Source organism: Patagioenas fasciata, chromosome 6 (assembly GCF_037038585.1).
Source record: "Patagioenas fasciata isolate bPatFas1 chromosome 6, bPatFas1.hap1, whole genome shotgun sequence".
Taxonomy (NCBI): domain Eukaryota; kingdom Metazoa; phylum Chordata; class Aves; order Columbiformes; family Columbidae; genus Patagioenas; species Patagioenas fasciata.
The window spans coordinates 8,997,652-9,140,645 of NC_092525.1; the positions used below are offsets into that span (position 1 = coordinate 8,997,652).

General features: G+C 45.3%; 3 protein-coding genes and 1 long non-coding RNA gene across 7 annotated transcripts in view; 3 read left to right on the plus strand and 1 right to left on the minus strand.

The window, feature by feature from the left end:
- The window catches only part of BEND5 (BEN domain containing 5), an 876,445-nt gene extending 875,169 nt beyond the window's left edge, over nt 1-1,276 (plus strand). Inside the window, exon 13 of the mRNA XM_065842086.2 lies at nt 1-1,276. This exon is cut by the window's left edge and continues 1,060 nt beyond it. The gene's annotated coding sequence lies outside the window, so the exon portion shown is untranslated.
- Nucleotides 1,277-7,193: 5,917 nt separating this feature from the next.
- Nucleotides 7,194-20,762, plus strand: LOC139828257 (uncharacterized). Its single transcript, XR_011739660.1, has 5 exons — nt 7,194-11,575; nt 11,739-11,934; nt 13,082-14,471; nt 15,151-16,780; nt 19,274-20,762. It is a non-coding gene; the product is annotated as an uncharacterized lncRNA (long non-coding RNA).
- A 1,522-nt stretch (nt 20,763-22,284) lies between these two features.
- On the plus strand, nt 22,285-63,617 carry SPATA6 (spermatogenesis associated 6). Of its 3 annotated transcripts, none has more exons than XM_065842381.2 (13): nt 22,285-22,440; nt 28,070-28,207; nt 29,625-29,673; nt 30,178-30,219; nt 31,550-31,674; nt 36,822-36,902; nt 38,409-38,687; nt 40,285-40,372; nt 42,082-42,122; nt 43,824-43,999; nt 51,689-51,788; nt 54,816-54,904; nt 57,785-63,617. In XM_065842381.2, the coding sequence occupies exons 1-13, from the start codon at nt 22,393-22,395 to the stop codon at nt 57,963-57,965; spliced, it is 1,437 nt and encodes a 478-aa protein (XP_065698453.2). In that variant the 5' UTR covers nt 22,285-22,392; the 3' UTR covers nt 57,966-63,617. The 3 variants fall into 3 exon arrangements, with proteins under 3 accessions (XP_065698453.2, XP_065698452.2, XP_071665991.1); XM_065842380.2 differs by having other exon boundaries at nt 22,298-22,440; nt 31,553-31,674; XM_071809890.1 differs by lacking the exon at nt 36,822-36,902 and having other exon boundaries at nt 22,298-22,440.
- A 6,761-nt stretch (nt 63,618-70,378) lies between these two features.
- SLC5A9 (solute carrier family 5 member 9) lies at nt 70,379-95,825 on the minus strand. 2 transcript variants are annotated; one of them, XM_071809891.1, is made up of 15 exons: nt 95,562-95,825; nt 93,473-93,661; nt 92,235-92,306; nt 89,362-89,466; nt 87,392-87,556; nt 84,721-84,826; nt 84,312-84,392; nt 83,333-83,538; nt 82,526-82,661; nt 81,491-81,598; nt 81,189-81,339; nt 79,865-80,033; nt 79,113-79,328; nt 73,244-73,391; nt 70,379-71,324 (listed from the first exon to the last, which is right to left on the minus strand). In XM_071809891.1, the coding sequence occupies exons 2-15, from the start codon at nt 93,590-93,592 to the stop codon at nt 71,119-71,121; spliced, it is 1,989 nt and encodes a 662-aa protein (XP_071665992.1). In that variant the 5' UTR covers nt 93,593-93,661; nt 95,562-95,825; the 3' UTR covers nt 70,379-71,118. The 2 variants fall into 2 exon arrangements, with proteins under 2 accessions (XP_071665992.1, XP_065698041.2); XM_065841969.2 differs by having other exon boundaries at nt 70,379-71,327; nt 95,562-95,824.
- Nucleotides 95,826-142,994: the final 47,169 nt, after the last annotated feature.

Here is a 142,994-nt window from a genome sequence, read left to right on the forward strand (position 1 = left end):
GTAAAACCCCACCGTTCCCACTACATGGAGAGCACGTGAAATCTCTGCTCAAAGCCACCATCACTAGGCAGTCTTGTCTCCTATTTCCCAGCAGCCTTGGGAAGCAGCTTCTCTTCATTGTCTTCTGCTAAGAATTGGTGGCTTGGAGGAGAGAAGGTGCCAAGACCCAGTGGACAGAGAGAGAAAGGACAAACGAGACTGTGGGTGAAGACAGACACGTGAAACAAGACTGAAGGAAGTCTCGGTGTGGGGTGGCCCTGAAGCAGTAGTAGCCCCAGATGCTCCACTCTCTAGTAAAAGAGCTGGGTTGGTTGCTCCTCTCCTCTTTCCCAGGATTCGAGCACCGTGGTCTAGGAACAGAGTCAGGCTTAGCTGAGTCCTCGAGCTGGCCTGAGTGTGAGGAGAACACATCCTGGGGATCAACGAACAGGTATGAGAAAAACTGAGAATTACAGGGTAAAACAGATCTCCTGGGTAACTTAAATTTACTATCCCTTGTGAAAGTACTCCCTGATCCTTCAGCAGCGGAGACCTTGCTGCAAGGCCTGAGCGTGACCAACACCAATCAAGGTGTGGTCCTAGGGTACAAGTCAGGACAAAAATGTGGCTTTGCATGCCTCTGAAAAACCACAAGCTACTCAGGACCTGACAAAACTGGAGCTGATTGTGTCCGTGTGTTAGACACCTACTAGCTAGGTTTTCATTGGTTAGATACCTTCTGTCTCACCTGGGGAATTTGGCTGAAAACAAGCAAGAGAGATCCCACTGGAAGGAAAATGGTGTAAAACACCAAGCAAACCTGATATTGTCAGTATCTCAAGGTGAGAGGGTTAAACTGGGTATGTTTTTAGGGGGAACAGAATGGCTTCATGTGATGAATTCCAAGGCATCCAAAAGGCACAGTGCTGGCTCTCTGTCTGCAAAAGCAGAGTAATGAACAGCAGTGACAGTGTGATAATTAAAATGATCTCTTTGAGATATGGATTAGAAGGTATGCAGAGGGGGGATAAGTTCTCCTTTGAATTAATCTAGTGTTAATTTATTACTATCGTTGGGTTTTATAGGGTTTTTAGTGAAAGACTTTCGAAGTTGGTTTACTGAAGTGATAATATTCCTTCTGCATATTCATTGGAAAAACACTTGCAGAATTCCTCATTATTTCTTTTTGAATGGTTCTATATATACATATATATAATGAAAGAGTTTCAGGTATTTGCTTAGCTGCTAAAGAGTCTGCTCTAGAAATATGAATAAAGCCATAAAAGCAGCTGTGGAATGATTGTGTTGTTTCATTTTCATTCCTTCCTCCCCACAGGCCCCCAGAGTCCCTTCAAAACCAAGACACGGCCCAGTGGGTTCTGGCAAGCCTTGTGCTGCCCTGCGATGGGCTGGCAGAGGCTCCGACTTGCAAAAGTTGGTCTTTTAAGTTGAGATTTGATAACTGGATCTTCCTGGAAATCACTGTCTCTGCTTCTTCCTTGTCTCCCACCACCCGCATCTGCCCCACAGCCTGCAATTCCCAGGTCTTAGCACAGACCTAATGTAGAACGCTCATCTCTGCCAGAGATGCTTCCCTTCTGCTGAGATATCCCAAGCTCGGACAGATTGGAGATTGTTGCCCATATGGGAAATGATGACATCCCATTTGTCAACTCCATGCTGGTAACTTTCTTCCCATCCTCTCCACCTGCCTAGCAATACCACAACATCCAAACACAAGGTTATCTGCCAAGAGCATCTGCCTTGCTCCTCGGCCGGGCACCATGCCCGTTTTGGAGCCCACCCTCCCCAGCCTTGTTCCAGCACGTCATGTTCAAACTCTTTGCTTGCTCTCCAGCTTCAGTTTGGCACTTTCTGGTCCACTCACAGCCACCCCCACCCATTTTTTTTCCTACCCTGAGATCCCACTCACGTCTCCTCTGAACCCTATAGGGAGAGTTGACTCTATAGCGCATTCTTCAGACACTCACCTCTGCTTTTGGGGTTCACCAATAAACCATCCTTCTTGAAAACCCTCCCTGACCGCGTAGGGATGGGAGCTGAGCCTCTCACTGTGGGCTCTTGGCTCACTTGCATGAGGAGGGCTTACACTTTGGCATGGCGGAGTGTGCACGATGTTCACACACAGTTTCACAAACGCTTGGGAGCTGGAAATATCAGACCTTTTTCTCCCTGTCTCTAGTTCCCTTTCCTCCCATGTGAGCACTGAAGTTTCTTCCTCCCCATGAGCAGACAGGTCCTGCTTCAGAGCCCACTTCTGGTGTGCCGTGAGCTCTGCTTCCCAGAGGAGACAACACGGGTGTCAGACGTAAGTAATGCACGTTGTGCACTCAACGAACAATTCTTTACTAATCACTCGTGTTGGGTCCAAGGTAAGGCAACACCAGCAGTTTTGAAAGGTTCAGAAGCCAATGCGGGTCCACTGCTGGGTGTCTCATCTGACACAAGTGTATTCACTCTGAAGAACAACGGCACATGTTTATTTGAGCACAAACGGATGGTTCTTCTGGGGAGCCCAGGGCCTGTTGCATCGCCCTGCCTGCTCCGCTCTGCGTGGGCAGCTGGGGGGCCCTGCCGTGGAGCAGCAGCAATGTATTTACCACCCTTTGTACCAGACTGGGTGATGAATATTAAAATGAAGAAATTAACTTGTTTTCTATGCATTCTGCTCTCCTGACAAGAAAATCCCGCTACAACCCCCTGCACGGGCAGTCTAACTGTGCTGAATTGGACCCTCGCTGTGAGGGGATTATATATTCTGATTGGGGCTGCATTTGCAATTATTTTCTCTGCCACACCAAAGACCTTTACTGCAGAGCTGCAAACCAGTTATGGGAACATGAAATGCTTTGACTTCTTCACTAGGGAAACATTAATCCAATCACAGGTTATGTCCATTACAGACTATGGCAATATTGTATACAGGAATTCCCGGGAGAAGGTTCTACAAAAATTGGAATCTCTCTATAAGCATGTTATGAGATTTACTGGTGTGGATAAAATGGGCAGAGTTAGAATTACCAGGCTGGCTATCTCTAAAAGACAGGTGAAGTCTGCTGGCTATCATTGCTTCATAATATTACAAATGGAAAAGCCCTGAAGTAATTGAATAACACATCTGCTGAAAAAACCTTGTGAACTGCTCTAACCTGAAGATAGACTGCGAGGAAACAATGTATGTACAGCACCCGCTTAGAGGGAAAAAGATGCTTCCCTTACCTGGTGCAGGAAGATATTGCAAATTCTGATACAGATTTTGTCTTTGCCTCCCAGATTATATTTGTGTGTGTGCTTTTTATATATATGTGTGTGTGCTTGTGTCTGTCTATCTCTTTTCATATAAAATAAGTTAAACCAGTTCCTCAGCCGCCTGAGGCACAGTGCTGGATGGTAACGATTCATAAGCAGAGCTCACTGCATTTCCTTCTGTACTAAAGGTTCCTAAAAACATTCGACACGGCTTGCAAAGGAGCTGATTTTTCTCCCCTTAAAGTCTTTCTGTCCTTGTGCAGAAAAAGATTTCAGAGCACTTCGCAAGAGTTGCTTAAGGTTTCCCCTGTGCGTTAGTATCAGTATTCAGCGGGCAATAGACCCGGTTTAGCAGAGAGCAAGTTCCCTGGGTCTCTGCAAGCCTAGGGCTCCAGGGGAGGTGTTGCTGATGCAGGTGCAGTCTGTCCATGGCACTTTGTGCTCCCTCCACGCACCATTTGGAGCGGGAGGGTGGCCCAGAACCTGCTGACCACCTCGGTATCTCCCTGTAACACAACCGGGTCACCTATAGGCATGGAAGAGCCCAACTTCCCGGAGCCGCGCGCTGCAGACCCAGCAGAGTTGACCAGCCATCGTCTCACCCGTTCTCTGGAGGTAAGTGCGCTGAGGACTGGAGTTTTGTGGTGCTTGAGAGGGATTTTCGGGTCAGATCAGACACGCTGCGGCTGTCTGTGGTTCTGCTGGGCATAGAGGAGCACCCCTCATTACTCATGTTCTTCCCCATCTGGTGGCTTTGAGCAGAGATTCAAGGGCACCTGATGCGAACTGCATTGCAGTCAGGGGTTGCTGTTGCTGGTTAATACAGGGAGGTGTGATTTATTCCCATTTCATGTACCTCTCCATTGCAGACCAGCACACACAGAAGGAAGATATGATTTAGAGAGAACAGATCTGGAGAGGTTTGAATCCTAGAGAGGCTGAGCTCAGGAGGGCTGAAGGGCAACGTATGTGAAAGAACTTGAAAAATCAGTCCTTTTTTTTTTTTCTTTCTTCCATGAAATTTTTCATTAAAGAAATTATCATCGAAAATGTTTGAAAAAAATCTAAATTTACCAAATACAAAAATGCTGCTTTTCCAGTAAGGCTTGAAATTTACCATCTGGAAGCAGTGGGAACAGAAACCATCCAACTTTAACTTAAGTTGCAATATCAATAACCTAGATGTACAAAGGAAAATTTTATTACCCGCGAGTGTCTGGAAGAAAAACAAAGTACTGGAGCAAGTTTTGCCATTGGGGGCGAAGGCTTTCTCACAGCCATAAGGGAATCAATATCCTACTGTGGTCCCCCGTTACACACACAAAATCATACTGAGGATAAAGAGTTCCCTGTTCGTTTTGCACATTCAGGGCTGCTACCTCTGCTTCTTCCAGCAAAAGCAGCACAGGCAAATGCTGAGGAATTGCACGCATTCCCCTCGGTGCTAGGTGAAGGTGAGGGATTTTATTGGTTTTGCTTCCTGTGTGGAGCACTAAGATTGTCCTGTAGCACTAAGAACCCATTTTAAAGCTGCATGAAGGTGTAAATTTGTTTAGGCCCTAGATGTTACCCGTGTTGCGTGCTGCAGCTGCCAGGTGCCGAAAGCAGAGCGGGGAGACGGCGCTCTTGGGGGGGACGTTCTTTTTCGGCAAATCCATGTTGTACTTTGCACTTTGATTTCTTCCTCTCCTAAGACAGATTCCTTGTCCCTCTTGGTCTGTCACAACCCTGTCACGCTCCCAAAAATATCTGAGCAGCTGATACTGAGTCACCAAGTGGAAAATACATAGCAGGTCCAGGGAGGCTTGACTAAGAAGTAGGAGGAACAGGAGAGATTAAAAAATGAAGGAGCACGACTTAACTTTAGCTCAGAAGGCTGGTTAGAGCACAGAGATGTTCTTTAGCATAGGGGGGGTCTTGTAGAGCTTGTGGTTCAGCACTGAGGGTTGGGTGAAACCTCTGGTCCTTTTAGGTGAAGAAGAGTTTTGCTGTTCTTCTAAACAAAGCCAGGACTTCACCTTGGAAATCTTGAATGCAACTCTCAGCTCTTCCATGGATCCGATGTTGCAGGATTTAGGATAAGGTGAGGAATATTTCTTTCTGTGATTCACCTCTACCATCCAAAACCCTGTGATAATTCTACCTCATACTAACACAGGCCTTTTTTCCATGGGAGGAAACACCCACTTCTTACATGGTGGCCCAAGACTCTTTGAGGTAGGACAGAACTGGGTCACTGAGCCAGCGAGGGACGTGAATGAGACCCCATGGCCGAACCATGGTAGGGGGTGCTTGGCTAAATCATCACAGCTGCTCCCAAGGTAGTGTTGGCAGAGAGCAGACGGTAATTAAGATAGTGGCTGGTAAATGCAGATGTTTCATACCTCTCAACCTTGAAAAAATAGGGAGAAGGATTTTTGCAGAGTATTCCTTTCCCGTTACTCTAACGCTGTATGTTCGGTGCACCTTCTTCTGAACCGAAGCGTCACTCAGCCAAACCGGAACTTCCCCAACCATTCATCTGAAGATTTCTGACTGAAAAGACTGCAAACGTCGCAGTTCCCAGGTTATTCGTTAGTCAAATGCCCACAATGCGACTGGGGGATCTGTGAGATGACAGAGGTTGTGTGGAAAGCCACACAGAGAATTCCAGAAACCCCCCTGCCAGTCGCTATAACCAGTGTAGGTGCCACCTTTGGGGGTTAACCTTATTTGCAGAGGAACACCTCCAGATAGCTTTGATAACAAATCAAGTTTTCCTTGCTCAACTTCATCATCATTTCACGCTTACTACGTTCATGTAGGCCATAAACAAAAAGCTAAAAGGAGTGTACTTCATTTAGGTGTTGCACATAGGTACAAAAATGGTTAACTGGAGTAGTTTTGCCACAAATGCCAACTGTCCTGCCTCCTGATACGGTGGAGGTGCAAGACATAATAGGGACAGTATGATGCTGCACAAAAAAAATGGTCACAGCCCAACTTTCAACTGCATGCAGTATTTGAATGGAAATATTCTCTGGCGCCAGTGCCATTTATAAACAATTTACATTTCAAATCCGTAACTGGATTTATATCAGCCTGTGTATGGGCTGAAAAACAATCTCTAATTTTCATTGATTTAGAAAAATGGTGCCTGTCTCCACAGTATGGGCCAGGAGTGGAAACTCAAGCCCTGTTTTGAGCTGGGGTGCCACGTAGCACGGGACGCGCCAGGTTACAAGGAGGGGAATCTGTATCTGGAAATCATCAATGGCCATCAGAGCAACTAGTGATGGCCAAGGTAAATTTGCCTGAATTTTGTTCCAACCTCCTCACTCTTTCAGTATCCAGATGCCTGCATTTTGTATAAAGATGTGTTCATCCTCCTGTGCGTTCAAAACACCGGATTTGACCACAGGCACAATGAGGGGGACACAGAGAGGCGTATTGCTGCCTCTTTGACATGAGTCCAGCAGCACGGTGTGGTCAGTGCCCTGCCTGCGTGTTTCCAGGACGTGGAGCGTCTCCTGTGACCCACGGCCCCAGGCACGCAGGCAGGGACGGGGCTGCTCACCGCGAACGGTCCCAACCCTGCTACATCAGGTTTGTCCCAACCCTGCTACATCAGGTTCGTCCCAACCCTGCTACATCAGGTTCATCCCAACCCTGCTGCATCAGGTTCGTCCCAAGCCTGCCTGGGCCAGTTCTGGCCTCAGAAAAGCAGTTCCAGTCCCAAACCAAGCCAGAAGGCTGATCATTCATCAGCACGACTGCATTGATGCCAGTGCAGACTAGCAGGAAAGACTCTATCTCCGTGTACTTTTAAATCATCAAGCTAATAAGTACCCTGGATGATAAGATGTAATCTTTTAAATGCAGTATGGATTTCTTCCCCTGAATTATGCATGATAACATCTTTAGGCGTGAGCTTTTTTTCCTTTGACTGGAGGAGCTGTGTGGTGGTGGTGGTGGTAATCACTGTGGTTTACAAGCCGGGGAAAGCTCCCTGTTTCTAGACAATCTCTGCCAACTTCCTAGGCATCCTGGGCCCTGCCAGAGCATCTCCAGGAGGCGTGAGGCTGTTAACCCACTGGTTCAACACGCTGACACTGGTCTCCAAGCAAAAGCAGCCAAATTTCACATTGTGAGAAATTAACAGGGGAAAAGGGAATGAAGACTAGGATTTCAAAAGCGACTGGACAAATTCAGATCAAATCTGGCCACATGCGTTTCCCAGCTGGTGCTCACTGGTTGCTCGGCGGTGTGTGGGGATCACACGTTACAAGAGGCAGCAGGCACCAATTAAAACAAACGCTGTGTAACTGTGAGGGTGGTCAGACACTGGAGCAAGGTGCCCAGAGAGGCTGTGGAGTCTCCATCCCTGCAGATACCCAAAACCCAGCTGGACATAGTGCTGGGCACCCTGCTCAACTGGCCCAGCCTGAGCAGAGGGGATGGACGAGATGATCTGAAGATCCCTCCCAACCTCACCCATTCTGGTATTCTGCTTCCTGCTTCTTATACAAGTTTCTGACAATTTTACTGGTCGTTTTGCAGCAAGGAGTGTAATAATATCAATATTTAGCTCTTTTGCAGCATTTTTCCCTCCTTGATCTGCAGTGCCTTTGATGAGGTTTGTGTTTTAACAGCTAAGGGAACTGGGACAGCAAGCAAACAAATGATTTGCTTAATGATTCAGGAAGATAGGGGCAGAGAGACCAAATTTTCTGAGTGTCACCTCCCATTGCTGGAGCGGCACTGCCACTGAAACGCCTGCGAAGTGGCATTTCCAGAGAGATGCCCGGTGTATCCAGCACCCGGTGCCGGCAGAGGCCGAAGGCGCTGGATGCAGCGCACGATCCACGGCTGCAGCCCTTGGACTGTAAATCACTGCAAAGGAGAGAGGCTTCTGTGCTTTGCCAAGGAGACAATGGCGCAGGCAGCTCTGCTCCGCTGAGCTCAGCTCATCCACAAACAAGCAAGCTGGTGCTTTAATGAAGGCGTATTCACAAGTGCTAAAAACAGACTTTACCCACCGTTGCTTCAACCTAAAGGTCTAGTTTCTGCATATCACATTATATTTTTATTTTTCTCAGTGCTTCTACTGCAGGTCTCAGATTTGGTCAAGTTGCAACGTATAAACGCAGAAACATTCTTTATTATTATTATCAATCCTTAGACTGATGTTTCCAATTGAAAAAAAAGAAATCCTTAACTAAAGCTTCCACTGCTGCGATTCGGCAGCTCAATGTATTTTGATATATTGACAAGTACACCTTTATAAAAAAAAAGTACCGGATTTCCTAATGAATATTGCAAATCAGGCAGAAGAGCAGATGTGCGTGCATGTCCACAGACACACAAGCACAGAGCTCCCACTTAATGTACTTGCTTAAATCCCAAATCCTGGCAAACAGGAATGATCTGTTTGTTATTCTTTTGGTGAGCCGAATACATGGACTGTGTTTATATGGCATAGAGGAAGCAAGCAATGGCCATTTATGGACGATTAATCACAACCATGGATTCTTTATTTCCTATTTATGGGTGACACAGTGGGCTGAATTTTAATCAGCTCTCACTAGGTTGGGTTTTGGTGTTTCTGCTTTCAGCAGTTAACACGTTAGAGATAACCCAAAATGAACGGCTGTGGACTGGGACTGCTCTCTGGTTTTAGCAAAGACTTTGCTCATTTTGTTTCAGAGAAAAGAACAAAATAATGTCTTGTGAGTGTGGGCTTCTGGGAAGGTACCTTGGAAATGGGTGAAGTTAGTGGTAACATCACATAACAGTATAACAGTGAGCCGAGTTCAACTAAAACCAGCTCTGAGCCCAGATTTCCACTGTCTCTGCAAATGAACATGCGGGTTTAATGTTTTCTGGACTTGTTAGTTGGTTGACGAAGCTGGCTTTCCTTAATGGCCAGAACTGGGAGCACAGCTGTAGCTGGAAAGGCTGGCACAGTGAGTGCTGTGAGACTTCAGGCAGAGCTCAGCAAGGCGCACTTCAGTATTATTGCAGGGATGGCTCCTTTGTTCTTCCTCGGTTTTTAAGTTAAACACACAGTACGGCAGAACGCTCTTAAGCAGAGGCACAATCTTCAACCTTCCGTTCAAAGAGTGAAGAATAATTAACAGAGCCCTTATGTCTTCTCCTTGGATGATGCTCAGTTTGACCTTTACAGTACTAAAGTGGTATTAAGATAAGAATCATGTACTGTATCCTGACCTCAGTTTCACCATGGCGCATCCGAATTTGGAGGCAGACCACTAAAGTAACTAGAATTGACTGGGACTAAGACTGGTGCACGTGGCATTCGGTATTTCTGGCGTTTATATCCAAGCAGGATCCATTACATCACCCCACACCTGCCCTGTGCACCCTGCACAAAATGTGTTTATTACGTGTGGCGCTAATCACACAGCAGGCGATTAAAATGCAGAGCATTTTGAAAGTCAAATTGGCCTTTTACATCACATAATTTGGGATGGGGGCCAGATTGTTCTGGATGATTTAGATACCTAACTCAATCAATGAGTACGAGACATCGAAATGCCTTTGGAAAAAAAACAACCTGCAGTCCCTAATCTTTAAATTTCATCTTTAATTTTGGAGTGAAATTGGTGCTTAGAAAATATATAGCTCAGGGAGGGCAGGGAGAGAAGAGTCCAGTGAGCAAAGCTGAAATCTCGCTGAGCCAAAGAGGAGATGGGGAATTAGGAGGCAGTTCTGGCTGCTCGCTCGCAGGATACATTCACAGAGTCGATATAGGGGGATGATGCCATCCAGCCCCTACAAATCTACAGTCCTTTCAAACGAGGACCCCTGGCTGACAGATACTTCTCCAGGCATTAAGACTCTGGCAGCCCAACCAAAGTACAAGATCAAGAAAGTAAATTTGAAGGAGTTACTTTATTACAGATAACGTTGCCTTTTCCAGATAGTTAAACCCACGCTTCAGTTAAACCCACCGAAGCAAACGCCACGTTGCAATTTAGTCGGGAAAAGCAGCTTGCCCTAAGATATGATACAGGACAAGCAAAATTAATAATTTTGAGATGTATCATCATAGGAAGAACGTGGGGATTTTTTTTTCCTTCTTTTTATTTGGACTCTTGAGATTCTTCTCTGGGCTACTATCTAAAGCCCAATTTTGTTCAGTTTTCATACCTTAGCACAAAAACAGGCCTCCGAAAAGCACGCAGCGTTATACTCTGCCATACACAGTGGGCCAGCTGGAGAAGAGCCACTTCACCGATGGGTGTTACTCAATGATGGCAAGAATTTAAGGGATTTTCACAAAATGAGTGTTTAGCCCACAAAGGCACTTGGGGACGTGGAGACTATTTAGAGATTCGGAGGCCTGAGACTACAGAAAACCACTCTGAAATTACCCGCTGGCCTCAGGTTGTGCTTTGCGTTGGGAGGGGATGCTCCAGCTGCCTTGTCTGGAGCAACCGACAGATCTCAGTCTTCAGAGCCACCAACGCTGCAGCACTGGAGTCCAAGCTGTGACTCGAGGTGGGATTTACAGAGCAGGAGGTGCTGTGCAAATGCAGTGATGAAATGCAGTGATGGAGATGATAGTTTCTTTCTTGACGCACAAATGATTTTCAGGTTTCTCAGGGTCCCACTCACTTGCCTGGTTTGAGAAGAGAAGAACACCGCTTGTTTAGGCACATGTGGCTGAGCTTTCAAGACCACACACGTGTGCATGGGCAGCCCAATGTTAACAGGAGATTTCCATCAATTCCTGAGCACAGTCAGTTTGTCCTGTGCTACATCTCGAAAGTATGAACAGAATGGAAACGAAGGTCTGCTCCTCGTGAGTAACAACTTATCATCTCTTTTATGTAACATGCTACAATGAAGATTATCAGAGCTGCATTCACAATTTCCAAGTCCAATTCTTTTTTATTCTATTAGGTATTAAGCTTTTAGATCCCACACGTGGCTTTGAAAAGCTCAGTTTGTAGGTCAGGAACGCCACAGAGATGTGTAACAATTTACTCCTTGCCACAGGCTTTGTCGGCAAACAGACACAGACGGGTGGAGTGGGACTCCAGCGATGGATGCTGGCCAACAACCAACACGTTGTACCTTCCAAGCCCTGGTACCACAACCCAATGTATGTGGGAACCACAGCCTAGGAGCCGGCTGGGAGAACGTGCCCAGGCCACCCTTACTGCACAAAAGCTCCATCCCGTTGCTCTTGCTACCCTCTGGCTTCTAGGGAACACCGTATTAGAGCAGCGATTTGATCCTCAAGGGTTGGAGCGTGCAAGATGCAAAGCAAACCAGCACGGTTCCTCTTCAACAGTCAAGCAAATGAATCTAAATTCAGGTGTGTATTTGACTGCCCAGCATGGGGGGTAGTGGGCTCAACCACAGGGGATGCTGCACTTGGCCATTACAGCATCAGCCTGGGTTGCGAGCATCCTTACACTAATTTCCTTTTCTGACGTCTAAAGTCAATATTTCTTTTTCTTCTCCCGGTTTCTATCTAGATCACTGTTCAAAGACGTGAAAAACGCTGAAGACAAGACTAAAATTTGCACTAGAGCACAAGCCAACAGGTCAATGAAGACACAGCTCATCATGCAATGGCCTGTGCCCACGTGTCAGCCAAAAAGGAGTCAGAGGAGGATTGTGCCTTCAGTCTGCTGGTTTTCGGCCTCCAGCAGGCCCTCGCACGTCACAGCAGTAAGTGTGGTCCCCAAACTCCAGCAGTAAAGAGAAAGCTGTTCCCAAGGTGTCTTCTTGGAAGCAGCGAAGTTGCTTTAGATTGATGTTTATTTTTATTTTGTGATCATAGCTAATTAAAAGAAATTAATAGAAACAGAGCCAGATCCAAAAGTTTATTAGAAAAGAGGCATTGTAGTTTAATTATGCCACTATGTTGTGTACGACACAAAGCCCACTGAAATCTGAATTCTTGATGATCTCTGGAATTTGACTGAGAGCTCTTTGGCCTTAGGGAGAAACTTGACAATTACTAATCTACATATGCTGACAATCTCTACATATCAGGGGCCCCACGAGGGTCTTTAATTGCTCTGTAAACTTCAAACTGGAGTGTTCTTCAGTAGGAAAAAACAAGACGTTGCATTCGAGCTAAAGCAGAGTGGTAGTTGACATGTTTATTAAATACCCCCAGGCTCCAGAGGACTGCAGGGTGGAAGGTTCTCTGGGTAGAAGAAGCTATAAATGCAGCACCAGATTTATTCAAGACAGAACAATTATGCGTGAATGCTCAGGTGCGACTCCGGCACGATGGAGCCAGGAGAGCTTCCTGCAAAAGCGTTTCCACAATTACACACCACGTTTCTATTCCCTTGCTCTCACGGCCCTTTTTGCCACGTTTGCTGGAGTTTTACATACAAAATGTCTGCACGACTCGCACGGAGGTGGGCAGCGCGTTTTATAAGGTGCAGACCTGAGCTTTTTCAAAATCCAAATCTGTGATGTTTGCCTCACTGTTGCATTATTGTAGGCAGTGAGTTTTGTCCACGTACGTGGCAGGGAAGGGGCTTCCATCTTCCAAGATACCTTCAGTACAGGACCTAAATTCAAGCCAGAAATTTTAGTAGGTCTGGCCCAAAATGCAGCTGCAGGAAAACGGATCATTTCACAGGAGAACTCTGAGCTTCGTATCCCTTCCCTTTAATTCACAGTTTGACACAAGCTCACACTGATGATTAAGGTTACTTGTCTGGTGTGGATGGCACAGAAGGTTGTTCTAGCTCATTCTCCTGTTGTTGGATTGATGATGTTGGCTTGGATGTTTACCTTGTAATATAATCGTCAAGCAAATTCCGATTGCTTCATTTCTCGTTTTATTTCTTTGTAGTTCAGGAACATCTAGAGTTATCTTTCCACTGCTATGAGGGTTCACCACCTCAACTGAGCTGACCACAGCGCATGGAGAAAAAGATAGCACCGACCCTCCAGAAGCCATCGGATACAGCAGCATCGGTCTGGTGAGAGGTCTTACCAGGCAACGAAGTTCATCAGGAAATAACTGGAAGGAATAAATCTGGAAACACCCAGCGCCGGCTCCATTCTGGGCTCTAACGACACAATCCAAACCTTTGAATTTGGGGAAGGAGTGTTATTGATGCAACACGTTAAACAACCTTAACACCAGTGAGCAATGGCACCACTGTAACACTTGTTTATTAGGAAAATGCATCTGATCTCAAAGGCCTGCATGACAAGTTCATTACATATCAATTTAATTAGCTGATTTACATTTAATTTACATTTCAATTAATGTCTTTAGCAACAAAACGTTGCCTTAATAGGGTAATTGCCTGTTAGGCAATATGTAAAAGAATAAATAGTCACATTCTGAGGAAGAATTCCTATTTTCAATTTTTTATTACCATAAATAACCTAAATAATTATTGCTCTTAAGGGGCCATGTCCCAGTTCCCTTCTGGGCCTAATTATAAAGACTTAGTACCTCATTAAGCAAAATGGTTTCGGAGTCACAGAAAAGCATTACTCTAATCGTGACTCATTAGTTTCAACAAAAGAGGGGAAAACTGCAAAAGTCGGCACATTTCACCATATTATTCTTGTGGTTCATAAGCAGCAGAGAAGCGGCCGTTACAGCTGTGGAGGCGTTTCTGTCATGAAGCCCTATTTTCAGATTTATTGATTTCTTTGGTGTAACTTTGGTCATTAAAACAGAGTCTTGTCCGACTGGAAAAGCTGGCACATGTGCCCCTGGCATGGAGCAAGAAGCTTGAGTTTTCTGCTCCCTGAGAGCTCACCTCTTCCCCTTGTGGCCACACGGCTGGTGACTTGGTTTGGGGCTGCAGTGTCGGGTACATCTTCTACCATGCCAGAAGGGTTGTGCTTTCATCACCAAAATCCACCCTCTGGCAATCCGATGTAAAACACTGATCTCGTACACGCTCGCTCTGCTGGTTCAAATGTGTTTGTAAAAGCGGGGCAGGTTTGGCATGGCGCTGGTGGCTTTTATGCGACACTGGGTGCTGAGCCTCTGTGGCACTCCAGCGCTTGGCTGGATCCAGCACCGTCTGTCCCTCAGCAGCCAACAGTGAAGCTGCTGCAGACTGTGCCAGGAGCTCTGGCTGCTTTGATTCAATGATTCCATGATTCTACGTGGCTGCACCTCACCTGGATGAAGTTTTTCTGCTGGCGATCGGTGGTGCGGAGATCCAGAACTGACGACTGCAACTAAGGCATTGATTGCATTTGCTTAAAACAATGTAAGCAAATGAAAAAGGGACTGATTGAGATATTGTTTAGCAAAGAATAAATTTGTAATATTCTAGGAATATATAGAGCTTTTAGAACGGAAGTGTTTAACTAATGAGAAAACAAACTTTTCATTTAGTGTTAGTTTCCTCATTAGCCTTTAATATATAAAAGACCCCTAAACTCAAACAACATCGTGCTATTCTTTCTTCAGTTGTAGAGAAATCTAAGGCTAGGAATAGTATTTCTTAATGCTGGAAGAACATATAATCAGTGGGTGGGGGGATTGCTTCATTTTCATTTCCCTTTTGCCTTTTCTTTTCCCTTTCCTTTTTCTTTCCCTCTCATTTCTTCTTTTTTTTTTATTTTTCTTCTTTCTCTTTTCCTTTTCCTTCTTTTCTCTTTTCTCTTTGCTTTTTGCTTTTTTCTTTTATTTTCTCTCTTTTTTCTCTCTTTTCTTTTCTTTTCTTTTTCTTTTTTCTTTTTTCTTTTCCTTTTTTCTCTTTCTTTTTATCTTTTCTTTTTCTTTTTTCTTTTCTTTTTCCTTCTTTTCTCCCTTTCCCTTTCCCTTCCCCTTTTCTTCTTCCCTCTCCTCTCCTCTCCTCTCCTCTCCTCTTTCCTTTTCCCCTTTCCTTTCCTTTCTCACTTTTTTTTTTTTTAGTAACAAAGTGTACTGTCCTCACTTCACAGGTAGTTAAAGTGGCCACATAGAAACGTTCAGTGACATTCCATACCTCAGAGCCGCAAGCAGCACCCCCGCAGTCCAGCCAGCCCACTCCAAGGGCTCCTGACACCACTGGGGGTTGTGCTGGAGTTTGGAACTCATCTTCAACCCCAAGGTCTCCAGCCAACTCCAGGCTGCTGCGCAAACACCGCACGATGCTGGGCCAGGTCAGCTCTGTAGCTCCCCCAGCTCCAAAGGCCGCTCATCCGGACTGCGTGCCTGCGCAAATTTAATGCCAGACATCGGGCACGCTCTGGTTCCTCAGGGCTTCATTTTCCTAGAACAGGGTGCTCTGTGTAGGGCAGTGAAAAAGAAATCAGGTGGGAGTCACTTTGTTCTAGTACTAAATGCACCCTTTCAGCAGGCTAAGGAAATCAGTGCTGTTCTTGGGAGAGAAAAAGAGACAGAAGCTTCTGCTTCCAAAGAAAAGGTCTTATTACCCTAAGAAGTTAATTGCTGAGGACTCAGATCTATCTCCTGGTATTCTGCATTTTATTTTTGCTCCTACACTTGATGGATCCAGAATTCTCTTCTGAGCTGCTAACTCAATTTTTGCTTTTTAAAGCTCATTTAAAACCTTTCCTACTTCCCCATGCCTGTGATTAACACTAATCCACTCTACCCTTTATTTTCCTACAGCTGCTTATATTCGCCCCTTGCTGCAGCCTGCAAGGATTCTAATTGGCACCTGCTCTTCTTTTCGGGCGCTCATTTTTCTTTCCTCCTGCTCCGTTCTCTCTGTGTTGCTATCTGGGCTGCTCTATGCCATCCTGCTATACTTTCTAGCCCAGATCTGCCTGGTGCTGTAAAGGATTTGATGATTTTCTTTAGGAAGGACTCTAATAATAGCCCAATCCTGCCCCTTTACGAATCTTCCCTACAATGGAAAAAGAAAATGTTCTGCCCTCCAGTGAATTCCATTGAAAATCAAAAGTTCTTGTTAAAATAAAAATAATAATCCCTCTCTGTTCCTGAAGGATTGGAGAAATTTTAAGAGAGCAATGTTCTAATTTATGGGGAATTTGAGCATAGATCTCAGAGCTCCCTATTAAACAGAGTAACTTCAGCTATTATTTAAAAGGAGGGTTTCAGTTTTCTTCTCTAACAACAAGCAACAATTTTATAACACAGAAACAAGCCAGCCAGAAAGTCCTTGAAGTTCTCTAGTGACTTTGCTGTTGTCAATCAAATTAACATGGAAGATGCTTGAACGCTTCTACTGTAATGGGCAGAGGGACAAAACGCCTGACACACTGCAGAGAGGCTTTTGAAAAACAAGTGCCCAGATGCCATCTGAGCTGGATGTGGCCAAGAGAAGCCAGAGCCCAGGACCGTAATGGGATGTGATGGATTCGGAGCTTTTGCTGCCATTTCAGGTGGCCAATGCCAACACTGATTTCTCAGCTGGTGCCCCAGCCTGGCTGCCCTGTTGAGACGCTCTCCCCCAGCCTGGTGGCTGACACTCACCTCCCGCCCCTGCTCTCGAGTTAAGCCAGCCCCGAGGAGCCTGCAGCCACGTTGTGCCCTTGTGCTCAGAGCCCCCAAGCACCAGCTCCCAGCCTGTAGTTCAGAGCCCTCTCCTCTCCGCTCTGCTCAGTAAGCAGCACTTTACCATTTACTTTTGCACATGCTCTACAGAATCACAACGTTTACAGACAGGACATATTGTGTTAGACTGTTAGAGTAGCCTCCTGTACCTCACGGACCATTAAATATTGTTGTCACTTTTTTGTTTGACTAAAATATGTTTTGTTTTGAAAAACGCACTTCTTGAGTCAAATCCTCATTTTTTTTCGGTATTGTCAGAAGACAGAGAATTCACTTTCCCCTTGATAGCTTGTTCCAGTGGTTACTCGCTTTCTCTGTTACCATATAATGCTCAATATCTAATTCCATTTTTTTCTAGCTTCAGCTTCCAGCAACTGCCTCTTGCTACGGCTTTTCTAGTTATTTAAAAATCCATTTTATATCTTGCATTTTTCAATTCAAAGGTACATATTCACTGCCATCAAGCCACAGCTTTTGGCTTTCCGCCCAGGCCCCTGTGCTCCCGCAGCTGGAGCCACCGCAGCTCCCGCTCCACGGGCAGCGGTTCTGCGCAGAACACGGGCGCCCTTCTGTGCTCCTCCAAGCTGGATGCTCTGAGTTACTGCAGGACCAGAGTCATCGTCTCTTCGTCCATGACCATTGTCTTGAGCTGCTTTCCCAACCCGACAACGTTCATTTCTTCACTTTTTAAATACAAAGCCGTGCATGCATGAGGAGTAAAACACTCTTAATTTATTCTGCAAAAGTGTTCATCAAGTGAGAGACAGGACTTTGGGAAAAGATTAAGAGCTTACATTTTTCATTTGACTTATTTCACATAAAATTTCATAGAGGATAAAATGATGGGAGGCAAAGAAGCAATGATATTTCTGTTTTATCTCTGTCTAAGGACCATAAATCTTTCTGAAGTATCATTAATTATAGCTGCGCCATTCACAACGCTATTGTTAAGGGTCTATCAGCAGTCCCACTATAACCCCCTATTTTCAGGGTTTTATAACTTGGTTAGAAGAATTGTGTTTCAGGCAAAAACTTGGCTGGGGCAACGTCTCCATCTAAGAGCTTTTTTTTAAAATGTAAAACAAAAAGGGAAGTGTTACCTGTTCTGAATTGAGTAAGGGAGAGCCCAGGAATTTTCTAGGGGCACAAAGCTAATGCCATCTTGGCTGATTTTATCTGTACCATTTGTGAATTCATAAGACTGTATCCACAGAAGTTATCTTTTAGATTAATTCAGATCATTCCTTTAGAATGCAAGTATCCAATTACTGCAACTGAATTCAAGATCTGCAATATTCCTCTAGTGGCTGTAATCAAATCGGATTTGATTTCTTCTTTAGCTGCAGCCAGTCAAGAAAGAATTGAGCAGACCTGGAAAATGGCTTACGTGTTAAAAAAATCTTCAGTGTTGTTAGATAGACTTTTTTGGCATTTTCTGTTGTTGTTGCAGGCGTGACATACATTAAGAATCAGTGAGGTTAATGGTCACATCCCCCAAGTGAGTACTGGCTTAGCAGTAATACAGAGGAATTGCTCTGACACAGCTGGGCCACAGTGAAATGCTAGAGAGGTGTTGGGTTTCTCCAGATGTGAAAATGCTCTTCAATAGGCACTAGCGAGACCAGGAGGGCACAGGGAAGAACCGGCTCTGCTTCCCCTACACAATGACACGACCAGCCGGCCTTTTGGCTGCAGTAACTTGTGAGTTCATCAAGGAAGCCTGAGAGCTCTGCCCAGCCGTGTCCTTGCAAGTTAGGAAAGAACAAGATGCTCAATAAGACCAGACTCAGAAAATCATTGAGGCCTTTTTCTAAAGCAATGGATATTAATGAACAGCAACTTCTGGGCAACTTTTTTTCCTGCTTTAAAGTAGAAAGATTAGATGAAAATGTATTTTGCAAAGAGTGTGCTGACACCCTCAGGTAATCTCCATCCTCTGTCCTCATCAATAATCTAACACTCTGCCTTCCCTCACACATTACTGTCTGCAATAATGCAATTCACTTCGGTCCCCTTCGATCCTATTACAATCTCACATTACAAAATTCTTCCAGCTCAGCTCTACAGCGTTCTGGGATTGTTTAGTCTTTACTTTCCTGGCTGTTTTCCTCAAGTACAATTCCTCACACAGGAACTGACTTTTGTGAATTGCTCATTTAACCTAGTGGTGAGTGAGAAGATCAAATAAGTAATGCACGTGGGGATTGTCCTATGGGGTCCCTAACGTGCTCTGAGTCCGCTTTGAACACCGTTGAATGTATCTTGTGATAATGAGTTTCACTATCTGAAGCACTGTCTTCTATCAGTTTTGATTGTGTTGTCTTTTAATTTCATTGCTTGTGTCCTTTGAAAGGATAAATAGGCAAGGGTAAATAGAAGAATCCATTTCTACATATCATTCAATCCCTTATGTACTGCTTTTTTATTACATCTTTTTTTTTTCCCTCTCCAAAGTGAAATGGTCTTAATGTTGTGTTTGTTTGCTTTTTCTAATACAGAAATCTTTCCACATCTCATTATTTTTTGCTGTTATTTGAGCAGATGTCTTCCTGGAATTCTCCACAGTTATTAATGACGAGACAATCGTACTCAGTGATGATATCTAAATAAAGGGCTGAATGTGCAGAAAGACCGAGGTCTCTCCTGGCTGCTTTGTCAACATCAGGGGCTTAGACAGGAATGGCTGACAACATTCAGAACTGCAGGAGAAGGTGGAAAAAACACGGAAAGCTCCTTTATTTCCATCATTCTTATTGCCAGACCAACTGTGCAACGCCGCTTCGCACCCAGCGTCGTGCTCCTGAAGTTTAAGGAGAAAACTGTTCTTGGCTTCATGAATCTCTGAGAGATGCAGTGATGTTAGACTTGCTCTCTGAGCTTCAGTCTTATCTAATTCTGACTAATCCACAGCGTTTTCCAGGTTCTGAACTTTAGCATATCCAGTGTTAGCAAACCTGACTCTTCCCATTTTTCCCACTTCACGTATTTTATAGCATATTTCAAAACATTGAAACTCCTGAGGTCTGAGCCTCAGGAGCGCTGCAACAATATGGTATAATTCTTGTGATAATTATCTTCCACCAGTGCAAGTTACTCCTGGTTTGCAGTGATAGAAGTAAGAGCAGAATTTTGATGACGGCAGGGTTCTTCCACAGCGGGCATGGCGGAGGGGCCGGAGGATGGAAAAGACGAAGCTTTTAAATGGTGGAGATTGCAACAACCTTAACATAATGCAGAGCTGTCATCCAGGCTTTTTATTGCATGGAACTAAGTCTAAGTAGCATTACAAGAAGATTTACTTTTGTAAAGGCAAAGGAATTCATGCACTTTCACAGCAGGAAGACTTCACAGCAGTTAAAACCTCAGGTCTATTATAGAATGCACTTTTTGTGGTTTTGCTTCTCGGTTTTGTTCATTACCAAATAGATTTGCGCAGAAAGTCGGGGTTTCTCCTCGCTGTCCCCCATATCCCTGCGTCATTGTTCCTGCAGTGCAATGTGAGACTGAATTATGCACTTCATCATAACGAGAAGGTCCAGATGGCTCTCAGGCTGCTGCAGGAAGGGCTGGGCAGGAAAATCACTGCAGCAGCACCAGCCACCGCTTTTCCTTCCAAGGCCCAGCAGGGTGAAGTGGCAGAAACTCTGCAGACCGGAGGGATGGAGAAGAACCTCTGCTGAGTCCACAGCCCACCAGTCTAACCCAGATAGTCCTCAGTTTAACAGGGAAAAGCACTGAAATTCATGGGTGCCTTATCAGTTCAGAGCAGCCTTCTGTCCTGCCTCGTGCTCCTTTTTCAAAGGTTATAAAGTACTTCTGTTCCAGGGCACCGCACATGGATGTTAAATATTCATCACAAACATGATGCCATTTTTGATTTCAGCATTTATCTACCTCCTGTTCTTACATGGCCACGCTTACCACAATATCTCATACTTCGCAATCTTTAACACATTATTTATCCCTCCAAAAAGCATGTGTATGAAAAGTACCTGAAAATAAGCAATAAAGCATTTTAGTATTGTTACCATCTGAGGCTATGGATGTTGGAGAGTTTTCTTCTCATTAACTCTGGAAGGCTATTCATAGCCTTGAGACTGATAATGCATAGGAAATTATTTTATCCAAGCGTTTTATCCACTGATCTATGTATCAGAGGCCTGCAATTCAAAAATTAGTGTTTCTCAGGTTCTAAATACAGAATCTCATCCCTTGCTCAGAAGTCACAGTAATGTAAATAAGGCCAGCATTTGTAGTCATTTCTTAATTTTAAAATTGTAATCTATGAATGGATTAAACATCACTACTAAGAGTTGATAGCACTTCTGTCTCCACAGGCACATTATGTTCTTTGCATCGGAAGTTGGTGGCTTTTTCATTTGTTTCGAGGTTTTGGTTTTTTGTTTTGTTCATTTGATTGGTTGGGGGTTTTTTTAATGGTGGTTGTTGTTGTTGTTTTGGTTTTGTGGAGTTTTTTTGTGGTGGTGTTGGTTTTTGGTTTTTTAATTAAAACCCAAAACATTTTGAGACTGCCGATTCTTTCCAGATCACTTAGCTCTATCTTTCTAGATCACTCCGCACCAGTTTTCCTTGAATTGGAAAATTACAATAAAGCCAGTCATGGGATGCCTTTGAGCTTAACCCCTCTCACAGCCTGAGCTGCCAAAACAGAAAGTCGGACTATTTTGGTGTTATAGGTGACTGTGAGTACTCTGAGAACAATTTAGCAGAAAACAAGTCGGGGAATAACACTGATACGGTCACAATGGTGCTCCAGATCAGTGCCGTACATCTGTTTAGTAACCGAAATGGAAAGGCAGGCCTGAAAAGACAGCTTCAGATGTGTGGAGATGAGTCTCTGAAGATGGGGCCAGTCAGAACCCATCGTGCCCACTCTGTGCCTCACCAGAGGACGCTAAAACAGGACCCTCTAAAGGGCCCAGATGCCGAGCACTGCTTTTTAGCTACTCAGCCCTGGAGCTGTGTAAAACTTGTTTGGTATCCCTGTTTCTAAACGGAAGGCTCTCCTGGCACCTGTCCGCAGGTCCAAGAAATTGTGGGGATGCAGACGGGTTAGCGTTTGGGCTTGATTGTCTTCTTCTTCAACCCTAATGATTCTGATCCTACACCCTCATGCTCCCTTTCGGATGTCCCACAGCATCGCTCTGCCCGTGCCGCCTGCCTCCTCCCCAGCTCTGTGCCAGGCGCTTTACACCATGCACCGGCGACCCAGCCCTCAGCACAGCACCCATGGCCATGGCCGTGACCCTCTGTCCTTCAGAAGGCCAAGGGCTCGAGAACTGCCCCACTTCTAACACATCCCCCGCAGCTCAGGCCCACAGGCCCGCCTGTGAGGGGCAGGAGGACGGGAAGCGGCGCCTGAGCTGCAGCAGGGCGGAGGACAAAGGCCCCTGCGGGGAGGCGGGGTGGGAGTGCATGAGGCACACGGAGCTGACTGCGCCATCAACTGACGGGCAATGGCCGCTGGCGCGGGGCATTGTGGGAAGGAAGCGGAGCCGCGGCGGCGGGTGGAGCGCTGCGCATGCGTAATGCGGGCCGGAAGCGCCCCGGTTGCCGTGACAACGGCGTCAGCCCCGCGGCGCGGCCGAGGCGGAGCGGGCCGGGAGCCGGCGGGTCCCCTCCCGGTGCCCTCCCCGCCCATGCCGCGGAAAGCGCTGCTCTGCGTCCTGCAGCTGGACGTCCGCTCGGTGAGTGCGCGGGCCGCGGGGGCCCGCAGGCTGGAGGAGAAGCGGCTGGTTGCTCTTCCGGCGCCGCTTCCCGTCCCGCTTCCCCCTCTCGGCCGCCGCCCCGCTCTCCCGGCCGGGGGGTTCCTCTGGGAGGATTGTCCCGGCCCTGTGGCCGGCTCTCCGTCCGGAGCCCCAGCTCGGGTCTGGCTTCTGGGCAACTCCTGCCCCTTCCACGTGTGCACCCCCGGCAACCGCTCCCTGTGCCCCGCTGGGGTCAGCAGCAGCTCCCACAGCTCTCACTCTCCGGTGGAAAAGGTCTTTGTTTTCAGAGACAATGATTCTTGTGAAGCTGTATGGTGTGGGAAAAGCACTCCTGGAAAAAAACAAAAGCAGAGCAAAAGAAATGCCGAGGAACAGCAGCTTGTCCAGGGTTGTGCTCCCGGGGGCTGCGGGCAGGACCTGCCCTGGGCTGCTCAGGTTCCTGGGGCTGCAGGTCAGCAACTGTGAAATTAACAAGTTTTTACTTCGGTTATGTTAGACCTGTTCTTTGTGCACTTGCAAAGTTTTCTGCTTATATACAAGGTGGTAACAAAGCAAGAGTCTGTATCACTCTCCTGATAACTTTTAAGTAGTTGTGGTTGATAGTGCTCTGTTACTCTGGAGTTGTTTGCTTTATAAGAATCACGGAATGTCCTCGGTTGGAAGGACCCACAAGGATCATGGAATCCAACTCCTGTCCCTGCAGTGACAACCCCACAGGTCACACCGTGTGTCTGGGGGTGTTGTTCAGTCTCTTCTTGAACACTGTCAGGTTGGGACTGTGACATCTCCCTAGGGACCCTGTTCCAGTGTCCAGCACCTCTTGGGTGAAGAACCCTTTCCTCATGTCCAACTGACCCTCCTCTGGTACATCTTCTGCCATTCCCTTGGGTCGGTGTAATCCAGAGGTTAGGACTCCTCATGGGGCGAGTGCTGCTGAAGAGGAAACCCAAGGTGCCATCCAAAAAATTCACGTGCAGATCCAGAAAGTACATCCTGGGAAACAGACCTGGTATTTCTGATTGCGTTAACCACCTTGGTTTCCAAACTTGTGTGGCTGCTCTAAAATAGAGCTGTGAATATCTACATGTAGATGGTGAGGGTATCACCCTAATGGTGTTGCTCTGCTGTCTCAACAGCTAGTGTTTGTCTTAATAATATCTATAATGCAATGTAGTGCAAAGGCCCACTTGGTTCCTGGGAAGGAGCAGATGTGCTTTCCTCTTCTGTTCCTCCTGCTGTGAGCTATTCATGTGCCAAGAGAGCCCAGCGAACACGTTGCCCCAGGGTCAGGCTTCTTCAGTTCTGGGGTATTTGTTATTCACCCTGCTCCCGAGGCTGCAAATCATAGTGGGAAGGGAGAGAAGAGGAAATCCCCAACTCAGATCTGAGTGCTCCTTTCAGCACATGTGAGTCCTTTAGTTATATCCCTGCTATGCTACATAATGTCTCTCTGATAGCCCTTTTAATAAGTCTGTTTAGACTGGTTTCAAACTACTTGTTTTGCCTTTTTTTTCCCCACCGGAGCCAACTTTCACATTTCCTTCCTGTGAAGTTTGAAAATGTTCCAGCCTAAACGTTCTTCTGGATGGTTGATGCCCTCCTCTTACACAAATGTCAACACTGGCCTTTCACTTAAATATTTTGTTTCCTTTCCTTGGTGTTTGCCCTCTTGATAAATCTTTTGGGTAGCAGTTCTGTCGTTGCACAATTAATCTTTGTCAGCTGAAGCGACCTGGTTCTTTTGGAAGTATTTTGTGCGATGTTCTCACCGGTCCCTGATCCTGTTAGGGCTGGATGCTACTCTTCCACTTTGAATTTGCATTGATCCAGATTGGAATTGAATTCAGCATTCCAGATGGGGTCTCACTGTTGCCTTAGGTGATGTCAGGGAAACAAGTCCAACATATTCATCCTGTATGTCTTAATATTAGTCTCTTCACAGCTGCACTGCAGTTCTGCTGTCATTTGTTAACATGCTCATCATCTTCCCCTCCGCCAGCTTTGAAGGTTAGCCCCCCCAGCGGAAGCAGAAGCTGTTGTTAATACACAGTACGTGCATCTCATTTCTGGTCCTGTGATCCTGCAAACAAGGCTTTCTATATCTTTTTGTTGACCTCTGATGATTTCCGAATTTTAATTGGGAAAATTTCACGAGAACGCTCTGACTCCTTGTTGCAAGGCCATTAAAAATACTAAAAGGCATGGGTCCCAGGATATGTAGAAGAACGTTTTTAAAAGTAAACCTCAGCTTGATGCCTTCCAGTTCTGCACATTATTGATGCTGTCCTTTGGGACCACCTTAGGACTTTCTTACCAACTCTCGTCTTCTGCCTCATAAGTAATAATTTCTCATGTGGCACCATATGATGTCACTGATGTCGAGATAAATTAGATATAGGCTTTCAATAAGATGTCAGGTTTAGCTTGACTGATGTGTTTTTGTGAAACACACACTGCTGGGTTTTTTTCTGGTTGTGTCTTCCTCCATATCTTTTTTCCTTTACTTCTGTGTATTTGAGTGTTCTGATTGGTGGGGTTATAATTTTTCAGATCTCTTTTTCTGCTTGCATTTGTTCTTTTTCAGCAGAGGACACCACCCTTGTTCTCATAACAGAAATTTTAGTGATGTATACATCCAGCAAGAAAAGTGACATTGCTACAGAACCTGGGCTGAAGATGATCCAGCCTCCCCGTGGCTCCTTGGTCCAGGCTTACTGCACATTGGATAACTTCTGTTTCTATCGTTTCATTCCTTAAGTTGCTTTTTTGCTCCTGTATTCAGTGTCATGAAAACCAAGACAAAATACTCAGTTTTATTTGGCACACAGGCTTAGTTTTCATGTCCCAGTTGATTTGTAATGCATCCACTTGTTTCCTCCTTGTTCAGATTTCGGATTCCTTTGGTTTACAATGCTCTGCATAGTTCCCAACTGCCTTTCAAACGTGTCCACTTGTGTCAGAAGTTCTGTCCTCTGGTTTTTCCCTTGCTTTAGGACACAGGTGGGTTTTGCTCCTTTTGACTTAATGAAATTCCAAGGTCTTTTCCACAAAAGAGACTCTTTGGTTTATTTCACGGCTAGTTTTCTTCAGTTCTGAAAGGCTGCTCTTCTGAAATGGAAAGCCTTGGTTAAAGACCTGATTTGGTTTATCCTGCCATTAATTTAAATTGAATAATTCATGATTGCTTAGCCCAAGATTTCATTGTTATTTGTTTTTTTGGAGACTAATTTTAGTGCCTGTCTCTGCTGCTGGCATTTAGATTGCTCATGTAGCGGCAGAATGAGATTCACATTATTCTTCATGTCATTGCTACACGGAACCACAAAAGCGGCAGTGACGGTGGGTAAAGCTTCAAGCACTGAGATGAATTAGCAGCAGTGTGGATTACCGCCAGGTAAGGAGACTAAAATGGCATCTCTTCACATGGAGAAGATTATTTTTGCAACGCTAAGTCCAACGTGCGGTTCTATCTGGAAGCACTCAACACAAGTTCATGCTGTCCTGTGCTCTTCATAGGGAACTCATTGTTTGGATGGTAATGGGTAATTAAAAGGGTTTTTCAAGCCCTGCCTTTTCCAGTGCTTACATATGCAGCTACAGTTTTAGGACTGTGTGTGACAAGCAAATGCCGTAAGAGGTTGTGGATCAGCAGACTTCATTTCCATGAGGTGGATTCAGTGATTTCTTTATGGCTATTTGTGATGGCCCAACAACAGGGACATTTTTCCATCCCTCTGGGAGCTGCAGCAGATGAGCCCAGGGTAACACTGTCCCAGACACTTGTCATTGTTCTCCCGCTCAGTTGTAAGGTCAGTTAATTGCAGCATTGATATCCCTTTCTTTAGCTGATCAACAGGTGATATGCTTGCCATTTTTAAAGTGGTCCCTCATCCTGCCTGAACGGTTTGCAGTCAGATAAGAGATCAGTTTGTTTCCTAAGTGTCATGCAGCTCCACGCATCACATATTACAAGACAGGTTTCGTGAACTGCAGATAGACGTGTGTCATTCATTTTTGGAGCTGCCACGAGGTTCCATGAAGGTGTGATTTTGCTGTTCCAGCCAAGGCAATGAGTTGAGCAGTTTATCTCAAGGAGGGTAGAAGCACAAGTTTCCACGTGCTATCTTGCCCCACATGCTGATTTGTAAGAATTAACTTTCGTTTACAGGATAACCAGAATAATTGGCACGTGTTGTTTGCAGTTTTACCCTCTCCAATGCCTTCAATCCTCTCGCTTTTCATCTCAATAAATAAGCAAATATTGGTCGCATTCTCTAAGGTGAAAGGCAGGAAACTCCAGCTAAAAATGATTATAAATTCTGTAAAAATGTCAAGAAGAAGAGCAAGAACTAAACTAATATGAATTGTAGCATGTAGTTTGGGGATCTTGCCTCGTATGAATGAAATGTGTCCCTTTCATTCGCTCCTATTCACACTTACGGCTGCACAGGTGTCATAGGAGCTGTTTAGTGCTTGACAGTCGGTTTCAGTTGGGATATCTAATATCCTGGCACATTCAAAGCCCTCATTTACATGGAGAGGAAACCCTTTTTTTTTGCCTTCCTCAGATATTTATGAATAGAAGCTCTATATTCTAGTTCATACTGTATCTCTAATAATCTATCACACATTGGTTTCTGTTGTATCTTCCACCTGAGGCTGTTTTCTCTACTGTTTATATAGTTTTCTTTTAGATCCAGTTAGCATTCTCAAGTAAAACCTACATTTGGGAGTAGGAGACTGGAACCAAAGCACTTATTTTAATTCCTGTCACTCTCCTCCTTTGTCTTTCTACCTGGCAGTTGAAAATCTGAACACTTTTTTCCAGCAACCTTATGTTGGAAGAGACAACTTCGTATTTATTATACTGTGAGGACAGCTGAAGCGCAAGGTGACAGTTCTGACTGATGGAATAAAACCATGTGGCTGAAAGAAAATAGTTTTGCAATGACTTGTTTACATCCTTGCAGTGAGAACACAACTCAAAGAAAATCTGATGTTCATCAGAGCTTTAAAAGCACACCAACTGCTTCTTACTATTTAAAGAACAAGAATTGTACAGAGAAAGTTGGGAGATTATTGGCAGGATCTGGCAGCCTAATGAGGAGCCTTCCCTGCCTCAGATACCAAACTTGTCAGATAAAACTTTGTGTGCCATGTGTCTGATAGCAACAAAACAACAGTTGCTTTTTGTCATTTACGTACTAGACGGCCAAGTTAATACAATATTTGCAAATAAACTTATCCTTTTGGTGGTTGGACAGAGCACGGGTGTCTGAGTGTGCACATTTGTCTCTGTAGCTGGGCTACAGCTGGGGTGGGGTTTTGTGTCTTGGCATCATGTAGACTTCATCCTACATGACTCTTCATATAGAACCTGATGTGGCCCGTGTTGATGTACTCTCCATAGGCAGTGCATGCCTTTCACTGTATTAACCTGGGACTGGGACGCCAGCTTTCAGTTTTGGTTGAAGACAATGGAGTGTGTTATTTACAGTAAGAAGGGTTTGCTCCTGATTATTTTCAGCCTCAACCATTTCATTTTTATCTTGAAAACAGCTGTTTCTTCTCTAACTAAAGTTCAGCTTGTTTAATGAATGTGTTACAGATAACTTGCCCTGGCGTGCTGCTGAAAGACAAAGAGCAACTTTATCTCAGTGTCTCCGTACTCGGGCAGTGCAAAAAAACCCAGTGCGTCCCGGCGGCGTTTCCGCTCCTCTTTCACGAAAAGCTGGTCTTTGAAAAGGTGAGATCACGTGAAGAGCCGATACGAGCCAAATAAAACCCGTCCCAGACTCCACAAAGACTCACTGCAAAGCACAAGTAATCCCACAGTGTTATATCTTCAGTACAGAGGAGGTGTGTGCCTGTATTACCCACATAGTGACTCAAGAATTCTGTGTACCGAAGATTATAATGTATGATGAGACTTTTTAGGTGTTTGTTCATTCTTTTGTGAACTGTCCTTTTCTAGTGTCTGTTTTCCTGGCTTGGAAGAAACTGAATGTTGTTCTAAAAATTACGACAAGTTGAAGAACAAAGACTATACAATATAGGAGAGTCAGCTTAATTTAGTAGAAAGACAGAATAGCAGCTCAAGCCTTTTTGGTGACATCTTTCTCCCTTTGAGATACTTTTTTTCATGGTTTGTCACCGAAATTCCCAGGTTGGTGCTCTGGCCTTGTAATTGATGGTTGTTGATCACATATTCTGAGTCCCTGCTAGCTTCAGTATTAGCACCACAGGGATAATGAAACGCAGTGTCTTACAGATATGATCTGGCTTCTTGACTACCTATGAATAATAATACTTTGCCCTTTCTAGTTCTTTTCTTTTAAGCATCCCCCAGCACTTTGAAAACCAGACTGAGTAAACATCAATGGTACTCTGGTGATGCGGGTAAGATGCAAACAGTGATAATCTCACCAGCTACTGAAGATCAAAAAAGGCTTTTTTAAAGGCAAACGTACCACAAACTACTTAAGTGTAATTTAGGAGAATGGCAAGACGCTGGGATCTATCTGCTTACTTAAGAAGTGAACAAGAAAGCTGAGAATATCTGTGTTCTTACAAATAGCTGCCAATAGTGAATAGTTCTAGATACACGTGGAGCACCAGTAGTTGGTGCTTTGAGTGGTTGGTACCTTGAACAGCAATGTGATCTGCACCACTCTGCTGGGACTTCCATAGAGTGAGGGGAAGCCTGTTCCCTGCTGACCATCCAGCGCAACAGCCTCCCTGTTCCTTGAAGTCTGTTCACACAGGATTCCCAAACAGTACCCTACACAAGTAGTCACTTCCATGAAAATGAAGCTTAAAGCATTAGTAATATATAAAAGAACATATTCTTCATCTATCAGAATTCTAGTACATTCAGCAATTTATCTTTCTCTCTCGAAATTTTCCCAGACAATACTTATCTCTACGTGTTCAACTCTTCACAATGCCTCCTAATTTAACTATGGAGAGCTAACCCTGGCTGGCTAGAGAGCGTATGACAAGAGCTGCTGGCCTTCAATGAATGTCATCATGTGCCAAATGATAACTTCAGTTCCCTTCCTCCACTGGGGACTGGACTCTTGGCAACCATCTGAAGTGAGGAAGAATATTGGTCCATCCGATGACTTTGTGCCATTATTATTATGTATTAATTTCTTTTCCAGGCGTTTCCTGACATAGTTGATCCTGGAGACCTTGTGGAGTTACTGGAACGTAGGTCCTGCTTTTCATGTATACTGTGTTGTATGCATTCATGTCTTGCATGTATGGGCTCTAAAGACTTTTTGGAGCTTTAAAGTATGTAATAACATTTCTCTCAGGAGCCTGCTGTCTGAAAAGCTGGTGGGTGACCCATGTAGTATATCATGTACTAAATAAGTAGCACCTTAGCACTAGAGGGTTTTCAGAATAGAAGGTCTGTTGTCAGCACAGACAGAGGATTTTTGCTGTCTTTGGTTACTAGGAACTTACCCAAAACACTGTTACCTAACAAAATGCCTCTGGAAATGTGTGCTACGTGTTTAAGAACAGGAAAAGGGTAAAAAACCATCATTAATGGAAAATCCAGCTGGTTATCCAGATAGGCAACTGATTTCTTCATCTGATCATTTATTTGATTAATTTCCAAATAATATAAGCATAAACATTCTATCTTTATAAAATTATTGTTTTCATTTTTTGAGAAGATTCTCATGAAAAAACTTCTTTCCTTTCTAGTTGACACCGTGGTACTTGAACTAATCCAGCTCGTTCCTCCAGGTATTGTATCAGTCTCTTCATCAGTTCTGCAGTTTAACAGGTGAATTTCCATAAGGACATTGCCCTTTAGAGCACAATCACTTTCGTCCAACACACAAACAACACAGAAAGCTCTTCAGCAAATAGTCCTCTGAATAGGAAATGTTAATAGATCAAGAGGTTCTTGAAAAGGAGTAATAACTGAATATTGAAATGTATCATAAACAGGCTTAGGAAAGTGATCAGGTTTTAAAAATGCAAAATAAACTGAAATAATGCAGTGCACACTGATTAACCGCATCCAGTTCCCTTGCAAAGTGGTGGTCGGTGGAATTTCAGAGTGCATCAGCTTGTTCTCTGAATGGCACTTTTTCCCTTCCATTTTCCTGGTGACTATTGGGAAAACTCTTTTATCTCACCATAAGTATCGCAGGTCTCTTGGGATATGTGAAGATCATAAATAGCGATTTGTCATACTTGTGTTATTGGTTTGCGTGATTATAAAAATCTATTTTAATGAAATTCAAGTGTTCCCACGAATAAAGTAAATCTGCATTTTATTGGAAATAAAGTCAAGTTTTAAAGAAGACTCGTTTGGAAACTGCGGTATTAGGAGCACTCTCTGTCACTTGTCCTTAGCGCTTCCAAGGAAACAATTGCTTTTCTCAGGTCACTCGCCGGACTGTTCACTTAAATGTACTCAACGGGGATTTTGGTGTGGAAGGTACAAGCTCTTGGATAAGGAATTTAATGTGGGGGTCAGAGGCAGTTGTGATACGGCCAACATAAGCTGCCAAGATGATGCAATAGCACAATTTAAATGTTTATAATACACTCGCAAGGTTTTCCCCTAAAGAAAATCTATCTTTTTTTAAGTAGCAAACCAGCATAGTGTGAAAATCTTGAGATAATGATTTTGATGTTGCTTGCATTTCTTTCTTACTGCTATGCCTCTATTCCTATTCTGTAATATGGAATATTGCAGTTTCATAAGGAATTGGCTGCCATTGAAAAGCCCACTAGTTCGTTCTGTGGCACGGAAGGGAAAGAAAGGGGAAAACTACTGAAGAATTGCTTAGAGAAAGGTTCTCATGTACCTCTCAAAGGCTGTGTTAACTGCTCTGTATTTTTGTTACCAGAACAGTGAAACATACCTTCAGAGTAAGTCCTGCACATTCCTGCTGCCCATTTAACTTAATGGGGTTATTTCCTAGTGTGATACGAGGTTTAGAGCCATGCTGTTAATTTGTAAAGAACAGAATTTCTCTTAGTTTCAATGTGGCTCTGTGTGTTGGGTCTGTGCGATACGGCTTTGTCTATTTTCCAATTAAAGTATGTATTTTCTTTTTAGTAGGAGAAATTCTAGCTACGTATGAAGAAAATACAAGAGATTTCCTGTTCCCTGACCCTAAGCTTACCTGTGGGCACCACGGTTTAGATCGGGAGATTTTAATGAAGAGATCCTCTTCCTTTCCAGTGAGTGAATATCTGTGGATTGTATTTATGATACAGTGTGTGTTTCACTAAGAAACCCCTTGAACTCCTTCAAATGAGAAGTGATCGCTCCTGACAGGTTTCGCCATGTCATGCGTTGAATGTACAAATCCGTAGTTGAACTTTGGTAAACGTACCATCTTTTTTTTCCGAAATGCTTCAAGAAACTATTTAATGTGAAAAAGTTAGTTTCCACTTGGTTTGCAGTGTTCAGTTTAATCTGTGCTGCGGTTGAACGAGGCGAGACAAGAGGGACGTGTCACATCAACCTCACCGTTCTCCATACATAAACACAGCCTTTTGTTTCAGATCATTGTTGGTACAGTGAGTACCAACGTACAGTGCTGTGCTGTCTGACCTGTGGGGCTCTCTGGGGTGCAAGATCACTGCTAAAATACAAAGAAACTGAAATTTAGCTTAGTGCCCCGTGATTGTTTTTCAGTTCCGAAGTCTTAAAGTCTGTTCAGGCCATTCCCACTCATTTAGTAACTTGCCTCTTCTACAGTTTCAAAAAAGCTTTGATAAATGGCAATAATTGGCAGAATGAGCGCAATTAATTAGTGTTAATTTTCTGTAGATAAGGGCTGAAGTATGTAGTGAATGAAAATGAATTTATCTCACACATAGAGTTTGGCTGGTGAATCTTAGATGTCAGTGGAATGACTCAGGAAGGCACTTTGAAGGCAATGATGATGATGATGTGGGAGATGTGGTTTGGGGGTTGTTTTCTCTGTTGTATTTTTGTTAAGCTTCACTAGTGGAGGGGCAGGACCTTCGGGTTGGAAAGACAGAGACTCAGTTGCCCTGTCTGTTGGGATTGGATTAAAAAGACATGGCAGGAGGGAAATGCTGGTTAGAGGTCATTGGTATCTTTTAACTGCTAACATTTGGCTGGTATAATCTTTACCCTGCAAGGGCAACCTGGAAATTGCTCAGTCACTTGCAATTAGAAGTGTTAATTTGTTGTCTCATGCTCTGTTACATTTGAATGAATGAAAGGTGTGATTTTGTGATACAAGGTATATGGTTATGCAGCAGCTTAAGCTGTCCCTGCAAAAATAGCCACTGTATTTTGACCATAGCATCTCTTTGATATGGCTTATCCTATGCACATTAGGGGTGACTCAAGAGAGGCGGTGGGACAGTATGGCTTTCAGATTTCTTATAGAAAGTGAGGTACTTTTCTGGCGTTGAGCAAGGATAGGGAGGTACCCACAGGTGAGGTGGTATTAGCCAGATGGTTTCAGATTTGTTGTAAATGCAATATAGTAAGTTTTTGTAGAAGAGAGCCACTGCAGAAGTTTGGGGGTTTTTGTTGGACTGAGTTCTTTATTCGAAAATACATGATTTCTGTATTAAAGAGAAGATGCCATAATATGTGAGCTGTGAGAAGATGTGATCAGTCATTTGGTTGTGTAGCTGAATGATGGCACTGTGGTAGCTTTAAAAATTTGACTGATATACGACAGAAATGTCCTTCCATGTCCGTGGGAGCAGAACAGATGAAATCCGTCTTTGCCCTGGAATGAGGCCTGTGGAAGCATCCGTTGCTCCATTTCATGCAGAAAGAAGAGTTTAGGAAAGAATTTTGGCACACTGACCCCATTTTCAGGAAGAAAAGAAGGTGTGTTGGATGTAATTGGAGGGAGGTTCTCAAGAAGAACTTGTGGTTCCTCTCCGTGCTCGCCAATGGGATACCCACGAGAGGATTCTTACCTGCAGCAGAAATGCAGTCTCCAATGTCTCCATCTTCTAATGTTCCCCAAGCTTTACTGGCAAGTATCTCCTGCTGACTCTACCCACACCAAGTGTTGTATGTGTATGCGGAGCAAAAGGGAAAGCATTAAATAAGTCCGTGAGAACCCTCACATTATTTCTGTGCTAGTCAAGCCATGTTCTTCCCACACGAGAAGTTATTTATAGCTAGCTGAGATGGTATTTGTGACTGACAGCTGTGCTTCAGTGCCACTTTGATTCCAAATAAATTTGTCTTTTATTAAAAAAAGAAGGTAGCAGCAGCTAGGTGACGGTTGTGCAGTTCAGCCAGGCAGCGCCAAGCGGTGTCTGAGTAACGCTGCTAATCTGCCACTTGGAAGGAATCCCAGGGTGCGGGGATCAGAACTCCTGCAGAAATCTGCCACGTGGCTGATAACGTCTCTGCCGAAATGTCTTGTGAGGTTTTCAAACACAATGCACGTACGAGATCGCAGTATCACAGTATACGAGATGTGCCTTGAGTTCTCTCTCCTGGCCCAGTGTTGCCCAGCTGAGGCTTTTGCTGGCTCTCCTGTGTTTCTCTGCCTTTCACAATGTGCTTAAGCCTTGACTGGTGGTGACTTCTTACAGACGTTCTTATCTCCATTCCCACCCTCCCGCAGTATTTGCCACGTTACATAAACCAGTTTCCTTTGAGTTATACTGTCTGTCTATAGCATATCAAAACAAGACCTTCTGTTACATTCCTATGTACTTTTTTAAACCACAGCTGTGTCCTCTTGCCCATCACAGTCAAAAACAAATATTAGACTTCTTTTTTGCCTTGCGTTCTTCTAAACATGAACCACCTTTACAGTTTTTCTATGATTAAATTAATATTATGTCCATATCACATCTGTTTAATGACTGGTACAGAAAGACCGAGAGGTCTGTTGAGGGCTGCAGACAGCACTCAGACAGAGGTAGAGGAACAGAGCCCCAAAACCTTCTGGCTGGATTTTTATTTACAGATGTGTTTGGGGCTATACAGCAATATTTATGTAAAACTTTACTGCATATCCCTCCGCAATCCCTAGTTTGGGAACTGCAGAGAACAGAAAAACTCTGATTGCTTTTGGCCTTGATACGACCCCAGGTTCCAGTGTAAGTTGGGGAATGACCTGTTGGAGAGCAGTGCAGGGGAAAGGGACCTGGGGGTCCTGGGGACAGCAGGGTGACCATGAGCCAGCACTGGGCCCTTGTGGCCAGGAAGGCCAATGGTACCTGGGGTGGGTTAGAAGGGGGTGGTCAGTAGGTCAGAGAGGTTCTCCTGCCCCTCTGCTCTGCCCTGGGGAGACCACACCTGGAATATTGTGTCCAGTTGTGGCCCCTCAGCTCCAGAAGGACAGGGAACTGCTGCAGAGAGTCCAGCGCAGCCACCAAGATGCTGAAGGGAGTGGAGCATCTCCCGTGTGAGGAAAGGCTGAGGGAGCTGGGGCTCTGCAGCTGGACAAGAGGAGACTGAGGGGGGACTCATTCATGGGGATCAATATGGAAAGGGTGAGTGTCAGGAGGATGGAGCCAGGCTCTTCTCGGTGACAACCAATGGTAGGACAAGGGGCAATGGGTTCAAACTGGAACACAGGAGGTTCCACTTATATTTGAGAAGAAACTTCTTCCTGGTGAGGGTGTCAGAGCCTGGCCCAGGCTGCCCAGGGAGGTTGTGGAGTCTCCTTCTCTGCAGACATTCAAACCCGCCTGGACACCTTCCTGTGGAACCTCAGCTGGGTGTTCCTGCTCCATGGGGGGATTGCACTGGATGAGCTTTCCAGATCCCTTCCAACCCCTCACATTCTGGGATTCTGTGATGTCCTTGCCTATGTATGTGAGTGCCATCCACATTCCCACTCCACGAACCATTTTTCTGAGGAAACCATGGTTTTGTGTGATTTTTTTTTATCTATGAGCATTTAACAATTGTGTAATCATTCTCAGTCTCTCTAAGAGCAGTAGGTGTTCTGTTGTTGCTTTTTATAGAAGATTTACTAATTCCGATGTGTCCTTTTTTGAATTGTTGATAGCACTTGACAATTCATTAGGAGGAAAAATAAGTTGATTAAAGATGGTCAGCTTTCAAATCTCTTTAAATGCCATAACTTGACTTGATTGAATCCTGGAGTCTGTTAATTGCTATGGCTGAGCTTTCTTGGCATTTTTGTCATTTGATTTCCATAATGTTACCTGCGGCCGGATCATACTCCCTTATGGGAAATCAGTGTGTGTTTGGGCAGGTGGTAGAGAATAGTTTGGTTCAGCGGGAGGCTTGACTCATGAAATTCTTGCTAATTGTTAAGAATGTGGGGCAGAGTCACAAACCGACCAACTCCTTTTCATTGCACAGCGATTTTGTGTGTTCGTGTGCACACAGATGCCTTTGAGCAGCAAAATGTGCCAAAAGAAGAGAGGGTGGAAAGTTCTAGGGACACTTGAGTCACTCTTTGCTTCTACGATGCACATAGATGATTCCCATTTGTTTACAGAATATGTGGCTTTTAGTCTTTTATGCCTATTAAATGTTACTGTTCTGGGAAATGATGCTTGTGTGTCATAATCTCTGCCATTTACACCCAGTAAATTTTATATATGTTGGCCGATTCTAGCTAAATTTGACAGGAACCGGAGCTCACAAAGGTGTTTTGTTTCTAGACATGGCTGCAGTGAAAGACGATGAGTTGAACGGAAAGTGTTGGCCATGTAAAGATGGAAGGACCTGCTGGCGTTTGGTTGAGCAGGAGGCCCAGCTGGACCTCACTGACTCCAAACTGGTCAAACTGGTCGGACTTGCCAGCCATGTGTGTACAAAGAGTTTGAAAGTCCAACGTGGTTATAGAACATGGGAGACAATCCCCAGAGATCAGACTTTGCTCCAGTGGTTACGGAGCACAGGGTATTGTTAATTAAGGGGATTGTTACTGTTACAAAGGAAGAGCTTCTGCAGTGAAACTGACTCCTTTTCAAAATGTTTTTACAAAAAAGATCGCACAATTGAAACTTTTTGTAAATAAGTTTCCAGAGTTCGCATCAATGAAACTTCTAGGGAATGATTGGAATGTTTATTGATGCTATATAGCATGGCATGACAAATCTTTCAAAATGCTTTTGACAAAGAAATGTATTGAAACAAAAGTCAGGCCTTAATTGCTGTACGAAAGCAATATAATCATCTGTAATTGAATTGTCAGAAATGCAAATGTTAGCATCTTGACATTTACCATTGCTGTTCTGTCTTTTCTAATTATCTTTATTAAAGGCTGAAATTAACAAAGGAAATGGCTGAAAATTAGGAATGGTTTGTTACATTAGGTGACATTTACTTCTTTGATACCCTTTATCTTGAGTTGGAGCTTGATGTTCAATTATTGTCTCTCTTCTAGGGAATTGCACCAAAATTGAGATTTTCTACAAGCTCCCTTATTACAGAAAGTCTGTTAAGCTCAGGAAGGAGTCACGTACAGGTTAGCATAATTTAATTGTTTGCAATTTAATTTCTAGATTTAATATTGATAGCCTTGCTTCCAATTTTTGCTTGTGCTGCTCACTTCAAACCTCCCTCATCCTTTTGTTGTGGCTGAAGCTGTTGTCATGGCTGCTTGACAACTTGATTACATTTTTAATCAAGTATGAGTAAAGAGTGGGGTTGGTGCACGACAGTAAATGCTGAGAGTTCATTGAATCTGAAACAATCATCAGCGGCGCTGTTGTAGGATCAGCCCAAGTGTGTATTTGGAGGTGGGAAGTTGCCTTCTCACCCTTTCTTACTGACACTTAAAATTAAGGTGGGACAATGAAAGCCAGGTGAAGTCAGAAGATACATCATGCCAGCCAAACCAATTAATTTAATTGTTTTCCATAACAATATCAGTAATAGCAATGGAAATGGAGATTTTTGTTGAAAAGGCTGCCACCAGTGTTAATCTGGAAATGCAGCGAACAGAGGTGAAGGTGAAGCAGCAGAACACATTGGGGTGTTTGCTCATTTGGTCGCGCTCTCCTCTGGTCTCATGGACTGCAATTTTGGTTGGGTTACCTGGCACAAGCTGTCACGTGAAGTTACTCATGTCCTTTTTAGCTGTTTAATTGACAAATGGTGCAGCATCATGACAATGGAATGGTTGTCAGGAAGGCGTTAGATGACTCTGCCCTGTTAGTGGCATTGCTAATTAGTTCACGCAAGTTTCTTCCAGACTGAGCAACTAAAATGTATTGAGACACTTAGATAAGGAATTAAGAAAACTCAGCACAGCCTAATTCTGCTGAAACTGAAGTTAATCTCAGAGAGTTAGGTCTGGTTTTGTTTGGGCCGGTTCCATGTTCTGGTTTCCCAGCTCCACAAGCGCTGGTACAGGGATGAGAAAGCCGGCGGCTTGAGCAGTCTGTGTGGTACCAGATCCAACTGTTGATGCAAAACAAACACACAACCTCGTGGGTCACCATGATCCCAGAGAATAGAAATATCCGAGAATGTAGTTAGACTTCTTGGGAGGCTTTAGGCAACTGTAAATTAATATAGTTTAAACAACTAAATAGGTTTCATTTTAATTTCTATGTTTTATTTTAAAATATACAGATTTTAAACTGTTAAAAGACGTTTAAACGTGAAAAAATGCTTCAAATCTGTGTGTGTCCAATCCAGGTGAAGTTTGTGTTAAATGAACTTGTGATGAAATTCCGTTTAATTTTTTTACAGTCTCTGTACATTAACTGTGTGGGAAAGTTAATTGGTAAGTATCAGACACTTAACGTCTCCCCTGTAGTGATGTGTGGTTTAACCTCTTCATTTCAGAGAAAATGGGAAATACATTGTTGTTTTTAAATTGCTGTTTGATGATGGTTTTGTGAGGAGAACTTCAGCTGACGTGGCACCCGTTTCTGTTAAAATTATTAGTCCCACGTTTGCCTTATTTTCAGTGATCCTTGCTCTGCATGCCGTCCAAGCCGATCATTCCTCTTTTTCGCTCTAGGGTGATTTGGAATGGGCGCATCACTCAACCCCAAATGGAAAACTGCGAACAAAGTTACCAAAGAAAAACACACTTTCAGCTGAGAAAAGCAGGCCTGGCTTAGCACCAAAGAACTACCAGCAGCCTACTATAGCTTCTAAATCACGGTCTCCATCTCCATACACGAAAAGACGAATGTGTGAGCTGTCAGAAGAAGCCAGGCAGCGACTGGCCCATTTAAACCTCGGGCCTTACCAATTCCGAAGAGAAACTGACAAACCTCCATTTGTAGTTAGACGGGTTTGTATTCTCTCCAAGGTGCTTCCAGCTTAAGCTCAGATCAAATATTGTGCTTTCGCTAAATACCACTCCAAAAATTCCTTCAGCTCTTAGTTTAGATGAATAATTTTTGTCTCCTTAATAGTCTGCCACACAGTGATTTAAAAGCAAAATTAACTAAAATAAAATTTCCTTTATCCATGTTGGTAACAGACAAAACTCAAATCCTTTCATGAGTATCTTGGTTAAATTCTCTGAGGCCCGATTTCTTTTCTTCCAGTGCACTAGACAGGATAATAGGTGTATAAATTCAGCTTGAAAGAAATTGATATTGGTATTAAAAATTCCTGAATAAGACTTTAAAGAAAGAGTGTCTACTCGCATTACGAACACTTCCACTTCCTCGCTTTCAACTTGTTTTATGTTGGCATCCTGTGATCTTTGAAACGCGTCCTTTGCTCAGAGCGACATCTCTAGCACTTTGACTCGGGGTTCACAACCAGCCCGACTTCAGCACCTGCATGAGGACTTTTTGCTCACTGTACTTGAAAAAGTGTTCTGAAATTAGGTACTTATTTAAAGAAGCTTTGGTTAAGTGCTTTAATACAAAGCGACTACATTTCCCAGCCCCTTGGAGGATTACATTCTCGTTTTTTAAATCTTTATATTTCTAATGATTGCAAGAAACCTTTAGTTTTATAATGAAACACCATAGGCGTGGAGATGGGATTGTGCTGATTTTGTTCTGTGACATTATGATTTGGCTACAATTTTGGACACTCGTCACAGCCATTGAGATAATCTAGTGTTTAATTAGTTTGCTTCTCACCTTATTTAATTTTTGTGTAGTTTATGTACAAATGAATTAATAATATCTTGTCAAATTTTAGAATTACTTTCCAAGTTTTATTCTACGTCTAGATACCTTTTAGAAATGCAAATTAGCCTTAATAAGCCATTAATCATTCATCAACCTACTGTTTATCTCTCAGATATTTTTCCTTTAACTCCTTTTAATCTATTCTTCTGGGGTTTTTTGATCTATAAGTGAAGTTCACGGTTTAATTATAGCATCTTGAAACACTGATTATTGATTGTGATCGCTTGGTTAAGTTAGTACAATAAAAGGGAAAAGCTTGTTTCCCAATGTACCGTATCCTGACCATCATGGCCCTTCTGGATTGAGGCTGCTCCTTTTGGGCCTTCTTACTGCTGAGGACTCTTTTGGCCTGGAGATTTTGTGTTACATGAAGATTGAAATTAGATCATGTTAAATGTAACTTTATTAATTAGGAAGAGATTTGTATCTCTCCTGGTGAGATCTGAACTGTTTGGAATAACTATGGGATACCGAGAATGGTTTAAAAAGGCTGCAGACATTGTACATGAAGAAGAAGCCCAGATATTCAGAGCTTTCTAGATCTTTCTATTCCTGTTTTTGTTTACGCATGGGGATGCTAATACACACGAACAAAGCGTTGTGAAAATAGTTTAAAATAGTACTTAAATAAGAGTAAAATATTGCAGAACAGGCCAGATGTGATCTTATGAGTGGAAACAGAAAAAAAAGTAATGGATACATCCGATACTGAGCATTTTAACGGTATTTTTACTTCAGGTTGACCAACCAAGTCCTGGTATTACACTTTCTACCTGGTGTCCCACACGAGAAAGCCCAGTAGAAGCCTGGACCAAGCTAGACCATGGTCAGTGTTTTCTATTATGTATCTTATCAATGCTCTTGTTTTCTGCAGCGGTTTAGTGAGGTTGATTTGGTTTGCATTGCATATTGGTGTGGTGTTTGTTTTATTTCAAAAAGTCAGTGTGTAATGGAGAAAAAAAGCCGTTCTTCCTAGGAACAGCAGGAATGCTGAATAAGGTGCTGCTGCTAAAGGGTGTCTTGAATAGCACTTCACTCATGAAACTTGGAACATAGTTGTACACGCTATAAGTGTAGGAGTAGAAACCAGCAAAGCCCAGGTGGGTGCTGTGTTTCACTCCACCTGTCTGGATGAGTTGGGACAGTGGAGCAAACCTCGCCACCCTCTGTGGGTGTCTTGCTCAGGCTTGGAAAGTCGATCATTTTGAAGTTCAAGGACTGTGTTTCTTCAAAAATGAGTCACGTTTATTCCAGGAGAATTTGTGAGCAGTGGATCAGTGATTTACCATTATTGATGAGCATCCAGGATGTGCTCAGTTATCTGCTTCGGCATTCATTGGTATCAGTAAGTGAGGGTTTAGTAAAAGATGTGGGACCAGAAATTGAAGGAAGTCCACTAAAACTTGATTTTATTGTATGTGTCTGGCAATATGAGGATTTTAATGAGTCTCATCAGTATTTGTTTGTTATATGTGTTCTGCCTCATTTTTATCGCACCTCCTCACTAATTATGAATTGTTATATAGCAAATTGTTATGAACTTGTTATTCTACATTTTTTCTTTGTAGCAGCACCGGGTGCAGAATTTTCAAGGTTTCCCATTCCCCTTGGGGCCCTACTTCCCAACCTGTAGTAGCTGATAATGTAAGAGACCTATTGTCATCCGATACCATTGCAGTTACAAAATGAGTTGGTGGTTTCTCGCCAGTGGTTCAGAGACCAAAATCTACCTGGGTATTTCTATCCAGAGAATTCACTGGTCATTCACCTATATCTTGAGGCTTAACTGTAACTTCTAAAAAACCCCAGATTCCTAGGAGTAGAACTCTAAATATTGACAGTACAGGTGAGTCCTGGTTTGCTTTATGTGCAGGTAGCTAATTAGAGGAGGGTCTTTAGGATGCTGCACAGCACAGAAGTGCCTGTTTGGGCTTGGGTCACAGCATGAGGCTTGTTCAGTATGGACTGGTTGAACCAATCAAGAAGCCAGGCAGAATTTAATGCCAGTCCTTCGGGGATGAGATGTATATCGACATGGGTGAAATAGCCTAACTCAGTATGGACCCAATAGCTTCCCTACGTGTTTCCTTGGGCTCCGTACTCGTGTTTGTGGGTTAGCGGTGAGGGAAGGAATAAGAGGTGCTGGAAGGAGGGAGAGATGGTCGTTGGGAAGCTTGTTCAGGAAAGATCAGTAAGGTAGCGTAATGTACGTCAGAATTTTTGGGGAATGGCAGAGCTTGATTTTTATATTGATTTAGGCAGTTAATAGCTTAGCAAAATGTCTATGCAGAAGATGACGCTTACACCGATTCATTACATTGTATCCCATTAAATGCAAAGTCATTATTTTCAGCCGAAGAAAGCGATTTGCTGAAATATTCTGAGGAGACTTGTGTAGAATTTCACAATGTAGTTTAACAACTAACAAATGGCTTCAGTGCTGTCTGGGAGGCTATTTTGTAACAGATTTCATAATGCTTTGAGCATTTGGGTTTTCTTTGAGTCCTTATGGGATGCACCTTTTCCTTTCTCCAGATCCGTCTCTCCTCGGCAGCTACAGGCCCAGGAAAGCCCACGTGAGTACTTTGCAGTGCTATTGCTTACAAGTCGGTTTTGGGAAGCTCTGACTGAGAAGGATTGTCCTCCATAGCTATTTTTGAAACTTCATCTTCTTTGGTATAAAAGGCAAGAAAGGAGACATTTTAAAATCAGATCTAGCCTGGCTTAAGCCTGCTCACAGATTATTTACAAGTAGAAACGTGAAACTTAACACTCCATAAGACATTCATGCCTATAGGTACAGACTTTGCTTCTCCTTGGCGTTAAGGCTCATGACAAGGCTGTAGAAGAGCCTTTAAAGGCAGTTTGCATTTGCTTTCCCAGTCATTCCGAGAGGACGTTTTATTCCACAATTGTATGCAAAGGTAGCGCTGGTACAACTCACAACCCACTGTTGTGGTATTTCACATCCTTGCTTTCTCAGATTGCAGCTGCTTTGTGTATTGAACAGATCAGTTTTTTAATTCTTTCCATCCTCATTTAGTTGGTTTTGCCTGTGTTCCTAAATACTGTAGAAACTGGGGGTTTAGGCATTTAATTACATATGCCCATTTAGACTTCCTAATGGCTGGGAAAATTGATAACAGAGAGGAGGAATTAAAAGGATAAACCTTGTTAAGCATCCTTTTGTCAGATTCTAAACTTTTCTTACCAAGATCGCAGTTTTGTGTACCTTGCAAGTCTAATATGTTGTCGCACTCATGGATTGTTCCATGGCTTTAAGTGAGAAATTGTAAAGCAAATAGTGAATTTCTAATCAGAATGCTACATATGGAGTTGTTGTTTCTGTGGTGTGTGTGGCTTTTGGTTTGCTTTTTTGGATGGTGGTGGCTATTTTAAGGTTGTGTTGTCCCCTTCATCCCTCTGCCTCCCAATGGAAAGCAGGCTTTCGGAGCAGTCGCTGTCTGCAGAACGCACATAGCTGAGCCACAGGTTAATTCATCGTGTTCTTGATGCCTCTAATCACTTGTGATTCTCACAGAATCAGGCCTGAAGAGAACGTATCTTTTCTTGCCAGAAATCTAATATAGCTTTGTCCAAGAGCAGCTGTTTCCCAAAACTGAGGGCAAAAAACCCCTGCAGCCTGGAAAGAGCTGATGAATAACCTGATTATTGTTTGCCCGCTTTTGTTGTGAGGTTTTTCCCTTGGTTTGTTTTCCTCAGCTTTAGGAAACAACTCCTGCAAAAGTTCCTGTTCCAGGTAAAATTCGATATTTTAGTGGTATGTTTCAGGTTAAAAGGAATTATGAAAGGAGTAACTAGTGTGGTGAAGAGTGAATAGAAGATTAGTAGACAGGCCTTTGTTTTCCCTCGGGGAACAGCAAATTGTGACAAAAAAAGGTCTAAGAACAAGAGGCCCCACACCGAGGAGAGGTCTGAGGTTTGTGGTGTTCAGACTCTCATCCTGAATCTATGGGATTCTGGAGAGGCATAAGCATATAAATTGTGCATCAGAAAAGGTGATAAAAGGCTTGTTACACTAGACCGTGCCATGTGTTGGGTTCGAGACCAACTGAGTCCTCTGTCACTGCATTTCATTTAGACCAAGGCTCCTTCTATGAGATGAGGGTCCTCGTTCTTTCCCCAGCAGGCAGATGCTCTTGCATGGACATGCAGCCTTTAAGCTTTTGCTTTGAAAAAGAAAAACCTGACAACTGTACATCATAATTTTCGTCATATATTTTAGCAAGGTTTGCTGTTTGGCTTGTTTTCTACAGGCAAGATCTACTCACGCAAAAGACGGTGACAGTTGTGGTGTTTGCAATGAGGATGTGGTCTCAGCTCCACCCAACAGACTGTCCCATTCTGCCGGTTCGTTGGAGCGTTCGGCACCTCCAGCATTTCAGAAGCATTCTCCAAGTTCTGTGCTAAACCGATCTTCTCTACGGGAGAGGTAATGACTTCATTTTGTTTGCAAAATTCGGGAATCATTAATGTGAGCAGATGAGAACTACTTGCATGATACGGTTTGCATGTTTGGAGGTTTGCAGGCTGCAGAGACTGAAAAATCTTTTCCCAACAACTATGTTATCGTTGAACTTTTCCTGCGGTGCTGTGTTTGCCATCAGCTCTCTGCTTAATGAACACAACCCCAGTAATGGAAAGGATCTTTGTTTCAGAGAAGGTTGGCGATAGAGACATCAATGAAGCCTCAGATTTAGGCTGCCAATGCCTGTCTAAGACAGAAGATACTTAAATAATCACTGTTATCTCAGGAATGTAAATATAGATACATGTCAAGTAGGCTTTACGGGAGGTGCTTGGAAGCCGTTTTGCCTTCTGACTCGTGTTTGTAAGCGCACCCTTGTGCCATGGTCAGATGTGTGACTGGTGCTTGGGCTCGCTTTCATCTTCTCAGGGTATTATTTGCCAGTCTTTCTGCATTAATGACATCCTAACATTTGGTTTTGGTTAAGTTGAAATGTGGGCATCTACAGCAATTGCGTGCATATGAATTCCTATGTTAGTATATTAATTGCTGTATTTAGATTAGTTTTCTTAGTCTTCACTGACCCTGATGGGTTCAGTTTCTCACATCCCTGGTTAATATTTTGGGCAAACCTCACAGCTGCGATGTCTTATGAGGGTGGGATGGAAGAAATGTCAAAACCCAACAGATTTGTTTCACACTGAAGTCCTCCAGTCTCCTTCAAGGAGACGGTTCCTTACCTCCCGCTGAGTACAATGTGTATTTGGTGTGCGGTGCTTCTGCCGTGCATTCAGTTTAGCAAGTTACTAGCTGGCTTTACTATCTTCAGCGCTGGGCCTGAATGAGCAAAGACATTAAATAGTTGGGAGAAGCTGAGGATCAAACTGGTGTCTTGACCTAAATGCTGAAGTCTTCACTGAGGCCCTACATGGAGATGTACTTGGGTGCTCAATTCGCACTGGTTGCAGGCTGTTCCATCCTTGGTGCCGTTGGTACCTCTGTTACTCAGTGCGTTCTGCAGCCTGCACATGGCCTTGTGCTTTGTTTTGAAATAGAAAAATTGTCTCTGTTTTTTTTCCTTAAAAAGAAAAATGACAGATGGCAGGTGGGGATTGAATTTTTAATGCTTATAAAGATCAGGTTGGTGTTTTAACATCTTCCTCAGCTTGAACACTTGCTTGTTTGTTGTTCTGTGTAGCAGTATCTCTTAAGAACTGTTATGCAGATATTAGGATGTATCTGGGGTTTGGAGGAGGTTTCTTTGTCATCTTGTCTACATCCCCACTCCGATGTTGTGCGTTAGTTACCCACATCTAGGAAAGAGATATTGTAATGGTGACTTATTTTCTATTCTTTATTCACTGGATTCTTTTTAGGGGAGAGGGCATGGGGGGGTAAATTTTCAAATGGATTCCATTTAAAGCTGATAGGGTCCCTTATATTGACAGCAGGAAAGTCTTGTATGTGTGAGCTGCTGTTACATGCACAGGAACTGACTCATCTGCCAGTTCATCTTGAAATTATCGGAACATTCTTGCTTTTTCCTTTTTACAAGCCCTTCTCCGGAAGAGATTTGTGATCTCATAAAACTATGTGTTTTCTTCTTATTGGAGTAAGTGTTCTCAGCTCTTTAGCGATGTAACGTCTCTTTATGTTAAAGATGTAAGCATGAACATGAGAAGGTAAAGGGCATAGCCTAAAGAATTGGATCTCTATTTGATGCTGCTGAGATAACAATGGCTTCAGCTGACTGTGCACTGAGAGCTAGAGTGGAACGGCAAACGTGAGCAGAGGTCAGCGTCTGGAAACGCACGCAAACACTGCTGTGCAGACCACAGAAATGCAGAGAAAATCACCACTACTGCAAGCATCCCAGTCTTAGCGTATTTGAAAGAACACAGAGTCTTATCTCACAGCATTTGGTGTTTATTTCCTCAATTTTCTTTTGAATTACAAAGACAAAGAGCTTAGCATATCCAGGCTATTTTTTAAATGCTGGTCAGCTCGCAGTCGATATGAAACTTGACTCTCCACTACAACCTTTAGCTCCCTTTTTTCTCTCTCTGTTTTCGCTTTTCCAAGTATTGTGCAGTGCCCGTCTGCCTTTTGGGGAGCGCTTCCCAGAGCACGGCTGAAGAGTTGTTAAACCACTGCAATGCTTTTCAGCGATACAGAAATTGGGGTCTTGGGTAAGGTCCTCTGAGCCCTTTTCTAGCAATTTCCAGTCCCTTTCTGTGAGCCTTGTGGAGACCACAGATCAATCCACTCCCCTTTCCCACTGGCTGTGAGCCAGCAGCAGAACCGTAAATACCCAAACAAGGCAGCGAAGTTTTGAATATTTATTTTTCATACTCTATTTTTTCCATTGTTCATTATTTAGGTCACCTAAGGAAAGCTTTTGCTGGTGTTGCAAGCTGGCACTCGGCAGTGATGTGGCTGTCCGGCTCATTTTGGTTGTATCTCCTGCGCAAAGCAGCGGTACCTGCACACCCGTCAGCTCCTGCCCATGGTGTGTGGTTGGCTTCAGTCAGTGCAGTTGACTTGCCCCCCCAGGCTGGTTGCTTGTGCAAAAATAAGTGTCCTTCTGTGCATAGATGAGCGTCCTCCGTGCTTTGGGAAAGAGCGTGAGTGTATTGTGTCACTGCCACTGCAGGAGAGCGCAGTGCAATCCGGTCCTTGCTGTCGTAGTGCGTGTGCATCCTCGGGCACTCCTACAAGACGGTGTTTTTCTCGGGGACTTGCAAGATGAGCCTCCTTGCAGCCCTGAAACCCGCAGCAAAGCACCTTTCCTAAAGAAAAGGAGAAACAGTGAGGTGGGCTCTGTGAGGCAATGACAGGAGCCTGCGAGGAGGCCACTGAGAACCGAGTTCCTTGTACTGAATTGCCACTTCATGTCCTCTCGGATGAGAACAAAGCAACTTCTCCACTTACAGTGAATGCAGCATAAATGCCTACTTGGATATGAAATCTGTGAGGCTTTTTTCTAGTTCAGAATTAAATATATTTGGCGTTCTTGAGGATCTCACTCATTCCATGTCTAAGTTCTTGCAGTTTGTGGTTTTTTCAGGTTATATTTAGCTTTAAGAGCTCTTTCTCCCTCTTCTCCCCGATGGCTGTGGTGCTCTCTGCAGTTGTGCATGTGGTCCCACAGTACGGCAGTGATTTCTGCCCTCTGACAGTTTGTCCTTGCGTGAGGTTTTGCTCATGTCTTTGAAGCTGATGAATTCTTCATGGGGGCCACGTGCACCGCGTTATTGGCAAGGCCAGGAGGTGCAATGGGGGGGAAAAGGGTCACCATAGGCATTGCAAATATTCTGCAGCGGGCCTTCGCATTAATTCTGCTGATACCAAATGCGTTTGTGGCTCCTGCTGAAATGTGATATTAACGTTCTTGCTGTGTGCAAGTGGATGATTGGATTGTGTGACATTTGAAAGTTCCTATTTATTACAGCTCTCAAGTTCGCAAGCTGCTGTTTGACTGGAGTACATGGGTGAATGTATCCTGTTTGTATTTCTAATGGAGTATTTCATCCTAATGGAGAAAATTATACACGAAAATAACTTCAGTGTTTAGCACAAGCTCTGGACTGTCTGCTTGGCTGCTTTGTTTTCCATCGAGTCAGATGTTGTCTGTATGACCTTAAAGAAATCCTTAGCTCATAAAAGAAAATAAATGCCTTTCGTCACATTACAAGGGAAAATGATTCTGTTTCCTTGATCGCACTCGACACAACATCTTTGAAATGAATCTGGAGAAGTCCTCGGATTGATCTGGCTTCTTCTAGGTCACTGAGCTATATTTCCAAAGTGTTTATACAATCTATTGAAATCAATAAACAATTTAAACTGATGTAACTGCAGAATGTTTGCAAGTCCCAAGGAAAATTGAAAGTATGACAAAGAATACAGCTGTAGAAGTTTATTTCGGTTATCAGGACAAACAGTCATTGAAATGAAATGACTTTCCTTTCAACATTGCAATATGATAGTGACACCTAAATCACATAAATAAGTAGCTAGTCATTTTAAAAACACATTATTGGTGATTCTGGGCAACTGGAATCCCTTTATTTACACCCTAACAAAGTCTGTGCTATAGATTGTTTCCAATAGGAGAGTCAGACTGTCACAAAAAGGTTTTGCTTCAGATTCTGGTTGTTACATTTCAGGCTTGATTTTATTGTCGTTGGAGTTTTGGTTGGCGTAAATATTGACATTACGACTTTAAATGTGGGTTAGACTGTAGTTATTGCTAAAATCAGACAATAACAATACTAGAAAAGCTGACGAAAAAGAAGCTGATACTGGCTTTAATCACACTTAAGGTTTTGATTTTTAATTGTAAGCTATTTGGGGTGTATGTGAGTGGGTAACATTTCTTATACCACAGCGCACACTAGTGGATTGAGCACTGAAATCACCCCAAGAAAGAAAGGTAATCGTTTTTGAATGAAGTGTTTAAAACTCCTTCTTGCAGACACAGCCACCTATTTTCTAAATGAATACAGTAGCAAGCCGGCTTTGCTTTTTTTCCCCAAAGTAAATAGATTTATCTCCAAAGCTATTTGTAAATTTAAGACGAACAACAATGATCTGAAATCTTACATATGAATTTCATCAATTTTATTTCCCAAAGGCAATCTATTCCAAGTTCTCTTCTCAGTGCCAGTAACCTGGGTGTCGGAAGAACAGCAGCTGCTGTATAAATAGGAGAAAATGCCACGACTTCATGGCTCTGGCTTTTATTTGTCAAATGGGAAATGACTCGCTCCTCCTGCATCCAGGATGCGGATCTTGAAACCTGCATTTCGGAGGTTCTTTCATGTTAGTAAATGTTTGTAAATGCTAATGGGAAGTCATAAGATGATAGTACCACTCCAGCCCCTTTCCTTTGCCCCTAATCTTTACAAGACTCCAAATGCTGCTGGTGCTGGAGCCCGGGCATTGTGATGCAGCACATCAAGCTGGGTCTGAGCGAGCAGCGAAATGGATGTTCTCCCTGCTTCAGGGACTCACACTCCTGTGTCTTGAAAGGCAGCGCTTTCCTCCCCTAACATTGTGCTTTCTTGTAGAAAAAGTAATGGCGAGATCTTTTGGTGTGACAGATCATTAGATCCTAGTATGCAAAAGCATTGAACAGTATGGATTTGCCATAAATGCCGCTGGGTTTGAAATCAATTGGAAATGTTTCAGGATGCTAATATGAATGTTATAGCCAGCTTGTGAGAATTCTTGCCTGTAAAGATCCAAAGATAAACAATATTAAATGTCATTAGAAATATGGGAAATACATCCCCCTATAGATGATATGATTCATCCTTCCAATAGTGTGTCATTTCTTAGCGCCCTTTCTTGTAGAAGAATAGACATGTTCAGACATAAACAGTTTGATTTAAGGAAACTCATACATAGGCTGAAAATATTTGGGCTCTTTAGAAGAGAGAGATTTCAGAAAGGTAAATAATAATGAGTCAATCCAAATAAGTTGATTAGATACAAGAAAATAGAAGAAAATTGCTCAAAAGCAGAGAACTGGTCACTTCCTACTGGCATTTCTATTTGTCTCTGGTAACAGAAGGAATGACCTCAAAGATTGCAAAGTGCTAATTTTATAATAAGGTTGCCAGGTTGCTTGCTTAGTACTGGAGCTCTCTATGTGTGCTGGGCTTGTTCATTCTGCAAGGCGCTGTGCAGTTCTTACCTGTACTGACCTTTCTGGAAGTGTGGTGGAGGTAAGCCAGGCACGGTCGGATTGCGGATTTCAGATGGGCTGGATAGTGCAGGGAATGGGATAAATTGGAAGGAAGAGGCAGGGGGGCTTGCGGTCCCAGTCCCACAAACCCATCCAGACCCACTGTGGAGTCTCAGCCTTCAGAGTCACGATATTTCACCAAATCTGTCGCAGCTTCTTGTGCTGCCAATCAACAGAGCAGCCCCGTTCTGCTCCTGCCTGCTGTCCCATTAGCTCCAGTTGCAGTGGTCACCTATTCATATTAGTGTGATACCACACCATAGGTTTCTTATTTTTATTTACCCCACGTTCCAGTATAAGTTGGGGAACAACTTATAGAGAGCAGCGTAGGGGAAAGGGACCTGGGGGTCCTGGGGACAGCAGGGTGAGCATGAGCCAGCACTGGGCCCTTGTGGCCAGGAAGGCCAATGGTACCTGGGGTGGGTTAGAAGGGGGTGGTCAGTAGGTCAGAGAGGTTCTCCTGCCCCTCTGCTCTGCCCTGGGGAGACCACACCTGGAATATTGTGTCCAGTTGTGGCCCCTCAGCTCCAGAAGGACAGGGAACTGCTGGAGAGAGTCCAGCGCAGCCACCAAGATGCTGAAGGGAGTGGAGCATCTCCCGTGTGAGGAAAGGCTGAGGGAGCTGGGGCTCTGGAGCTGGAGAAGAGGAGACTGAGGGGGGACTCATTCATGGGGATCAATATGGAAAGGGGCAGTGTCAGGAGGATGGAGCCAGGCTCTTCTCGGTGACAACCAGTGACAGGACAAGGGGCAATGGGTGCAAACTGGAACACAGGAGGTTCCACTTGAATTTGAGAAGAAACTTCTTCCTGGTGAGGGTGTCAGAGCCTGGCCCAGGCTGCCCAGGGAGGTTGTGGAGTCTCCTTCTCTGCAGCCATTCAAACCCACCTGGACACCTTCCTGTGGAACCTCAGCTGGGTGTTCCTGCTCCATGGGGGGATTGCACTGGATGAGCTTTCCAGGTCCCTTCCAACCCCTCACATCCTGGGATTCTCAGAGGTCAGGAAACATTGAAATGAAGCTGCACCATCTTGATTTGGTGTCTGTACCCCCTGTGATGAGATTGTGTATGTAAACATTTCATAACTTTTCCCCAATAATTCTTGCCTTATGTTGAGCTCTCCTTTTTTTTTCTTTCCTTTTTAATAACACATTTTTGGAAGTACTAACAGGTGGAGGTTGGTATGTAAATGATCATTTTCTTAAAATCTTAGTTGCCTCCCTTAGCAGTCTAAGAATAACTACAGGTATCAAACTTCTGCCAGCTTCTGGACCTACTGAGAAGGAGGGATGTTGGCTTTTTTCAGTAAAGTGAAAAAAGACCATAAAAGGGTCAAATGCAAAAGTAGCTGCTGTTTTAAGTCCCTCATGTCAAGCGAACTACCTGGATTTTAATGTAAAAAAAAAAAAAGGTGACTTAAAATGCATTTCCACCTCGTGAAACAGAGGCTGTGAATCTGCAGTTTCTAAACTCCATGGGCTTTCTGCTCTGAAATCATTGGGCTTTTCTTCCTGCTCATTTATTCCGGTGAAAAGGAATTCATGTGTTTAAGACTTGCTATAAAAAGGGGAAAATGAAACCCGATCACTGGGAATAGAACACTAACTGTTCTGTAGGGACAATGCGGACGTTATAGAAATATTACCCAGGTTACAAAATCATCAGCGTTTTTTCTGTGCTTTGCATCTTCTGTTGGTATTGAGGACGCATCCTGCTTGTGCACCGCTCTGAAATGTTGGTTTACTTGTGCCCTAGAGGAGAAAAGGAAGCAAATCTAAACATTGCATGTGTTCCAAAGAGAAGAAAGTAAGGTGTGCTTCATAATTAACAAAAAAAATCGGAGTCAAAAGCATGTTTGAGCTTTTCAGCAAGGAAATCTTTGTTCTCTTTGTTTTTCCAGGTTTAGCTCCGGTTGGCCTTCACCAGCAAACGGAGATGAGATCCATAAACGAGTGAAGAATATTTTAAGGACACACAGTGCCAGACAGCGCCTGATATTTGTAAGTCTGGCTGCAAACTAAATCCTTTCTTTTCTCCAAGATGGCTGAGGGAAAGAGCTGCGCCTACAGCCTTGGATTTACTACAGTGCTGCCCTTTGAGGCAGCCTCGATTGCAGAGCTATGGCTTCAGTAGATGAGCTGAACTGTTTCACACTGATTTCAGTAGCTCCTCTGTGTGTGGCCTTTATGCACGGCTGGGATGGGTGACCTCTCAGGGGGATTGAGGACAGATACAGGATTTTCTGATATCTGGTTCTCTACTTCCAATTTAAGCAAAAGATATGTTACGGATCTGTAGAGCATCAAGGCTTAACGTGTTGTGCAGCTGCACATCAGCAGCTGCTTGTGTCCAGCTGTTTGTAGAGCTAATGTTGTTCCTCAGATGTCTGCTTTTTCCCCTTAATTACCTGGCTTTCAAGGAACAGAGCTTTTTATCTAATGAGGTGATGCCCCGGCTCAGAATACGTTGTCCTTGAGCCTCATGGAGTTTTGAAGTGTGGTTTTAGACGGATAAAAGTTTTTGCTATAGCGATTTAGAGAAATGCAGTTGTGGCACAGGATCTCCCTGGCCTAAGCATTTTACAAACCGAATTGCAAGGTTGTTCGTCTGCGAAGAACTCAGCACCTTACGTGTAAGGTGAGGGCACGGAAAGGTAGGTACAAGGATGTAAGGATGAGAGTTGGTAAGATGAAGATTTTGTGCTTTTTGTTTTAAACTCTGAAAACCTTTTCTCATTCACACTAAGGCTGTTGGATCTACTGCAGGCTGTCCCTCCCTACGTTTGTATTCCAACTTTATGATCTTGTGAGCTCTCAAATAGAAAATGTGACAGACATCTTATGTGTTTCAGCCACTCCAAAATAGGCACAAATCATGTCAAATGTTTCAATGAACTTAAGATAACAAATTGAATTTCCTGACAGTGCAGCACCTCCATGTAATGAAGGTCTGCCCTAGCCTGTCACTAGTGGTCCTTGACTACCTTCCTTGGCCAGTAGACCATGACTTTACAATAAAGATCCTAGTTTGTTAGGAGGGCTGGATGGCTGGTTAACAGTCTCTCCATGCATTTACTCACATTTTTAGGAAAAAAAAAACCCAAACAACTTCACTTAAAACATTCTGCTCTAAAATGAGCTACACATATGCTGGTGTTGACTTGTTACTGCAATATTACAGAAATACATACGAATTTGCAAGCGCGGTGTTAGATTCTTGAAGCATGGTGCTTTCTGCTAGCACACATTGTCACCTCCTGTACCAAACACTGCTGAATACTCCCAGGGATTAATAATCAGAGATGGTGCTTTTCTGTTTCCTCCCCTGCTGGAAAACTTCCTGTTTCTGCTCTAAAAAAGTCCAGATATCAGGGTATTGGGGGAGATTTTTGAGTCCTTCATTACCAACCTGATCAGAACAAGGACGATTTTTCTCATTCCATTTTCTTCCTCTGGGCAAAAGGAACGGGAGGATGTTACAGAGGAGTCTCATAGTGTTTGGTAACTGTCCACCCAGCTTGTGAAGGCGCTGCTAACACAGCTGACCCGCTCAAAACCAAAATACAGATCAGGTCTCCTTACAGTGAACACTTGAAAATAGACCAGGAGTGGTTGTGTTTCCCCCAACTCTGCATTGTGGTGCGGTGGATGGATGAGGCAATCAGATGACCGTCAAAGTGGGGGAATAGCAAAGGGAGTGCACCGGCAATGCGGTGAGTAGACTTTGGCTCCTCGTCCAGACTTTGAAAGGTCAAAAAGCCTCTCACTGTTTCATTCCAAAGAGCCTAATGCTCAATAACCATTCCCAGGAGCATCCAGTTGTGTTTTCCAGCATTTCGTTTCCATAGTGCTCTGTAAACCAGTGTGACTGCGGATTCCTTAGGGTGTCCGCTGTGACATTCTGACAGCATTGTAACTTTACCATCTTTTTTCTGCTTTCCAGAACAGAATTTGCCTTTGGCAAACGCTGCAGAGTTTTCTTCAGCACTGTACCCCGTTTCCTCTGCAGTGCTTTGTAGTCTGACTGCCGGAGGAAGAGTTTTCCTGTTTACAAACACATTTATTACCTTGTCTTTCACCGTAATAAATTGCGTTGGGTTTTTCCTCAGCCATACATCTGCCGTTCAGCTTACTCTGCATCTTATTGCCATCTACCTCTGTATTTATTGTCTTTTCTCCCAGTTCTGTGTTACCAGCAAGCGTGATTATTTTTATTGCAGTCTTTTTCTCCCAGTTATTTCTCCTGCAGCATGAAAGATGATTTTGTTTACTAATCCTTACAGCAACTGGCTTCTGCTAAAAGCGTCACCTAATGTCACCTCTTGAGTAGCATCTTTGCTCTTCAGAGTAGAGTGAACATGGGTGTGGGTGGTGGAGTTTCCACCATCCCATCGAGGTGAGCAACTGGCTCCCTGCACATGAGGCGTTACCTAAGAGGGCAAATATGGGTTAATGAATGTCTAGATGGCATTTGGAAGGTCAGAGTGCTTTCTAGCGACTCCTGAGAATACCACTGAGGATTCATTAAGTGTATCATACTTATTTTGTAAAGTTGGGCGAGCGTGTTCTCAGGCCTGTACGTGGAATCGATGTATTCAGGTGTGCAGAATGGTAAAATGCATTAAATGGATAATGGCGACTCATTATGAAAACTCATAGATAAGTTTTAGATTCTTTTCCCCTTCTTCTACAAGAAACAAAAGTAAAGCACCGAGCAATAGGTTTCATAGCGTTTAACCAACTTGTTTGTTGGGGATTATTGAAGCTTGTGCTGTCTGCATAATTCTTTAGATCTACGCTGGCTAGAAATTCTTTCCAGTTTATTACCTGAAAATTATTAGCTGAGTCGTACCAAACTTAATTAAAAGTGTTCATAAATGGCATTTGGCTCATTACACTTTGTCCCTTTCTGCCCCAAGAAATGTAAGCACGTTAGTAGTCTTCTACTAAATGGAAAGAATTTTTGAAATGAGATCATTGGAATCGGAAACCAAGGTAATGAGAATTTGATTTCTGGGTTTTTTTTAGGATGAGAGTAACTCGTCAAAAGGAGACTTGACTGAGACAAAAGAATCTTCGCATAAAGCGTCCTCAGCCATGGGCGAACTGCAGAGCAGGTATGGAGATTTCCTCTGGCCAAGACACAACATCCATACTCATGATGTTGCCCTTTACATTTAGCTAAAAAATAGCTTTTTCCTATTTTGAGCTGTGTACTGTATTTAATCAGGAAAAGGCTTCTCTAAGAGTTAGGCCTACAAAGTTTTTTCACCTAAAAGTGAAATATAGTTAACTGTCGTTATTTATGCCTTCCGTTCTGTTTGGTATCGTGTCACCATAGCCCCCATGAAACACTGATTTTGGAACTGGACTTGGTCGTGAAAACAATCCTTAGGCAGTAGTTTGGGGATTTTATCAACCAGAGAGCAAATGTCACTTGAAAAATAACCAGTTGGGTTTATTTTCTTCAAAATATGGACGTGCAAAAACAAATAGAAGTTGATTTAGTAATACGGTTTGGGGCTGATTTGTTGTATTTTGGTTGTTGTTGGGGGGTGTTTGGTTTGGGTTTGTGTGTGTGGTCTCTTGTTTGGGGTTTTTTTTGTTTGGGTTTTGCTTTGGGTTTTTGGTGTTTCATTTCTTTCCCTAAACACGTATTTGGGAAGGAGAAGATTGTTGGAAACCACAGCAATTTTATATATATACACACTATGGTTTAGTGATTCAACAAAAACCTGGTTAATCTAAGTTCATTATTCTGTGCAGCCCTCGCATGTATGACCAGGCTTTCATTCAAATATCTTACTTTAAAGACACCAATTGAATTGATTTTGGCAACTTCTGTAGTGGACGTTATCAATATTGATGTTCTCTGTGCACGCACAGTATTCTGGAGGATGTTTTGGATACTTGTTGGAGGAAAGACACTAAGCAATGTAAAACATTTTCAGGGTTGTATGGCTTTTCTGTTTATAGGAAGAGAGAAATCCTAGAACTGTGGTGCTAACTTAGGAAAATAAGGTTTTATTGTGCTAATGTGATCGCTCAGTGTTGAGCACAGGGCTTGCAAACAGGACACAGGGACAGAGTTCACAGGAGGACATGGTGCTGTCAACCAAATGTTGGCAGCAAAGCAGCTGATTGCAAACCACTGGGAGTAAGGAAAAAGGCTGTGTTCTGTGAAATATTTAGGATATGATTCACTCAGAAAAGAACGTCTGCGACTCTTAAAGGAGATGTTTGAGGGAACAAAAGCATATGACGGGCATTTCAGAGCAGGGAGTTGCGTGCAGAAATCCTACTGTTAATGTGACTTGTGAGTGTAATTCCCCAGTCGCTCAGCTGGTTGCCAGTTGGGACAGGAGCGGGAGCCTGCCCTGGCTTGGCTGTGTGTGTCCACACCAGTGCTGAATATCTCATGTACAAGGGCTGGAGAATGGAAATACACACAGTATTGTGCATCAGCAGAGAGGGAACACACAGCAGAGAGGAGGCGGCCAGACCCCAGTTGTTGGTGGGACCCCAGGGTGTTGACTTGTCACCATTTAACACAAGCCTGCATAACTTTTCTATTGATTTTGCTGTTTGGTTTCTTGGTGTCTGTGAAGCACAGTTCACCCGCTGCAGAATGAGAAACACATTGAAATTATCTGCATGCCGTTGATTGACTTGACATATGGAAGCTGTTCTGAAAAAGCGTGAAGTTGGCCTCCCTCCCTTTTTAATATTTGAGCCACATAAAGACCTTGTTGTTGTTGTTTTATGTGGTATAGGTTGGCATCACTGTAATGTTTGAATGTAAGAAATGTAAAGGCAAAAGCCAATCCTTCTTCTGTTCTCCATGGGACATGAATTTAGAAAAAGGAGCCTACATTTTCTCTTCTTCCCTCACCATCTTCCTTTCTTGAAGTGCAAACCTTGTGTTTTGATGCATCTCGGTAGAAGTATATTTCTTAGTCCTTTGACATAAGGATTCTTCCAATTTTGTCATAGATGTTTGCTGGTATTTACTTGAGGACAAAGTTGTAAGTACTGGTTTGGCCTTAGTAGCTTAATATGCGTATGAGAAACATAATCCATGTCCTAAGGGAAGATGGTCCCTGTCAGCATCACATTTCCAGTTCCATTCCCCAGACTGAGAATACTCACAAAAGGCTGAAGATAACATGATTCTATTTTTTGGGTGTCTTAAGTGGTTAAATCTCTGAGCAGATGTGAAAAAGATGTCACCTCAGCAGTCATTTTCTGCTTAGGATTTTGGAGCTGGTTGTTTCATGCTTTATTCCAGGAAAACGCCTCATTTCATTATATGACACAAGCCTTTGTTTTGAAAGTTCCAAGTGAAGGCGTAGTCGCGAAGTCTAGATACACATCCTTCAGATTTGTCAGTGTTTTGTCATGATTTTCAGCGAATAAATTCCACTTCATAGGCCTAGGAAGTAATTTATCAAAGCCACCGAAATATGAGACGGTATTTGTGTTTAGTATTAAAACAGTGACACAGAAGATGGGGTGGGGAAGGAACACTCGATTGCCACTATATCATAATGTATTGGGTAGAATACTTAATCCAAGATGCTTCCGATGGAGCACTTTGCAGCTGCAACCACAGTAATTTAATATACCTCTGATAGATTGTCTTCATATTGAAATAGCTGCTTGTGGTTACGTTTTGACCTTCAAAGGACACAAAAATCCTGCTGTGCTGCTCTTGCACAGGCTCAGTGCCTCGTCACACTGCTGATCAAAACACGGCCAAACCACTGCTCTCTGCAAATTAATTCTCTTTCTATTCGGGAGGTGTCGAGTGCACTCAGATCACTGGAGGAGAATTTGTGTGAATGAGTAACGTGGGGCTCCCGTTTCTTAGGAGTAGCTGCAGTGCAGTTTTTTTATCAATTTCTGAAAGGCAACCCATGATTTGCAAGTTTTGTGCTTCTGATTCCTCTTCCTTACCTTGGTTTGATCGTTATTTCCTATCTTCTTTCTGTTGACAGTTCAGCAGTGCAGCAGAACGCTACTGTTCACCTGGATAATGGTGAATATCGGCCTGGTCGTGCAGCTGTATACAAAGGGAAGCCTCACCGAGCGATCTTTGAAGAGAGCCTCGAGAAAATATACAGAAACATGTACCGGAAAGCTACCGGCACTGATCCACACCCAAAAACTCACTCCTGATAGCAATTCACCTGCACACGCACAGTACACAGTATTATTTGTAATGAAACGTTTTTATGTAGCAGATATTTGTACTCTATTTTTAAGGTGTAATGATGGTTGAGCAGGTTTTTGGAGAAATGGGGGTTTGCCAAAAGGAAACTTAATATTACCAACCCCCTGCCCCCATCCCTGCCAACTCACCAGGCACCAAGCCCCCTCGCGGTTAATCAGGATGGTGCTGCTCCTCTGAGGCTGTGAAAAGTCCGTCGTCTGAAGGCTGACAGGTCTGCTGGACATTCCTGTCTGACCTCAGCTCAGGTTTCAGCTGCAGCCACTCCTTATTAAATAATTAAAGCTTTTTAGTAACATAAATAGCATTAGTTGAAGTAGCAGCACGTCCTAGTGTTCAGAGAGCGGGGTCTAACGGAGGAAGGTGAAGGTGAGTTTTGTCCCATGTGGGATTAAGGGAATTGCTCTCTAGAAGCCTTTGGATTGTTTCTTTTTGAGGAGAAAAGCTCTGCCCTATAGATGTGCTTTCAAAGATGTGTTTTTCAAGCACCTTTAGTCACAAATTTTCTAATATTGTCAAATTTGAAAAGGAAACCCAGCAGCCTTCATATCAGAAGAAGGGTCATCTTCACACATCCCGAGCATTTGGAAGTTTCCAGGTTCTTTTGAATGCAGCCATGACATTTGCCAATACACTGGTAATTTTCAAAGATCTGAATAAGAAAGGAGTGTGGAGAGGGCAGGAGGGGCGCCAGTCATGGAGCCCCCTACAGCCCTCTCAAGTTCCTGCAGCGCAATCCCAGCTCATTTGGAGCCCGTCCTTCCCTGTCTGCTGGGATCCTCTTGGCAGAAACCGCGTTGTTTTTGCTAAAGGCCACCAAATGTTCATCAGCAGTTCGATGCTTTCCCTGGGGACGGAACCTTTTCAGCCTTGCATTGAACACATCCCACATTAGCAGCCCGGGGCAAATTGCCCATCTATTGAAAAGCAGCATGTTTTAAAAGGGCAAGAGTGTCCATCTCCTGCTTCCCTTCAGAATGCGGGGAAAAACAAATGCCTGTTCTGGCTCCTTCCCTGCCTGAGTGAACAGATTCAGCTACACCGATGCCATTTTACCTGTTAGGATTGGATGAAGGATAAAGCGAGCAGTACAGATGGCAGAACATATGACTGTAACCTGCCAGCATGCCTGGATAAACAAAAAGTTGGTCTATTCTGCCTTCCATCCTTTAATGCTGAGACAACATAATTGATTTGAGAAAGCAGTTGGTGAGCAATTATGCTGGTGGGAAAGGACGCTGAAGGGCTCTGTGCTTCTGCTTCAGGAAGGGGGGCTCTCGGAGGAGGTGTCTTGCATATGGACATTTTTATTCCCTGTCGCTGTTAAACCAGTTGAAGTGGATTAACACTGATAACTTGCTGTCCCTGGTGCCATTCGCATGTCGGTGCTTTCAGAGGGCATTAGTCGCACAGTGTTATGCCATGGAGAAGTGTTGAGTCACTCTATGCGCTTTCTTTGCAGTAAAACTTCCCCAAGCGGTGCCACAGGAGGCACGGTGGCCGTGGAGCGTTGTGCTATGGGACCTGTTCCTGTGACCCTCTATTAGTCCATAAAGGAATAGTTGCTTCTCCTTGTTGCTCAGGACAGTAGGTAGATTCAAATTCCTCCGAAATACACAGGGCACATTCTGAGAGATACTTTCCAAGCTTTTGGTTTAAAAAGAATCTACTAAACTACGAAGGTGGCTGCAGTTTCCTGGATGTGTTTGAGGCATAAGATTTAGTGTTCCTCTCATGGTATCCCAGAGTTTTCGTTCAATAGTCTCTGTGTGTTCCCACCACAGTGTTACAGTCTTCTGAAGGTGGGCTGCTTCACAGCAAAGTATATCATGATATACAAGTACTAATCCATTTTTCCCTCCCCAGGAACCCAGCATTGCAGGTTCTAGTCCCTTCCTGTTCGATGTGTAAGATGGCCTGAACACCGAGGCTTCGGGTGTTTTGTATGCATGAGTAAGGACGCAGTTTGCCCTGAATCCAAGACATGAGGGGCTAAGGTTGGAGGCCACTGTGAAAAAACAGGGTAATGTTTCCAAGGGGTCCAGAGGAATGGCTGGGGAGTATCTGTTTAACTCCACTAGCTAAAGAAAGGCAGCATGTGCTAATGTGGCCACCTTCAAAGATGGAAGTATTGTTTTTAAAGCTGCCAACTGGACAGAATTAAAAAATAAGCGCCATACATTGAATTTGGACTCGTATGGATGTTCTCACTGTATGCAGCGTAACAAAAATGAAGCAGATAGACTGTGAGTGTCTGGCCCTGCTCCAGCCGCGTGGGGAGATGGGGGGTGCAATGTCTCTCCAAATCAGCTGCTGCAGGATCTTTCTCCCTTGGGTCAGAGCCATCCCACAGCTTACACGTGGTGACACAGCAAGGAGCGTTCTCTTCCAAGCCCTGTGCTGGGAACCCACTTTGCTTAAGGGAAAGCTTTTCTATGAGATGTGACTTAAGACCCAAATTACTCCAATCTGCCCACGGAATCTGCAAACCACTCGGTTTTCAGCAGCTTTTGGCCCCTGTTTGCTCAGCTAACCCTGCCATTAATATGCACACAGCTCCTGTGCACCGAGCGCCGCGGCTGCTTTGCTGCTGCACGAAGTGATAAGTGGAGGTTCAGGCAGCGAACCAACATAGTAATAAACTGTAATTGTTTAGTGCACCTTGCCTTCTAATGCAATTTAAATCCCTTCTATCAAATGCAAATTTCTAGGTTCCTGAGTGGAGCTTAAAATAGCATTTTCTGTGCTCATTCCTTATCTTTTGCCATCCACAAAGTGGTCTGTTAGTGACAGTGGGATGGCATAATCCCACCCCCATCGTTTTCATCCTAAAGGAAAGCTGCCTACTCAAATCTAGAAATAATGGGCTAGATTAAGAGCAAATTAGTGTTTTCCTGTAGTCTGTCTCTTTCTCTTGCCCTCCCCAATTTATAATAACCCATGAGTATTCTCACCAAATGCTATTCAGCGTCCAGTGTTGGTTGCAGGATGCAATGAGTGCAATCAGTTAATCATTTTCATTTTAATAAATCAAAGTCTGCTTCCTGCTTGCTCCCTTCCCTCTTTCCTACACATAACGATGTGGTTGAGGATCTTGGGGTGGCTTTAGCCAAACCTACCTGCCTGTGTTGGGTAGAGATGCAAATCCTCTGCTGCACAGTTGTTGCTTTGGAAGTCACTCAGTCATTGACCTGTGGTGGATTAAAGGCAAAAATGTCAAACTCTTTAATGATTTGCCTTATCTAAGTTTTCAACTAGGAGAAAGGAAGCGTAAATTGGGCCACTGGGGACAGGAGGCATGGGGATGGCTGCAGCAATGGGAACGGGTAGCAGCAGCTTTGTAAGATAGATGGGCAGCAGTGTTTATACCCCGAATCTGAGCAGCTTGGCAGATGATGAAATCCGTTATCACCTGTTTGAATTTTACTGTTATTTAGGAGGCTGCCAAAACAGTGAGGGGAGAAAGGCGTTGGCGATCTGGTTTTCGGTAAAATGACAGCACATTTACCTCTGCCCAGTATTAAATAGTCTGATCCAAACACCCTCTCTTTGTTACCTCAGCTGTAAAATGGGGAGTTTGTGCTCTGTTGAAGCTTAATTAAATGACTGTGAAGTGCTTTGGGATCCCGAGGTGAACGTTACAGAAATTATTGTGTGGAAGCCTGCCTGAAAAGTCCCATCTACAGGTTACTAAAAAGGCTTTATTTTCATTTTCCTAGGTTTATTATGTTTTAATCGGACAATTATTAAGCAAGTCTTAATCTTACCAAGACAGAAACCTATTACATCTAAGAGATGGTTGAAAAAGATAATGAACTGCTTTACTACATGTGATTTTTGGAGCTAATCTTTGCAGTCAGTATCCTGCTCAGCTTCTGTCTCCTGCACGAGCCGGGTTCATCACACTCATAACGATTGCACTCATATAATCTGTTTTTTTTTTAAAACCAAATTATTTTGTTGTCACCCTGATGTCTTAGCGCTGTCTGTTGTCTCATCAGCACTATTCACTTCTATCACGTCATTAGTTCCCATCCTCTTCCCAGGAGCAAGGGGGCAATGGTGTGTGCAACTCAACAGGGGAAAGGTTTGTGATGGGTTTGTCAGAGCAAGTTGGGAGGAATCTCTGCCTTTTCACTCCCTGCGCAAGGAACAGCTCCTTGTATAATTGTGCTCTTCCTAAATTTTAAGCTTGAAAGTGTTTTCTGAAACACTGAACTATGCAACAAAATCCTTAGCTTTTTAGCAGTGCTATCTGAACTGTGCAAATCTCGTAATGTGGAATCTCTGGGTCACAGGGAAGCCTACCATGGTCTTAATGACTTTGGGGGTTATGGAGTGCTCATTAGCAGGATGCTGGAAGTATCTCAAGAGCTTTGTTTAGTAGTCAAGGAATTTGGGGAAACTTTGGAATAAGTGAAACGTAGTTTCTTGGTTCCGTTGAAAGCAACTGAAGGTAAGAGAGAGCAGCAGTTCTGAGGATGATCTTGCCGAGCCGCCTCACAGCAGAAATAGTGCTGGGTTGAGCTGATGCTCTCTGGTACCAGCAGAGAATTGGGCTCTGACCAGTTCCTTTCAGTCCCAACAAATAAACCAGTGTGGTGGGAAGCGATCAAGAACACCTAATATTGCTGTTTCTGCTGCACAGTTGTTCTGTGTTCTGTTACAGCTATTAAGCGCAAGCCCTACTGCTTTGTCTGTGCATTTCAAAACATCATCAACTGAACCCCTGAAACGATGAGGCCGTAGCTCTGTTTGTTAGCAATGTTGGCTTGCCGAGGACATGTGGTTTGTTACCTGTTGTGTCTTCAGTGAGAAATTCTCGAAGTGTGGTGGTAATTTGGATGGCGACACGAAGGAACGATAGCCTTTGTCTTTGCTTGATCGATGTGGAGATTGTGCTTTCTCCATTCAGTTCTGGGTGATGGCTCTGACGTAGCAGAGAGCCCTGCAGGCTGAGAAGCAGTGATCTGCGCCTTCTTCTCACCTCTCCAGGGAACGGAACGGAGTTTGCTGCTGCAAAACAATGTCCCTCTTGGTTCTTAAGAACTTATTGATCCTGAGGATACAGCGCAGAAATGTTGTTGTAGGGTGGGATGTTTGCGTAACCAATGATGCCATGAAGGGGCTGAGCCCCACGCGGAGCGCGGGTGGGATGCTGACAGCATCCATGAATTATGCATCTGTGAATTAGCAGCGTATAAAACAACCTGTGAATCCTACGAGTGGCACAAGCACCCTTTCATCACTGGGCAGCGGTGGGTTCTGATACTCTATTTGTATTGTTACACTGACTTGAATTTTTGAATGTGTAGCTAATGGTGCTGTTAGTAAGGCTGTAGTTGTAGAACTGTTTCATTCAGTACGGCAGTAGTAAACACTTGCTAAGAGGTTGCTTTCCTCCCTGCCTTGTTTTCACCACAGTCATCTCGTGTTTACACACATTTTAGCCTCTGTGCCATTTTTGAAGGCTTTATTTGTCTCATTTACGTTTTTGGTTTGGATAATACTTAAATATGAAATCCATCTGGGAAACATATTGTATATTCACATGGAGGGCTAAAACCAGTTTTTAATTAAAATTTTATACAGCACTTGTATTTCACTTTGTCCTGGTTTATTATGAAACACTTCAATCTCCTTCCTCAAACACATATGTCTTGTGCGGTTCAAGATGTTCCTCGTTGCTCATGCAGAACGGGTTGCCGAGCTCTGTCAGCACAGCACCATATGTTCGGGGCTCCGTCTCGCCTCTCTGGCGGTTGTGGAGGCAGCAGATTGGATGCAACGCGGCTCCGCTCTGCTCCTTCTTTTCTTTGTAAACTTGTCAGGAGGTGGAAAAAGCCGGCAGAAGAAAACACTGAATAACACTCGAGTGATTTATCAGGAAGTTATGATAGCAACTTGGCCAATCGAAACTGAGCTTTCCCGTGTACTCGAGGGTTTTCCTTAATTGCAGCTTATGGGTTGTCCATAAAGCGACGCGGCCCTCAGTCATACCTGCTATTACCCCCAAAATGAGTGCTGAAGATTGAGACACAACTGAAGCCTTTTGGAAGTGACAAGCATTAAGTGCTCTTCATTTTGCAGGGATCTGCTATTTTAATTAAAGTGAGTGATAGAAGGTGGGCATGTGCTGGGATTGGGTTCCTCATCGCCGTCTTCTGGCGTTGTGGAAAATAACTCTCTGCTGTTTAAATGCCTGCGACTGAGGAGTGAAATGCTAACACTGATGATGGCCTTCTGCTTGGGTTTGCTGGGGGGGTTGTTGGTTTTTGTGTGTATATATGGGTGGTTTTTTCGGGGGGGAAGTGCGTTTTTGTTCTGTTTTCTGTTTTCTGTTGGTTGGGTTTGGGTTTTATTGTGGCTTTTTTGTTGGTTGGTTTGGTTTTTGGCTTCATTTAGTTTGTTTGCTTGAAGTAGTTTATCTCGCCAACCCATTCCTGTTTCCTCCCTGTCCCACATCACCTTGACCATGAACCAGTAGGTACCATCAATCTTTAATATGCTGCTCGTATGGTGAAAGCTTCTCAGAACCATCTCTGTGCCTGTGACAGGACCAAAGTTTGTGATTCTGGAACTTGAGCTTAAAAACAAACAAAGAAAAGGAGAAGAAGGAGTAAGAAAGCAGTGAGAAAGGAATACATATTAAACTGTTTCCCCTTTGCTGGGCTTTGGGGCCGGAGGACAGGGCTTGAGTGGCGGGTTGGCACCAGTGGGGAGGAAACTCTGCGGTCCTGACCGCGGGTGGGTCAGAAATCAGCAGCTGGAGTGACAGGAGGGTAAACGGGCTGGGCTGACAGGCAGCTCAGCTCCGGGGACTCTATTTACATACGCTTAAAACAAACACAAAAAGCTGCCTTTGTTCCCCGGGGGAAAAAAAAAAACCCTCTATTTACTTGGCATTCAGCTCGTGTAGAAGCTGCAACTTCTTTTCACGGAAAATGTAGAAACAAAGCAACTGACATTTCTGCTTTGATGTGAGGCTGAAGCGAGGATTTGATTTTGAAATACAAAAGTAAACTGAAACAACTTCCAATTTAAAGGTGGGGGTTTTTTTAATGACCTTAAAAGTTTTGAGAAGTTTTTTTTTTCCCTCCCCTTAAGGACTGGAAGAAATTATAACAGTGATCTTACTGATAGCTGTAAGTCTACAGAGACAGTGGCTGTAGGTTAATGACAAACTGACACTGCTGCTTGCCTGTGCTTCCAGCAGGATGGGTTTTGCTTCAGCCTGATGTGAACCATCGCACTGCGTGAGCTGGTGATGAGCCTCACATATTAAATGGAATGCGGCTCTTGCGGAAGCTACAGCCGAACGCTTGGAACACCATGCCTGTTCCCAACAGATGCAGGAAAACTATGGGGTCCTTAAAATAGTTACCCTGGTCCTTCCCCCCGCCACACACACACATGCACCCCCTTGGAAATTAAGCTTGCTGTCTTAGTCTAAGCCAGAAAGTGGGCTGAGTGTCCCTGATAATCTCATTCCAGCGCTGAATCCGGAGCAGAGCCAGCCCAGCTGATGGGTGTAGTGGAGAGGCCACACCGCAGTGATGAGTGTGCAAGTGCACTTGCTCTGAGGTTTTGGTTGGTGCTCTGACAACTTCATATCTCTGTTTGTTGTCCTTGGCATGGTGGTGCCATCTGGTCTTGCTTGGCCAGCTTATCGGTAATACTGCTCTGCATGGTATTGCAGGTTTTGCTTATGAAATCTTGGGCACATGGGTACCTTGATGCCAGCCTCTGACCAGATGACACATGCTTAAATAACATCCCCCATGCATTGGGGTGGATACACAGCGGTGCTGGAAATTGCAGTGAGACAAGGCATGAAGATAGTTCAGGTCTTATGTGGGATCTCAGGCCAGGAATTAACCAGCTATTGGATGTCCAGAGACCTCTCAGCTCCCTTGAAGGACTTTAAATGTACAACAGACTCTGCAGAGCACTCAGTTCTGGTGCTGAGGGGCTGTTCTGGGGCAGAAGCTTTCTCCATCTCTCCTGCAGGACTTTCAATGGGTCACAGAGAGGTGGTGAAAATGTGGCACTGAGCATTAAGGTACCCCCGGGAAAAGGCAGCGCTGTGTGCAGAGGGGTTTGGGGCGGTGATTCACCTGCTCCAGAGGGGCCTGTACAAGAATCTCAAGTTGTTGTGACACCAACATTTTACCCATGCTAAAAAAATCACGTTTATTGCTCCCTGTCTCGCCTTCACAATTCCCTGTAATTCACTGTCACTGCTCAAGGCAAACAAACTCAAAACTGTTTAGAACCAGCTTTGGGGGATCACTGAGGCTGGATGGCACTGTCCACGTTACGCTGCCTTTAGTCTGAAATGGGGAAAATAAATGTAACCCAGTAAACAAACATACAGGACTGTGGGATGAGAGGCTTCAATTTGGTTTTTGCATCTACTGCATTTTATCCTTTGCTGCTTCTTTTTGCCATGATCTCATTTTTTGCCTTTCCGTGATTAGGAAGCCCTGGTTTTCTATGTGCACTGCCTATGATTTTTATTTACGTGGTGCAAGTTCACAACAGACAAATGCTTAATGTAACAGAAGAGGCTTGATGAGCATCCAGTTGAAAGCTGGAGGGAGATGCGGTTGCACTGGAAATAAGGTACAGCTTCTTTTTTTTCTCTCTAATGTAATGAGTATTTAGCTTTTAGAGCACTTTTAGACAGAAACTGGTTTCTTCGTAGCTTGCAGCCTTTGTGACAGGATTGACAGCTATACGAAGAGAAACCTGGCTAAGCTGGCAGTTTGATAGAGAGCAGGCAGGGATGTTTTGGCATATGCATTGTGGTTATTGCTCGGGCAGAGATTCCTACCAAAAAGTCCTACCTAGATCAAATTAGAAGCCTAAACCTGCCTGGACATGTGCAGCGTGAGGTCCCACCACTTACCAAAATACAGCATGTACCCAAAGTAGCTGGAGATGCTTCTCCAGCTTAAACACAGGGCCAACTCGCTTCTCTCATCACCTTTTAAACTGCAGACCAGTGAAACGCTGCTTTGGGGTACATTCAGGCTTTTCTTTATTTGTTATCAATTTTTGAAGACTTGTGCTACACTGATGACTTTTTAATTAAAAAAAAAAAAACAATCCAGAAGGCTTTGTTATGTAGCCATTAAATGTATGGTTAAATAGCAGCCAATTCAGCAAGTGTGGTTTTGCTTCTCCACAGAGACAGGTAAAGGCACATTTGGAAATCCTCTTGCTGATATGTAGCGTTTGGAAACTGCTACAGCCTGAGGTTAGCAGGGTTTTCTTTTGTCTGAGGTTTAAAACATTGCTCCTAACCTGCTATGCGGGTAAGATAAGATGAATCCACTAAAGGGCAGCTGTAGCAGAAACGCTTCTTGTGTATGTACTTCAAAATTGGTTCTAAACAATCTTCTCTCCCCACCAGCATGGAAGAGGAGCAATTTACTGGTGTTGGAAGCACTGAGAAAGGGGTAAGTGAGCTGCAGTATTTGAGGGGAACCCCTTCCAGGCACAAGGCTTTGGAGGGGACTGGTGGGATTCCCATGGCCAGAGAGGTCCTGTCGCAGAGCCTGGCAGTGGGCACAGCCCTGCGGAGACACGGCCCTGGGCACCTGCACCAAAACGGGGCTCAGAAGGTACGTTGATGGATGTGAACCAAGCAATGCAAAGGCAAAACCGACTAAGATTTTGCACTACTATTCACAGTAACAGTAGGAGGGGATTCTGATGGGTCTTTTGATGTGTGTGTATTGTTTATTATTATTATATGCGAATGAAGGGAAGGGAATGTGAGAAGAGAGTGCAGAAGAAAGGAAACTAACCCATGTAAATGTATTGAGTTTGTTTCTCCTCCCGGGCACGGGCGGTGCAGAATGGCGCTGGGACTCAGCCCCCGCCTGCCCTCCTCTCCCTCACATCTCCTGGCGCTTGTCCCCATGAAGTTTCCCTGTGTGGTGCTGCAGGGAGGACAAGGCTCCTGCAGGGACGGGCGCTTGTCAGCCCGGGTAGGGTCTGCTTTAACCCAGAAACAGGGACTCCCTGCTCCCCCGGGTCCCAGGCAACGAGCCTGAGGCACCAGAGAAAACATGGTGCCCTGTTTGCTAACTCACGCTCCACCCTGCGAAAATGCACGTGGTTTCATTTCTTTTCTTTGTAACAAACTGTATATTCTTTTAAATAACATTTTAAAATATTTTCCGGTAAATTAAAGCAATGACATGTTTGTGGGTTCATTGTTAATTTCATTTCCTTTGGCTCAGCCAGCCAGATAAAATGCAACGTTATTAATCTTTGTTTAAAAGAAGATCCTTTGCTGAACAGTAATAAATGATCGTGATAGATTTGTCAGGAAAATGAATGATAATCATTTGCAGATAGACACAAGCCTAGTATGGAAGATTAATAAGAAAATATGTATTGGCATCATTAATAACATCTGCTGCCAATGGGCTTGTATATTGGTTACAGCTCTGCGAGCGATGTGCTCTTGTTAGGATACCGCGATTCATCAGGCGCGGTGAGCGAGGCTGTGCGGTGCTCCCCGGCGATGACAAGTGCTCCGCGGGACGGGCTCGGATGGGCCTGTCATCACCAGTGTGGCAGTTCTCATCCCCCCCCCGAGAACTGGAGCCTTCGATGGGGCAGTTAATGGCTCGCTTGTGGGACCTGGGGTCGGTTGACAGGGTCATTAGCAGAGGAGGGGCCCCAAGAAGCTTCTGGAATGCCCACAGCCAGATCTGATCAGACTATAAAACAGGGTCCCCTCTGAAGATCCCCTTTGTGTGGTCTTCTTGGAGCAGCGGGTCTGTGCTGGAGCCCTCCCCTTAGACTGGGACGCTGTCTAAGGACCCTTCCTGGGACTGGGAGCGCCTCACCTCCTCCTTTGGGTGAGTGATCATTTAAGTCCTTGCTGATCAGGCAAGTGTAGTCCTGGCCAAACCAGGAGAGTGTTTGGGTACTTGGGGCAGAGGGCTCTGGTTTGTTTCTTGTGAGTCCATGCATGCACACTGCGGATCCTCATTATTCTCATTTGCTGCACCCTAATAATCTCCTCAACTGATATCCAAACCTTTATCTTCTGCTATCGGAGTGCTAACTAATTGTATAAACCCTGTTTTGGTCGGTTCATTGGCTGTGCTTTTCCGGACAAAATAAAGACTGTTTTGTCGCCTAAAACTGACCTTGGGGTCCCTCCGTGACACTGGTTCTGCTGGCACTGACTCCCCACCTGCGTTTCCTAAAAACTCCTCCGCAGCCCATGAATTTGCTCATCCCTTGCTTGTGGGGCTGCGGCTGCTGCATCCACAGATAATCCTTGTTCCCTGGGGAGCTCGACCTGCACCGTGTGGGCTGGTGTTGGACACACAGCCTCGCTCAAGGTCTGCGCTCGTCCCACCTCATGTATCTCTAAAAAGGTTCCTACAGAGCCTGCCACAGGCATTTAAGTGCTTGTATGTCTTCATACACGTCTAGAAAGTGCCCCTGTTTCACTGGATGCACAATGAGATGAAGCTCTTCACGGGTGCTGCATGTGACTGTCATGGGCTTTGGGTTTTTGGCCTTGCTCATTCCTGTTAGGAAAAGAGTGTGTTATTTGGGTGAGAGCCCTGGTATTTCTAAATGCATTAGAAATGTGTCTGTTATTATTAGACATTTACCAGCTATTAATCACAGCTGGTAACTTGATTTCCTCTAAATGTTTTCAGGTAGCCTCTGATCTGGGCACCACCTGCTCTAAATTGAATAGCAGGAAGGCAAGGCAAGCTCTGGTTCGTGTGCCTCGTCCTGCAGGGATGGGTGGGCCATTGATAGGGCTGAGATCTCCCTTATTCAAAGTAAATCTACTTTTTTTCTCGTAGACCTTTCTCTTGACTTCCATGAGCACAGCACAGACTCCATCCTGCACGGCTAATTCGGTCTCCTCCATCCAAACTGAGGATGAGCAGTGGAACCACAACCTGGGCTCCCTGTGCCAGGTGGGCCCAGAGCCTCGGTTCTCCTCCCCTTGCTGGATCATGACTCATGTTCTTCATCTTTAGGGCACCGTGCTTCACCGCGTGCCCTCGCCTCCCCACGCAGTGGACCTTCTCCAGGTGAGCATCTCGACCACCAGACAAAGATATTAACAGTGGGTACGGCCTTATCTTCCTCCAGGGGCGGTTTAAAAAGTTATGGTCATGTCACATTTCATGATGATGACAAGATGAGGCAGAGGAGCCTAGACTTGCCTAAGGAGGGCAAAGTCCAGCCTTGGACCTGGCCCAAGGAGGGATATTTCTTTTCCTTAGCACAGCCAGGTCACCATAGTCCCAGAGAGACCTTTGTGCGTCACTGCAGGATATATAACCACAATAACCCAAAGTCAGAATTGGCTTTGTTACTAAGGCACCTTTATTGCTGGTAATGCTGTTAAGGGACAGGATTGGCCTGAAGAGGGAACAGCTCAGGCTGTTGCAAGACTCACTGTCTTGTAGCAGATGGGGGGGTTTTGGGGAGGGTGGGGAAGCCCCTGTCCCTGCTGCTAATGCTAAGTAAGTGGGGGTCCAACACAGGTCCTGGGCTGTGGGAGCCAGGGTTGTCACCGCTGAGCTAATCCAGTGGGTCCCTCACTAACCCCATCTGAATTTTGGCCATGTAAAGAAACTGTAGGTAGTGGTTAAGTCTCCTTCCCCACACCAGTGTAAACCAGAAGCCCTTAAGAAGTCTTTCCCCTAAAAGCAGTGGTGCGAAGTCAGCCCTGAGCTGCTGTATGAGGGGAGCAGGGACATAGCCACGCCACAGCTGGACTTTCCAAAGCCTTTGCTGCTTACTGGGCTCGGCTCTGCACCTTTAAAACTGACCCCAGGTCTCCTGCCTCACATACTGTCCCACGCGTCCCCTGCACCCTGGACGTGACGGGTGTTGAGTCTTGGTCACACCGTATCTTACAGAGAAGCTAAGCCCTGCAGTCATTTCCAGCAAGCAGTGCCTCCAGGGAAGGGCTGCGCCAACGCGTGCTGGCACCTCCGGGGACCACCGTGAGTGTCCTTGTCATCCGACACCTCCAGCTTAGACATGAAGATGAGGACCTCTGAGAAAAACCAAAGCCACAGGGTGCCCGAACCCACCTCAGCCGAAATAAGCCCACAGAAAGACGTTGATGGTGAGCAGGAGAATGGCATTAACGTCGCAAACAGCCTTCCACAGGGGCTTCTCCTCGATGCTGGTGAGTCTCTGCTGCAGGGCAGCTCTCTCTTCGGGGGACAGGGTGGGCCTGGGGCCGGGGGACAGACCGCAGAACCACAGGTAGAGCACTTTCCAGCAGGGAGGCTTGGCTGCTGGGAGAGATGGACCAAAAAAGGGTGTTAGCATCCAGCTGGGACCTTTTCCTCCTTCCTTCCGCCTGTTTGGAAGTGTCTTGACCAGTCTGGAGTGGGGCCTGAGGTGCACCTTGGATGGCAGATGCTAGATGATGGTGGGAGATGGGAAGGAAAAGAGAAAGCTCTGCTTCAACAATGTGCAGCACAGCCTGATTACACTTGGTTGACTGCAACACCGGTTGTTCGTTAGTTAATTAGCAGCCTCCTTCCCCTTCCTCCCCAGCTCTGCTTCCATCCACTTTCACAAATTCCTGACAGGATGATGGTCCATTTAGGGATCTCCTGGGTTATTTATTACACACGACACGCCAGATGAAGTATATGTTTTAATCGTCAGCCCTGTGCCGTGTGAATTTCACTGGCTGCTCTTTTTCTTGAAATGCAGAATGTCATAAGGCCTTGAAAAAGGTGTTACCCAAAACCAAAACCCAAACCTCATTAAACTGTCAGCTGCTCTGTTTCGCATTTCCTTGCCCATCATTGCTAATTACCAAAATGCCAAGACATTTGTTTATAAAAAATATGAGCTAGTTAAGTGAACTATGAATTGATAAGAAATAAGAAATAATGCTGAATGGTTGCATTCAACTGAAAGCCAAACTTACTCTAATCTGAGAAAAGAATGTTCCTGTACTTGTTCACTTCTGTTTAGCTTGGCTTTAATTGTACCAATATCATTTGGACTGACCAGCACAGGGAAAGAGTCAAGAAATCTTGTGTGTGTGCCTTTCTTCTGAGTTTCTCAGCTCTGTAACCTTGGAAGGTGAAGCTCAAAACCAGAAAGCTGTGGTTTTTTTAGTGGATCTGCAGAATAAACCTCTGTCTGCTCTGAAAAAGAAAAGCCTACGTAGCTTCTCCTGCTACTGTTGTGTCTCCTGACAACTCTTTAGGTTCATTTGACTCTTTGCCTTCCTTCTTATTAAGTACCCTTGGTAATACACAACTATTTAAACAATTTAGGTCTGAGTTTTAATGGTGAAAGATACTATTGGCATAATGTAAATGAGAAAACTGAGGCTTGTAGATTCATCCTAGGACATCCAGAAAGTGCACATATCCACTCCCAGTGTTTCATGGTCCCTTCAGGCCGAGATGCTATTTTGATACAGCATGTTACGGCATCAGTGAGAGAGTTTGGCCAGCAGAGCTCACACGGGGTAAGGAGGAGGCACCTCTAGCACATGCACAAGGGTTTTATCTCCCGGCAGTGGTGAGGACAGGAAGAGATGCCACTGTCATGCGCTGAAAGGTGGAATTGCAGAGCCTGCTGTGACTTTCACAGCCCTAGTGGCAGCTGCTGCTTTGGTTATGCCTGCAGTAGTGCTCTGGAGCTCGAGATCATGTTGGTGAGACAAACAGACACAGTGTCACGGCACAAATCCCCGGTGTCAATGGGTGGAGGAGCCGTGTCCCGGCAGCGCCACCTTCACCCTCTCAAGAGATGTCTGTAAGTGGCTGTTGACTCCTGTCTCACAAGTCCAGCACACCATTAAGTGTCCAGGCACGAAGTGCTCAAATAATACTGTGACTTGGGCAGAGCTGCACTGGGGTAGTTTGCCTGGGTAAACAGCTTGTTCTAGGGAGGAGCATTTTACTGAATGGTGGGTTTTCTTTGTTTTTCAGGAATGCCAGCTCTTCTGAACCATTCAGAGGACTGTAACGTGAAGGGAAGTGCTAGAAAAATATGTTGGAGGATCAAGAACGGCAACACTTTCATTTGTCACATCCTCATAACTGGTATACTTGTAAGTACACGCGCCAACTCCAGTCAGTGCAACAGATGGCCTCTCATGAGCTTTAGAGGGAATTGTGTGAGCTCTTGGCTGTGCACTCACATGCACACGAGCGTGTTTGTTCACAGCCAGCCACCCTACCTGCCTCCTCCTTAGCGCCCGAACCTGCGCTTTCCGCCAAGTCACTCTCTCCGTTGGCCGCGTTGATCTGTGCTGCTTCGCTCTTGTAATTCTTCAGGTCAATGGCAGGTGCTCTTCTGTGTCTCGTCCACCACGTCAGGCAAGCGAGCTGCAAAGAGGGACAGAGAACAATCAGGGTACTACCTGCCAGTCCCCAAGCGGCACACCAGTTATCTCCCTCTTCGGTGGGCACAGATCCGAGACTGCGCTGAGAAACCTGTTGTGGGGCGACGTTTGTTCCCCCACTTTCTTTCACCTCTCTTCTGCACAGGTGCCCACACCCTGAAAAAAAAGGCTGGTACCATCCAGTTGGGGCTGAAAAGCTGAGAAAAAGTGTGAATTAATCTAGTTTCTTTCCTTCTATTTTCTTAAATTAACCTATTCCATCCCTGTCTCTACCTTTTAGCAGACAATGAAGAAGCAGCTTCCTATTCACTAGGGTTACTTGATTGACATTAAGTAATGATGATCTGTGTCCAGAATGGGAAGGGTAATGAAGTCAGTTAAAAAGAGAAAAAGGAAGCCAACATAACCCTATCTGGATACAGCCCATCACATACAGCGATGGTACCTTCAGCAGAGAAATATCAGCTGAGTGTGGGCATGCAGATACATGGCCAAAGGGGACACTGGTATTTGAGCAGCTTCTTCTCTGGGACATGGGGAAGGACTTGAGGATCTGCTGAGATGCAGCTTTACAGGAAACTGCACAATGTCCAAACTGCACAATGTGAGCATTAAACCCCACAGTTAGGACGAGCTCTCATCAAAGCAGCAACCTGCACCTCCAAGCGAGCCGATCTCAGGGCTCGCAGTGGGAAAGGCAGCAATATTGTGTCTTTGCTCTCGGGCTGCAAGCGTGTGGTTGGGAAGCACATCTGTGTGGACAGACAGAGCCGTGATGGCGAATATCAGCTCACAGTTCGCTGGGAGGATGGTACCAGGCATTAGACCAACAGGTATAGTTACAAGTAGGAAAAACTGAGCTCTGGGCACGCACTGTAAGACCTGTGTGTCCAAATACCTTTTCTCTTTGTTGGGTTGGCTTTTTTAATTTGTTTTCTTAATGCCAGTTTTTCTCAGTCGGGCCAATACAAGACGTGACCTCTCTCTGCAGTCTCTCAGGACCATCAAAAGCCATGAAAGACCATCAATTCTGGAAATGCTGCTGTGGCTGCTACCTGCTCTGCTTTACAAAATCAGGAGGTCTAAAACTCTTAAGGTAAGTCTAAAAGTCTTCTAGGACACAGGAGGCATTGATCCTGCAAACCCCACAGTGGCCTTTTGCCAGCTGTGGGGTGGGGTTAACCACCCCAGGAGCTCGGGTCTTTCAGTTTAAACCAGGGCTGATGCATTCCTGGCTGGCCATGGCACATCGGGGAGCTGCAGGATGGGACCGGGACAGCCGGGCTGCAGCGGTGACAGCGGGGCAGCCAGAGTCACACGTCTGATGGCTGAGCGGCTGTGTCCCCGCTCTGCCCACATGGAAACGAAGGGGTCGCTTACAAAGTAACGTGAGTTTAATTTTTGAATTTTACACACGCAAATCTAGGCAGGAGTTGCCGGCTGACACAAAACGTTGCATAATTTCCAGAAGATTTATAGCTTTATTTAAATCATTTTCAACCAAGATGAGCATTGGGCAGGGCTAATCTTTCTTGTCACTATGTGCTAAATTGCTTTGATTTGATGATCCTCATCTTTCTCAAGGATTCTTCTTTTTTTTTTTTTTTTAATCACTTAGGAAATGTCACTGAACGGCAAAGTTTTGGAGTACTAAAGGATTTCCAAAACTTCTTTTTCTTTTCCTTCCTCTTCCCATTTGTCACTGACTGACTGCCTCTTCACATTGCAGAAAAACCTGCAAGGGCTGGAATCTGCCTTGGGCTCAGACTCTGCCAGACGGGAGCAATTCCCAATTGAAAGAGCATGGATGCAGAGGTAACCTGGCTGCACATCACACCAGGGACCCACCCAGGAGCTGCTGCTTTCACCGAATCCCAGAATGTCAGGGGTTGGAAGGGCCCTGGAAAGCTCATCCAGTGCAATCCCCCCATGGAGCAGGAACACCCAGCTGAGGTTCCACAGGAAGGTGTCCAGGCGGGTTTGAATGTCTGCAGAGAAGGAGACTCCACAACCTCCCTGGGCAGCCTGGGCCAGGCTCTGCCACCCTCACCAGGAAGAAGTTTCTTCTCACATGTAAGTGGAGCCTCTTGTGTTCCAGTTTGAACCCATTGCCCCTTGTCCTGTCACTGGTTGTCACCGAGAAGAGCCTGGCTCCATCCTCCTGACACTGCCCCTTTCCACATTGATCCCCATGAATGAGTCCCCCCTCAGTCTCCTCTTCTCCAGCTCCAGAGCCCCAGCTCCCTCAGCCTTTCCTCACACGGGAGATGCTCCACTCCCTCCAGCATCTTGGTGGCTGCGCTGGACTCTCTCCAGCAGTTCCCTGTCCTTCTGGAGCTGAGGGGCCACAACTGGACACAATATTCCAGGTGTGTTTTTCCTTTGGTTTATTTGGCCATGGCCACCCTAGAGGGCTCCATGGTGAAGCATCACACCCACACTCCAGTTTCAGGCTCCCCCGGGGTGAGCTTTGGGTGGCTGAATCCTTGAGCTCCCCCTTTCTCCTCTTTCCCGTCACCAGAAGGACCTGTGCTGGGGTACACCAGCAGCATTGTGTGGCCATGGAGGCCACCAAATCAGGCTGAGTGCTTGACGCATGAAGGGATGGGGACGCAGATGATGGCACATTTTCCATGCTTGGAGAAGGCAAGCAATACATAAGGTGGAGCTGCTGGTCCATCAGCCTGTCTGGGTGAGCCCTGTGACCACTGGGGACGTGACCTACTTGTGTAGCACTTGTGCTTTGTGGGCTGTTCCTCTCCCTTTTCATCTTCACATTCTCCTTGGACGAGGGAGTTTGCAAGAACTAAGCAAAGTTTTTCTTTTGTTGTTTGTAAACTAGAATAAATCCTTCTGTTCCAAAATGCCATCTGGCACCTGACAGTTGTGTTTCAGCTTCACAGTCTCAAATTTAATTGTAAGCTCTTTTGCAGGGTTTTCAAGGACGGCATGACACAATATGGACTACCTACAATGAAGACGTATGAACTCTGGAGCATACCAAACAAATTCCTTGCATACTTGTTTTCCAGCACAGCATCAATCACCACAGGGATGGGAGAGAGTCCAAAACAGCAGGAGAAAATGCTACAGCTTGCAGTTCTTGGATTGTAATTCATGTAAAGCCAGGCACATTAGCTATAGCCCTGTAACATCAGATACAAATCTCTTTTCTCCTTTTGCCCATTTACTATCTGAAAAGCATTGAGATTCAATATTTAAAGTTGTCCAGCGTTGAGCCTCAGCTGGTGTAAAGTGGCATAACTGTGCTCAACAGCTGCTCCTGGTCTTTGAAGGCAATGGAGCTATGGTGATTTACATCTGCCCAAGTCTGATCTGTCACTGTATTTCCTTGGCTTTTTCTTTGGCAGCTTGTTTTTTCTTTTCCTTTTGCCTGACAAAATAGATGGTGTAATTCCCAGCTCTTGTACGGTGTCTTTCATCATTACAGCTCCAAGCACGGCGCAGCTAAGGGCGAGCAGAGCTACCCCCATGCCATTTTTAGGGGGGAAGCATCTGAGGCTCATGAAGTGAACTGACCAACACATGGGACTGGGGAGCACCAGAGCTTCAGGTATCCTCAACCAGGACCAGCCTCCCCCTTTCAGCCGCTGTCAGGGGGTCTTAGAGCTTCTTCGCCAAATGTTTGCCCACTTGCATACCAAAACCCAGCAACCTGAGGGTGCTAATGGCCAAACACAAAGTTGAGGTGCCAGTTTTTCCCCTGAGGGTTAGAGCCTGATTTCTACCTGCTGCCCTTCCTTCCCAAAACCTTCCTCTTCTTGAGTCGTCTCAGCACAGCCACAGACTAAGCTGAGCGGAGGAGACGAGCCCTGCTTGTGGGACACCATGAGAAACCATGCCAGCAGGAGTGGTGGTCCAAACCTACCCCTGTGCTCATGTCTAGGGCAAAGGGAACACAAAAAATAGTGGATTCATGCCAGATAGGCAGCAGCACGCTAATGTTGGCACCCATGTCAGCATAAGAAAACCACTTAGCTGTTCTCTGAGGAACAAGGTCAGATCTTTCCTGTTGAAATTGGGGATAAATAGTAGAAACTGAATGGAAATCAGACCGAAAACCAAATAGGGGCAGACTCTCCCGTTCCTACCAAGCTATGGGAAGAGGGAATTAGCTACCGTGTACTGCCACAAGTTGTCCAGCAGCCCATCTCATTTTCCTTGTGGTGAGAAGATAACGAGGGTCTGCAGGGACATGGGACATGGATGGTCATCTAAGTCACTCTGTCCAGCTTCTCACTGCCACAGGCAATCTCATTAATTCTTATTAATTTTCCTTGGACAAAAATCTCTTATACAGACGTCAAACACAGAACTCAGCCCTTCTTTGAAGAATATGTCAGCTAAGGTCCAGCACCTATAAAAATCACCTATTTCTACTTAAAATCCCCTCTAAGGAATCTCTCACAATCATAACCTCTGTTTCCCCGCTGTTGTTATAGCAGGTCTTCATCCTGAAGTCCCCCATTTAAACCCTGGTTTAAGTGTTTTTATATCTCTGAGGTCAGACTAAAAAGCCCATAGGTGCTGTGGCCAGTTCTTCCTTTCCTGAACTGTTTGTTGGTATGATATTCACTGTTTGCCAGTGCTACGCTATCGCACCTTATCTTGCTGTTGCTGTGGCAGGGACCACTGCACATGTTCAGTTATCACAGGTCAGATGATGAGTGGGAACTCATTAAACCACAGTAATTAATTGCTGGCAACCATCTGGCCACCCCTGAGCAGCAGTGAACAACGTAAGCAGCAGAACTAATGGTGCCTCCTTGCCAGTATTTCTCTCTCCCATGTGAATCCTCTGATAGCTAATAAAGCTGAGACGTTATCTCAAAGCAGATACAAAGACAATCTCTGTCTCCCCCTCTCCTCTAGCTGAGCACCTGCCTTCATGTGATCTCCAGGAGCTGCATATCTTTGACACCACTAACATTCAATCAAACATTGATGGAACTGGTTAATGCTTTACAAGTTATGAGGAAGCAACAGATAGTAAATGCTATGATGGCATCACCCTCATCCTCTCATGCAGTTAGACAGGAAAAATAGGTCTTTTAGATCTATCCAGTAACTTTTGTTTTGAGGCAGATGGCAGGTTTTTTTATACTGACAGCTGCTTTAAACCTTGGGACTGGGACGTGTTGCTTTAAGGCTTTATTATATAAAGCCTCCCAACTCTGCACAATTTTAATGCGTTAAGTAAAAGAAAGTTGTGCCTGACTCAAAGTTATTAAATGTAATTGAGATCACATTGGGACAAAATGTTATTTTCCTAAATGCCCATGTTGCAAAAGATATTAATCTTGTTTGCCTGCAAGATTGATGCTGGCTCTGCCGAAACAGGGTAGATGCTACAATTAGATATATCTAATTCCTCCTCAGCAGTGCTCTGTAATATGATTTCATCTCCTTCCTCTCCTTATTTTCTTTTTATTCCTGTTATGATGGGCTGTGGTGTCTGCCCAGCTCCAGGCACAGCATGGGGACTGACACTCAATTTGAAGCCCTCAGTGCCTCAGGATCATTAACACTGTGCAGCCTGGGCAACGGGGCTGAGGAGCGAGGGCTTCTTTGCAGCACATGCATTACATGCCATTTCTTAACCGTGGGAGGAAAAGGAAAAGGAAAAAGACTTTTGGAAACCGAACAGGGGTCTGAGAAAAGGGCGCCACTGCACGTCACTTACCTTCTCTTCAGGGATCGGTGGGGTGCAGAGACTGATAAGGACGATGACAATGGCGGTGAGGACACAGAGGATGAGGGCGAAGTAGAGGTAGTGCAAGTCCTTTAGCACAGCTGGTCGTCTGTCCTCCTCACCACACGATGGTGCGCTATAAATAAACTCCATGACCATCCGAACGAGACCAACAGCCAGCCCCACCACGAGGCCCCAGAAAGCACCCTGAGAAAAGAAAGCATAAAGAAGTGGTCACTACATGTTACTTTTGGTTCAAGTTTTTCCTTCTCTTATTTTTTTTTAATTTTCAGCCCTTTCTTAGATTAAAAGACCTTTTATGCCTGATGGAAACTCACACTGACGTGCATCAAAGGAGGATGTTTTCGGTTAAAAATCCTCACTTTCTGTCCTTGAACATGGAACAGGTAGAGAGCAGACAAAGCAAGAGCCTCTTCCTAGCAACATGCCTCCAACTAGGCTTGGACACATCATCCCTAAAGTGCAGAACAACTTTGCCTTTTGTGCTTTCAAATGAGACTGCCAAGAAGAACCACTTGCAGTGGCTTCCTGGAAGCAAGACACATACACGAGAGACTGGGCTAAGATCCACTAAGGCATGCCAAGGAAAGGCTGTCTAATTGTCACTCTTCAGCTGGGCTGGCTTAAAGTTTAAACAGCCTCAAAGGCTACATAGTGAGGGGAGAGTTAGTTATTTTATGAAATTAAATACGTATATCACGTGGTTGTGATACTCCACTTACGGGCTCATTAATCCTTGGGCAGAAGATTGCCAAGAGGAAGAGCGCTGTGATGGGTGGGGCGAGATAGCTGGTGATGGACTGGATGTAGTCGAAGAGCTTGCCACTGTTGGCCGATTGAATGATTGGGATCCAGAGAATACTGATGACCACAAGGATGAGGATAAAGACTCTGAAAGAGAAGGATAAGATTATATTATATCTGCATGTGGTGGAGTCCACCTGCAACAAAAAACACTTCCAACTGCTCTCAGAATCTCCTAAGGAAGAAGAGATCTCCAGATCACTCTCAAGAAGAACATTTCCCTGTGTACACAGGAGAAAACTGTTCTCCTCTGCAAAGTCAATTCAACAATTGCTTGTTGGAGCAATCTTTCTGCCACCTTTCCAAGCAGATAACATGCCTTTGCAAATTCCATTTAATTAAAATTGCTTCTGGGGTCTCAGGTGCATAACGTACCCTGTTTGCCTGAAAATAAGACAGGGTCTTATATTAATTTTTGCTCCAAAAGTTATTACTTTTTTACATGTATAGCTGAACTGTAACTAGAGCTTATTTTTGGAGTAGGGCTTATATTTCAAGCATCCTCAAAAATCCTGAAAAATCATGCTAGGGCTTATTTTCAGGGTAGGCCTTATTTTCAGGGAAACAGGGTAACACTTGATCTTTGCGCTGTATGTTATAGAGGTTTCTCCGCATTGCTGGACAAGCGGTACTTTCTGTCTCACTACTCTACAGTGGTGGATTATGAGATTCCCTGCGGCCTTCACTTTCCCCACAACAAATTTTATAAACTTAATGCACATAACAGAAGAGGAAAAGCACCACAAGTATGCACAATGCAGCCTAAATTCTGCTTATCTGTCCCTGATACAATGCAGTACCAAAGCTTGCTCGCAAAGGGCTCTATGACTTATTAGAGAGAGAGAGCTGGGAGGCCCAGCTCTGCATTTTTCTCTGAAGAAAAGGAGTACTTGCAATGTATCATTCCCATCTGATGCAAAAATAACAAGCTCTTAAAGACCTCCGGTGACAGGGACTCCAGAGCACCTTTGGCTTTTCTGAAAGTTATATTTAAGGCAGTATTTATGTTAAGTTTAGAGAAGAGAGAGGCAATGATCTACCTAGCTCATTGGTATGCTTAGCATTTCTCTTTGACCAGGTCTATCTAAGACCGAGATGGAAAACGTGGTGCTCTTTCCCAGGCTGCATTCCTGTCCTATATTTTAGGCAGCAGATTCTTCCTAGTGAGCCCAGGCTGAACAATGTAAATACAGCACTAAAAACAGATGATGAAAGCAAGGAGACACAAAGAAATGTAAGGACCTGCCCACAATCATCAGCTCCTGCTCCGAAGCCTTTCTGCGGATCCGCTGCCAGATGTCTATAACGAAGAGGGTGCTGCTGCTGTTGAAAATGGAGGTGAGGGAACTCATCAGGGCTGCCATCATCACGGCAATCATCAAACCCCGCAGCCCTGGGCAGAAAAAGGGGAAGGAAAAATCAGGACTAGACCTTTGGCCTCTCAACGTTATTCTTTCATCACTGCAGAACTATCTTCTTATCCTCAGGATGGATAAGGGCGGTCTGATCACCCATGCAGAGGTAGCCAAGTAAAGGTTTCTCACCATCGGGCATGAGTTCTATCACGAGCTTGGGGTAGGCGATGTTGGAACAACCCACCGCCGCTCCACAGACCCTTTTACAGATGTCCGGGTCCACGCAGCCCACTTCATCTGTAGAAGGCAAGAAAAGAACAAGAAGTCGGTGTAAACCCCATTGAGCCATAGGTTGTTTAATCCAAGAGGACAGATCTTGATGCCTTGTGTGGTTTCATACAAATTCAGAGGTGCTGCTAGAATACAGCTCGCACGAGTGGAGCTGAAGAACATTTTACATTGTAAAATAAAGGTGAAACTTCAAGATGACCTTTTCTATTCAGGGTACAGATACAACTCTCTTTGATGTCACATAGTTGTAACCCTTGACAATTTGTTGTTTGTGGGAACTGGACTGTTTCCACAAACCCGCCAGCTGGGTTACCAAGGGTGTTGTAGGCAGAGTTGCTCCTGTTTGAGGAAATTTGGGAAAGAGGCACTTGAGACCCTTACACTTTCCTCCAGGAGTGGTCCTTCTACCCAGGGTATTCCTCCTGGGAGGTGGTTTGCTCTGGAGAAACCAGCAGCGATTGCTCCTTGGGAGACAACACGAGGGAGCCCTTGTTCCTTCACAAAGGAGCGTTGTTTTGTGTAACCCACCAGGAATGGCGTGAATTGGTGTGGCAGATGATTGCTAAAACTCTTACCAAATACCTAATGATAGTAACCTCAGTCCTTCATGTATTTCATCTCACTGATTTCCTCCAGACAGACAGATGAAAGCCATGTCCATAGCACGGAGCTATATACCCTCAATGGCAAAATATGCCCCAAATGGGTAGTCCCAGTTACTTCTGCTACTGTGGGAGCACTGGAAGTGGAGGACGGCCATGGGAACATCAGTGTACAATAGGACATGGGAACATCAGTGTACAATAGGAGTACATAGAAGTGTGCCTGCAGGACAGCAGAGTTTCTGAGGTGTAAAAGTGCTGGAGGACCTGTGTGGGATTAATGGCCATGGCAGGTGCAAAGCCCAGTGGCAAGGATCAGGGGAAGGCTCACCTGGGTAAAGAGCTCTGCTGATCATTCCTGGCATGACGATGAAAAACATGGGGAAGATTTTCAGATACCCTCCCAGCACCGATCCACCTTTGGCATGGGAGAGGTTCTTGGCAGAGAGAGACCTCTGGACTATCACCTGCAATCAGAAAGGGAGCAGAGAGTAAAACAGGAGGACTACAGAGAGGGCTGGATCCTTCCTCTCCGTGTCTCTCCTTCTCATGGGTGACTTTCACCCAGCAGGATCCCAGGGCGTTCTGTGTGCCAATGGCACCTTTCCCATCCCGGCTGCCTGCAGCCTGCTGCTGCTGCCCAGAGCTGCGGACAGGGCAGCGTGGAAATTTCCTTTACAGCGATCGTTTTGCCCTTGACTGAAACGAAGCCGCCTTGAGGACTGGAAACAGCAGCTGTAAGGCAGCAAGAAACAAGGAGGGAAGCAGACTGTGAATGTTGCGGTAAAAGTTCCCTGGTGAGTTTTCATAATTGTCCCACCTTAAAGCACAAAAGCACCGTGCCTTAAGAAATCAATTGTTTGTAGCTTGGAAAGGAATGAGAAACGTGAGACCTTTGGGAATATGAACGGCTTGTCTGGAGGTCTATACAAGGTCACTGCAGACCCAGGTCTAGATCCATATTTTCATCTCGTTGTCACACTAACTGCATGAAGACCCCCGGTACTCCCCAGCCCACAGTGGACACACTCCCGCACGGTGAGACAGTCACGGTTCAGCTCACAGACCCGCAAACTGAGCAGTGCGCTGGAAATAACAGCGTGGTGCTTTGCCTAGAGAAGGGGAGGACTTTCTTTACCTGGTCAGTGCACCAGCACCAAAGAGCCAGCACAGAGAGCCCAAATATAAGGCCAGGCCAAGGAATGTCCCCTGTGACTGGATCCCTGAAGAGATGAAAGGCGTCCGCACGCGGGAGGTGGCAGGTCGTGTTTGGGACTATGATCCTCGGTATTGCCGTGCTGTATTTCTCCTGAAGTCCTTCATACCAGCCAACCTTTTCAAATCCTGCAAAGAAAATGCCAGTGATTTAAGGTCTGGTGCTCCCCGCAAAGTTATTTCCTTATCTGAGTCTCATGATTACTTTTCTCCTATCTTCCTCTCATCTCCTTTCTTTTCATTCCACCCTCGCTTTTGGCAGTGAAGGTTTCTAAGGAGTCAGTTGCATTTTGCCCAGAGTCCTTGTGATTTTAACAGTGCATCCTAGAAGGAGATCAATGCAAGAAAATCTCCATTATCCTAAAGCCCGCAATGTCCTCAGCATCTAGTCTTTGCTCATAAACCCTCCAAGACCTGCAGCAAGAAGGTATGGCATTAAACAGATATATCTGTATTTCTGTTTGCCAAGAAGGCTTAAAGCAAAGACTAATGATGGTCAATTCCTTCTTGCTCTTTTATTTTTTCATAATGCTCAGTCCTGCCCAGATGAGTGCACAGTAACTCCCAAAGTCAACAGGGAAAGTCAGCAGAATTACTGTGAATTTACATAAGCACAGTGAGAGCTGAACTTGGCTCTGGGAATGCAGGGTTGCAAGCTCCTTGGCAATGCCAGGGAAACCCAAAGCAGCAAGGTGGTTATCCAGAACCTCACCTCCATACAGTTAGTGCAAAGCATGAAGCAAGTCTGATGACTTGGAGAATAAGAATTGTGCTGGCACCACTTTTGTGGGTGGTTAAAACTCATTGCTGTACCACACATGAAAGGATGAGGTACCATGCTAAGACCTAATAACTCTGGGACCATTAAACCCATATATGATGCCACTGCAGGTTCCCCTTACCTATGAACATGAGGACCAAAGCTCCCAGCACCATGATCAGGGTCTGGAGCGCGTCTGTGTATATCACAGCCGTTAAACCACCTGTCAGGAGAACCAGAGACAACAGGGAGAGTGTGTCACCGTGTGCAATGAAATAGGCCCCCAAAAAAGCTTTGCTTGGCCCCAGCCCTGTGGTTTCAGGACAGACCCATTGTGAGAATGTGGCCTGGAGCTGATCCCCCGGACCTTAGAGCTGTCACAAGCCCTTCATTTAGGAATGGCCTGAAGGGCTACTCCATGTTTGTGAGAGGATGGAGAGGCAGTTCAGCATCTCAGTATCTGAAGATGCTAACATTCCCCTGTGTAGGAAAGAGAAAACTTAAATCCTATGCTCCAGTTTATAGCGTTTCTTTTAAAATAAGCTATTTACCAGCTATGGTGTAGACAGCAGTCACTGCTAGCAAGACCACAGTGGACAAGTAGAGGTTCCAGCCCAAAGAGATTTGGATGAACAACGCTCCAGAAAAAATGTCGGTCTGGAATAGAAAGACACAACTAAACAACACAAGGGCAGTCTGGCATTAGTGATGCTTCGTGCAAGTGAAATCTAATAAAGCAGCCTGCAGGCCTCTGAGGCTGAAAGCATTGAGGAGGGGGGACACCACGAAGGTGAAGTGGAAGAGGACAGAGCACGGGGCTGCTGGCTGTGAACCTTCGTGTTCATGGGGTGAAGAAAGTGGGAGCTGGGGCAGCAGGAGGATGAAAATCAAGATCCCACACCAAGAGACTACAAAGCAACCAGAAGGCTGTCCTACAGGCAGACTTCATGGGACATAACCCTCCCTGGCATAGACGTGTGTTGGTGGGAACTGCTGCTCCTTTTGCTGACTGTGAAGACCTCCATGGGGAGCAGGAGCCAACGTATCCACAGGCAGACACAGGAGAGAACGGGGGTAAATAGCAAAGACAGGTTCTTCCCAAGACTATGTCTTGGTGGCCTAGTGGCCAGGCGATACTCCAGCTTGAAAAGAACCTTAAAGAATCGTTGATGTCTTGTGCCGTGATTTATTTATCTGGAAAGGTCAACAGCTTGCTCTTCTATTCATGCAGCTCAACGTACTAGAATGACTCCAGAAAAACAGGTTATACCTGCAGAGAACCTCACTAGGAATACAGAAACCCCCATCGGCTCTGTTTTGTTTGGTTCTGCTGGCAGAGTGAGTGAAACCAGAAGCTGGGCGAAACCTGGAATTACACAGATAACATCATTCAAATGCAGAAGGTGATATGGGAGATGCGTATGTTGGGAAATCGATCTGAAGGACACCTGCAAATCTGCTATAGGGTGAGATACAGGCAAAGACATTTGCCAAGGGAGGCAGAAGCGATGGGGCAAGATTTCTATCTGCTGCGCCTGAAAAAAGCACCTTAAAAACAAGCACCCAGTGCAACTCCTGACTCTGCAACCCCGAGACACGACAAACACTGTCAGCATACCACAGAAACCACCGCGATTTCTGCTTTTTGACCTCCCAGCAGGAAACACAAACACCTCTGTAGCCATGCAGGATCAGTCCTTTGACAGCACAGTTTAGTGAGATCCCTGTTTCTCTTTGTGAGCAGAGAAGACTCTGCAAAGCCCCAGTTGCTAATCTATGTTTGGGCAAAAAGCACAGGGAGAAAAATCCTTCTTGTAACCAACTGCCTGCTGTCCAGCCAGCCGCTAAATGAGCTCTCCACAAACAATAGCGCAGCTTAATAGAAAGCACCTGTCATGCCCATAAACACCAGCCACATCCATCAGCCACGCGTGAATTAGCTGCACAGAGGAGAAACCACTGAGATGAAACAGCAGTGACTGAGGCCAGGGTCCTGTTATGAAAGGCACAGGCAAAATCTGCTCTGCTGAAGGTCATTTTGAAAGACTGCTCTGGTTTTTTCCACGTACACCGGCTGTGCAGCTGTGCACATTGTGGTGCTGTTGCAGGAGAGATCTTCCATTTGCCCCTCAAGGGTACACATGGTTCAAACACCTCTTTGCAAGACCTCATCCTGGGCAATGCTTCAATCCCACAGAACTAATCTCCTGGAGGTGGTGGTGACAGCAATGGGTGGCATAACCAAGAGCTGGCCATTAGAGATGGAAATCTATCCCACATTCCCAGCCTGGAACTCCTCTTAATGCACCTCCCAAGACCTGGGACACAATAAGCCTGGGAGAAGGACCCTGGGCCAGCTGTAAAAGGCACAGGGTGCCTCATTTCCTCTCAATGTCTTCCAAGGCAACTTGACATCTAAATATTTCAGTAGGGACTAGTGAAGACCGACTTGTACTGGCCATGGGACAATCAGCTGCAGACAGCACACTGACATTTTCAGTCCCTGCAATGGACTCTAAAATACAGTCCTCTTTCTCCAAGGGCACAGGTAGTTCTTAGCCTAAGTTCTGCCTCTTCATTAATGGCATTTAAATGAAGGGAAATACCCAGTAGCTTACACTGGTTTTTGGCTACCAGCTGGGTACAATGCTACAAGCAATCTAGGAAAGATGCTGAGTTTTGTGTTGAGCCAGAGCCTACCTCTCCTTCACCATACCCTTTTTATACAACACAAGTGACACGAAGAGAGAGGAATAACTATAACATGCCTAACGCTGAAAACTGAGCTACAAGAACAACAGCAGAGTTATGATAATTTAAGAGAATTTCACATCCACAAGATGCAGCCAGCCAGATCCTCAGACGGGGTGATGCTGCAGGTCCCGTGTCTACATCACCTAAGGTTTGAGCTGATGGAAGAGGAAAAGCAGGGAGACAGATCAGGGTATTTATGCTGTTTAGCAATTAGCTGCTATATCCCTGTAAAGTTCTCCCTTGTGCATCACTGTTTAGCGAGGGCTCTCTCTTAGGATAGGTCTCCATGATCAATACAGAGGAAGGTATTTGCTTGAGCAAAGCAGGATGCTAACACACTGCCACTGTTTCTGGTGGCTGAGCCGGTCCTTTCAAGGACATCTGAGATATCTCTGAGCAGCTCTGCATTGTACCAGGGCGACCTATCGCTGCCCCGGACACAAGGGTGGTGTTCAATTGGATACATACGGATATCTTGGTGAATATATAGAGGATGAGGGACAGTATGGACATGTAGATTTGTATCCTCTGCCCTCCAAATCTCTTCTGCAAGTATTCGGGCATGGTAACAACTCCTGCTGCGATGTAAACAGGCACGAAGATCCAGCCAAGAGCCAGAAGTGCCCAGGTAGCCTGTTAAGGAGACAGAAAAAATAAAGCCAAATGATTCAACACAAGGGAACGTCCTTCTCTTCTTCTTTTAAGCGCACATCCTAAGAAAACAGGTGGGTACAGTGCCATGCAATATATCTGGGAAGCAGTCTGACTTTTTCTCCTTGCTCAGAAGACGGGATGGCAAATGGCAGAACAACTTTAATATAATTAGAAGGTTTTGAATTTATCCTCCTAAACCTTGTGTCTCTCAGTCACGGGTGGCACAACCTATACCATCTCCTGGTCTTTTGGGCAAGATTCTGTTGCTCTGGATCTCTGAAGGGTGGTGTTGTATTTGGTGGCCTTTGAAACCACTGATGCTGTGGCAATGAAGAGTTAAGCGATTCAGAGAAAGATGGGAGCATCTGTTTGTTGCTTGATTAGCAAGTGATGAGGCTGAGGCAGCAGACTGTCCCTGCAGAGCATAAAAATAAGCAACAGCGAGACTGCCGGGATGTTCTCCTTGCAGGCTGACACAGATGTGCTTCTGTTGCTGGTAGATAAAGGGGCAGTTCAGTTGCTTTGCCACAGGTAAAGGGGCAGTTCAGTTGCTTTGCCACAGGTAAAGGGTCTTTTGGAAGGCATAAGGGCATCTCCCATCATGTATTTCTTCTCTGAAACCCAGCAAAAGCCCAACAGATCTTGAATGTAAATAAAGCCACTGGATTATCAAACTTCACCTCCTGGCTGTCTCAGGCCATTATCTTTTATTCGAGTACCTTATGTTAGTCCAGATTTCACTTTGATCAGTTATTTAAGTTATCGGAAATGAAAATGATCCCTGCGAGCAGGAGCACAGCCACGGCCCCTGCGGTGGTTGGGACTGGCTCAGGTAAAAGATGCTCATGTGGTCCCTGCAGCTGAGCGATGTCCCATTGCAAAAGGAGAGAATAATGGCATATCTAAGGTCCCTTTCCAATCTGAAAGGAATGAATCTAAACTCATGAAGTTAGATTTGCCCTGACATACAATCTTGTATTCATGGGTTTCTAAAATAACTTGTATAGATTTACTTAAAGTACAGCAATATTGGTATGTCCTACATGCACCAGGCTGAGCACAGGCTCTGCTTTCTTCACAAAGGACTTAAAGGTGATCCTAATGGTTTAGAGAGGGGAAAAAAAGTGCAGTGAATAGATATCCCAAGGAAGAGCTTTTGGTGGCACTATCAGCAGTCACCACTACCAGTGGTGTTTATTGAGAGCCTGGCACTAATCTCACTCCTCATCACTGCAGATGAGAAACGTCATTAGCATCACACACAAAGAGCCTGGGTTTCCTGCTCTGTGCGCTATCTGTGGTAATTTTCCAGGCCACTTCAACAGGGCAGAATGAGTCCTGCCTTCACCCCCAGGTGTTCACCCCAGAGACATCACATTTTGGCAGCTGACAGGTGAACGCGGTGGTGTTGATTCTCATGGGTTTAACACTGAATTTAAGAGCAATGCTGCTTCTTTTCAAACTTCCTGTACCCGGAATCCTGTGATTATCTAAGTAGCTTTTCAGCATTCATTATCTTTTATTTTAATCTTGATGAGTGCAGACTAAAGCTTAGAGATATGGCCATGTGCTTCTGGGAAGGTCAAAGAGCTAATAATTTTAGTGGATTCCACTTAAAGTAAAATAAAGATCTCATGTTTTTAAGGCTGTCTGAATGTCTGGAGGTTTCTCTCCTGAGGCTTGAGAACTTGTAGTTGCTGATACTGTTAGCATCTGATTTTGGGGACAAACACCCGGTCCCCTTGTAAACAGTGACATCTTAGTTGACAACACAACTGACTTACGTTCCACTCAAAGCCCCCAACAGCAAGGCCCCCAGCTGCTCCAGTGCCGGCCAGCCCGATGAATAAGCCACTGCCCACGTTGCTTGACATCAGGGATGCTCCAATCTGAAACACACAACACAGGCACAAAACCCAGAAAACCACCTTAAGGAACTTCTGCATCAGCCCAAGCTTTTCCCCCACGTGCTCCCTTTCCCCAGGGCTTGGTCTCCTTGTAGGTAGGTAGCTGGGTGCTAATGGAGAGTTGGGTTTTCCTCTTAAAGAAAACTATGTTTTTATATGTTAAAGGGGGTGTGCCCACCCCCACTCCAATGCAAAGTCTAATCTCAGAATTGGGGTTCACTTTGTCAGGGGTTCTCTGGAGATACGTGCCTGTTATGGGGGCTACAGCGGGGCGAGGTAAGGCTGGTGGCAGACGCAGGTACCTCGGTGCCCATGAAACATGATGGATTTCTCTGTTCCCCCATTACTCAGCCTGGAACCTGCCTTCTCCCACCCTGCTGAGCCTTGGTCTGTCTGTCCATGTCTTCACAGAACCCCAGAATGTCAGGGGTTGAAGGGCCCTGGAAAGCTCATCCAGTGCAATCCCCCCATGGAGCAGGAACACCCAGCTGAGGTTCCACAGGAAGGTGTCCAGGCGGGTTTGAATGTCTGCAGAGAAGGAGACTCCACAACCTCCCTGGGCAGCCTGGGCCAGGCTCCGCCACCCTCTTCTGTCTTGCTGAAAGCTCTTTAAAGTCCTGCATTGAACATGCATGTGGTGGTTTACACAGCTGGGGTGACAACGCTGCTCTCCTGGAGCAGATTCCTGAACCACAGCAAGGACAACGATGGGAACACACAAGACCTTTCATGTTTAACGTCTACACAAAGGTTCAACAATATTCAGCTCTGCAGTTGGCTGGAACATGCCTCTGGTTAACTTCAACTCTAGGCGGTCCCTACTATGGCTCATTGACACCCTGATTAGAAGAATGCAAGCTCCAAGGTGCTTTAAACAGAGCAAAGACTATCTGACTTAATTACTACTTTAATTTGGAATGAACCTTCCCTTCTTTCTCTATGCCAATGCTCAATCTCAGGGTTAAACAAGAAGTTACGCAAAACAAAAGACTAGCTCTTTTGTCCCCAGAGAAAGTCTCCTTTTAGCCACATCACCTACAAGGAGCTTTTCTCTCCTTAGTACTGCTAAATATGAAATAAAGAATGATGGAACTTGATCAGCTTCTCATCTTTGAGCAAGGTGAAACATTAATATGGCATCAGCACCCCCAGCGATTCTTGCCACCAGCTCTGCCTTCTTGCCTAAGAAAACTCCTGATTAGAGAGCTGGCTGCTGCAACATGAATTTGCAACCGAGGTGGGGACCGGTGCTCTCCAAAGATGTAAAGGGTTTTCCTGATATCTATATCAGACACAGAAATACAAAAGCTGGATCACACAGGAGCAGCAATGTGATATCAGGGTTTAGTTGAGGCTGCTTAACACACAGCAGAACCCTGTCACCACCGAAAAAAACACACGTGTAAGCCAGCCAGGTACTCGAGGTGAGGGCCACGGGGAGCTGAGCCTGCAGGAGCGCTGCAGAGCTGGGACCAGCTCTCCGGCAAACAAAACTGAGAACTGAACGGCATCAGAGGCTGCTCTGAACCCAGAAAAGCAGGTCAGGCTTGCCTAGAGCCAGCCTGCACACAACAGACTCCGCGGGCACCTGCGGCCGGAGCCAAGAGCAATAAGAATGTTGGTTTGTTGGGGTTTGGTTTGGTTTCTTGTTTGGTTTGGTTTGTGTGTGGTTTTTTGGTCTAGTTTTGGGGTCTTTTTTTGGTAGTTTTTGGTTGGTTGGTTGGTTTGGAATTTTGGGGTTTTTTGTTTGTTTTTGTTTGTTTGGGTTTTGCGGGTTTTTTTTTAGTCTTTTTTGATTTTTTATAAGAATGACATTGGGGGAAAAAAGTTCCATTTCAGTATCTTTCAATTTTTCTCCTCCTAATCAGAGAAAACCATCAAGTTAAGCTTTTCTATTCAATGTCGCCTGGCTGAGACAGAAGCATAAAGGACATTTAAGAAATAACAGATTTTGGAGAGGTGTGTGTGTCTCAGATGGAAGAGCTCCAAAATCCAGCCTAGTGAATTTATGGGCAATGCACATCCAAAGGGGAAAAAAGTGCAGTGTTTTGGTTGAGAAGCGCATTCCTTTACCCACGACTCACCCGAGAGATAAATGGTGCTGGAGTCTGGCATTGGCTGAGAAGGATCTTTATTCCTGTGGTGTTTTTATTCCTTTCAAACTTTAAATTATCTTTATATGCACCTTTCACTCCCAAGGAAAGGCACCTTCAATAGATTTTTTTATTCTTCGTAGTGAAGATTTATACTTCGGTGGTTTGAAGTTTATATCCTTTGCATCATTAGCCAATAATTTCAACTCTACTCTAAATAGCAAGGGCTCAGAAAGTCCTGGGCTTTGGGATTATTTTTTTTCTTCAGCATCTAGATGTTTTTTCTACTGGATAGCACATTCCTAGATTACCTAGTGCTGCCTTGGCTTGGGGACAACGGCATCTTTGGTGAGTTGGGGCCAGAGCGTTTCAAACCCAGCCAGCACTCCCTCGCTTCCACCAACGCGAACGTTTTTATTGCTGACTGCAGAGTAATCGAGAGTTGTAAAAACCCTGCAGATGCTGAACTATCCTTTTGGCCCGGCAGCTCCACGCTGTAGCCCATTAGCAAAGCTGCATGGGATGATTTCTGCTGGGTTCTCTTCATGCCAAGACTACAGTCAGAACACGCGGACTGGATTCCCTCGCTAGACCTGCCCTCCTTACACCTGGAATTGCTTTGGAACCGTGAGCAACAGAGGGACGCATTTCACTCACAGGCCACCACGTCATGGATCGTCCAGCCAGGAAATAGCCTCCGATGGTCCCCCGGCTTGCTCGGATCGATGACTGGAAGCACAGAGCAAAGAAAAGTGTTTTCCTCCATTCAACCACCCTCAAGTCAGACCCAACACCCACCTCAGTACCCTTGAAACATCCTGTTAGCAACCTCTTGCACCACTCGAATCCTACTCCCTTGAACATCACTGTAGTCAACTGGCTTGCCCTTCTCATAGCAGCACAGGTAGGGCACAGGTCTGACATAGGCTGAAGCAGGGCCCCAGTGAAATTCATCTGATTTTGAGAATTCTAGGGGTTTGGCTGCTCTCAGCCATGTGAAGACACATGTTTGCACCTCCAAGAAAGGTTGCCCTGCTTCTGACTATGGTATGAATTAAGAGGAAGCATTTCCCTCCTCACTGTCCAGCACCCCAGCAAAATAATAATAATAATAATAATAATAATAATAATAATAATAATAATAATAATAATAATAGTCAAATAAGGGAGAACATGGCAGGGTTGGGAATCAGAGGAAAATCTTGTATCCCATGGGATGCCATCAAGGCCATCCACTGCTGTAGATTCAGGGTTTCCAGCAGCCCCACACTTGTATGGCCACATCACGCAGCCCCATCCAGGAACTGCATGAGAACTGCAGGGATTTCGGGAGCCATAGGATGTCCATAAGCCAGCACGCCCCTCCAATGCGGCTGGGGCTGACTGCACTTGCTGTTTGCAGCAACCAGGACCTTGCAGTGAAAGAGGTCTTTTCAAAGCAATGTGAACAGATAAGCAGTAACAATCTTTCCAAAACTCTTAAAAATCTTATTTCAGCCATCTTCTCACCGCAAACCTGGGCTTTCCCCTCACCCCCTGTCTGCCCACACCCCAGTGTAAGCCCGCTTTGCAGCATGGGAGGTAGACACCATGCCCATAACAACTTCCAGGGAATGGGGCTCTGAGCAACCTGATCTAGTTGCAGACGTCCCTGCTCATTGCAGGGGGTTGGACTAGATGACCTTTGAAGGTCCCTTCCAACCCAAACTACTCTGTGATTCTGTGACTCTGTGACCCCTTGGTTGTCCCCACATAGAGGAAGCGGTGAGAGCGGTGAGATCAGTGTTACCCCACAAACCCACTCAGCAGGCCATGGGATAACAGTGTGTGCAGGGGATGCCCTTTGCAGGCCCCAGGAGGCGCCCAGGGAGGCAAAGTAAACCCAGGGGACTCACCCATATCCCGACGATGAGGACAAAGGCGAAGTAACAAACCACAACGACGATGTCTGCCACCCCAAAGGCCACTGTGGTGTCCCCCGGCAGCTCCGTGGAGGCTGGGGTTGGCCAGCTCATGGCTGCGAGCAAACTGCTGATGTTCTCACTCACACTGGACTTTGGTGCACATTGGCCTCCATCGCTTTCCTTGCAATAATTAACAGAGGGGAGAAAGTGAGAGCAGACAGTGGAAGCCAGGCAGGACAGTGGTTAACACTTCCCAGCAGGAGCTGTGGCTCCATGGTTCATCAGCGAGGACCTCACCATAGCCCTGGGATGTGAGCATCCCTCCCAGCTCCTCCTGTATCCCTTTACCAGCAGTCCCCTCTCCTGCCCATTTACCCATTGGTGACAGCCACTGGGACGGCAAATAGATAAGCATCCAATTGTCTTGTTCCTCCCTCTTTCACATCACTCTCTCTGCAGCATCCTAGAGGGGAAATGTCCTCCTAAGATGAGCTGCCATAGAGGGGAGGTGTTTTTTCTTCCTGGTGTGGATGGTGAGGATAACAATCTGTGCAGGACCAGCCACAGGTGAAGGTACTGGTCCCCCTTTCCTCACCCAGTCCAGCCATGTGCTTCCTCCATCCCGGTCCAGTGCTGCAGAGACCGCAGCCCCATGGATGGTCAGCAGACAGGGAGCGCGTGTTAAGCTGTACATTGACTTTGCAGACAGCAACAGAGGGAAGCGCAGGGAGAAGACCGCTGAGTGTTCCTGGCAGGCTCCCCAGCACGCACGTGGCCAGCGGTGAAGGAGTTAAGCTTCTTGTGTGACAAGCAGAGCAAACTCCAGGTCACCTGTGTGAGCTGGGGAAGCTGCTGTGGCAGCAGTTGCCGTGGGGCATGGGCAGGTAGGAAGGGGCTGGCCCCCAGCACAGCAGCAAACTGAACTGCAGATCCTCCTCCTCACCCCAGGGCTGCCCAGCAGAGTCCTGCACACGTGCTGCCAAAATGCAGCTCTCTCGTACCTGCCAGTGGGCGACAGAACAGCTCAGCTGAGGACACCAGCCTGGTCTGGAGACAAGGTGGGGAGCCTCCAGCACCACCCAGCTCTCCTTGACACAGCAGCAATCTGGATCAGGGCACAGCGTGTGGATCACGCTGCCTCTCTCCTCCTTCCTTAGGGCAGCTTTGGGAGGGTCGCCTAAGGCTCGGACTGGGTTTGCAGAGCCATCACAGAGCTGGCTGCAGGACAGGAGCCCTCTCATCCTCAAAGCTGAACCACCTCCTCTGCCTCCCCCATGTCGTCCCTCACCCCATGACATAATAGGTAGGGCATTTTAAAATTAGGTGAGCTTTGCTTGTTCTTGGCTTCAAGGTAGGCAACAAAACCTCTCTCTCATTTTGTTTTATCCCCCTCTCTCCCAGTATTTTCTTGCAAATACAGGCTACCTGCTCACTCGTTACTGCACCACTAAGGCAAAGCCCCCGTCCAGCCCTGCTCCCCAGTCTGGGGGTCTCTGGGAGCGCTGCCTCCCATTATCCACAAGAGGCTTTTCAAGACCGAAATGTTTCACCAGGCTGAAGTACAGTTAATAGAAATTAGATATCTGGAAGCCTAAATTCCCTGCTGTAAACAGGCAGCTCTCCCTGCGCAGAGCTGATTTACTCTCACTCACGTATTTTTCCCTCTTAACACCACAGCACCTGAAAGCAAAACCACAGTCACCTAATCTTGAAATGCATCTAATTCCTGCCCAAGAAGAAAACAGAGCCAGTATCTCTGGTCTTCCTGAACCAGGAATCCTGCTCCCCATGAGGAGCCCAACCCAGCCCTTCACCCCACCTTCCCAAGGCGCTGTACCAGCAGCAATTAACACTTGCAAACACTAGAAAGCTTACACCCCTGCAGAGTAAATACATCCAATAAGCCATTCCTAGCAGCTGTGAGCTATCACAAGCCCCTTGCACCCACTAAAATGACACTGGCTTATGGTAGCAGGACTCTGTCAAGTGTTATTACACCAACTGTTCAACCCCAAGCCACAGTGGCCAACATGGTGCAATGGTGGGATTGCAGTGGCTGCACCTCGAATGGGGACAATACCTGGAGCGTGACTGCAGCGCTGCCTTCCCTCGCTGCTCAGCAATCCCTTGGCCCTTCTCCCTTCGGTCCCGTTCAGGCAGGAGCTGCTCCGCTCACCGCTCCGCGGGGCTGGCCATGGGGTGCGCTCCTCCTGCGCTCCCCTGGGATGTGGCCACCGTCCCTACCCACAGTGGAGGGGGTGACACGTGCCGGTGGTGCGTGACGTTCGTCACCCTCCCGGCCCCGCAGCAGAGCCCCAGGGCGAGAACCGTGGTGCAGGGTACGAGGTGCACAGCTGTGCCGGCCCCAGCAGCAGGGCAGCGCTTATCTCCTGCTCCACACACTCTTAAGTCAACACTGGCGCCTATCCACCCCCAGGAGACGTGGCGCTCCTTGCCCTGGGAACGGACGGGGGAATTTGTGTTCCCAGGAAACAATAAAAATTCAACACAGCTGACAAACAAATGAGCAGCCATCGGAGTGAAAGATATTGCAGCAGCATAAGCCCAGCAGGTGCAAGCTGGCAGGTCTCCGTTGATTCTTGGCGGGGGGACACTCCTCTGCTCCCGCTTATCTCCAGGGGACCTGGCAAGGCACCACAGATGCTCTGGTTAACTGCTACAGCAAACCCCTCTTCCCAGCAGCCAGAGCACCCCAAAGCCTCTCGGTCATGTAAGCAAAGCTGAATTTTGCTTCCTCAAAGCTAGGGGGAAGGTGGGCTTATGTTATCTGTGCTGGTAGGACGCGCTGGGGGCGGTGGGGAGGGGTGAACCAGCATGGGGGACAAAGCTGCTGTGGGGTGTCACCCGTGGCATGAGCAGGCACCAGTGGAGCCATTGGCTGTACTTGTGGGGTAACGGGGACAGATGGCTGGGCTGAGGAATACACACCTCCATGCTCTCCCCATTCCCCTCCTGAGATATTGCTCCTCTACCTCCCAAAAACTCCTCCCTCCAGGACTCACTCCCTGGTGCACACCTGGCCATCTTTCTTGTCCCTTCATGAGGGCTGAGAGCAGGGCTGGCAAACGGGGCAGAAGACAACCCCTGGAGCTCATGGTGGGGCTGGGGCTACCTCAGTTGTCTCATCTCTGATGGGTTCAGAGGTGCAGGACAGGCTGCAGAGCAGCAGTCCCATAAACATTGACAGCGTAAGCCGTACCTTGGAGCTGTAACCTGCCTGCTGGAGGCCTCCTGCAGCACCATTAATACGCTCCCCTCTCCTTGCAGCAACAGCGACAGGACATTCAGTGTCCTCCCGTGGAGCGTGCTCCCTCATTCGTGTCACAGCAGCTGAGAATGAGCCCTTCAGGGACTGGAAATTATAAGTGGCGTTTCAAAGTGTGCAGCTGAAAAAAAAAAGGTGCCAAAGAGCAAGTGTTTCTGGGGCAGAGGATGTTTGGTCTAAGTGACAGGCAATTATTTTCACAAACGTTAACGAATAAATGGACTTCCTCTTCATTACAAAGCTACTTCACAGTTATCAGCAAATAGCTCCAATGACAATTAGTGAATTTCTAAATGGATTGAGAAATCAGCTCATACACAGATAACAATGCAAGGAGGCAAGGCGATAGCCAAGCCTCACTTCTCACCTTACCCCCTGGGGTTCTTTTTTTTGGTGTGCTGGATGGGTGAGGCATTCAGCGAACCATTATTTTCTTCTCAGCCTTTTCTCCGAGGGAATGACTCTTGAATAAAATCCAGCAGTTTAATTTCAGTTTGATATGAATGGGCTTTAAATGTATTTAATGTTTAAAGGCATTGGGCTCAGAGCCCGCTGCGGAGCAGCAGCGCGGTGGGGAGCTGGCAGGGGCAGCGGGAGAGGAGCGGACCCCTGGGAAGCCGTGGCGGTGCTACCACAGCTCTTTTCTTCCCTCTGCAGGCCACATTCTGATTTTCACTCCCGGACTGTCTAATAAACCTGGAGCAAGTCCAACGCTTCCAGTCTCCTTGCTTTGTGTTTTGGTTTTTAACCCTAGGGTGGCTCAGGGAGAGCTGGGCTGGGGCAAGGGTATAAACACAGTGCAGAGAGGTGGAGAAGGTGCTGGTTTGGGTGGGAATCTCAGCACCCTGGCAGGCTCCTTTGTGCACCCAGCACCCCAGGGAGAAAGCTCGCAGCTCTGTGCGCTGGAGGCTGCTCCTGCCTTCTCTCAGGGCAGGGGAGAGCCCTGTGTTTTGTCTTTGCTCGGCCATGCTGGTGCAGGGGCAGGAGGGCTCACATGGGATGTGCTTGGTTTGGCCATTCCTCTTGGCCAGGAGCTCCGAGCACAGACCTCTCCCAGCAAGCGGCACTGACCACGTATCCCCTCCTCGCTCTGTCCCGAAAATCACCTGTAGCTCCTGCCTTAGCACCGTGGACCTGTGACCCTGCCAGCTGTGTGTAGATTAAAGATCACCTTGACAGAAAGGGCAATTTCAAGTTTTTTGCTACACTAAATTGGGACAGGTGGTGAGAGGGGATGCCTTGGGCTAAGCGTGGCGTTACCAACCAGTCTAGGCTGACGTGAACACTACTGAGAGTGGGGTCTCATCCCATCTGCCTTTATCCAGACAACTCACCTGCCACCACAGACAAGGGTTTGCACCTCCCAGTTCAGCTGAGCTGCTGTGACCCCTCTGGTCACCCCTTCCATCCTCATACATCCCACTGAGAGTGCTGGGAAACCAAGGTGAGAAGCTACAGGAGGAGGTACAAGTCACACTTCCAGCCTTGGCTGCCTAGAAAAATCATTCTGGGACCAAGTAGACTTAGGCTGGATAAAATATGTCACACATACTGAGTGACTTTTCTGACTAATAGCCAGACTTTGAAAGATATTAGCAAGGGTAAAACATTAAGTGACAGAACAAGGACACTTTAGATGAAGGATGCTGCTCTCCCTTTAATTTACTCCCCTGTACAGCCTTGCAAAGATCTCAGCAGAGTAAGTGTCCTTATTGATGGATATGCTATCCTTGTTAAGACGGGACAATATACTTATTTACAGCTTCCATCATTGTCACGAAGGCACAAAGAAAACAGACATAACTAATGAAGATTTAGCTATTACATAATGTCTGTGCAGAAGTTTGGGTAAAAGCCCTGGGAATAAATCTTTTTATAAGAACATTTTTAATGAATTTAAGGCATGAAGAGATTTGTTTGTAGTTCGTATTAGGACTCTGGGTATTGCTTTTCTGGAAAGATGGTTCAGGTTTGGAGTACAAATGAAAAGATAGTCTGAGAAACACCAAGGAGCTAAAAGCCACATAAGCCCTATGATCCAAGCCAAGAATTACTCCATTCGTGGCGATGCTGCACAATGAGGCTGCTGTGACCATCAGCTACCACCAGCAAGATGAAACCTCAATAATAATGAATCAACAAGCAAAAGAGATGGAGGAGGTGCGGTAAGGACACGTCCACCTCGTTTCATCCTCCCCGGATGCCAACCGGTCAAGGAAGGGGTGAGTGACCCTGCCTGGGACAGCAACGCTCGCAGCACGGCAGTGACGGTAGAGCTTCAAGGGCATGTGTGGTAGGTACTGCAGGAACAACCAGTTTCCTTTGGCGTTCTCCTGCAATTCATCGTCTGAGGATCACAAGGAACTTACACCAAGACTGGTAACACTCGAGGTGGTGCATGATCACCTGCGACGCTCCTGTGGGTCAGGGGAATAGGATACCTGCCTCATTTTCCTGGTAGAACCTTGCACAATCCTTTTACAGATCACACAGTCTTTGCTGAACAATTTTGATATGCACTTTATGAAAACAAACAAACAAACAAACCACTTCCTACACATAACTAAGAGAGTGATTCAATGCATTTAAATTTTGACTGTGTGGCCCATTTCAAGAGAAAAGGCTCCACAACAACACCACAGATGTCAACAGCCTGAGTGTTTTGGGACCGTGGATTCAGGTATCAGCAGCTTTGATCCATCGCCATTTGATGACTATTTAGAAAACCCTTCTTCTTCGAGTCAGGGTAAAAATGGCAAGGAAGAATGAGATCCTTCATTTTAGAGTTTGGAGGCGGGATAAGGGCATTCTCCCTTTTGACACATTAGTCAATGTTTGGGGGTTTGGTGGTTGTTCTCACCAGGAGGTGAAGTCCGGTAAAAACCTGCTTGTCTAGAAATATTGATGCCCAAGGAATCAAGGAAAGGTTTCCCCCAGCTGGCACTTTGTCCCAGAGCTCTGCAGGGCTTTCATCAAGGTCTCATTGTCTTCCCCATGGTCTTTCCCTCCCTCCGTGTGTGCTCCCCACGTCTGCATTGAGACGCCATGAACACATCTCTGCCTGCACGGCTTGGCTGCTGCCTCCCCCTCCAACGCAGCCTCGAAGGCTGGGGCAGCAGCTCCTCTTCCTCCAGTGAGCCATCCATAAACACCCCTAATTCCTTTTCACATCCAAGGAAAGATAATTGTATTTCATTGTCTCTTCCCCACACGTGTTACGGACTCTCATGGAACTGGAAATGAAATCCACATCTTTTGACTCAAAACTCTATACCTGCAAGACCTTCTTTTTAGCTTCAGCAAGAGCTGTCTACAAAGCCTGTCGATTCATTTCTGGTTGGAACACTTTTCAAAGTAAACTGGACAGATACTTTGGGTTTTTTTATAGAAAGGAGAACTTTTGAAGGATGCTGCATTTCCTTTGACTAGTCAATAAATAGATGTCAAAAAGCTCTAGGGATGAGGGATATATATGAAGTGAGTGCAGTCTTCAGAGTTACTGTCCCTAAGGAAAAGAACCAGGAAGGAAGGCTGAGCCAAAAATTGTTGCTGAAAGAAGGAAGGGGGAGGGAGGAAGGCAACAAAAAAAATATATATTTTTAAAAAAAGAAAATATCAAACTTAATGGTTTGTTACAGTTTGTGGGGACTGAGGAAACAAAGTCTGGAACCAAAGGAGTTGTCAGGCGGTGAGATAGGGTTACACGTCCTCCACACGGAGCCCGCAGTGCCAACTTGATTAGGCAAAACAACTCGGGATCGCTACAGAGAAAGCCGCCTTGCTCCCTGTCAGCTCGCGAAAGCTAATCAGCATCCCAAAATGACAGCTCCCTCCAGCGCTGAGCTTTCTTAAAGCAAAACTAAAACGGCTCTTTGGTCTGGTTTCAAATCCAGCTGCTCTACAAAAAAAAAAATACCAGAATGAGATAGGCTATGACATTCCCCCAATGCTAATATTTCACAGCGATAATAACAATGACTTGTATGACTCCTATACCTTAGTCAAGCAGCTTGCATTGCGAGGAACACAACAGACTTCATCAAATCCTGCCGTCGACTGGCAGGGTGTGATGAGACTCAGCGTGGGAGGACGCTGCTGCTTCGTGGTGCCCTGGAGAGCCGAGGACAAAACGTGACCAAGAGCCCCGTGCAGAGCTGGATTGCCAGGGGACGGTCCTGAGCACATGGGAAGGGAGCCATCCGGTTTGGGACACTGGCCAGGACACAAGAAATAATGCCCTTATTCTTGGCCAAAGCATCAGGGGAGCCTTGTCACCCCAAACCCTAAAGATTATTGAGTTAGGGGCCAAAATTGAATGATATTGGCTTAGACATCATGAGGATTTTTTTTTAAGCAGTCAAGTTTTTTTGTTCCTTTTGGTTTCTGGAGGGTACATTTTTAAACTTTTCTCCACCACAAGAAGTTCTAGCAATGAGTCTCATATTTGCACAAAATTTGGGATGCTCACTGCAGTCTCATGAGTCTAGAAACCGGGACTTTAGGGAAAAACAATAAAAACAGGAGAATTGCCAGTGCTGGTGCTCAGCTGAGGCCCCACTCACGCTGCCACACTCCCCAGCACAGTCTCTGCTCTTCCATGTGCAGCTTTCCAAGCTGCAGGTCTCTAAGAGGAACCCAAAAGCCAAGCTGTTATGTGAGCAATTAAACGGATGAAACCCGCTTTCCTTTGGGTGTACATGCTAGGATAGGATGCTCTGGTGTTGGAGGAAGGTGCGAGGCCTTGCACAGCTGTTCTGGTGGCCAGGGCGTACTGCTGCTGTGGATTCTCTCATGGCTAATACGGGGTAGAGCTCACACTTACATTTGTCCTTTGCCAGTATGACTGACAGCGTCTTGCTTCTCCGGCTCCATCATTTATTTTCACAAATATACTGCATATACTCAAAACCACTACTTCTCTGCCACGTTCTGTTGGCATTAACCAATGCAGCTACAAGGATGCGATGCTCACAAGGACCAATACACCTCTGCTACCTCCTCCCTATGATCACCATTGGAAATCCCCCTTCAAAATGTGGGGAAATGGATTACTCAGATGACCTCTGGCAGTATCTGTGGCTTTTCGCCTCTCACCTATGAGAGTCCTGCACGCAGGGAAGGCAGGGGTGGCGGCACCGGGCCTGGCGCTGCCTGGGACGTTCTCACACTTCTTAGCTTCACCCCATAACCCAAAACAGAAGGGGTGATGTGTGGGGCTGCATGCAGAGGGGACAGATGCCTCCTGGCAGGTCACACAACTGGCCACATCTGGCCACCGTGTTACGTGACACACCTGACAAGGTCTGAGATAAGGGGGCAGCCGCAGCTCAGGGCGAGGGTGTTTCCAGGCCAGCCAGAGGCACAAATAGCACCATAAACCTACTGTTCATGCTGTGAGGGACAGGGAGTATTTGTGCAGCAGCCCTTAGACCCATCGGCCTCATATCTTTTTTGGCAAACATGCAGCAGAGCAGCTCTGAAGTTGCATAATTGAATTAAAAAACAAGCAAACCAACAAACCCCACAACCAAACACCACCACACCACTATGTGAAGTCCTAAGCTATCGATAACCACTTCACTTTTCGCTATCTTGCTTTTCTGTGCCTAAGTGACCAGAAAACAGCAGAAACATTAACAGACCGTTTCCCACCTCTTCCCCACCTCCCCAAGGCAAGTTTAATATCTCTCCAAGGAAAAAAAATAAGCCTCCAATAAATCATCAGGTTTACTGCAGCACTTAAACCCTGCTTGTCCTTCAGCTCTCTACCATAAGAGGATTGATTCACCCACACACGCCTTGAAACAAGGTCCCTTTGTTTGGGGCAGCTCTTTGCCACCTCTCCTGCGCTGCTTTGCCCCGGGTGGCTCCAGCCGCAGGTCCCGGTCCCGGAGGGGATGCTCGGGCTGTCCCAGGGACGATGACCAGCAGATGGCAGCTGGAGATCGCGGAGGTGCCGGCTCCACAGCGGCACACGGGGAAATTTGGGGGCTCTCCGGCCTTTACAAGTGCAGTTGAGGAATCCTGGGTGCTCTCAGCACGGCCTCTCCACCGAGCGGGGATGTGACCATCCCGCTTTGCACCCTGAGTAGGGGTGAATGCACTAGGAACCCCAGCAAGGACAGACAGAAAAGGCTGGGAAGGACACAGTGTTTATCCTTCTATACATAGGAAGGAAAACAAAACACACCACCACCTTTACCAATTCGCAGGCCACATCTCTCCCCTTTTCACCCCAAGCTCAGCCTTTCAAACCACAGAGCCATTTAGATCTCACTTTTAACCTGATCTCTCCTCAGACTCGCTCACGCAGGTCCCAGCCAGCCCCCAAATGCATTTTGGGCAGATTTGCTCAGAGAACAGGAGGAATCCCTGCTCCCCCTCTGCACCAAAGCTTCACCCACAACACATCACACTGCTGGGCTGCAACAGCTCCCTACAGCACCAGGACTAGAAGTGAGCATTAGTCTGTTATTATCACTTGCTCCTTTATTTTAAGGCCCCAGAGCTCAGAAAGGTCCCTCCCTCCACCCCAGTCAGTCCCACAACAGAAATACCCCACTGTACCATGCAACAGCTCCACAGCATCTCCTGTGATGTTCTTGCCCTTCTTATTCTCGTCCCTCTTTTCCTCCTCCTCCTCCCAGCTGATGGCCAGGTGGGCTGCCTGGAGAACAGAGAGATACAAACCCCAGCTCACACAAAGCAGCTGTGGGATGTGATCAGTCCCACCTGCTCACCCAGAGGGATTTGTTTTGAGGAGCTACAGAAACGAGAGGATCTGCCCATTCCCTGATGCACCGACTGATTAATTGATCCTTTGTCAAGAGGCCATGATGTGCTCTGCTAATGCAACTGCTTGGGTTACCCTCTCAGAACAGGCAGTAAGAATGCTTTATATGAAAATATAGGAAATTCCCAGAGATACCCCCTCAGCTTACAGAAGTTCCCTGTTGTCTGAGGGCCAGATCCACATTTGCTCACAAGGTGTTAAGGAAGCACTGAGCATCAGCTCGGCCCCCTGCACAAACACATAAGAACAAAGCGTAGATGGTGTGTCCCCCTGGGGTGACGTCTGGGGACCCTGCAGCAGAGCTGAATCTGGGTCCACTGTCCCCCTGAGCAGTGTTTTGTCCCCAGGAGGATCCCTTCTGTCCTGGCTCCTTGCAGCCATCCCACAGGCAGCACAGAGATGACTCACACACAGAAGCTTTTCTTGGCAAGGACAAAAAAAAATGGAAATACCATTTTTCCTCACCCACCTCTCCCCAGCCCCCAAAGCTTCAGTTCTGCAGAAACCAATGGGGCCAAGAAAAGGGACTAGATAACACATCCAGCACTACCAGTTTGATCCAACCCCAGTTCCTCATTTACCAATGTCAGCCTCCTGTCCAAGCTTTCTTTGGCTTTCATCTCTTCTTTTATCTGCGTGCTGTCTCTGGTTTGCCCCTTCTGGTTGCTACTGCTTTGATCTCTTGAACCTCTGTAATCCAGAGCCGAATCCATGATAGCTTATGCTGAGGAGCTTGCGTGTTTTTCCTTTTGTTACTCTCTTTAAATTCTTTCTGTTTTTCGCCTCTGAAGCTTCAGGCAGATTCCTTCTGTGCAGCAAAAGGCCATTTTAGATGCCTAAGCCTGGGCAACTGAACCTTTTATGGTTCCCTAGACCCTTGGACTTTTGCACCCCTATGCTGCTGGGTTCAGTTTCTTCCATCATAACACAGCAGCAGTTTGCACTGCGCAGGTGAAGGGCTGTGCCTGCCCCATGGAGATCTGCAAGAGCCCCAGGATTAATCATAGAGGTTTGCCTGTGTCATATTATCTGGTCCAGAAGTGGCACAGAGAGCGTGTACTGCTCCATGAAGAGTTTCATCGGACAAGCACGCGAGTCACAGCGGGAACTCTGTGAGCAAACTCATCCGATCTCAGCTCTTTTCTTATGAGAAGGTAGACGGTGATTCTTTATTCCACCATGAGTACAGTGCGAAGAAGAAAAAAGACAACAGTGGGAGGATCACAGTATCACAGTATCACAGTATGTTTGGGATTGGAAGGGACCTCAAAAGATCATCCAGTCCAATCCCCCTGCTGGAGCCTAGGAGAGGTCGCACAGGAAGGTGTCCAGGCGGGTTTGAATGTCTCCAGGGAAGGAGACTCCACAACCTCCCTGGGCAGCCTGTTCCAGTGCTCTGTCACCCTCACTGAGAAGAAGTTCTTCCTCAAATTTAAGTGGAACCTCTTGTGTTCCAGCTTGACCCCATTGCCCCTTGTCCTATCATTGTTTGCCACTGAGAAGAGCCTGACTCCATCCTCGTGGCACTCACCCTTTATATATTTATAAACATTAATAAGGTCACCCCTCAGTCTCCTCTTCTCCAAACTAAAGAGCCCCAGCTCCCTCAGCCTTTCTTCATAAGGGAGATGCTCCACTCCCTTCAGCATCTTTGTTGCCCTACGCTGGACCCTCTCCAGCAGTTCCCTGTCCTTCTTGAACTGAGGGGCCCAGAACTGGACACAATATTCCAGATGGGGTCTCACCAGGGCGGAGTAGAGGGGAAGGAGGACCTCTCTCGATCTACTGACCACCCCCCTTGTAATACACCCAAGGATGCCATTGGCCTTCCTGGCCACAAGGGCACAGGATGGACAGGGGCTTTTAAGAAAGCTTTGCCAGTCCCAGGTAGGGATGCACCCATCGTGTCTTTGCCATCCTGGAGAGTGCAGGAGCACTACGGGGGAGCCAGAGCATCGCAGTAGCCATGTGGATTCCACCTGAACGGCACTCCTATCAAAACCAGCCCCTCGTGTTGTTTGCCAGAAGTTTTAGAAAAGCTACCTGCACAGAAAGCATCCTGGTTTTTAATTAAGAATGTGGGAGAAGGAAAACATGAGAAAATACGGTTGTGCTTTGAAGCTCCCAGTTCTACAGTGTAAGGGACAGTGTCAGGGCAGAGACTGTCCAAGGTCTCCCGGGTGGCCCCTGGCTGACACCCACCTGGTCAAAAGGAGCATTGAGTCACTGTGCTGAGCTTTGTGCCACAGTTTTCTGGGTACAGACCTGAGAGCGGCCCCAGGGCCACTGAAGGGGGCTCTTCTGCCCCAGCCCTGCGTGCTGGGGTCGGGAGCTGCTGCTCAGCCTGGCCCAGCACCCGCAGCAACATCTGCCTCCCCACAACCCAGCCCGGCTGAGGGCCCGGCTGCGTCTCCTCAGCCTGATTCCTTTTGAAAGCAAAGCACAGAGCATCAGGCCTGTGTTTATTTTCCCCTTAAATTAGGGTGGCTTGATTTTAATTGAGAGATCTGGCAGAATAAAGCACATTTGTGCAGCTGTCATCAGAAATGCATACTTGCTTTTCCTTTTCCTCTGTTTTTCTTTCGCTTTTCCTTCTTATTATTTTCCTTCTTCTTTTCCTTCTTCTTCTCCTTTTCCTTCTTTTTCTTCTTCTTCTTCTTTTCCTTTTTCATTTCCTTCTTTTCTTTCTTCTTTTCCGTCTTCTTTTCCTTCTTCTTCTTTCCCTTCTTCTTTTTCTTCTTCTTCTCCTTTTCCTTCTTTTTCTTTTGCTTCTTTTTCTTTCCCTTCTTTTTCTTCTTATTCTTCTTCTTTCTTCTTTTTTTGCTTTTTCTTCTTCTTCTCCTTTTCCTTCTTTTTCTCTTTCTTTTTCTCTTTCTTTTTCTTTTTCTTTTTCTTTTTCTTTTTCTTTTTCTTTTTCTTTTTCTTTTTCTTTTTCTTTTTCTTTTTCTTTTTCTCTTTTCCTTTTTTCTTCTTTTCCTTCCTTTGTCTTCTTCTTCTTTGTCTTCTTCGTCTTCTTCTTCTCCATCTTTCCTTCCTTTTCCTCCCCACTTCCAGACAAGAAACAGTGCAGAAGGGCAGTGATTCCCGGGAGCCCTGATGGGCTGAGGCAGAGGTGTCCCCTTGCTCTGAGGCCCATCCTGCGTGCGCTGTGTGAAAGGGCGCTGTGCTCCGCCCGCCCTGCCCGCGGTGCTCGGGTGCATTTGCGCTCATGTAGCGGGTGGCACACCGGTGCTTTGGGCAGCCTGTGCGCGGTTCCCTCCGGGGAGAGCCCTGCAGGGGACAGTCTGATACAACCCATGTCTCACAAGACGTTCGCCATGGCTGTGGCCCAGATCTCCCTATACAATGTGGGGTCTGGGAAGCAGATACTGAAGGAAGACTCCTGGTCCATATCGTTCCCAGACTCAGAGCTCAACAGCACAGCTCTGTTTCAGGGCTTGGACAGATAGTGGTCCTGGATATATGACATTGGGAATGTCTCTGGAAAGAAAGGGACGGGGTCTTGCTGGTGTCCAGTATGGCATCACCACCCCAGCACCCTCTAACATCTCTGAACCCTTGCTTTATATCAAAGAAGTCTACCTTACACTGTGGGAAGCAATCAGGGCAGCTTCATCTGGTCCTTTTTTCTCTTCTGGAACAGCTGTAAAAAGACAGTAGCCTGAGAAATTGGCTGGCCTTGATACGTTCAGCTGTCTAGCCTTATATTTGTCCTTTAAATAACTTGCCAAAAAACAAACAAGCCCAAAACAACAAATCAGCAGGAAAAAAAGGAGCCCAAACAAAACAAGCGAGACTTCCGCTTGCAGCCTTGCCCTTCTGCAGTGGCTGGTCTGCAGTAGTTTAATCTAAACCAGGCTTCGGCAATTGCTGGAGAAAGCAATGTCCGTGGTGGGTATTTAGAGACCAAGGCTCGCCTGCCATACACTATCCAGGGGTTTATTACCTGCTGAAAAAGCTTAATGTGCTTCAGGTGCTACCTGATGTCCAGATGTTGTGCCAGAAGCAGCGTGGAGAGTGCTGGTGATAGAAATTCTGCTGGGTGAATGCGGAGACATTAGTGCCAAATGTGATATTCATTCCCAGCTCATCTATTAATACAAAAACATGGCAACGGCCAAAGTGCTTAGGACCAAAGGTCCATCCAGCCCAACACCCTGTCTAGGGCAGCCAGTCGCAGTAGGTATTTAAGGAAGGATATCGGAACAGGGCACACAGATCGTGGCTCAGGGCCGGTGATTTGCGGTGCTGGGATTTCCGGAGCCAGACATAGTGTCTTTGTATTTAATAGCCCCTGGTGAATTTTGCTTCCAGGAATTTATTCAGCTACTTCTAAATCTCTTTGTATCCATAGTTTCCTGTGGCAAGCAGTTTCACAGTTTAACAACACGTATTGTTCAGTGTTGCCCGTTTTTTCATATCCCGAGGCTGGGTGAGTTTCCTATGTTGGATGCCACTCAGGATTAGCCCTGAATCCAGGTCACACACAAGAAGTGGATGGATGGGTGGATGGCGTCTGAAATGTTGCATCTGTGGTGCTCAGATGGGCAGTTGTCAGGAGGCTGCAAGCAGGATGTGTTTTAGGAGCCAAGACACAGCTCCTCACCTGCCTGGGTGTTAACAACCCACACGTTGCTGTTTGCACTATGGAAAAAAAAAGTGAGTTTTCAAGAGTAAACAGGAACAGGAGAAGATGGACGCAATCTGTGTAGTGAATGAAGGACAGCATGGGAGAAAACACGTGTGTCAGGGCATAGAGAACAGCGCGACTGAAGGCAGCATCCCTCATCAGGAAAGTGGAAATTGTTCGGCTTTATGCCCAGTTCGGATAAGCAGAGTTACAGGCAGCGTTTTGTATGGGAAGACTTGGAAGTGAGACCTTAAAGTGGAAAGTCCTGCAGGGAGAAGGATCCAGCACCCACGGCTGTGGCACACGAGGAGAGCTGGTTTCCCTTTCCTTTGAAAACTGATAGGTTTTCACCCAAATTGCACCAAGTGGTTGGGCATTTGCAAGGTAGAACAGCTGTGTTTAAACCAGGTGGCCCAAGAAATTAATCTTATCAAAGACACCTGCATGACTTCCACCCTAATCAGGAACAGTGGTTGATGGGAATCGTTCAGCAAGCTATGGCTCAGGCCTGGAGGATTGAGAAATCATTCTGAAATCTGCATATGGTAAAAGTACCACAGTATTTTACTTCCCCACTAACACGACCAATGGAGCAGAAGTGGGAATGTTATCTACCTAGAGTCTGCTTTCCAGAATCGCTCAGCTCCTATTTAGGCAACAAAGTCATTGGCCAGGTGTGGGAACGAGCCAGTCGAAGGGTTGGTGCTGAGCAATCCTGTGTTGCCTCTTCCTTGAATGAGAAATCCAAAGACTTCCGAGCTGGCTGGCACCCTTGTCCAAGCGCTATTTATGGCTCCAGAGCCGGTTTAAAGGCTGCATGGTTGACCTCAGGCACACAAGAGATGGTCAGCACATTTTTCTGGGAAAGTACACGCAACTCAAGATTTCTTGTAGCTTTTTAATTCACCTGACACACGCGCTCCAAAGACAGTGAAAGATGAGAAAATAATATGGGCTTGATAAATGACCAAAAGAAAGTTTCCCATCTGTAGCAGTTCCCATTATTCTTCTTATTCTTGGCATCAGCAGAGTTATGGCAATTTTCCCCCAATTCTACCCCCCCTTTACAGCCTTTTTTTCCTGTCAAATTCACGAGAGTGGCACCTGGGAGCATTTTGACCAAAGGGAAATTGAGTGAGCAAAGCTGCCTCTTTTTCAAATACATTTTCTTAAGGGACTGGAATGAATGAGGATCATAGTCATAACACGGCTAAACACTCTTTGTTTAACTTAATGCAATATAATAACCTAAGTGTTGCAACACAGCTCCTTGCTGTGACATCCTTTTTCCATCTGCTTAATTTTCACCCCAAACACACGCTGTTAATAAGCTGCTGAGAAAACACAGCTCTTGTGACAAAATCCAGAAACGGAGACCCTGTATGGCGCGTTAGATACACAACTCTTATTTGGACTGGCAAGTGGCACCGAAATTGGTATTGCAAAATGGATCCATTTTTCTTGCTGCCAAACGTGATGGACAGATGAAAAGGGAGGGCTGGAGGAGCGGACGAGAACAAATACAACAAAACCAGTGACAGAAAGTAACATGTGAGTTAGAATAGCCCCGCGATTGCCAGCGGGGAAATGCAGGATGCAGGGCGCTTTGTCAACAGCCAAAGTTAAAATAAATGTCACACTGGCACTGAAAACTGCAAGATTAAACTCCTCCTGGTGAGCTCTAATTTAAGAGAGAGAAAGGCGGGCAGACGCCCAGTGCCTGGGCTCAAAAGAGAAACTCCTATTGACTTTGGTGGGTTTTGGAGCAGGTCCAGCACAGCGAAGGTTCAGATCTGATCTCTGGAGTCAGTGTTTGGCCACTGATTTTAATCAGCAGAATCAAGCTCTTAATCAAAGTTTGTTTTACATTTCCTGCTTTTTCTTTCCCTTGCTTTGTAGCAAATCTGGAAGTCATACTTGTTTTGGGGGGGCTAAGTGAAAGTAAATAAAGACTGCCATAAAATTCATGACATTTTTAAATTAAAACATAGTTTAATGAAGGAATATGACTAAACCTTTCCCTTTCATTTTTCCCAAACGATCCAAATACTTCAGAAAAGCCTGAAATAAGCTCTGGTTTTGTATAGACAACAATATCTTGAAAGTTTCACAGATTGCCTTGGAGATTGTTGGGGAGTAAAAGGCTGTCTTACTAAATGAAAACTGCAAAATACTGTATTTGATATAATTTATGCAAAAATCACATGGGACCGTGTGGAAAATAGGACATAAGATGCAAAGACATTGGTTCTGAGGTCTTTATCCTTCCCACATCTACAGCATTCTGTGATTTTATTTCCAGGGATTACCAAACTGCAGTTGAAAAGACATTGAATGCTGAGGCACTGAATACCGAGGCACTGATTACTGAGGTCCAACCTGCAAAAGCAAGGATAGAATGAAAAATGATTTTAAAAGATCAGTTTTGACCAGTCAAAACTTTTCTAAGAGTCTCAAGCATGTTTAAAACAATAAGATCAGCGTTTGTGGAAGTGCTTAGCACCCTATTCCCTGCATAGAAATGGAAATGTTCATCTCTGTAAGAGTGGATGGTCCATAGGCATAGAATCACAGAATCATGGAATTATTTTGGTTGGAAAAGACCCTCAAGATCATCAAGTCCAACCATAACATAACTCTACCACTAAACTGTGTCCCTAAGAAACTCATCTACACGTCTTTTAAACCCCTCCAGGGACAGTGACTGCACCACTGCCCTGGGCACCCTATTCCAATGCCCCATAGCCCGTTGGGGAAGAAATTGTTCCTAATGTGCAACCCATATAAAAACCAAACCAAACCCACTAAAACCCAACAGATAAATACTGTCCAGGTTTTCCACATTTTGGAAGTGACAGTTCAGGGGCCCTGATCCTCCCCAGTTTGTCGTATTGACAATTTGGCATTGGCATTCAATGCCTAGTTGATGTGCTTCCTTTGGGAATACTTATGCAGGAAGGGAATAGGAGGGAGCCCAAGGCAGACTGCAGCCTTACCCAAGTGATCTACCAGAGATGCTGAACGCAAACATATTTTATTTGGTTATTGATGGTTTTACTCAGTTATTGGAAGAGCAAGTTTTCCTTCCAGTTAGACAGTCTGAAAGCCAAAGACTCAGCTGGTAACACCCCAGCCAGTTTTAAAAACACACACTGGAGACTTTGGTCACCAAATCATGGCAATGCCACACAAAGATGGGGTCTTTGTTCCTCATCCCCGCTCCTCTTCTGACCAACTATGTGTGAGCAACAATTTCACGAGGCTCTGGTACAAGTTCAGCAAAAGACAAAGTAGAATGCCTTCCATATCTCGAATTTATTCTAAATCCAATTAACACACACACACATTGCAGTGCCAAAGAGAAACTGCAATCCATGGAGAGAAATGGACTTTACCATGTTTCTTCAAAATTCTAAAACCAGGCAGGTTTCAAATCTCAAAGGCCTGTGACTTATCAAAAGAAGAAATGCACTCATTCTCATTTCATACACTAACAAAACCACTATGTATCTCTTGGTTTGTGCTTAGTTTTCCGTAGCCTGAGTCCAGATTTCTACAGAATCTCTTCTTTCTATCTGCTACACACAAATTAAATGTGTGATCAAAAGTTCCCAGTGTTTCCGAAGTTATATCGCGCTTTTTCAAAGAGCTCCTGGGCAGTTCAAAAGGTTGTCTGAAGGGATTACAGCTCTTTCTTGTTAGCGTGATCGTCTGCATAGAGACCTAGCTCAACAAAACCGAGTCGGTCATGGTTTTGTGAGCAGCCCTTTCTAAGAGTCAGGAGAAAATCCTTGTGCGTGTTGTGCTCCTTCATGGTTCTGATCCTTGTGTAGAACTATAGACGAAAGTCTCTGGAGCAGAAATTTCTGGTGGACAAGAGCCAAGATGTGGAGCAGGTATTGTTCCAGCCCGGGGACCACGGCTGTGACCGTGGAGGGGAGGAATGACCCAGTGGGACAGCTGGAAATTACACAGCTGAGATGGGAAGATGTCTTAACACCAACCCTGGGAAAAGAAAGAAAAGCTAAGGGTAAGAAAGGAGGTAAAAGGAAGAGAAAAAGGTTCTTACAGCAGTTGATGCGGTGCATAAACATTAAAAACCCCTCTAGGAGAGATCTCTGCTTTGAAGAAGGGAGACATCATCATCATTTGAAGAAGGCCTCCCATGCTGCTGGAGATGAGGAATCAGCACGGATGCAATGGCTGTTGGTTGGAAGGACAAAATTACAGAGGAGAGTATGGGCAAGACTGGCCACATCAGCTACAAGTGGAGACAAACATGAACCACACAGACAAATAAAAACTCCAAGCAGCAGTACCCAGAAATTTAGCCATGTCTGTCTCCGCGAGACTGGGATTAGATCACCCTTTAATTGTGATTTTTGTTTGACATTAAAAGTACCTTTGGAGCAGGCTTTGTGTAACAGCAGCATTGCTGGAAAGAAAAGGTCCTGAAAAATGGCTTCATACTTTTCTATATATGTGTATAAATATTAAGCTGCCTTCCTTTCAGACACAGCACTGAACCCCGCGCTTGTTTGGATGTTGAATCTGGAAACTTCTCAAAAGTTTTGCGTACGGATAATTCATGAGTTAGAGCCCCAATTGAAATGCCATGTTACAACTTGTAGAAATGTTAGACAAATATAATGACCATATTTTCCAGTTACCTAATACCCACTCAAAATATAAAACCCAAAAGAACAGAATTGTTTTCATTGCTGTTAACCAGACAATATCACTCCAACTAAATATAGTATGTGATGAAACCAATTTAAATATTGTCCAAGTATTTAACACTGTAAATATTAGACTTAACACTCCATAAAAACAGGCTTTGATGATGCAGGCTGACAAAAGGAGACTAGTTAATTGCAGATTACATCATGGCCAGGACAGCATCACTGCTAGGACAGCCATGATAAATGTGAGGTGCAAAGTAAATCTAATAAAATAAAAATAGCCTCTGTTCAGTGTTCACCTTTATCAGTTTTGCTAATCTTTCTTAGTAAAGATGGAGGAAAAATGTAGTCAGAGGTAAAGGAGTATCCGGAGTTCAACGCAGCCATGAAGCTTGCCTTTGGGGCTGGATTCAGAAATCTGTGTTCAACTTCTAAGATGTGTTTGTGTCCCTTCCACTATGGTGGGGCTCACAGGTCCCTCTGACATTTTCCTGTCGTGGAAGCTTTCCTGGGCCGGGCTCTGAATTCTGTTAAATCTACAGCAGGTTTTGCAAGGGATAACCACATGGTATTGTAAAGCATGGCACGGCTCCATCAGAGCTGAGGAAACAAAGGTCTAAAGCTTTTGGTTATTGATAATTTAAATGGATTTTTTAAACTTCTTAGCTCGGATAACTATGCCAAAAATGGAGACAATTTCTTGGCATTGCAGGCCTGGTTTTCTTCTTGTAGCAACCCCGCATCTTTCTGTGTCTATCAACCTGAGTTAATCCTCATTGATATCTGCCCAGACATCAATGTCAAGATGGAGTCTGCCGTGTGTTTTAAGAAGGGTCAGAGCTGTGGTACCAGCTGTGCTAAAAGCTGGAGGTGAGGTGTTCTACACAAGGACAGATTCAGGTCCATGTGGGCGATACAGCTTGCAGGTGAAGCCTGGCTTCTCACTTGCACATGTGAATGACATGGAGGCACCCACTCGATCACCCTCTCCCCTCCGCCGAGGGCTCCCAAATGTGCCATGTGGAGACCTGTGTTCTCCCTTGCCCAAGAAAACACAAGTGCAGTTAAATGGACTACAAAAACTGTACTGATTTCCCTGAAAGGGTAGTGAATGACTCCTTGTAATGTCACAGCTGCTGTGGTGGAGAGCTGACAAAGAACCTCAGGGGCGAGCCATTTAGTGTGGAAATCACTGGAGGTGCTTCTGGTGGCTGATGCTAACAACAAGTGGTTGCCACCACATTTTGGATACAAAGCTCATGTACCTCCCAGAGTGCTGTTTCCCTCTCTTATTTCATGCATCTTCTTTTTTCTTCTGCTCTATATAAGCCGAGTTCCTGGGCCTTCTGCAACATCCTTCAGTGCCTAGAAAAACAACTAGAAATGCTGAGGCTGGAAAGAGCCTCATGCTAACAAAAGGTCGGTCCCAAAGTGGCTAGTGAGGCCTGTTAACATGTCAGAGACATACTAAAATAATGATATTGCATAGAATAAATTAGTCCAGCTGTTGACATTGACACCCATGAGCCGTGGAAGGAGAAAACCAATACAACTTGGGATAACTGCGGTTTGTGCTGTGTCTGGCTTTGTATCTGCGTTACACACGGAGGTGGTCACCTGCAGGTACACAGTGGTTTGTGTCAATTCATCCTGAGCCATTACTTTGGGATTAAAACTGGGAAGTAAAGCCTGCACCTGAGATTAAAACTGTCATGTGTGTGTCTTTGCTTCCCCTCCATGCTGGCCGGTCACCTTGCTCTGTGTTGAGGGATGCGGGATCAGCCTCAGCCACAGGTCACTTTGGTACCCGTTGCTGAAGAAGGGTGTGCTGTGCCGATTGCAGCACAGAGCACACCTTGCACAGGCCAGGAGCACACTGGCACAAGCGCAGGCAGCATCCCTTGTTTCTATTGCGTTTCTCTGTCATAATTAACCCTGCACCATGTTACTGACCCAAAGACACGGCAACAGCACTGCTGAGAACTGCAGGGATTAAGACATTTGCATTATAATGCCTCAGCCATGAGATCATAAATGCTCTTATGCTCTATTTTGTTATGCTGAGTTGATAATGGAGGCTGATAAAACTCCCACTTTCTCTCTGTATTCAAGTGAGCTAATGTGTCTGGGCTCGTGAGATCCTGGCAGGCGGAGAAAGCAACAGCACAGAGTCCCCAATCTCGGATGTAATCAAATAATGAGGCTGTTTGAGGACATTACTTGTTAACATATTAGCAGGTACCAGGGGTAAGTGAGTGTTTATTTAGTCCTGGTGTAAAAGCATGTCTAAAATGATTTATGCCGGAAGCTGTTTCACAGCAAACAGGCTGCTTTCATGAAAGCAAGTCAATCACCATCTCCCGTCTGCCCTCATAAATCATATTCAGGTGCTAATGTAACCAAAAGGTTTATATAATCTGCACAATCAGCGTGGAGGTCTGGGTGGATGTAGTAATAGCCTGCCTGCATAAATGCCTTCTGCATCTAAAGGCTGGTATTAGGGGGGAGGCAAATGATTAATTTTAAAAAGAAATAAAAGAAATAAACTACCATGACAAGTAACAGAGTGTACATACAGTTTTCCAGCCACATTTTACATACATGGGAGTAACTTGCCACTGTCCAGATCTGCTGCTGGGACTGTTTTTGCATCAAGATAGCTTCCATACATATGCTCTAACAGAAAGTAGACCATGATTTTAATGTGATAATGACAGATACCAGAAGCACAGCACCATAAACTGAGAGAGATTGGCTTTGTATGTTCCCCAGATTTCTCTAGTTTGAGGTCAGTGTCGTATTATCAACCTCTTCATGCTGGTTTAGTCCTTTGGGAGGTGACAAAGGTCTGGAAGGACCTCCTGGAACTACATCCAAAACACGACTTCATCAAGTGCCATCTTGAAACTTGCGACGGATCCTTTTTTAGAGAATGGAATGGAAGAATAGAATAGAATAGAATAGAATAGAATAGAATAGAATAGAATAGAATAGAATAGAATAGAATAGAATAGAATAGAACAGAACAGAACAGAACAGAAAAGAACAGATTTCAGTTGGAGGGGACCTACAATGACCATTTAGTTCAACTGCCTGACCACTTCAGGGCTGACCAAAAGTTGCAGCGTGTTATTAAGGGCATTGTTCGAACACCTCTTAAACACTGACAGGCTCGGGGCATCAAGCAGCTCTGTAGCAAGCCTGTTCGGCCACCCTCCCAGTAAAGAAATGCTTCCTAATGTCAAAGCCTCTCCTGGTGCGGCTTTGAACAGTTTGCACATGTCCTGTCACTGGGTACCAAGGAGGAAAGATCTGATGTTTGCTTTGTTTATATTTACAGACAGATTCTATCCTATTCTTCATGTCCTTTGGTTTAAACAGCTTTTGTCCCCAATGTATATTTACCACTTCTACCTTGAGTCTTTATGAAGTCTTAGACCACAGAGCACATAACCCCCATACCATGGTGTGATCCAGAACTTGCATGATTTGTATTCTACTTTCTCCAGACAAAAACCTTGTCATTTTGGTTCATATCAGTCAACAGTATCTTCTCTCAAACTTCAGTGCTTCATATCAAACAAGGAAAACCATTTGTCACATAATATAACTTGGACTGATCTTATAACAGCACATATCCTGAAGCAGCATCAGCAGCACACACCTATTTACAAAGCTGCATCCATCTCTTTTGCTAACACATTATCGGCCAGCAAATTCAATGTTAATGCTGGAAAAAAGGCTCCAAAATATTCTAACATAATATTTTGATTAGGGGACAGTATTTTGTGAATACAAGTGGCAAATGTATTTCTTCTGAGGAGTGACATCATGTTACTTGTTTGCTGAAAGTGTCTGGAGACTTATTGATGGACCATGAAGCCCAGACTTTAGGTAATGACTGTGTTGCTAGGCTTCAAGAGTTAATTGTTCTTCATTATTTGCTTCTTATGAGTCATATTATGTCATTATGAAGTCAGAAAGCATTAGGAATTGAATAAGGAAACAGAAAGGTATACTGTGCAACATACACAATCAATCATATACAAAGATCAGTGAATAGCTGGTATGATCAGCTTGAAGGTAACAAATATTGTTAAAAATTAGTATCTGGTGACTAGATGTAAGACATGACTTTGTGGGAGTGTTCAATAAGAAACAAGTAGTTCTGTGAGCTGCAAAGCTAATGGAGATGGATTTGTATGTCTCAAAAATTCTTTCTCATCACAATAACCCACTTCTTGTTCTTGGTAGCGATCTGCTGCTAGGCTGTGGACAGCCAAGCTTTTTGTATATGCTGAACCTCTCACAAATACATGCTTAAAGAGATTAAGTCCGGACTGTAAAACAGCTCACTGGGATTCAAGAAGGTTGAGTTGTTTGATGTGCATCATAGATAAACAGAGCTGCATCTGGAAGGCATGTGATAGTTTGAGTTACAAACGCTGCATGTTTGTAACAATCCTTGTATATATTTTTCTTCTTTGGCACTTTAGAGAAGATGATGGGAATCATGGCCACAACTTGTATCTTCTTGTATTTTTCACATTTTCTTTCCTTCCTGTTAACATGTTGCATCATTTGAGCTAATCTAACAAGGCACATTGACAAACTGGGTTGCCTTAAATGTTCTCCTCAAGTCTCTGAGTTGTGTGTTAATTAGGGTGTGAATGTGGTTGGGTGATGGTTTGATTAGCTTGTCATCATCAAATGAGCACCCACTGTCAACTGCTCTGTTCTCTGCTCCTCCACGGACCTTCTGCACGGCGTTGGGCAACTCTTCTTGCCCTTCCAACCTGCTCTGTTTAGCTAGAAGTTCTTTGGCATGGAGGTTTGTGTCTGGTTGTAGCCATAGCTAGCACTCAGCACAGGGATGGGGGGCCTCAAACTACACAATTCTGGTTAAAAAAACACCCCACATTTACAATAAGACTGTTCATTGCACATGATGGACCACATTAACCGTGTCAATTTCATTCTGAGAATCTCATTTAGTCAACAAAGCCATCACCACAGGATGTAAATAGTCTTTCAAAAATTAAGGAAAGAATACACAGGTTAAATGATTTTTAATTCTTTTAGTCCTAGTTGTGCACATATTTTGACATTTTTCTGTGTCAATTTCTTTCAATATTCTTCCTTTCTCCAAGAACTATGTATTGACTCAAGTCATCTGTCATTTAGACAATCAATGTGATCTTGAATTCTGACTTAGAAATCAATATAATATGAGACATAATTAATATACCTATTGCCAATGATTAGACAAGCCTAACCTGATTAATCAGCCAGCAATACACATACAAAGAATACTAAAACGTGCCTTCTGGTATTACCATTAAAATGCGCAATTAATCATCAGCCCAACAGGAATCACTTGTTAATTATCAGTCCTGAAAACAGTACAACATATTACAGAACGGCACAGAGGATGGAACTCCTTTAGAAGACTTTTAAATGCTGTTTTGCCTAAATAAAATAACAATTTACACCCTTACCATGTTGCTCTCAAGACACCGCTGTCGTGAGGTACAACACTGTTTTATCTGTACAAAAGGAGAAGAGTAAAAGTAGGTATTAGCTTCCCAAGAACTTTTTATGTCAATGAATAGACAAACTGACTTCATTAGATGTTATGTACCTCTTGCTGCATAATGAGACCAGAAAGCAAGCTGTTCTGTCTCCTATGCTGCATTTGCCTGCTTGTGGATATATGAATGTGGACTAAGGAGATGAAATTCAGCCCAGGGGAAACTGCCCTTATTAAAGTCAAAGTGAGTCTGTGATCCAAATAACTGTACAAACCTGGAGCAGGAGGATCCTGATGCCATGGGGGACTTCCAAACTGAACACAGGAAAGAAGACAAACAGCAGGAATTATCAAAGCAAAGCAGAGAAGTGACCTCGAGTTCTGTGCTAATGCTTTGCTCTGGTTTGTTACCTTTAGGACCATGGCTGCTGCTCCCCAATTCCTGCCGGGGACCCCCACCTCTGTCAGCCTGAATTACCTGTTGTTGAGCTTCGCTTCGCAGTTATGCGAGCCATGATGCCTAAAATGTGACTCTCATTATGGGACAGGTCATGGCAGGACTCCTCTCATCTAATTGTAGTCATTTTTGATTTCTGGACTACACCATTTATGGAGAATCCCATTGCAGGAACAGAATGGCATCTTCAGTCGTGATTCACCTATTGTGTCCAAGACAGCTGTTATGAATGGAAGAGATATTGTGCAATGACCTTAAATGAGATAGCTGTTGTTTAAAAGACTGAAGTTACAGGAAATGAATTTCACCCTTTCACTGCAGAATTAAAAGTCAAATTACCTGACTCCTAAAAGAGACCTACTGGATAACGTTGCTGCCTAAGCCCCTGTGACAGCCTTTCCTCAAGGTCGTAAAATGAATGAAGGGTAATGTTTAACGTAGATGGGAAGAGAAAACAGAAGGAGGTGGGATGTGGTGCTGGGAAAGGCAGAAACAATATCTCTCTGGTACCGCTAAACAGAATTGCGTGGACCATGGAGACATTCTCCATGCCTTGGGAGAAGTCCCAGGTGAAGGTCAGGAACAATAGAAGAAGACGCTCATTCATTTCCTAACTACAGTTTGGTTACTGCCCACATGTGAAAAAAGCATTGCTGAGTGGCTAGCCAGGCAGCAGCCAGTAGTTCCTTCAATCTGTAATAGCACTCATCCATTAACCATAAATAATCTATATTTATTCGAGGGGTCCCTAACAAAGCCATGTGTGCATTGAGCGGAGCATTGGACTCTCAAGGTATACACTATTTAAAGCAGCCGGTGTCTGAATTGTCATTTTTTTATGTTGTTTCAATATCTAAAGCCTCCTTCCCAATGCAGCAAAAACGCAAAACACATTGAGACAAAATGTAAAACATACTAACTTGATTATTATGAGTGCTCTGGATTGTGTCACAATTCACTATTAATTTAGACCACATTCCAGTGGCTTCTCCCTTCCCTCTGCATTCTGGACCAATCCGACAGAGAAATACACCACCAATTAAATACAAAATGTATATGTGCATATATGTATTTTAAAGCCTGCTGTTTGGAGGAAATGTTTCGGATACGCAGTTTAGGGAAAGTTGTTTTCCATTAGCAGCTTGAAATGATGGGCTGGTTTGGAGGGTCGTTTGCATAATGAATCTCTTCTGGGCATCGGGGACACCCGCACACTCAATTCTGCGAGTACCACCGTGGGTTTAATGGTGAGGTTTCCTCCGACAGAAATGGTGGTTAAATCCCCTCGTTGAGAAATTGTTGCAGCCACAACCAATTTGGGCTTTGGGAGAGGAGGAATAACCTTGCGGTTACAGCTCCAGAACAGAGCTCAGCAAAACCGGGTCACGTTTCTGCCTCTTTTATGGGTTTCCTGTGTGACCTCGGGCGCGTCATTTACTGTTTTCCACCTGTAAAGTGAAGAAAATGAATTTTCCTATTTTCTCAGCTTAAGAACATAACACAATTCTTTGGAGCAAGGGTAATCTTAGCTTGTGTTGTGACAGTACCAGGCACAATGGGATCCTTGCCGTTACAGTACTAATGTGAACATAGTATTTATGTATTTTGACATCACTTTGTCCAAAGCAGCTTTTGGAAGGTACTTTTTTTGGTCCTGCATATAATCAGACTATTCAGAGATCCTAGGGGTATTTTGCCACATTTCTAGCCACATAGCACGCAATCGGTATGGCAGGCATGTCCTAAAGAGGCTACAACCCTTCCTCGTCATCTCAGTTGCTTTTTCGCAAAGTTGAAAAGCCAAATTTTATTGCATCTTTTGGAAACCCCACAGAAAGTTTTTATCGCCTGGTAGGAAGCTGCTCAGAATTCACCCTACATAACAACAAAATGGCCATGTCATGTTTTAGCTCCTCCAGAACAATGGACGGATCATTCTCAGGCTGTGAGGTTTTGACGTGCTTGCTTTTTGCGCTCAGTGGTGGTAGTAAATTCTGGGCAAGAAGTTTGGGATCCAAACTCTTTGTAGTCGGGCAGCACAGATGCAATATCTCTATACAGTTTGTACCCAGAGGGAACCAGAAACGCCCAGCCGAGCACTCCCACTTCTGCTTTCTTGCTTACGGGAGAAGAGCTCGTCTCGCAGGGAGGACATTCACTCTCCAAGTTGCTGTCAGTTTGCATGGGATAAAAGTTTGAGGGATTAAGTGAGAAAGGAAAACTTTGCCATCTGCGCTAGGCAAATCCCATAGGTACATCTCCTGAATAGCGCAAGTTTCCAAAGGCCGCCCAGCGCGATCTGACTGCTGAGTCCTGACCCCAGTGGGAGCAAAGTTGGGCAAATATGGGGCAGGGATCGGGGAAAATTCTTTCTTTGCTGAGCGGTTCTGCTTTAGAAATGACTTCTCCTTTCTCCAGAGACACAGGCCTTTTGTGTGTTGATGCTCAGCCACTCCTCTGCGTGATAAAACCAGACTACGCGGGGTTCGCTACCCAAAGACTGGAGCTGGGTTCCAGTCTGATAACTCAAAGGTATCAGCTATGCCTCCCATGTATCCTTGCCATTTTCTGCATTTCCTTGAGGTGTCCAAGCTAGCAGACCCATCACCCTAAGCTCCTGTGTATCCTCCAGCAGAGCAGAGCAGCTCCAGGAGGGCTCTTTTCCGCTGACTGGAGAGGGAGCCTTGGTGCAGGTGTTTTAGTGAAACTTATACAATCCAGATGTAAATCCAGTGGCAAGTCCCTCAGGATTAGACATGTCTGGAAACGAACATTACTGGGCTGATAAGATTTCTGAGCATTTTTTTTCCACAGGAAACCCACTGATTTCCATCTCTGGGTTTGGCATCCAAGCTCCCTAAGGCTCCTGGAGAGGCATACCTTGGATTGCCTGTGACAAGATATGAACGGGAGAGCTCGAGCTGACATGAAGAGCCAGGCTGGGATGGCAGTTAAGAAGGAAAAAACACTCTATTTTTTACTGTCAGCTTTGAAAATGTGTACAGGAAAGGATTACAATGTCAAGATTGTAATACTGGTTGCGTAAGAGCCGCTGTTCGGAGGCAATCATTATTTGCAGCAAAAGCTGAGAGAAGAAGCATTCACTTCATTCCTGCTGATACGCCAAATAAAAAGGGATCAGCTAAACCACAGACAAGCCCCTTTTTGCTTTTGTAGCTGTTCATTTTTTCCATCAGAGCTCACACCACGGAGCTAAAAGTCAGTAATGAAAACCTTCCTTGCAGCCCGTGGCTTTGCAGTGCCCTAGAACAGAATGAGATTGAGGTGAAACGAAGTCGGTCCCCAGTTCTCTGAACTGCAGCGGGACACACGATGGTCTGAGCTTTAATCTTCATGCAGATGAAACTGCTGCTGTGGGACTGGTTTCTGGGCTGATGTTTCTCATCGCTCAGTTATTGAGAGCCTGGCGGGAAGCAGAGAAATGTTATCAATTCCCACTGCTCCAGAGCATCAGTCTTGCTCTGCCGGCATACCTGACAGCTTGAAAATGATCAGGTAGCAGCTGCTTTTTGATTTCTTCTATTATCTCTAATCCACTGCCTCACGAAACGGTTTGTTAATGCTTTAAGGACATCCTAGCGAGGGAAGTGTGGTTTCCCCTCCAGCCAGCAGGTAGAGCCAGCAAGCCTTGCATCGTGTCACAGGTTAAAACTGTCCCGGAAACCTGGATGAACACACAGCTTCCTCTCTGCCTTCCTCCCCTGGAGAAAACCCAACAGAAACCCTAAAAACCTGTGTAGGGAACGAAGCATTTCACAGCTGGAAAGTACCTGCACAGGTGACCTTTTATTACGAAGATTTCAGCGTTTGCTCAAGTGGCTGCACAAGTAAGACCACTGCAATCATGACTTTGAGCCATCGTTTCCCTTCCTGTAGCATTTAACGGAGAAAATAAGGCGATGTGTCCCAAAAGCTCTGTTGGTCCACGCGCTTCACGCCACAGGCGGCAGAGCCGATGCTGTCCGTCAGTCCCCATCAGAACTCATCTGTCTGTCTCACGGCCAGGGAACTGGACTTAAACAGTATGTTTTACCAAAGATTACACTTCATCTTAGGTTATATATCATGTATATCTAAGACAGAACCTAAATAATTCTACAGACAATAGTTCTACATAAGTAATATAGAATTTCTCATGAGAGCATATGTTCACAAACATCTTTGGTTATTTTTGTGACTCCTTAGACTGTTCTATTTCAACCTGTGATCACTTTGTATAATTTCATCTTAATATCATTAATGACCATAAGTCTAATTTCTCTTTTCAAAAATATAACTGACATTCTATTCTATTTATCCTTTTCATATAAAACACGTAGTCACTCTTTCACTCCCCAGTGCTTTTAGAAAACCTTTTGAATTGCTCTCCAATCCAATTTCTAGGCTTTCCCAGCACAGTCATTTGTCTCTGATAGCCACAGTTTTTCAAGCAGAGGTCAAGGATGGTGAAAGTTGCTATCACATCACAAGCGTTGATAGCGCTACTTTCCCCTCAATGCTTTCTTTTGCTTGCCTTGCAAGGCCTCTTTCAGTTCCCTTGACCCCGCTGCCCTGCTCCTTTCTACTGATACAAGAGAATTAATAATAGAGCCCTGGTTTTCGCCAGAGCTGGGGTACGGCAGTAAAACACACAAGTGTATGCTCACAACAGCTAACCCCTCCACCCCCGAAAATCCATTTTCCTTGAGCCCTTTGATCTGGGGCAGGTGGAAAAGAAAGCAAAAAGCCTCAGGGAGAACTATGACAGCAGTGCCTTCCTCGGTGGCACCGCGACTTCGAGGGACGCCCCGTGCCATTAATGGCTCCTTTGTGCCAGGGTGTATCGGACCACCAAGGCGTTTACCCAAGGGCTGTGGTTAGAATAAGAAGTAACATTTTGCTTATTCTTTCTGAAGGTCAGGTTCATTTCAGTCCCACGGCGGTTCGTGCAAAGGCAGACGGGTAATGGGACAGCTCGGGGAAAGAAGTGGTTTTCTCATGTCTGGTCTGTGGGAACAGCCATGGCTCCTCACATAAGCGTGCACTCCCTTCCCTCAGCGTGGACTCCTGATCTCTTTAAATTACACAGAATCACAGAATCAACTGGGTTGGAAAAGCCCTCAGAGATCATCCAGTCCAACCCTTGGTCCAACTCCAGTCCATTGACCAGATCATGGCACTAAGTGCCATGTCCAATCTCAATTTAAAAACCTCCAGGGCCGGTGAGTCCAGCACCTCCCTGGGCAGCCATTCCAATGCTGACCACTCTCTCTGCACAGAATTGCTTTCTAATCTCCAGCCTCAATTTCCCCTGGCAGAGTTGAAGCCCATGCCCCCTTGTCCTATTGCTGACTGCCTGGGAGAAGAGCCCAATCCCCACCTGGCTAGAACTGTCCTTCAGGAAGTTATTACTTGATAAATCCCCTTTTTAGTCATCCTCCAAAATTCCTTAGCAAAGAGAAAGAGCTCGTTCCTTTGCACGGTGTCACTGTGGTCTCAAAGGCCAGGACTGAATAATCATCCAGCCCTGCTCCTGGATGTTTTCTGCTCTTGCAGTTGTGTCTTGCCAGGACTGCCAAAGTGCTAGGAAGTCTTCCCATAATTTGTAGAGATTACGTGCCGGACAGGTGATATGGTTGGACACCTGAAGAAGACCTCTACTGTATTTCTACACTGGAAATTCAAGGACTGGTCAACAACTCATACCTGGTCCTGCATCAGTTGTGTGCAGGAGAGGTCAAAGAACCATGGAAGTTCCTCCTCAGTCTTGTGAAAAAGCTTAAAAAATGCAGAAGTTTCCAAAACTGGTGTTTTGCACCTACTGGACATGAGTAGGTTGTATAGAATCCTTGTGCGTGCTCTGCCCCATCGGTGGCGTCAGGTATGAGGAAACTCTGACTGCAACTGAGCAGGGAAACTCTTTACATTGAAGGCTGCAGACACAAGCACTGAAGCTCTGGGTGTCCAAGGTAGCGTTCAAGTGGAATTTTGATTTACAGCCACAGTGGCTTTGGAAAAGTCATCGGATTTTTGAAACAAAAGAAGGAAACAGAAAAGGAAAATAACAAGGCTTGATGATGTATCTCCATACAGTTGCCATGATAAATTCTCAGTAAGGGTCAGAGAAGCTTATGCAGGTTGAATAGAAAAAAATACATGCTTGAAGCCATGATAGTTAGACTGACTTGGAGGAAATACTCATTCACTTCTCAAATCTCATGCATCTGTGAGTGAAGTATTGAAATCGGAAGTTGAGAGCGATTCCTTTCCCCAACTCCCATTCTTAGACAACACTGCTCACTTGTGTAACCCCCTGAAGACATTAAAATGTCTTTCCCTTCCTGTAAGAAAAGATTCTCTTTTCCTTCCCTTAAGACATTAATTACAGGGTCACTGACTTTGGCAGATTACTTGCTAAATTGAGTTGCATCCTGATATCCTATATTTTATTGTGATGACCACCCATCTTGACAGCCGCTTGGGCTTGACCTGAGATTATCCAACACCGAAATCATGACTCTTTAAAGGGAAAGGATTAATGGCTGCTTTGAAGTGATCTAAGATCATTGAAGGAAGCCACAAGCACTCGTCTTTCTCCAGCTCCTGGCCGTATGAACCCGCTCCCCCTTCTGCCTTGACATCAACAATCACACAGGGGGTTGAATCTGGTGATCTGGAAAAAACACCACAAATGTCTTCTTTTTAGGATGGTTGTCAGCTGGATCAAAGAAGAGGTCTGAGTCTTTCACAACCATGGATGTCACCACAAGAAGGACATAGGAGTAAATGCCAGCTCTGTCCTGGTGAACTATGGGAGAACCAGTGTCTCCTCATGGACCCCAGGGGTGGAGGTTGAGCTGTTAGTCTCAAATCAGGTCAGTACCTACACTGTACAGAAACTGCCAAACAAAGGAATAGCTCAAAAGGAGCAGCAGAAGGAGCTCAGGTTTGTCTCCTCAACAGCTGGTTCATGTGAAAGAAGATACAAAAGCTGCCTCCCCAGTTCTTAAGTCTCTTTCTCTTCCCTTGCTTTCACCTCCTGGCCTCTGGTTGCACAGAACATGGGTGCAGTGCCATTCACTGGATTTCCATAAACCCTCCTTCTTCAGTGAGTCTTTGAAGTGCAACCCGTTATCAAACTGAAACAAGCTCTCCGGCATTTGAAAATTGAGAGAATTCTGGACAAAAAGAAAAATCGTCTGGCTAGTGTTTTGAAGTTGATGATAGACAATCTCATAATTTAGTAGCTATCACAACAAAGTGAGTTAATACATAAATTCAGCCTTCCTGACGCCCAGTGGAAAATGAAGTGGCAGAGGGGTTTTTTATTGTCCCACCTGCAGGGAGGGGCTGAAGCCAGTGGAAACGAGCCCTGGCAGCAGTTTGGGATGGGGACGGTGTCCTTGCAGAGCCGCGAGTCTGGCTGAAGCATTCCTTCATCAATAGGCACCATTTATCACCGAGATGCGGCTGGGCTCCAACAGCGACAGAAGGAAAACACTGGCAATGTTTTCATTAAAAGGTACAAAAGATTTGCAGTGTAGCTGACAGAGGCCATATGTGACCTGCTTAGTGTTCGGCGGGGCTGATAAAGAGCAAAAGGAGTGTCCCGTGAAGGTAAAGCTATACCTCACCTTAATGAACAGCAACTCGGGGTAGGAGGTGGGAGAGGATGATCAGATTTCCGCTGACCTGGAGTTCAACTTCTTCGGATGCAACCAAGAGCGGCTGAGATAGCAAAGTAGCTCAGCATAAAAAGGGTGAGAAAAGGGGGGACCCTTTTTTCTTCCTTATTGGAAGAACTTGGCGTGGAGCTGTTCATGAGCTGCCAGCAGCAGAACGACCCGCATGCAAAATGGTGTGTTTTGCACGTCACAGCAAAATCCTACTGGATCAGTGCAGAAATGTCCCCTGCTTCCACACACGTGGACACACAGAGAGAGTCACATCAGCACACACACAGGGCCAACAAGACAAGCCCTAGGACCTTGCAGAGAGGAAAACGGGCCAAAAAAGGTTTCACACTCACGGAAACAGTGGCTTAAACGCTGTTTTGCCCAGAAGACTTAATTTCTTTTGAAACCAGCCCTCTTGGATGAGCTCTTTCTGCCCTTTGGCAAGTTCAAGCTAGTGTGGGGTTGTGGAGTCTCCTTCTCTGCAGACATTCAAACCCGCCTGGACACCTTCCTGTGGAACCTCAGCTGGGTGTTCCTGCTCCATGGGGGGATTGCACTGGATGAGCTTCACAGGTCCCTTCCAATTCCTGATGTTCTGTGATTCTCTGTCACAATCCAGTATAAGTCCACCCATGTGAGACCATTTCGGAGGTGTGAAGGTGCAAGAGCCTCCACTCTCACCCTCCAGCCTTGCAGATGTGCTTTACACCAGTGATCAGCCACAGCAGTGGCCACGAGCAGGACCACCAAGGTCTTGGCAGACAAAGCCAGTCCCCATCACCCTGGGCTCTGTTGAGAGCCTGAGAGCTGCATCTGATCTTCTGGTTTTATATCCAGGACACACACAAGTGCTAAGGGACTGTGGGCAGAAATTGGGACTGTTTCTCCCAGGGAGGAGTTCGGTCTTCTCTCACCTGGGTCAAGACGATGCCCATCAGTTCTGGTCATCTTATTGCTAATCTTCCCATCTGCCTGCTGCATGCACCTGCTGCATTTTGCTTGACTTTTCTCTATTATATATTTACACAACGTTTCATGTTTGCCACTTTTTACATCATTCTCGTGCTTTCAGCTGCTACTGTGAAATCAACAAGAAATCTCACTGAAGCAGCGTAGGAGAGATGGTCTGTATAATCACACCAGGTCTAAGAGAAGAGGCGAACAGGTTTGATCTTGTTTGATGCTGCTGAAAAACACCTGACTAAATCCAAACATTGCCTCAAAGTTAAACTGGAGATCAGGGCTAAAGGAAGAGACTCCAAGTTGCTTCATTCCCGACTGAGATCAGAGAAAACCACAGCTAGCTGGTGACACCGGCCACGGACACAGTGACAGCTCTGGGGTGGCACTTGGTGATGCTGAGCCCAGCCAGACCAGGGGCTGAAGGATCTGAGTTCCAGGTCACCTGCTGGGGCCCTGGCTGCATGGAAAACTCTGCAATGGCTCTGTCAGCCAGGGAAATGAACCATGGTGAGGAGCTGAACATCCCCACAGCTTAAAGGTTAATGTAAATAATTATATTAAAACCTGTTATTTATTGTTTCTTCAAGTAGCAGCCCTTCACAGCCCCGCGACTCCGTGGCTGGGATAGGGTTTCACAGAACTCATGTGGGCGCTTGTTTAGGTGTGTGTGGGAAGATGTATGGCACAGCATCCTGACACCCCCGCATTGTATAGCACATGTTCCTCGCCTGGCTCCTGCCCCCCGCTCACCTCCTTCACTGCCCCATCTCTGCAAAGGAGGCTTTGTTGGGGTGGCAGGGTCAGTGATTAATTACGCAAAGATAAACAGAGTTAATATTCTTCCTGGATAGAACTAATTACTCAAGTGTTTGCTTTTATAAACCTCAGATTGATTGTCTCGGGGATAAATCAGTCTAATTGAAAAGTCCGTTTGTTTTCAAAAAAAGGAAAAATAACACATTTGTGCCTCACGTGTCCTGGGGGGCTTTTTTTCCTCTCATTTTCAGGGAAACGGAGGCAGTGAAGGAGTTGGGGCATATTGCTGTGTCCCTCGCTGGACACCACAGCTGTGCCCCAGCCATTCCCAGACCATTCTCCCTTTAACACAAGCTGTTATTTCTCTCACCAGCACCCTGCGGAGGATCTGCGGTGTGAGCTGGAGGTTGTGCACACAGTGAAAAGCAGCACAACAAGTTCAGGATTCACCTGAACAAAGGCAGGAAGAGAGAAGGGGCACGACTTGGTCAAAAGCACAAGGGTACGCTCACGTCTTTTGCTTGTATATTCTCTGAATTAATTCACGAAGCCTCTCACATCTGGGGAACTGAAAACAACTGGCACATCATTTCTGCTCCAACGCACTCAAAACACTTCACGGCCTTTCTGTTGGAGTCTGGTGTGTCACCTCCTACTCTCTCCTCTCCATGGCACCTCAGTGCCCTAGAGCTCTTTGAACTGCTTTGTCTCTCCTTGCAGCCCACCCCCCCGATGTCTCCTATCATTGATGTCTCCTCTGCCCTTTTCCACTTGTCTTTGTTCCTCTGCAGTGGACTTAAGCACACAGGATTGGACTCTTGGTGCAGCTACAGGACAAGAAAGGGTGTGAAAACAGAAAATACTGACACATAACACGAGGTACAACAGAGTCGGCATGGAAGGCACGGCTGGGTCCTCCACCCCTGAGAAACCTGGTGCAATGGACTGAAGCAAGGAACTGGAAAAGGGGACCTTGGTTGTGCTAGATGAAGGTGTCCAGGAGCATAGGCTGAGGCTGCGTGGCTGATCTCCAGCTCCTGATCCCTGCTTACAGAGCCAACCTGCTCAGCCTAAGTCTGCATCACTGTCCACGTCACTTCATGTGAGTGGGACAGAAGTTCTTGCTGTGGGGTTGGGCTTGTGAGTGAGGACACCACATGCCATTCAGTTCAGGTCAGTGTTAGCCAGGGGACTACGCTGGCCATGACAACACAGGAGGCGGTGGAAATTCTGTGTATTTTGCCACGTGGAGCCGCACTTCCCATTTTCAGCTCCAAAAAAATCTCTCAACAGAGATGAACCTCATGTGTCTGCTTCCTGCCGCCTATCACCTGAGTGAGACATGAAAACCATCATCCATCTTGGCTAAAAGTCATCAGTCTTCAACTGTCTGTGCTTCGTGATAACTGAGACAAGGGAAAAGCACCTCCCAAGCACTCGGCTGCTTGTGGGACAGGGGGCATTTCCAAGGAAGGCGATGGTTGGTACAAGGGCAGGAAGTTTGATTTGGTAGTGAAGTGGCAGAACAGACCCAGGACCTCTCAGAGCAGACACAAGAAAAGCACCAGAGACTGTCAGGGGAGAGTTAGTAGCATCATTCTGGGGGAAAAACAAGCAGAGGCTTCGCAGGCAGAAAGTGGCTCAGCTCCATGTGCACAGAAACCAACTGCTCGTTTTCATCTGCTTGTTTTCAGCTCTGCTTGGGAAAACAGCAATGCAGACATCCCTCGCGAATAAACATACATAGCACCCACTTCTTGCCAGGGAAAATAACCCTGCGGACATTTTGCTAACGAGTCAAGTCTGAAAGGAACAGAAATGTCACTGCTGAATTAGGCTCAGAAGGAAGCGCAGGGAAACCCAAACACATCTGGCCCAGCTCTGTCTAGCAGGTTTTTTCAAAGAAAAAGAGGTTTAATATAAGTTTCTCCACCCTCCACCACTAAGAAAATCAGGTGAGCATTTTGCTTCTTTAAAGAATGAAAAACATACAGCAGGCAAGCACTTTTTTTCACAAATACCTGCATCAGGCAATTAGCTGGTCCTTTCATTAAGCCACGACAAGGACGATGCTGTGCTGTTGCCTCCCGCACTTCGGCTCAGGATGGGAAGGCGCAGCAGCACCTTGTAAATCCCAGCACTGCTGACAGCCAAAATCAGCACCAGCTCGTTCCCCTGGGAAAAAGATTTGCGAGAAAGGTGCTGAGCTCTCCACCCATATGCTTTCTGTTCTCACTACATCTATTCCTTCACCTGCTTTCTGTTCATCTCTGTCACAAAATTCATGTGTGAGAGCCCAGAATGAGGAGGATTTTCCTTCTCCCTTCCCCACTTCCTCCTCCCCCAGGAGAAGACAGTGTTAAGTGTTTGAGCAGTTCTCCAAAAAGGGCTTTTCTGCAGCTCCTGGCCTTCCCTTGCTGTCTTTTCCTTCTGTTCTGGGTGAGTTACACAGTGTCCTCAGCATCCATCCCTGCTCCAGTCTGGCCCCGCAATGTGCAAAGAGATGCGCGGTGCAGAGAGAAAAGTGCAGAAAGAGCAAAGGCATTACCGGATATTAAAAACTGCTGCCCCTTTACAATTGGTAATGCTGAGAGAGGATTTTTTTCTTTCCTTGTGGGAGGGCTGGGCAATTTTCACCAAATTGCTGGGCTGTTTGGTGATCAGGCAGAAATTCGACTGCAATAACATGTTCTCTGGTTTCCTGCATGATTATCGAGGGGTTTGGAGGTGAAGTCACAAAGTTGGACACCTTTGATCAAACCTTTCCTGTTACAGGCAGGGGTTTTCAGCCTGAGCATGATATGGAGGTAACAACAATCACTTTCCTCCTCCAGTTTCAGGGCTGATACCACAGAAGCACCTGCTTATTGGCACCGGTATCACGGAGGGACATGGAGAGCAACACCCTCTCCCAGGCTTGGTGGGAGCAGTCATCGGTGGAAATTATTTGGGACATCTCCGCTTTCCCTGTTTCGCTGTCTGATATAATTTCTTATTTCTAGTTGGTAATAAGCAGCAGACTGATAAGCAGTAATTCCTATCTGTGTATTGCAAAGAAAAGCGGTATTTTTCTCCGGAGGGAAGGAAAGGACGGGAAAGGCAGAGGCTTGCCCAGCACCACCCAGTAAACCCATGGCACGTGGCCAGATCCCTGGAGCCCTGGTTTGGTGACACAGCTCAGGAGAAACACTACCTGACAATAGATGTTTCATAAGCACGCATACACATATACGTGGATACCGAGATAAAAACTGCACGTGGTGTTTCACAACAGCGCTGCAAATTTCTTCATGTCTTTGCCAAAAATTTTTCCAGAAACGGCTCCAACTTTTGCTGTCCAATGGGCAACATGATCGAACAACTCATATCCTTGTAACCATGTCCCTCTTGCTTTCCTTCTTCCTGCCACCATTGTGACACTTCTGTTTTCAAACCCCACCAGAATATCAACAGAAACACTACAATTAAGACCTCTTTACAATGCTTATCTCACCAGCAGAGTGGAAGAAGTTGGTAACAGAAAAAGCATGCCATGAGTTTTCTCTCCCTTTCCATTGCATTTGTTTTCTGTAATCTTATAACCTTGTGTCATGCACTGAACGCCTTTGTGTGAAAATAGAAGTATGGACAGGTGGGTTTTGCTTCAGGACTGCACAGCAGTTGATAGAAGCACTTTGTGGTCAGATATGGCTACTGTAAATTTTATTGAATTTGAAACAGGCAGCGAGAAGCAAATCACTTTGCAGATGTCAGGGCAATTCAATCTGCAAGGAACCTGATCCTAAAAGCATCTGTACTGCACTGGCTTTCAACCATCGGGAAATTTTAAACACCTAAAATAACCATTAGAAGGTAAATCTTCTTGCTCACTTGCAATCACAACCTTGTGGCTCACAGAAACGATTCAGGGGGTTGAGTCAAGGTATTTACGTCCTTCCTAAGGAGACATAAATACAATTAGCGGGTAAGGCCAATGCCGCGCATCGACTGGCACTCATTTCCCAGGTGACCTGACATGAGGTCTCTGGGAAAGAAAATAAAAGCAGGGCAAGGGTTTAGTGAAATTCTCCCAGAAAACTTTGGAGATTGATTGGTGCAGTCTCAGGAAGAGTAAGCTATAGGGGAACTTCTTCCTGTCTTCAACCACCTACTGCTTAATCTATAGGGAAGACAGAGACAGACTCTTCGGACATGCATATATATAAATATATATTTAGATCAGGATACGACCAGTCAGGGCAAACAAATCCATAGCGTGCACACTGGTCCATCCTCAGGACACTGTGTGCCTGTGGGCATGTCTGGGAATGTCGCTAACGCAATGGATTTCACCCTAACGAGACATTTTTCCACCTCGCTGGGATGTTGAGAGGTTTAGTAATCACTGTTTGAAGGCCCTTCTGAGACAACGGCCAAAAGAACATTATTATTTAGGGTGACCATATTTCCATAATAAAATCTTGGGGCATTTTTAGTGTTAGTATTCCTCAGGATTGCAGAACAGCCCAAATGGCCTTTGTATGGTGCTCAGCTTTTAATTATGCCTCGACATGTATATATTTCTCAAAGCAAGTACGTGGGGTTTTGTTGTGCCAAGTAACACCACATTCTAAGGAGGTTCATTAATACAGCTGATTGGAAAAGGCCATTTCTGTCCCTGTCCCTGAGTTTGGTCTCAACTAGGGTCAAAGAAAGAAAATACCTAAACTCTTATAGGATATAAATACTCAAAAAAAAAAACCCCAAAATTACTCATAAATCAGAAAAAATCCTATAGTGCTACAGAGCTGCACATTCGGGAAAAGACAGACTGACTGGGACAAGGGCCTGAGTTTGGATTTCCTAGAAAGCATCAAAGAAGTTAGTTAAAAAGCAGCCATTTATCTCCACCTGAAAAATACCCACACATTTCAGGACAGAAAACCAAAGGTTCACTTTGACCCAGTGAAGATCATCAGAATCTCCTTCAAACTCAACTTCGAGCAGAAAATGGGAGCGGGTTGGACGCCTGGTGAAGCAGCTGAGCAAACGGTGGGTTTGGGTGCATTCTCGCCCCCTTCGTTAGCAGAGATGCCAGCTGCACCTTTCTTGAGCATCACGTTCTGCCCAGCTTGGAGTTCTGCCTTGAACAAATGTTATGTTGTTACGAAAACTGAACAATGATTATGTTGAAATGGATTAACAAAAGAAGCTGCTGAACAATAATAAAAAGCAAATTTTGCCTCACAAAAACAGAGCCAAAGAGTGAGAACTGAGCCATGTCAAGTGCGGTTTGAAACACTTTGCTTTCTCCATGTTCATTTCTGACTATTTTCCTCCAACTTAAAATTTCTCGTAAACTGAATCAGAATCCTGACATACAAATCCCGGGGGGTTATTACCTCGATGCAGTGATAGCATTCCTGCTCAGGAAGTCAAAACCAGGAGGTCATAGTTTTAAGCCAGAAAATCTCTTTGGAAGTTAAGATTGTAGTAATTGTAGAGGACTTGTTCATAGCTTCATAGCATGAAAACATCCTGCCGTTACATAGAAAGCAAGCCTCCACATCAGTAGTTTAGTCCAAGTCATTCTCTTTTGACCTGCCTCAGAGCCAAGCCCCAAATTTCACATCCGAGGCTTGAATCGTGTGTTACAAGATAAAACGAAGTCCCCAGCGTCCTCCTCCAGCTAAATAAAACCAAAATGATTTCAGGCAGAGAAGTCATGAACAAGCCAAACACAGCAGGGCCATCGTGTTCCGCCTGTCATTGTTGACTCTGCACAAACAAACAATTGCACATTCGTTTTGACAACCATCCCGAGTGCTGCGCTGCACGGAGAGCAGAGACCAGGGGCCAAGTACATGGGCTTTGGTGGAGTTACTCAATAGGTTTGCAGAGCCATTGTGCTCCTCTCACTTCCAGCAATACCCAAGCACATCTGAATCGCATTCTTTTGCTAACCATTTCCTCTCCCCCTCTACGAGAGCAGCCCTAATGAAAGGAGCAGCAGAAAGATCAAGCTTTGTTATCTTTTCTGCCTGCTCCAATATTTCAAGCACTTTGGGGCCTTGCTAGTTCCCTTGAACAGCAGCCATTTCTTGGTTTATTCGGCATAAATTATACAATTATGTTTCATATCATCACAAGGCATCCGCAAATGAATAGCAGACACCCCTTTGCACTCAGCCTGTTTAAACAGGATGCCGACAGAGGAAAGAATGTGTAATACAATGAGCACACACTATTTCCAATGGCAAAAGCCCTTTTACACCTGCATAAATAGAGCCGGGCCTGGCTGGTTGTGGAGACATTGTCTCTTCCAGTTACGTGCCCAGCTGTTCCACCACCCATTGTTTTCTTTAGGGTTTGGTGTGCTGACTTGCCTTCCACGTTGACGTAAACCTTCTACCTGAGCAGTTATTTTTGTGAAGAGACAGACAAGTAACAATAGAAAGCAACAACGTGCTACGAGGACTTTGCTGGAGATCTTTAGTACAGCAAAGTTTCACCAAATTAAAATGCTGCTGAATCTGACTCTTTGGTTGCCATATAGGTGAAAAGCAACTTGTTTCGGCTCCTTCACTGGATGTGGGGAAATTTGCTATGAATTATGGTGCCAGTGTCAACAGGCTTCAGATTCCACTGATTGCTGTGGGTTTGAGCTCTGGCCGAACACCTCAATTCATAGTTGAGGTGCAAGCCCATCCAGCATCACTTTTGAGGCGCTCTCCCTCCTCACATCAGCTCTCCAGAAAGCCTCAGTGACCCCTCTGATGGGGTCTGGCCCAGATATTGCAAACAGTGACATGGTAAAGTCTGGGAATGAGAGGGACCACCTTGGACATTCAGATGGATCACCCTGGACTCTGAAAGCCCTGTTAAACCTAGCCTAGCTAGGACCTAACTGGTCCTTACACTGGCCATGCGTGCCTTCTCTTGTTCAAATGAGTGACTCACCCAATCCTGGAGGGAAGCTCTCCAGAAAGTAGTGAAAGACCTTGAATCTATCTTGGGTATCAGAGGTGCTTCCCAAACCAAGCCATGGTGATAAAATGTTCTGCGCAGAACTTGTCATGAACTCACTGAGGGAGGAAAATACGGCAGAAACAAGAATTCTGTAGACACTGCAGTATGGATGGGTGAAATGCCCCATCATCAGCTGCCATTGGATGATCAGAAGACTTCAATACTTTAAACAGACCTTTAAAACAGATGCAGTGTTAGATTAAAAAAAATACAAACCTGTTTTATTTTTTTGGCATTATGTAAGGAAAGGTTCGTTTAATTAGAAGGTATTTGGCAACTTGTTAGACTGTAAAGTGTTTGACAATATGCCAGTCAGGCCCTTGAAGCAATAATAGCAACGCAGGACTTGTGCATGTTGTGCTTTTTGTGCCACATGCGGGGGATGTAAGTGGATTTCATGGCTGAGGAAGGTGTCAGTTGAGCAAGTACATTATTTTGCAAAGCATCTACTGCATAGCAAAGCCAGTGGAGGATTTCTCCACACACTATCTATGCAGGACATCTCTACTTTTGGTCCTCAGGCTCTCCTGCTCTGACACTCCACACTAGAGTTGCTTGGCCCTGCACACATTGGAACCTCTGGATCTTTTTTACTCATGCCAGTATTTATCACTCCTTGGTACATGGCTCAAAGCATCTCTCTTAAATGGGGCTTTTAATGGTGTGCTGTCGCATCTGGTTGAGGAGGTGCACAGATAAGAGACATTAAGATAAAATGCCACCCCTACAGTGCATTAGCTTCTCTGTGATTGTCTGTGAAGGGCAAGATACTGCAGCCATGGACAGTGTGACACCCACCCAGATAAATGCGAGCAAACCATTCACATGCAGACATTTCTGCTCATATTATCGTGTTTCCCGCATGTGTTTTAAGAAGAGAATGTTTAGTGGATACCACCACAGCCCTTGGCCTTTTCAGAGGATTAAGCTGACTTCGTTGTGTTGAACATGTTGATACAAAAATAAACAGATGACAAGTCAGTAATTTCACTGACTGGAAATGTGGAGGGAGCAGGCCTGTTGGGGTTATATCAGGTAACCTGGCTTCCAGTTGAAGCAGCTATGCCTTGTATTTTTTTCTGGCCCTTCTGATTTTGTTCATGAAGAGAAAGAAAATCAGAGCAATGGAAAATACATGAACAGAGCTGCTCAAAAAATGTCAGTGCAGAGTTTCTGGTTTGAAACAGGCAAATTTGAATCCAGCTTGGCTCAGCAAAGCATTTGGATACTGACAACTACATTTTTGGCACGAGAGGGATAACAACTGATCATTTTGATTTCCTTGCTTTTGTTCTGTAAATGCTAAAATGTTATGTGTCGGTGTTAATGTCCTGATTCACTGTTTGAACATATAGTGCACATCAGCATGTTAATGTGTGCATCCTTTTATACTTAACTTTATGTTTCAGCATTGAATGGAACACATTATCTTGAAGTCGATTCTGAATAAAGACATGACAAAATACTGGACTTTTTGCAGACTGGAAATTTTGGGGGTTTGGTCAGTTTGCATTAAGAGCACATAAGAGCAAAATTCCTAGATCTTCAAAATGTAAATATGCGGATCAATTCTGGTTTGCTTTTTAACGGGCATCATGTAGTTGAGTAATTATTTCTTTTCAGTATTATTCCCTGACATAGCTCTTTTTTGTCTCGGTAAGCTGATAAACTTGGACTATTTGATTTCTCCTCCTATTCTACCCCTTGTGCTGCCATCAAACCACTTCAGTTTTCTGTGCTTACATTCTCCACTGGGAAAATCATAAATACTGCTATAGAGCTAAAGACCCTGAGAGATATTACCAACCACATCTTGCTCCACCTACAGTGGTAGAGACCCCAAGCCCTTCCCAGGCAATCTATCTACCTCTGTGGTCTTTTCCTTCTCTTTAGAAAGATTTTCCTTCTCTCTAAACCAAACCACCACCACTGCAATTTAATTCCAACACTTCTTGCCTTATCCCCAGTGGATACAGAGAAGAGTTCATCACCTCTCTCTTTGTGGCAGTCTTTAACATATTTGAAGACTGTTATCACAACTGTCTCACAGTCGTCTTTATTTTCTAGACTAAACAATCCAAGTTCTGTCAATCTTTTGCACAGAAGTTCTGTTTTCAGCCCTTCTTTGCCATTTTCTGCTGGATTCTCTTTTACGCCGCCACCATCACGCTGTCTTCCTTCTGCCACCTTCATGGTTTTGTTGGAACTCCAGCTTGTGGTGCTGTGTCATTGCTGTGTTCCATGAAAATACCCCTACATATGGACCATTATCCTGGACAGTCAATGTATGTTGACTTTGAACAGAGGGATGGACCTTATGTTAATGCATGGGATGCAACCTGCTGGGGCAATGTCTGCATGTCTTGATCTGAGAATGGGTGAGGCTGTAGAATCCACACGTTCCTCCAGAACTGACTCTTGACTTGTGTTCATCCCAGATGTCTGGCATTGCATGTTCATCACCCGGCAAGGCAGTTGTAGGAGACCTGGCTGAGTCTCAGGTTCACATGGTAGCTTCCTTCCCTCCTTGTCGATCTGTCAGTCCCACATCCTGCTCTCAGTTGCAGACTCAAAATCCTTTTGACAATCCTTCAAGGTCAGTCAATAACTCCCGCATGCCATGAACCCCATCACCAGAAGCTACTGACACACCATCAACCCAACCATACACATCAGGGCTCTATGTTGAAATACAGAGAGGTTAAGTATCAAAAGTCAGCTCAAGCTAATCCTTGGCATGAAAGGTTTTTCTTTTCTTGTTCAGCTTTGTTGGAATTTTCTGCCCTTTTTTCTTTTATTTTGAAATAAGATTTCTAATGAAGAAAATGTTAGAATGAGGTCTATAAGCAAAACATCACTGGGATGTAGAAAAATTCCCAGGAAGTTGGTTGCCTTTGAAAAATACGGAGGGGCAGAATTTTCTTGTCAGGTCAAAACAGTGATTTTTATTTTATTCAAATCAACTGTTCAAAAATCTGGAATTGCTGGGAAGAAAAGATGCCTGGCGAGTGTGCCGAACTCTGTGAAAACCACCCACCAGGTCTTTAACTTGCGGCATGAATGCTATTTCCATTGTGTCATTAGCAAACATTTCAGCAATACAAAACTCCAAACTACTCTGATTTAGTATCACAAGCAACAAACTTTACCACATCTATTATATTCCTAAATATACTCCCCAGAGTCGCCACGAAGTGCCAGATCTAACACAGCAGGGTGACCAATGTTTGTGCTGCTCCTCTGCACGCAGCAACACAAGGTGTCTGTTATATAAATCTGGGCTGCTTTTCCATGCCACATAGATCTCCAAATAAATACAGCTTAAAAGGGAAGATAATTATTTCAGCACAAGTCTTAATATGGAGATTTGGAGAAAGGAGGTAAATATTTATTCCTACATTTATTTCTTGGAAAGCTGTCTTGGCTATAAACTGTTCCAGGCTTGTAAATTCCTCTCTGAAAGCTACTCACAGTCATATCTCAGACAGGTTCAGTGTGAGCTTTTGTTCCAGATAAGCTATATATGCTTCAGAGACTTATCTGGCTGTCCCCTAAAGGCCTTCAGATTGCAATGTTGAGCTACAAGTATCCTGACAAAAAGTTCCTATACTTTATTTTTTTCTGCTTTTCCTTGCACTGAAATTAGAAGAGTGGCATTTCAGATTATTCCTCCAGTGCACTCCCTTGCTGGCCCTAAGAAGGAATAGAAAATGCAACAGAAAGCAGAATTAATCCACCGTGTATTCATGGAATTATGGGAAAAGTATCCCAGTGGACCCAGTTTAATCAAACACAAGCGACTGGGGTCCATCCAGTAGAAACTTGATGGAAGTCTCAGTCCTTGTTGTGCAGGAGCTCATGGGCAGCAGGGTCACAGTGACAATCTCTGCATTCTCTGGCCCCTCTGCAGGGAACGCCGATGGCAAAGCAGATTCTGCCCTTCGTTTATTTTTGAATGAAGCTAAACTATTGACCAGCTCACCTTTCCCACTGATGACTATGGGTCACAAAAGGGCAGAGCAGCGGTGTGCCCAGGGCAGGCTGTGGGTTCACTGGGTTCGCTGAGCACTCGGGCACAACCCCGGCAGCTGCAGGGTAGGCACTCCTTTGGCTCAGCATCCTGTTTTGCTGGCTTTCCTAAACACAAGTCTTCCGTGTTTATAGTAATAATAAATCCTGTTGCAAAAGAGCATCTCAGGCCTTTGGAAAAAGTCAAACAAATAAACCAATCCAGCCCTTCACCTTTTTTTTCCTTCTGAATAATCCTGTCCTGCTCATGGATGTTGTGATCCCTTTCACTGCATCTTTGGCAATATTGCCCGGGAATACCCCTTTTCAGTCGGCAGCCCTGTGCGCTGTACCTGCGGCATCAAAACCTCCTGTCCTGAGCTGATCTGAGATGCAGGTTGACTGAAAAATCAGGTCCTTTCATTTCTGGATATAACTGGAAACCGCAACGGTAAAAAAGCAGGTTAGATCCTCAAGTTGGCATCTAAACTGCTCCTTCTTCCAGGGATCCACACTCAGAGATCATCCCTGGTAAGTCTTGTTGTTACAGCCAGCTGGTTAGAGAGGGAACTGTGGGAATTTCACTGACATTCATATCGTTATCATCACTGTTTAACATTTACAAGGGTTTGGGACCTTTTGCAGATTCCACCCTCTTTGTGAGCACAAAACACATGAAAAAAAATCATGGTCCCAAAGAGCTTGTTATCTAGTTCACAAAATAAGCCCATCCCCAAAGCCACAGAGGAGGAGGGTTGTAACTGTAAGAGATGGGGGGGAACTGCAATAAAACTCTGGTGCTGGGAAACACTAGACCTGTTAATATAGCACTGATTAGGTTACACACATGGTTTTAGCCTTTAGTTTGGACATCTTCAGCTCCCACAGATCCATACATTTTATTGGTGGCCAGGATCCAGTCCTTTTTGTCAAAGAGGATCGATTCAGCCAAATTCCAGGTAGAGAGAAAACTTCCCCTGACATCTCCCATCAGTTCGGTCTCTTCTCCTTCAGAACATCCTTCCCCTCCAAGCCAATGGGGCATCCTCTATGTGCAGTGGGGCAATTCCACTTCAGTCAAGGAATTCATTTTCTGTCCATCCATCCTAGTGTGAGAGGAGACCTCCTCTTCCTCACAGCTCCTAAAAGCTTTCTGGTAATCAGCAGAACCTTGTGCTTTTCCTCCTGGCATCAGCAACTTTCCCCTTTTATCACATTTGCTGCTGACTCCTTCTAGTCTGCTGCTCCTCGCAGCTGTCTGCCAAAACCAATATTCTCACAGCTGCCAGAGGCAGCTTAGACTGGCACGTCATAAAAGGCAGCAAGGGCCACATTTCCAGATTAAAATAAACCCAGCCACTTCAGCGCCTTCTGACAATGTGTTTGACATGCCTGTGCTGTGGCCTCATTCCTTGGCTCTGACAAGGCACAGACGTGACCATGGCAGCTCGCGTGGGCACCTTGCTCCCTCTCCACACACCCTACAAGAGTGGCCCATAGACCTAATGCGGTGCCATGGACCTAGTCCTGCTCCTCTTTCAAACCAGCCTTCTTTCCTTGGGATTACAGAAGACTGTGGTTGAGTACTAGACAGACCCTGTTGCTTTGGTAGGACGTACCTCCTAGCCTCACCATGATTAGGTTCATCTACTGTTACCTTACTTTTTGCCACCTCCTGATACTGGTAGGAAGAGGAAGACACCTTGCCCATTATAGTACAGGACATCTTGTTTTGGAAGGTTACCTTCTGTGTCCATCCACAACTAGTAGCAAAAGGAAAGCGCATCTTTACACATTCCCAGCCAGCACCACATTCTTATTTTCTGAGAAAAAAAAAAACATGATGAAACTGGCAGAGCAGCCTGCAATTCCAGAAGACAGGAATTTCTAACCCAGGTGGTCCTTTCCCATTTGCCGTTCCAAAGAAAACTTTGGCTCATGAACACTGTCTAACAGGAAAGAAATCCAGTGCAAAACAAAAAGAGCAAGACCTGGGCAGAACAGGATAAACAGTGCCTGAACTTTCTGCTTTCCATAGAAAATATATTCACAGGCTGTGAAGGCATAAGGCTTCTTTGCTTTTTTACTTAAGTTAGGTTGGTAAAGCCATTTGAAATTCTCTGGGGAAAGGTCCCAGGGCATGTGCTTGTGGGTCGCTGAGGATGGCAGCTCTTAATCTCAGTCACAGGGTGGCAATCAGTGCTTACCGAAAACTCATCTTGCAAGGACATGAGCTCCCACATGTCCCTCCTTGGCGTGCTAATAAAATGGGGGCACACGGTGTGGCACAATGACCCCTTTTAAGGATCAACAGTGATCCAGGGATCTGTGTTTATCTGTTTCTATTACTGACACCACGAAACGGGCACACTATTTTGGGGCAACTACGTGACTGCTCCTCATTGCCTCACTGCAAATGGGTCGACAAAGGAGTCAACTCCTCCTGCCCAGGTCTCTTCATTTGTTGGAAAGTCTTTAGGGATAAAGAACTGTTCCCTTCTTCTTCTAGCAGGGGGAAAAACCTCTTGTGCTGGATAGCTTATCCATTCATACCATCTTTATAAACTGATGGTGAGAAGGACACAAGTAGTTTAGTGGAGTTAAGATGGTGAAAATACATGGTGAGATGGACCTTCCTTACTCACAGCCACATGAATTTCTCAGATTTTAACACAGTTATAAAACCAATGACATAAGTCTCTTTCTAGTGGTACCAGTGTCTCTACATTGAGCATGGAATGAGCTCAAACATTTCTTAGATTGGATGTCTACATTTTGCATGGTAAAGTCAGTGCCAGTGTGAAAGACAAGGCCTTCACCTGGGCTATGGAAGCTGAGGATATTATGGCTTTCAATCTAGCCGCTGCCACCTGTGTGCTTCATTAGCAAACAACTTTCTACTCTTGCTTTAACTTCTTGAAGCTGTTCCTTAGCTCCTGAGAGAAAAGTTTTCCCATGAGAAGGCAGGGTGTCACCTCATTCAAAAGTCTTCCCTAGGAACGGTTCTCCTGGCAGCGTTCAAGACCTGGTTGGATGGGGCTTTGAGCAGCCAGGTCTAGTAGAAGGTGACCCCATTGAGGGCAGGGGGTTGGAACTAGATGATCTTTAAGGATTCTATGATTCTGTGATTCACCCCTCTCTTTTACTCATTCCAGAAGGCAACTTTTATATAACTGCAGCTATAGGAAATGAATCTGAGCTTCCTATGACTGAAATCTCCCAGTGCCTTAGGATACTCCTGACATTTGGACGGGAACTAATTGAAATCTGGTAACACCTTTCATTCCACTGGAAAAAAACTTAGTACTCTCCTCTTGTGCTTCTGACACAGGATAAAACAAGTATGTGAATTTCCCATGAGTCGGATATTTTTTTCCCATCCAATGCTGGTTTTTATGCTGTGATGCTATAAGTGGAGCTGTACAAGAAGGAAAACTTGCCAAAAATATCAGCTCTTCCTAACCAGCATGAAAGATACAATATATGCAATACAGATGGAAGACAGCACAGCGCGGACACTTTTATAGCATGAAGATTCTCAGCACTGTCAAAAGCATAGTGTGAAAACAATAGGCCTCACTTCCCTCCCATCTGTCCTGGTGTAAATCAGATATAAATCCAGGAGAGCTGTACCTCTATAAAACTGAGAAGTGAGAAGAACTAGGAACCAAACCCATCTCACCTTCTAATCCCTGTAATAATTCAAGTTAACATCACGTTACAG

Excerpts from the sequence above, each read along its gene's own strand:
- SPATA6 (XM_065842381.2), top strand. The coding sequence starts at position 22,393 with ATGCCGCGGAAAGCGCTGCTCTGCGTCCTGCAGCTGGACGTCCGCTCG. Across the intron at positions 28,208-29,624 it reads AAAAGCTGGTCTTTGAAAAG|GCGTTTCCTGACATAGTTGA; the intron begins GTGAGATCACGT and ends TTTCTTTTCCAG. Across the intron at positions 30,220-31,549 it reads AATCCAGCTCGTTCCTCCAG|TAGGAGAAATTCTAGCTACG; the intron begins GTATTGTATCAG and ends TTTTCTTTTTAG.
- SLC5A9 (XM_065841969.2), bottom strand. The coding sequence starts at position 93,592 with ATGAGCTGGCCAACCCCAGCCTCCACGGAGCTGCCGGGGGACACCACA. Across the intron at positions 92,307-93,472 it reads TCCTCATCGTCGGGATATGG|TCATCGATCCGAGCAAGCCG; the intron begins GTGAGTCCCCTG and ends CTGTGCTTCCAG. Across the intron at positions 80,034-81,188 it reads GAGCTGATGATTGTGGGCAG|AGTCTTTATCCTCATCCTTG; the intron begins GTCCTTACATTT and ends CTTCTCTTTCAG.